The 144,179-nt window shown below is 39.1% G+C and overlaps 2 protein-coding genes across 6 annotated transcripts; both read left to right on the forward strand.

Annotated features, from left to right (window-relative positions):
• Positions 1 to 12,155: 12,155 nt before the first annotated feature.
• Positions 12,156 to 48,535, forward strand: LOC122832954 (A disintegrin and metalloproteinase with thrombospondin motifs 8-like). Of its 4 annotated transcripts, none has more exons than XM_044120199.1 (10): positions 12,156 to 15,009; positions 18,339 to 18,578; positions 29,942 to 30,074; positions 30,187 to 30,354; positions 31,118 to 31,410; positions 35,785 to 35,971; positions 43,039 to 43,211; positions 44,077 to 44,255; positions 44,619 to 44,708; positions 46,043 to 48,535. In XM_044120199.1, exons 1-10 carry the CDS (start codon positions 14,254 to 14,256, stop codon positions 46,785 to 46,787), a joined length of 2,964 nt encoding a protein of 987 aa, XP_043976134.1. In that variant the 5' UTR covers positions 12,156 to 14,253; the 3' UTR covers positions 46,788 to 48,535. The 4 variants fall into 4 exon arrangements, with proteins under 4 accessions (XP_043976134.1, XP_043976135.1, XP_043976136.1 ...); XM_044120200.1 differs by having other exon boundaries at positions 44,080 to 44,255; XM_044120201.1 differs by lacking the exon at positions 44,619 to 44,708.
• A 1,807-nt stretch (positions 48,536 to 50,342) lies between these two features.
• zbtb44 (zinc finger and BTB domain containing 44) lies at positions 50,343 to 114,063 on the forward strand. Of its 2 annotated transcripts, none has more exons than XM_044119432.1 (6): positions 50,343 to 50,685; positions 96,051 to 97,149; positions 98,507 to 98,591; positions 99,783 to 99,934; positions 101,498 to 101,798; positions 112,800 to 114,063. In XM_044119432.1, the coding sequence occupies exons 2-6, from the start codon at positions 96,087 to 96,089 to the stop codon at positions 113,188 to 113,190; spliced, it is 1,992 nt and encodes a 663-aa protein (XP_043975367.1). In that variant the 5' UTR covers positions 50,343 to 50,685; positions 96,051 to 96,086; the 3' UTR covers positions 113,191 to 114,063. The 2 variants fall into 2 exon arrangements, with proteins under 2 accessions (XP_043975367.1, XP_043975368.1); XM_044119433.1 differs by having other exon boundaries at positions 101,498 to 101,581.
• The last annotated feature ends 30,116 nt before the right edge of the window (positions 114,064 to 144,179 follow it).

Genomic DNA, 144,179 nt, shown 5'->3' on the forward strand with positions numbered 1-144,179 from the left:
TCATCACTGAACATAATATCGATGTTATGTTCCTGACAGAAACATGGTTGAATGACAATAATGAACCGATCGTACTAATTGAATCTGTGCCTCCTAACTACAATTTCTTAAGTGAGAATAGAAAACATAAAAGAGGAGGAGGCGTGGCTTCAATATTTAAGAATACTGTAAATAGTAGTAAAATCTCTTTGGGTCACTTCACCTCTTTTGACTATCTTGGAATTGAGATTAAAGGCCTCAAACGAACTTTAACACTAACTTTATACAAAACTCCAACATATGTGGAAAATTTCTTTACTGACTTGAATGAGCTTCTGTCTCTCATATGTATTGATTAGGATTGTTTAATAATTGTTGGTGATTTTAACGTTCATGTTGACAACCCACAAGACAGAGGGACTAAAAAGCTCTAATACCTTAGAGACTTTTGGTCTAACACAACATCTCAAACAAGCAACACACACTCAAGGACACACACTGGACCTGGTTATCAGTAAGGGTGTGAATATTTCCAATGTCTCTGTAACTGATGTCGCCCTGTCGCATCACTTCCTGTTATCTTTGAAAGTTCTTTATCCTTTAATCCACTTGGACAAACAGCAACCATCACAAAACGTTCTCTCACAGAAAACACAGCGGAAACATTTAATCAAATCTACTCTTCTTCCTCACTCTTAAGCTGTAATGATGTAGATAAGTTGGTAAATGATTTTCAGTCTAAAGTTTCAGATATCATTGATTCCATTGCCCCAATTAAAATGAAGGTTGTGTCTGCTAAGAAATCTCCATGGAGAAATGCACAAACAGTTAGATCTGCAAGAAAACTCTGCCATAGGGCAGAACGAAAATGGCGTAAAACTCAACTTCACGTTCATTATGACATCTATAAAGAAAAACTACGTTACTATCATTTAACACTCAAACATGCAAGACAGGCTTTCTTTGCAGATGTCATAAACGAAAACATTAACAATGCTCCAGCTTTATTAGCAACAGTTGACAGACTCACAAACCCTCCTATCACGTTACCACCTGAATTTCAGTCTATTGCCGCCTGCAACCAGTTTTCCAGTTTCTTTTCAGAGAAAATACCAAAAATCAGAGGATTAATCTGCACATCCACTGTAAAGTCAGAACCAACGCTGAACCCAAACAAAACAAATACAGGAAAAATTACCCAATTTCAAATACTTAATTATAAAACCCTAGAGGAAATTATAAGTCAACTCAGCTCCAGTTCCTGCTGTCTGGATGTTCTACCCTCACATTTCTTTAAGAAAGTTCTGCCTGTTGTTGCTACTGATCTGATCCAAATAGTAACTCATCGCTCTCATCAGGCGTTTTCCCCCAGGCTTTGAAAACGGCAGTAATCAAACCACTGATAAAAAAGAACAATCTAGACAAATCACTACTGCAGAATTACAGGCTGATCTCTGACCTCTGACCTCCCATTCATCAGTAAAGTTATTGAAAAAGCTGTTTAAACAGTTAAATAGCTTCCTATCGATAACCAACCGCTTTGACTCCTTCCAATCTGGTTTCCAGTCTCACCACAGCACAGAAACTGGCCTAGTCAAAGTGTTCAATGACATCAATATAAATACAGACTGTGGGAGAACCACAGTGCTGGTTCTGTTGGACCTCAGTGTTGACCAGGACATATTACTGAATGGACTGGAGAGTTGGGTTGGACTCTCCAGTCCAGAGATTAACTGGTTTGAATCTTACCTAAAGAACAGGGATTTCTTTGTTTTAATTGGAAACTTCTCATCAAAGAGTTCAAAGGTCACATGTGGGGTACTGTCAGTTTAAAACACCTATTAAAGACAAAATTAATTAAACACAAGAAAGGCAAGAGAGATGGATTCTTTGTACTTGCGAGGAGAACAGACAGAGATGTGCTTTCAGTTACAATCTCCTACCGCTCTGAAATCACATATGCCTGCTCCTCTCTTTTATTGCATACAGGATCCCTGTCACATAGGACGCTGCAACTCTCAAAGGGGGAAAACAAATCATCACATAGTTGCAGCGCTAATGTCAGTCACTATCTAGACACAAGGTATCTAGATTCTTCTGTTCCACACACAGGGTAAAACAGAGCAAGTTGTACATCTTCACGGCGACAGTTTTATAGCGATCTAACAACTCAGGAAGGCCTTGGTTTCTGCTGAGTGATAAACGCTGTTGGACCTGGTCGTCACTGCTTTTCTTCAGAGAGGCCTTCTTGCTCTCTCCCAGGAAGGCCTCAGGAAGGAATCAAAGTAATTCAACACACTGAAACATTCTTTATACTAAGATTAAATGAAGTAAAAGCATATAAGTAAAAACATTATAAAGGTGTAACTATAAGGCTACATGAAAGAACAAATATTCGATAATACCAATAATACAATTTACCTAACAGGTACCCCAAGGTTCAATCCTAGGACCCCTCTTATTCAATATTTATATGCTCCCACTGGCTCAGGTTATAACAGGAAATAATATCAGCTACCATAACAATGCAGATGAAACACAGCTTTATATTACGATGTCACCAGGTGACCTTTGACCCCATCCAATCACTGAACAGATGCTTAGAACGGATAAATGTGTGAATGTGCCAAAACTTTCTCCAGCTGAACAAAAACAAAACTGAAGTTATTATTTTTGGACCTAAAGAGGAATGATCTAGAGTTATAGATCTACAGTTATAGATCTAGAGTCAGTGCACAGCTTCAGTTATTACAACTAAAAACCAGCGATCAGCCTGAAACCTGGGAGTAGTGATGGACTCTGACATGAACTTCCAGAGCCACAAAAAGACAGTTGCAAAGTCGGCCTTCTATCACCTGAAGAACATTTCCAGGATTAAAGGACTAATGTCTCAGTGGGATCTAGAGAAACTCATCCATGCGTTTATCTTCAGTCGCATTGATGATTGCAACAGCGTCTTCACAGGTCTGTCCAACAAATCAATCAAATATCTACAGCTGATCCAGAATGCTGCCGCTGGAGTTCTGACTAAAACCAGGAAGATAGAGCACATAACACCAGTTTTAAAGTCCCTCCACTGGCTCCCTGTAGCTCAAAGAATAGACTTTAAAATACTGTTAGTTTATAAATCACTGAATGGTTTAGCACCACAATACATTAAAGATCTGCTGCTGTTGTATCAACCTTCCAGAACCCTCAGTTTCTGGTTCTGGTTCTGCTCTGCATCTCCAGAACCAGAACCAAACGAGGAGAAGCAGCATTCAGCATCTATGCACCACAAATCTGGAACAAACTTCCAGAAAACTGTAAAACAGCTGAAACACTGACTTCCTTTAAATCTCAACTAAAAACCCACTTGTTTAGAGTTGTATTTGAAACATAATCAATTGCAAGTTTATTGACGGAATCTGACTTCATGTTGTGTTTTGATTGTTGATTCTATGTTGCATCATTTTGTGTTTCTGTGTCTGATTTGATGTAAAGCTCTTTGAAATGCCTTGCTGCTGAAATGTGCTATACAAATAAAATTTGATTGATTGATTGATATGAGTTATGTGACTGCTTCATGAGGAATGGAGAATTCCTCACTCTGAAGTCTATTCACTCTGAATGGACTTCAGAGTGAACCAGGACCATGCCCAGATTTTTGCATGGGCCTACCGGGGCTGCAACCCAGGCCCCCAGTGCTTCGGGGCCCCTGAAAGATGCTTTGTATTTTTGTGAATGAATAAGTGTAACGGATATTAGATATGTGTGAATTTCTTGCTAAAATGTGTTTTGTAAATATCTTTGTATGTATATCGTAATTGCCATGTGATGAGTGGTGTTTGGCGCCCCCTACTGGCTGCCTATAAATATGAGGTGAAATCAGAAATTCCACACAGACTGTTTTGCGCCCATCAATTCCGGTTCTCCTCTGACTAGTATTTGTGATTGTGTTCGGGAACTAAATTGAAGTTTTGTTGCGGTACACAGAATGACAGGTGGACCAGTAGGGGGAGCTAACTGCGCTGTTTGTGTGAACTATTCATTACAGGTAAAAACAAACAAAGAAATTTCAGTAATTTAATGTGTCAGTTATGTTTGTCACTTTGTTTATTTTCTGTTTCTATGACGACGACATGGCCAGCTTTGTTTTCTGTGAAGCACCAGAGGGTGCTATTTAGTAATTTAATAATTAATTTTGATCGCTGTCTATATATGTATTGTTCAAAATTATTTTAGCTATTTATAAAAGACCAAATTTTATTAAATTCATTTAAGGATGTATTATTAATCAAAACCACTAAACGATCACATGTTAGAGAGAAAAATATTGTAGTGATTGTTTGTAGAACACAAACTGTTTTGCGCTCTGCTGTGAATGACTGGTGGACCAGTAGGGGGAGTTAACTGCGCTGTTTGTGTGAACTATTCATTACAGTAAACAACTTAAATGCCAACCCACAGGCCTCCGTGTGTGCATGACGTGACGGGTAATAGAGAAGCTGTTACATAAGGTCAGAATGTCTTAATTTTATCACTGGCTAAGAGGATTTTGGTGGTTTTGTTGAAAAAATATCTAATTGATTCTGGCAAACGTCAATTATGAAAGCTTTATTATTATTGGTCCAAGTTGCTTCTAACGCTTTGGGGCCATTTGTCACGATGGCGAACAGAATGAATGACAGCAGAGCGCAGAAACGAAAGAAAAAGACGAGCGCGATCGAGAGGTGATGAAGAAAATATCCAAACTAACATGTTTTTTTAAAAACTCATATTGGACATGAAACAGAACCATCGTCCCTCTCCGCTTCTCAAGACGTTAGCTTTGCTAACAGTGGTTCTATGGTCCGCCAGAAGCTGGATCTCTTACTAATCCAGTGTTGCCCAGAGGCGGCGGAAGGGCGAACTTCTTCACCAGGTACAGCGATGACCACGGATAATCCGTACAGCACTGATCCTGCGCTTTGGGTAAAAACTGATGCGTTTGTGTGAGCTTACTGGGCTGTGTTAAGGAAGAGTATTTTAAAATTAATTAAATTTGGAAAAAGTTTGGCTCTCTCTCTTCCTCTGAATCCCAGGTCCTCTCAGCGGGCGTGTGGTCACAAGGAAAACAACAATGCGTGTTGACGTCACAGAATTAGGGAGTTTAATCCAAATACAAAACAACGTATGAATTAATAGAACTGCAGAACAACAGAGATGAAAAAAACCCAAAAAGATAGAGATAGAAAAGGCAAAGACATGTCTTTGGAGAGAGCTGATGCAAAAAGGCAAAATAGAAACAGCTGTCTGCCTTATTATTCCTCTGCACAAACTTTTATAGTGAAGGTGTGTCTTTCCTTTTTAATATATTCAATTAAGGCGTACCTCTGGTTGACCAACCAGAAGCTACCCCAAACACAGAAAAACTTAGAACTCCCCCTAATTTACGCCAAAGATCAAAGGCCATTTGCTCCTTGGTAGAACAATGGAGCAAGCAGCTGCATCCTGGTTTTTCTGGGTTCTAGGGCCATTTGGGCAAATAAAAGCATAAAATAAGACTTCACAGATACCTGTGGAATTCGGAGTGTCTCCCATTATCTTTCCTTCCATACATTCTCGGAACAAACCTAAATCCAGTAATTTGGTTCAAGGAAAGGTTACCTTCACAAACCCAGTTTGCTCATCTGCACTCAACATCTCAAAAGATTCAAATCTTTGCCTTAAACCAAAAAATAACATAAAATCAACAGAACAAAATGAGGTGCAATTCCTTTTTCTAACCTATGAAACATAACATTCAATCCTAAGCATTGTTACACAATCATTTTCCAAAACCCCCTTTAGCTTAAATCCTGAACAATTTTCTAATACTAAACAAAACATTTTCATTCAAACAGTTTCCATTTGATTCAGATATTGTCCCAGATAGTACAATTTTCAAATACATTCATCATTTACTAGACTAGTAATTCTAAAATTAGATAATACCCTTTTAGTTAAAAATCTGCTACTAGTACTTAGAAAAATGTTTTAGAAATTAAATGTTAGTGGTTTTAACATTCTATGTTGTATTCATTTTTATACCATCCCAGATGTTGGTTCTGGAAAACTTTTGATCTTCTGTGAACCAAACAGGCTTCTCTCCTCCAGGCTCAAGTGATACTGCCCTCCAGGAGATGCTAATTTTATGGCCTCTTGCCCCTAATAACACAGCAGGAGGCTCACTGAGAGATCCCCTTTGATCTGCATTTGGTTCCTGTATTTTGAATACTTACCACAAACCTGTTCAAAATTAAGAAATTTATTCAAATAAGAATGTTCAATATACCTTTTACACATGCCGTATGATTAACTGTATTAAGCACTAAAAATAATCATTTTTTCTCAACAGCTGAGCAAGAAGCAGGGAGCTATTAAAATATGGAACATCTTTACAAACATCAGAAACGATTCTTCTCCAGATTGCGTTTTGGAGAAAACTAAGGACAGGCTTAGTTTTCCTCCATCCACCGCGGCTGTGTTTTATATTTTAAACGATGCTAAAAGTCAGTGATGCTTTGAAACGGGTTTCTGTGAGTGGAAAAAAGCAACAGAACGTTTAAAAGAGAAAGAAAACAGCTAGAGTCACAGAAAAGTAATGCGATGCTCTGCTCGCTCAATATGAAGTTAAAACTAGGTTTAGCTTCCAGCTAGCAGCAGTGGGAGGAACTGTCCTAATCATATGGTGAAGGGCCATCCATCCATCCATCCATCCATCCATCCATCCATCCATCCATCCATCCATCCATCCATCCATCCATCCATCCATCCATCCATCCATCCATCCATCCATCCATCCATCCATTCATTCATTCATTCATTCATTCATTCATCCATCCATCCATCCATCCATCCATCCATCCATCCATCCATCCATCCATCCATTTTCTATACACTCTTCGTCCCTAATGGGGTCGGGAGGGTTGCTGCTGCCTATCCCCAGGTAACGTTCCGGGCGAGAGGCGGGGTCACCCTAGACAGGTCACCAGTCTGTCGCAGTGGTGAAGGGCCGACCGTGTAAATTAAACTGACACTGTGTTTCAAATCTGAACTTGCCACTGCTTAGCACGGTTTTCTGCAGTAGTTACTGTCACAACTGGTGTGCTTTATTGTGAAGATGTTTGCATTTTTTTATATTTTTAATGTGTATTTTTGTTATTTCTCCTTGACTTGTCTTGTGCTGCTGGTAAATGGGACTTTATCCAGTTCAATAAAGGTTTAATAAATATAATAATGATAATTATATTAAAGGAAACAATAATATGTTTCCTTTTTGCAAACATATTATTGTTCTCATAAACATCAAAACCATAAATAAAATATTTACTCCTTCAACATTGCTGTAGATATTCTACAAAAATTAGAAGTTATCTGTTTTCAGAAGGTGATGTTTGCAGCTCTGAAGTATTTGAAGCTGTAGAGAGTAAAACGGCTTCGAGGACAGCAAAGGTTCAGATCCCAGAGCTGAGCAACCAGTGCAGACCTGGCTCACGAATGGCAGCAAGGCCGTGTTGAGTCTTTCTACAGGCACTTTTAAATGCTGGCTTGGTGTCAATCAGGACAGGCAAAAGAAACCATCCAGGCCAGACTGAAGCTCTGCAGAACCAGGACTGGACTGCAGGGAGGTCAGGTTCTGGTGCTGTCTATGGTGAAACCTCCTCAGGTTGTTCTGGACATCGGGAGAAAAAGCCTGCTCAAAGTGAAGCATCCATTCACTTTGCACAATGATTCAGAGTGATTAGATGATGAACAAGGATTTTTCATATGCCTTTTTATAAGGCAGAGAGATTCCTCATTGACTCTGGAATCCAATAATTGAAATTTTTGGCTCTTTGACCAGAAAACTTATCAGATTTTAATCCCATTCAAAACCTAAAGAAGCTTAACAGAAACATAAAGTGTTTTTCATTGGAAGCTTATGTAACAGGAGGTTTATTAGTGCAGTGCAGGAATAAGAAGCAGCAGGTAAAGAGATCTAACATTATCAGTTTCAAAGTTTATGGACCACAATTTGGATGACAGCAATTAACACAAATCAAATGTAATTGTGGGGAAACAGCGACACCAATAGGTGATAGAGTTTAAAGATGCCTCTATTGCTGTCGTCTTCCGCCATCTGCTGCTAGAAGTATGATAGTGTGCCTAGTGAAAGTGGTTTTTGGATTTTGAAATGTTTGTGTTGATTTACATGATGCAGGTAGCAACTTTACTTTGTTCTAACAGCACAAGAGAAAATCCTCCACAGTATCAGAGCTGACATGTTTCTGACCTGAACCCGTTGTGGTGTGTTCACTGTCTCAAAATTAAAACAGAACCGAAACCTTGGCTCAGTTACAGCAGCTCTGAACACTCATACTCCTTTACTCATTCTACCCAAATAAATCAAAAATATTACTATGTGCATAGATTTTATAAGAATAAACTTTAATGAATGCTTCTGGTTGCAATTTATTAAGTTAAAAAACTAATAGTAATCTATCGATCAATCTATCTATCTATCTATCTATCTATCTATCTATCTATCTAATGTTAAGGAAGAATATTTTAAATTAGCTTAATTTGGAAAAAGTTTGGCTCTCTCTCTTCCTTCCTCCCCGGGTCCTCTGAGCGAGCGGCGTGCAGCGACAAGGAACAACAATGCGTGGTGACGTCACAGAATTACAGAGTTTAATCCCATACAAAACAACGTATGAATTAACAAGAAAACTGCAGAACAACAGAGATACAGATTCATTACCTGAGACAGACAAAAGATAGAGAAAGAAAAGGTAAAGACATGTCTTTGGAGAGAGCTGGTGCCAAAAAGGCAAAATAGTGGCAGCTATCTGAATTATTATTATTGTGCATTCACTTTTATAATGAAGGCGTTTCTTTCCTTCTTAATATATTCAATTAAGGCGTACCTCTGTTTGACCAACCAGAAGCTACCTTGGACATTCAGAAAAACTTAGACGTTCCCCTGATTTCACGCCAAGATCAAAGGCCATTTTGGTCTCCGGTAAGACAATGGAGCAAGCAACTGCATCCTGGTTTTCTGGGCGCTAGGGCCACCTGGGCAAATAAAAGCATAAAACAAGACTTCACAGATACCTGTGAAATTCGGAGTGTTTCCCGTTATCTCAGAACAAACTTAAATCCAGTAATTTGGTTCAAGGAAAGGTTACCCTCACAAAACCCAGTTCTGCTCTGCTGCATTCAGCATTCTCCAAAGATTTAAATCTCTGCCTTGTCACACAAAATCAACAGTACAAAATGAGGTACAATTGCTTTCTTAACCTATAAAACATAACATTTAAACAATTTCCATTTGATTCTGATATTGTCACAGATAGTACAATTTTCAAATACATTCATCATTTACTAGATTAGTAGTTCTAAACTTAGATAAAACAATATTCATTAAAAACATGTTATTAATACTTAGAAAAATGTCTTAGAAATTAAATGTTAATGGTTTCAACATTCTGTATTGTATTCAGTTTTATACCATCCCAGATGTTGGTTGGAAGACTTTTGATGTTCTGTGAACCAAACAGGCTTCTGTCCTGCAGTAGATGCTAATTTCATGGCCTCCTGACCTCTGATAACACAGCAGGAGCCTCACAGAGAGATCCCCTTTTGATCTGCCTTTGGTTCCTGTTTCTGATTACTTACCGATTGAATAGTTTAGTTTTAAATCCTTAACAAAAACCTGTTCAAAATTAAGACATTTGTTCAAAATAAGAATGTTCAATATACGTTTTACACATGGCGTAAGATTAACTGTATTAAGCACTAAAAATAATCATTTTTCCTCAACACTATCTATCTATCTGTCTGTCTGTCTGTCTGTCTGTCTGTCTGTCTGTCTGTCTGTCAATAGACAGATATGTACTTGTACTAAAATACTTGTACAAAATTACTATATTAATAATAAATGCAGTATATTTCCTCCATCCGTACATCTGTCCTTCTTATCCCTGGCGTCTGGAGCTGCTGCACAAGGTCAGCAGTGCATCACAGACAAGCACTATTTGTTTATTTACAATGTATGAATCAAATGGATGTAAGATGTACTTGTACAATCAACAGTTTAGAAACAACAGGATAAAAGTACATATTTAAAAATTTCCCAACTCAAAATATGATATAATATAAAATGAACACTTACAAACTAGATTGACAATATACCTGATTGTACGTAGTAATATCTGCAGCCAGCACAAGAAAATATGTCCTTGTCAAACAAATCTTATGAGTGCAGAGGATTCGCTCTCTGTGACAAAAGACAACCTGGAAGCAGCATCCAGACTAATGAGCACCTTCACTGTTTTACCTCTGTGTGAGAAACAACCAAAATGAAGAACTGGTTTGTGGTTCAGGCATGACAAACCTCTGGAACAGTCCTTTTAAAAATTACAACAAACTATTGAAATCTGTGCTAGCAAGGTGACATTTAATCCATCCCGCTGTGTCTTTGTTAATGTCAAGGTAATATATGAATGACATCGAATGTTGTGCTGCGCTCCAGAAAACTGCAAACATTGAGACTAATATGAACAGTGCAATAAACATAAAAACAGCCATGAATGAAACGTAAAGTTGTGCAACTAAACACCATTAGAATTGTTAATATTAAGATAAATTAAAACAAATCTGTGCAGCAGCCATCCGAGTGATGGAGCTGGAGGAGAAGCTTTGTGGCTGCGCTGTGACAGCAAACGCAGGGCCGTAACACAACCTGGAGGCTGGGGGGTCTAAAATCTTATTTAGAGTTCCTATTTCCCTATTTTCCAGACGATAGTGGAACACACAAAAGTACGAAAGTTTTATTTTTGCACTGTTGTAACCATTAAACTATCTCCCCTTCAGTTCAACATTATAAGTAGAGACACATTGTTGAAGTTGCTATTATAAAATAACTTGTAATTAGGGTTAGGGTTACACCCTTTACACCACAGATCCTGAAGACCTGCTCCGGCCAGCTGTCCCCTGCACTGGCACACATGTTCAACCTGAGCTTGAGACTGGAGAGAGTCCCGCTGCGGTGGAAGACATCACATGCGGTTCCTGTCCCCAAGAAGCCAAGGCCATCCGACCCAGAGGACTACAGACCAGTTGCTCTCACATCTCATGTGATGAAGGTCATGGAGAGACTGGTCCTGGCCCAGCTGAGGCCTCAGGTGACGACGTTTCTAGACCCCTGCAATTTGCCTACCAGCCCCACTTAGGAGTTGACGATGCCGTCATCTTCCTGCTGCAACGAGCCCTTTCGCACCTGGATGGTGGAGGAGACACTGTGAGAATCACATTCTTTGATTTCTCCAGTGCCTTCAACACCATCCAGCCCCTGCTACTGGGTGAACATTTCTACCACAGTGTTGTTGCTGGTGCCATCTTCTTTGCTGCTGTGTGTTGGGGAAGCAGCATCAGAGCCAGCGACTCTATTAGACTGGACAGAATCATCAGGAAAGCTGGTTCTGTACTGGGACTAAGGCTGGAGTCCCTGGAAACTGTGGTGGAGAGGAGGACACTGAGAAAGGTTCTGTCTATCATGGACAATAAACAGAACCCTCTCCAGCACATAGTGGACAGACAGAGGAGCACCTTCTCACATAAACTGCTGCAGCTCTGCTGTCGTAGGGACAGATACAGGAAATCCTTCCTGCCACATGAAATCTCACTGTACAATAAAAGATAAATCATTGTTCTGCACTAATCAGCCCAATTTTGCACAACTGCACTGTGGCACACTTACTGTACATATATTTACATATACATGTCTGCATTTTTTGAATCTCTGTAAGGACTGCTCTTAAGTTGCATTTTATATTTTACAGCACTTTATAATTTTACAATTTAATAGCATTTTATATTTTATATTTCATTTTATTTTATTTACGCTGCAACTGCGAAGTAATTTCCCTGCTGGGATGAATAAAGTACTTCTATTCTATTCTATTCTATTATTAAGCTCAATGTAATTTTCACAAGTGGTGGAGCATTGTTGTCAGCACCTGCTGAAAGTAACTAAAAATTTTACTTTTAATGTAACTTGGCTACTTTCCAAATCAAGTAATCAGTCATCTAAGTTACTTTTTCAAGGAGTAATCAGTAACTCAATTAAAATTACTTTTTCAAAGTAACTATGACATCACTGGTAACAAAGTTATTGGACTTTTCCTAATATGTTGTCATACAGAGAAGAAAGTGTTGTGGAAGATTTTTTATTATTATTATTGCAGTGTTTGTAAGAGTGGCCAGCACTGCTAGAAATGTCTCCTTGTTGTGAAGGTTTTAGATAGAATCCCCTGAGATGAAGAAAACTCAATGTTTCCTTGGATCATAATAGAAAATTGCCCTTCCAAAATCCTTTTTTTTTTTTTTTTTTTTTAAAGTATCGCTTTTCTGGTTTTATTTTTTTTCCCCATGCAATGCTTCCATGTTATCACATAATGAAATGGCTTTATTATGTTGAAATTGACAATGATTTTGATTTCTGAATATGTCTGGGCTAGTTGTGGATGACAGCTGGGAACTAATCATTTTAATCTTTATTATTTTTAGTAGAAAAATGTATTTCCAAACATAAATTTTTGAGGTAGGTAAAAACTGTCAGAACAAATTAAACTTGTTTTTAGAGGCTCAACTGTTACAGATGCAAGTTTGTTTGTTTTTTTTTCATATGCATCTTACACTGTCAATGTGTTGTCCTTAAGAACCATACACTGTAAAACATTTGAAGGTGATTTAACTTGAAAATAAAAGTCCTGCTGCCTTGAAAATGCAATTTAAATCAACAAGAAAATTGCTTTGGTTTTAACTCAGAAATTAAGATTCCTGAAGTTGATTTAACATGAGTCACGTCTAAAAATTTGTTTTTAAATTTATTAATCTTGAATTGTGAGTTTTAATTTAATGACACAATTTAAACAAAAGAATTATTTCACAACATGTAAGAAAAAACTGTTCTCAGTTAAACAGCGCACATTTCTCCATTTTTTGTTCTCACAAATAAAAGGTAATTTTGGTATGTAAAAATTTACAGTCCTGTTATGAATTGCATAAAGACAATTTCTGGCCTGACAATGAGTTTTACTAAATAACACAAGAATTCTGTATATAAACATTTAGTGTGAACTGCTGTTCATGATAAGGTGCTCCTTATCATCAAGCATTAACATACACATTTGCCATCACACAAGAATCAGATCAATGTAACACACTTCCATCTCACTCATGTTGCAATACAGATAAAAAAACAAACAAAAAAAAAACATGCCGCTAAACAGACGGGGAAATAGTTCTCACCCATGTCCTCTTCTTTCTGTTTTTTTTTAAGTGCTAACCTATAAACTCTAGTTTATTCAACTCTTGGAGGTTTGACAAAGTTATTAAAAAGTTAACACAACTTACTGTAAGTTTATCTTTCACGAACTCACACATTTAGGTTCAAAATCTAAAACTCACAAAATGTATTTGACTTAAAGAGTAAAAGATAGTAGACACAACTAACAACAAAATCAAGGTAAACTTTGTTAAAAGCATCCATGATTAGTTGTAGCAATTGACCTTGAGAAATATTTATTTTAGATGTGAAAATGTGTATTGGGATCAGAGGTGTGGAGTTCAGTGTCTAGCTGTGTAATGATGAGGTATGTTACTTCTGCATTCTTGTTCTACTATTTGAAAAAATATTCAAAAAATCAGCTTACCATGTTCGAATTAACATGTATCCAAACATTATATTGAAACCTACAAAATAGCTTTTTTTCTTTTTTACGGTGTAGTGATGGTTTATTGTGTAGAGAATAAAGCAGGTCGTTCTTGTGGATTGACCTGTGAGCGTGTGTGTTGGGCGTGCGTGTGTTGTTTGTGTACACTCACACATCTCCAAAATAAGCCCCGTAGCGTCTCCCCGCCGCTGCCTGCAGCAGGGCTGGTTAATAATAGGACTGCGGTTGTCAGTCCCCTCCGCAAGGCGGAGAGTCGGCCCGCTCTCATTGGATGACTTTTTTTCCGTGAGATTCTCGTGAAGTGCTTGGTGGGAGGAGAATTTCCAGCAGGCAGGGATATCAAAAATAAACCCCCGTGATGTCCGAGGGAAGAGCAAGACGTATAAATACCCCTGATGTGTCCAGACTGCAGTGCTGTTCAAAGGAACACAGAAAGACTTCCGCAGACAGTTCATAGACAGAGCGCTGACTGGGAGTGTAGGGGATTTAAGGACAATAGTCCCTGGACTGGGGAGGACGCACAACTTCCTAAACATCAAGCTGCATTTTCCTCATGGCAGCTCTCTGCGTTTTGTGTCAGAAGATGGGCATCACGCCGCGTATCGTCTCTTTGCTCCTCTGCCTAGTTAACGCAGCACTTGCCTCCCAGTTTGAGTCGGAGGATGTTGTACCTGTTCGGATTAACGGCAGAGTCGGCGGCCGCTTCTGGAAGAGAAGCGAAGAGAACCCCATTTTCACCCTGAAAGCGTTCGGGAGGGACCTGACTCTGAACCTTATCCCAGACTCCAGCTTTCTGTCGCCAGCCTTTAACATCCAGGGCGTCAGCGCGGGATACACGGCCACTTTACGCAGCGCTTCAGGTGCCCAGCCCGAGCTGCGCTCTGACCACAATGGCTCCAAGAACCGGACACAGGAGAGCGAAGGACGCCTGCGGAGATGCTTCTTCTCCGGAAACGTCGGTCAGGACGAGAACTCGCTCGTAGCGGTCAGCCTGTGCTCGGGCATCTTCGGCTCCTTCTTCACGGAAGGGAAGGAGTATCTGATCGAGCCCAAACTCCGCAGCGGCCAGCGGCCGGACTCTGCCGAGCAGCTGCATGTGATCAGGAGGAGGATACTCGCCGAGAACCGCGGAGTTCCCCTCTTGCTTAATGGCGACGCGGAGACGCTCGGAGCGGAAAGTTTTAGGCGCGGCGGCAGTGATGCACGGAGGGAAGCTCGCCGGAGACGCTTCGTTTCGGAGCCACGTTTCATAGAAACCCTGGCCGTAGCAGACTCGACCATGACCCACTTCTATGGAGATGAAATAAAGGTCAGGAGACGTGAGATCTCTCTCTCTTTCACTGTCAACTCCAGCTTTTAGATTGCGCTTCTCCGAAAAATCAAAAACTCATTTTAACAGCATATTATGGATTATTGATTGATGAACTGCTTTACAGTGTATACGACGGCTCCACTAACAAAATAGCAAACTTTAAGGCACCATAAAAACTTAAGTTAAGAACACAATAAATGAACCAAATTAACTATGTGATGAAAACCAAGATATTCTGCTCCACCTCAGCTTAAATGTAAAGAATTTTGGGTTCAGTATAGATTTCAAATGATTATTGTTTTGAGAAGCTCCTCTCTTCAACGACAGGCTTTTCTGAAAAACAGCCTCCCCCAAAAACTAATGGTCACATCTGGTTCCGTCCAGGATTGAGGAATGTCTGGTAGAAGCTTGTCAAAGTCCAGAATGGGAAGACGGTGGCATTCTGTCTAGAATCTTTAAAAATAGCAGAAAAATTCAGAGTGAGTTCTGAAATGGACTGAAAGTCAGTACATGAAGCCTAAACTAAAGTGATATCATCTTTTTTGTGCAGCTTTCAGCCACTTCAAGGATTATTAATCAATATGATGTGTTCCACAGTTTGACAAAACAGATAAAACTCACCAATTACTGTCTCAGACTGATGTCACAACCTGCAAACGTTAATGTGATGGCAAAACCTCACTTACATCAAATATCTCACTAACTTTCCAACCTATCTGTTGAGCTTGAATTCAATGCTGGAAGAAAATACACCAGACATCGGTTTGTTTTCCTCTGCTGCTTCATAGAACATGCTTTGGTGCAGAGCAATGCTGAGAGGAAATCGTTGGGCTGCTGATCTCCGAAAGGCTGAGAGAAGGAGTCAGGCAACAAAAATGCAAAAAATGCTGGAGCACATTCCTTTAAGCTTTGTCACAATTGGCGGCATTGCTTCACCATCATCCCAAAAGATTCATGGGGTTTGTAAGATTTATAGAATGCCATTTTCCTTTCAGAGCATCAGAAACTGGTTAAAGCCAATATCTACAATGAAGAACACGTTCTTTGTAAAGGTTTTGACACACCGTGAATTTCTCCACATTTCATAATATTTAAATTAATGTGACTGACCAAGATACAATAGTTTGTCTAGAAATTGGGTATTTGCAGTTTTAGTATTCAACTGCATGGAAAAAGGTACATAGTGTCTTGTTTGTTATATGAAATGAAATAAAACACATGTTGGCTATATTTAGGTATTAGAAGCTGGGGGATGGGCTGTGCTTGTAAAGGAACTCTGTTTGCACATTGACCAGCTTTCTCCTCACACTGCAGAGCTTTCAGAGGTTTTCTGTCTCTGATGAATACCTGAATATCCATCACTTTGGCCAAAGTTCACAAAGTTTCAAATCTGATTTATGTACAGCTTGCTTCACCAAGGTGAGAACGCCTTAACTCCAAGCTCAAAGTTTTCTCCACTTTGCTGATCAAAACAGCTGAAGCTCAGTCAAGTTGGATGCAACACAGATTCCCAATTTGATTTCAGTCTCAGTATCGACTGTAGCTTTCTAATGCATGTACTTGGTTTAATCCAAATAATGAACCTTCTCACACAATATAAATGGTTTAGTATAAAAATTTGGCCTCCGATAGAGATCTGTAGGCTACCGCTGCTCAGATGGAAGTGTGTTACCCTGATCTCACACTAGTGTGTTATTAAGGCAAATGTTCACTTTAATGCAACTGACAGTTTGCCAAGCTTGAGGATAATGTTGTGTTTGCACTAATTGTTTATGAGCAGAATTCATTGCTCATAAACAATGAACAATGAATTCTTAATTAATAATTAAAATTATTAATGAATTTTAGTAAAATTCATTTTCAGATCAGAAATGTAGCTCATGCAATTTGAAATAAGAATTTAAATTATTCTAAAATAAATAAATTACTATTTTAACTTGATATTGTGAGTGAAAATATTAGTGTGTGCTCTTTAACTAGGTGACAGAAGGTTTTTCTTGCATATTGTGAACTAATTATTTGGTCTAAATTGCATCATTAAGTTAAAACTCACAATACAATATTAATGAACTTAAAAACAATGTTTAGACAACTAGTCTCTTGTTTTAAATAAACTTCATAAACTTTAATTTCTGAGTTAAATACAAAACAATTTTCTTGTTGACTTAGAAGGTGATTTAACTTGAAAATAAAAGTCCACTTGCTGCCTTGAAAACACAATTTAATGTTTTACAGTGTGCACATACATATGAAATTAAGTGACACACATCTTGGCTGTATTTACTAGCAGATTCAGTGTAAAGGAAGATGAGTAAAAATGCCACATTTTTCATGATTTTCAATTAGTAAAAGATAAAAAGAGGTGTGGTTTTACAACACTTTTCTTCCACTTCTCTATTAGAAGCTGCTTTGTATTGAACTGCAACATAAAATCCCAATAAAACACACTGAAGTTCAAGCGGCAGAATGTGATAAAGTTCAAAAGGATGATGTAACGTGAACATTCTGGCTCTGCTGCCTTTGAGCAAAACAAAATCAGCCGTGTTTTCCAGCTTTTTCTCTTACACACTCCTAGTCAGCAAGCAAATAATTTGAGCTCTAGTGTCTGAAAACCTGTTCCAGGCATGGCATGACAAGGCATCCCAGTTTTAGAGCTGATCAGTGTCTGATTTCTCCACCTGCATCTGACTTTACATTCTAACTGACTTTGGACCAAGATGTTTTGTTCCCATTAGAAGCAGAAAGGCAAGCCATGACTTTATAATATTAGAATGATCTATTTAACAATAGTTATTGCTACCTTGCTTTAAGAAGATGGGAGCATCATGTGATTAACCTGTATCTTTATGCATTTGGCATTAAAGCTGCAGTGTCCACCTTTTATAAAAATGTGTTTTTTGCATATTTTTTAAAACTTTATATAGTAGGAGAAATGTAATCTCTGATAAAATGGAACAGTGCCTGTTGCTGTGGGAACCACAATAGCAATAGGAGCCACATTTTTTTGCAGATTACCTGAATCAAGTTATACTGTCATGACATAGTGAAAGCTTTAAGAAATATGTAAAAAATACATTCATGAAAAAGTTACATACTTCAGCTTTATTAATAAAACAAGCAACATATATTTCATTGACTAAACCTCTTGCATTTAACTTAAATAAAGCATATTTTGTGTAACACATACTAAGTAATGACTTATAAGGCATAACTAGTATGCAAGAGATTGTTTCAAAAAATTGTTTACCTCGAAAAAAGTCTGAAATGCAACATTCTAGTTTTACTGAATAGAAAGAAACATCTTGTTCTTTTGCTTTTCTCTGCAGCACTACGTCCTCACCCTCATGTCCATGGTGGCCCAACTGTACAAGCACCCCAGCATCAAAAACTCAGTGAACATAGTGGTGGTGAAGATGTTGGTGGTGGAGGATGAGGAGGCTGGACCGGAGCTGTCCAGCAACGGAGGCGTAGCTCTGCGCAACTTCTGCTCCTGGCAGCAGCTTTTCAACCCACAGAGCCAGAGGCATCCTGAGCACTACGACACGGCAATGCTGTTCACCAGAGAGGTGAGAGGTGGACCACTGCTCTGCTGTGTGCTTGTGATAAGCTCAGGGTTTTACCTTACACTGTGCTTTTAGTGAAATTTGCTCCGAATGGGATGGACTGGTTTAATCCAGATGGAACTGCTGAATACTGTGTGCCAGGCATCAGAAAGTAGAGGTGAGGTATCATGAGTGGAGGGATGTATTTAACAGTCAATCGCTGAGCTAAGATTTGCTTGTGGATATATTAAAAAGTCTCACCTTCACCCAGGGGAAAAGCTTTCTGGAACAGCTTTAAGCCAAGCGGTCAGGTTAAGTCATAACAGAGCGATTAGTAATGTTGTCTATCACATCCATGAGACACATTCTGCTGCTGCCAACTGCTTGTAGAAGACATCCAGACCAACCCATAAAAAGGTTAATTCTCTGTAAAACTAATAGTTATATTGATTGCAAGAACTGCCATCAGAGAAAGTGAAATTAGATTGAAGTCTTTGACTTTGACACTTCAGTACCATCTTTTTTGGCTCATTCAAAGGAGGACTATTGTCTTTCACATAACAATTTTGTCCACTTAACAGTTTGATCTTCGGGCATTTTCATGCTTCATAGTCCAGTGGTCTTGGCTCTATTCAGGAAGAAATGGTCCACCCCCTTCGCCTGTTGTGGCGCTGCACCAAGAGCCACACTGAGCACAACATCCTTCTTTACAAAATAGAAACAAAAGAGGAGTGGCATCAGATTTTAAAGGTTGTAGGATTTCTCTTTTGTCTTTGGCTAAACACTACAAGCCATTTCTCTCACTAGCATGTAGGTATTTCACAATAAGTAATAAATCAGTTAACAGCATGATAAATTAAAAATGTCTATTTGCATGATTCATGACTTATTTTCTCTTTTCTCAATCAATCAATCAATCAAATTTTATTTGTATAGCACATTTCAGCATCAAGGCATTTCAAAGAGCTTTACATCAAATCAAACACAAGAACACAATGCAACATACAGTTGTGTTCGAAATAATAGCAGTGCCTCAACAGCAGCAAGAAAATCACTGGTTTTATTAACATTTCAAACTCTACACCCCAGATAAGTTTCTGGGGGGTAAAATAAAGGTATAGAAAACCAACAAACCCAACAGGACAGCCATGCATACTGTGGATTCTGTGAAATTGAATGATTAACTGAAAAGGGTGTGTTCAAAAAAATAGCAGTGGTGAGTTCAATTAGAGAGGGCATCAATTAGGGAGGGTATTCTGGGAAAAAAGGGTGTTAACAGGTGATCCGTATTTAAGGATCAAGACAACTGGCATGCTGGCTGTGCATTTCTCCTGAAAAACAATGAAATGGGTCGTTCAAGACACTGTTCTGAAGATGAGCGTTTCCTAATAAAAAATTGATTAAAGAAGGAAAACATACAAAGAGGTGCAGAAAATCATTGGCTGTTCAGCTAAAATGATCTCAAATGCCCTGAAATGGGAGCAAAAACTGAAAACGAGGAAGAAAAAGAAAGACAACCCCTCGAATGGACAGAAGAATAGCCAAACTGGCGAAGACTCAGCCAATGATGGGATCCAAGAGGATCAAGCAAGACCTTCAGTTGACAGTGAGTACTGTGACAATCAGAAGACGTCTTACTGAGGTTAACCTTCCAGCAAGAAGCCCCCGCAAAGTCCCACTGCTGAGAAAAAGACATGTGCAGAAGCGTTTACAATTTGCCAAAGAGCACATTGACTGGCCTGAAAAGAAATGGCATAATATCTTGTGGACAGATGAAAGCAAGATTGTTCTTTTTGGGTCTAAGGGTCACAGGCAGTATGTCAGACGCCCTGCAAACACAGAATTCAAGCCACAGTACTCACTGAAGACCATTAAGCATGGTGGTGCAAGCATCATGATATGGGGATGTTTTTCATACTATGGTGTTGGTCCGATTCACCGCATACAAGGGATCATGGATCAGTTCCAGTACATCAGGATCCTGGAAGAGGTCATGCTGCCATATGCTGAGGAGGAAATGCCTTTGAGGTGGACCTTTCAACAGGATAATGACCCCAAACACACCAGCAAGCGAGCAAAAGCATGGTTCCAGATGAACAAGATTCAACTGATGGAGTGGCCAGCACAATCCCCGGACCTTAATCCCATTGAAAACTTGTGGGCTGACATAAAAAGTGCAGTGCATGAGGCAAAACCAAGAAACGCTGAGGAATTGTGGAATACAGTGCAATTATCCTGGGCTGCAATACCTGTGGAACGATGCCAGAAGTTGGTTGACTCCATGCACCACAGATGTGAAGCAGTCATCGGAAACCGTGGTTTTGCAACAAAATATTAGTTTAGGATACTCAGCTAGGTTCACTTATCAAGAATTTCTTTGTTTGTACAGTACATTTTTGAGTTTCCAAGGAAAGATGGCAACACTGCTATTCTTTTGAACATGCCATTTCTTACTTTATTTGAAATATTATTATTATTATTTAAGTTTTGATGACTTTGCGCAATTGTTTTGCTTTGGAATAGAATGTACTGTGTCCCCAATGTATCTGTGTTCATTAAAGTACAATTTCTTTGAAGAATTTTGACATTTACTCATTTTTCTAAAGGCACTGCTATTATTTCGAACACAACTGTAGAATCAACAATAAAAACACAACATCAAGTCAGATTCCGTCAATAAATTTGTAATTGATTACATTTCAAATACAACTCTAAAAAATAAAAATAACAAATATCCAATTTTCCCTCAAAAATTGGATATTTGGTCTCAACTATCCTGTTTTTGAAGGAGGATTTTGTTTACAGAGACTTCATAATTCATTTTATTTGTTGTTTCAGTTTTTTGTTTATTTATTGTAGTTAATTTAAATATTTTCCAGTTTCCTACACAAGTATGTTTTGGTTGTATTTACCCAGAATGCCCTGCCCTGTATTCCTTCCTGTTTTGGAGATGGTCTTCAGTTTGCTTGATGTTCACAGGCATTCAAATTGCACCACAGTTCACTCCAACTGTACCTATATTGAGGTTTGTAGGCAGACCAGAGTTATTTTTTTCTGTTTCTACCAGAGTTTAATTGCATCTCCACAAATGAACTGGACTTTCTAGGCCAACAAACCAGAGTTTGGTTAAAGCGGACTAAAGAGAGCATAGCTCCATCAAATCACCAGTATGTTTTACAGTCAGTCTGAGGTTCATTTTCTAAAATCCATGACAGATGTAGTAGGACTCATGCTTTCCAGATAGTTCTTTTCAGTCAGCAAAATATTTTCATCATCATGTGAGACATTAATGTGCGTAATGTGAATTTTGTGCTCTTTCTTCTTCAGTAGCTATTTCTACTACTGAGAAATAGTAGAAATCCATGCTTGCATCCATGGTTGAAACTCAACCATGGATGCAATTTTTGTCCAGTCTCTCTTTTCTATTGTTGAATCATTGGATCATTAGCTCTGACCTCAACATAGGAAGTATCTTCCCAGATACTTTATCTGGGAAGTTTACTGATTACTTACATTTCTTGTGTGACAAATTCCTTCATTTCCCACAAACCGAACTAGCAAGTATAATTTAATTAAGTTTGAATTACTTCTTATTCTTTTTAGAATTGTGTTGTGGTTTCTTTGTGTTGTTTTGTATTTATTGTTTGTAATGATTGCATACTTTGTATTTACTGATACAATTTGAATAATTAAGTTATTTTATTCTTTATTTTTAGCTAAACAAATTGAGCATTGTCCAGGGACAACAGATGAAAAATAGCCTTTTAGCTAATTCTGGCACATTTGAAGAAACATCAATTAATATGCATTGTCCCTACTGGATAAATGAAATTAAATTTAACATTTAGGCCCATGTTTTTCCCACCAGCTCAGCCGGGTTCTCACTGTGGTTTGCTCCAGTCATAAAGCTTTAGAACTGACTTTGTTACCTTTCCAGTTACATTTTTTATCTATTCTTTAATTTCTATGAATCTGGGAATGATGTTTTGCTATATATTGTCAGACAGCTTCTATTTGAGTGATTTATGGCATTAATCAGGTATGGGTGTGGCTAGAGAACTGAACCAAAACCCTTGGTCAAGATTGTTTTGTCATATTACCAAAGTGATAAAGTCCAATAAAAATAACAGCTGGAATATTTCATAGCAATTGAGCCACGTGTATTTTATGTAATGCTGAGATGGCACCGGATGCAAAACTGTGAAGGTCAGATTGAAGTTTGAATGGAAGAGCAACTGTATGGGTCTTACTGACTTGAAAAAAAAAAATTAATTATTGTACATGACTATGTCTATATTTACATGCACACCCTCTTTTCTTTCTGAATGAGTGTGGTGTGTACAAACTGACTTCATAAATTACTCCAGCTTCTACACTGTCAACAGGCAACAGAATGTGAGGGCTGAATCAGTCATCTTTGGGCTGTGGACAGCTGACCAAAGGACCACAAAAGGTCCCAATAGTCAAAAACAATTCCAGAGAATTGTTTGTTCTCATAGACTTACAGTAGGCAACTTAATAAATCTAGAATTGTTAAAGTAGCTGAATGAATAAATGAACATTTACCCAAAACAATGGAATTTCATGAGAAGTTGAGTGGCAAGAAATACTGTGATAATGAATAAAAAGATGTTCCTCTGAGTGTCAAAGCCTTCTTCTGAAGGGTGAATCATACCCCTAAACTAATCTTGTATTATTACCAAAATCAATTCTCTATACTTTTAGAAATTTCTGTAATTAATCATTTGGGCACTGGAATTATCCAGTAGTATGTGTTTTCAACTTGGTTCTGTTCAGGTAATTCTTTTCATGTGATAGCACCAAATCAAAATAAAAGATGTTTAAAAGCACTTTAAACAAGTAAGTAAAAAACAAGTACCGGTAAGCCCAGATCAAATCTAATTACATGTATTTCAGTTACTGAAATGTTTGGATTCCATCCAAAGAGTTCTGTTTGACTAATATGAAATTCCATGGGAAAAATATCGGATTTAGATTACTCAGTATATTTATTTTTTCAGTGGTAGGCACTGCAAATTAAAAAGTCATTTTCAGTTACCCTAAATGACTAGAGCCCCCTCAACAGGGTCAAATTTGTTATTTCACACAACATGCACTTCAGGAAGGGATTTTCTGGAGCAAATCTTTCAGAGCAGACTATGGTTTCATTTGTATAGCTATGTTGCCAAATCTGTTGCTCATTGACGATGGTAGTGATGTTAAACCTAAAACAAAACATAGCACAAATGTTTTCACTGCATATTTTCTACAACATTAGGAAATTGTTGGTGTAATGGAAGAAAAATAGCCAAGTTTAGCTGCCGTCATATTAAGGGATTCTTGTCTTCATGTCTTGTGCTGTGGTCCAAGGGATTACAAAACATGCAGATAGAATGAGGAGAGATGGGTCAATTATGGATGCAGAAAACAGACTGAAATGGAAAAGCTGGAATCCATTTCAAGCTGAGGGGAATGTCAACACAGAACAAACAAATTATGCTTTACAGTTTGAGTTGTGAGAAACCAGCTCTTCTGTCAACTTGTAGTTGCTATGAAGATGCTAACAATGCTTTAGGTGAATAAGTCATCTATTGTTAAAGTTTTATATCTTGTGTTGAGGTTAGTTTAACGACAAACCTGGCATTTATTTGCTCTCAGCTTGATGCTAGAAAGTAAATCTGGCACCTGGATCAAGCTAACGGTGAACAGAACACATGGCTTCTCTCTGTCTTGTGTTGGACCTGTTGACCAGCTTTCAATCAGGGGAAACCATCCTTCTTGCAAACCCAGTTTATGATTGTTTTCTGTTTACGTAGCAATACGGTTTGAAATGTAGAGGGCAGAAGACTCCTCATGGACAGGTTGACTTTCGTTTCAATAAAAATCAATTACCTGCTATGATGAAGATACTTGAAGGGTCAGAGCTTAAATGTCTGGCTGTGAATGGAAGGTTGTGAATGCATACCAAGCATCTGTCAGAAGGAAACTGTTTGCTGCTGTAAACCTATAATAATTGTGCTGTTAAAGTGTATTTCATTTAGTGGAAACATTTTTTTCTAGTATTTCTTTTTAGCAGTACTGCTTGCTAGTATGCTTCAATGATGGCAGAGTGCTTCACATCTAGATCTAGTTTTGTATCAATGCCTGTGCTTACCAGTGTGATTGCTACTATTGTGGAACACTGTGTACCTTTGCATGCTGGGGTGCATATTAATTGTCTGCATCTTTGAGTCCAGATGTCTTTTGAATCCCAGAGTTTGGGGCGAGGTGAGGTCATAAATGCAAGGGCAGGCTTCTGTCGCCACGGAAAAGATTTCTGCTGCACTACCGTCTTCTTTTTTCCAAATCAGAGCTGTGGACAGCTGCATACTGACATTTAACATCTTTACTAAAGAACAGATGCTCTTGGCAAAATGTTTATTTGAAAATAGGTTAGTATGAGAGACGGTGAAACATTAATAATTAAAAGATTAAACATCCAGCACCATTTTGTGTAAACAGTCCTGACATATTTATATCAAGGCAGGCAAATGTATTTATCATAAATTTGACTTCCGCCAAGCCATTACATATTTTAGAACAATTGAAGGAGCATCCAGAGTCTGTGGCAAGATCAGAAAACCGCTGTTCACAAATGCTCTGCATCTAATCTGACTGTGCTTCATCTTCTCTAGATGTGGAAAGCCAATAGAGACAAATCCTAAAAGACTAGTAGCTGGAAATACAGCAAAGTATTCACTCATAGGGGGTGAATACTACTACACATCACATTTTTCAGTTTGTAAAAAAAAATTCAGAATGGTGTATAATTTTTTTTCTACTTCACAATTATATACCACTTTGTGTTGGTCTTTCACATTAAATTTCAATGAAATTTGCTTATGTTTGTGGTTGTAAAAAGACAGAATATAGAAAAGGTAAAGGGGTCTGAATACTTTTGTAAGATGTTGTATTTCCATATATTGCTTTTTTATGCCAAATTAGTTTGAGAATTGAGCCATTCCTTCATGTAGCAAAATACAGTACCCACATAGCATGATGCTGCCACCATCTTACTTCACAGCGGGGATCTTCTCTGGGCTGTAAGTTTCTGACTTTTTCCTCTTCATTTTGACAGAGTGGCCATTCAGCTGCCTGCAGAATCTGAATCAGCCTTTATTGTCATTGTAAAGATGCATAACAAATTTGTTATTTGTTAAAAAAGACAAATGAGCAACATAAGACAGGAGTAGACCGGTGCCTGAGGCTGCAGCCATTATGGCAGGAGCTGCCCTTTCATCATTATATAGAATAGAATGTACTTTATTTATACAAATATATTTCTCCAGCTATGTTCCGGGCGAGAGGCGGGGTCACCCTGGACAGGTTGCCAGTCTGTCGCAGGGAAACACAGAGACACACAGGACACACAACCATTCACACACACACTCACACCTAGGGAGAATTTTAATTTTCTGTGGGAGGAAGCCAGAGAACCCGGAGAGAACCCACTACTCTAAACAGGCAGAAATGACTTTCTATGGTGCTCTGTGGTTCACTTTTGCAAAATGAATCTGGCTGAAGGTGCTCCTGTATCCGGCCAGTACGTCATGCAGTGGATGAGACTTATTGTCCAAGATGGCCTGCATCCTTCTCTCTGACACCACTGTCAGAGAGTTCAGCTCCACTCCATCGACGCTACTGGCCTTCCAGATCAGTTTGTTCAGTCTGTTGGTGTCCTCCACCTTCAGCCTGCTGCCCCAGCTCACCACAGCATACAGGATGGCACTGACAACCACAGAGGCATAAAATATCCTGAGCAAAATCTGGGCGATGTTGAATGACCTCAGCCGCCTCAGAAAGTAGAGGCGACTTTGGCCCTTCCTGTACCTGTACCCTTTCGCACCTGGATGGTGGAGGAGACACTGTGAGAATCACATTCTTTGATTTCTCTAGTGCCTTCAACACCATCCAGACCTGCTACTGGGTGAGAAGCTGCGGGGGATGTGTGTCAACGACTCAGTGATCTCCTGGGTTACTGACTACTTGACAGGCAGGCCACAGTTTGTCCGTCTGGGCAATGTCCTGTCTGATGGGGTGATCAGTGACGTAGGAGCTCCACAGGGAACTGTGCTTTCTCCCTTTCTCTTCACCTTGTACATCACTGATTTCCAGTACAACTCTGAGTCATGTCACCTACAGAAGTTCTCTGATGACTCAGCTGTTGTCGGGTGTATAAGGGATGGAGAGGAGGGGGAGTACAGGACACTGGTGGACAACTTTGTGGAGTGGGCTGAGCAGAATCACCTGAGGCTCAACATTAGTAAGACCAGAGAAATGGTGATTGACTTCAGAAGGAAGAAGACACCTTCACGGCCACTGAATATCAAAGGGGAAGTGGTGGAGGAGGTGGAGGACTACAAATACCTGGGAGTTGTAATCGGCAACAAACTGGACTGGGCATCTAACACTGACGCTGTGTGCAAGAAGGGGATCTCAGCTTCTAAGGAAGCTGAGATCCTTCAATGTGTGCAGCAAGATGTTGGAGACCTTCTACCACAGTGTTGTTGCCGGAGCCATCTTCTTTGCTGCTGTGTGTTGGGGAAGCAGCATCAGAGCCAGCGACTCTATTAGACTGGACAGAATCATCAGGAAAGCTGGCTTTGTACTGGGACTAAGGCTGGAGTCCCTGGAAACTGTGGTGGAGAGGAGGACACTGAAAAAGGTTCTGTCTATCATGGACAATAAACAGAACCCTCTCCACCACATAGTGGACAGACAGAGGAGAACCTTCTCACATAAACTGCTGCAGCTCTGCTGTCGTAGGGACAGATACAGGAAATCCTTCCTGCCACATGAAATCTCACTGTACAATAAAAGATAAATCATTGTTCTGCACTAATCAGCCCAATTTTGCACAACTGCACTGTGGCACACTTCTATATATATATATATATATATATATATATATATATATATGGTCTGCAGTTAGATAGTCCATAATCCAGGACACAAGGGGGGACTCCACCTGCATCATCGTCAGTCTCTCACCCAGTAGAGCTGCTAGGACGATGTTGATTACACTCGAGAAGTCAAGCAAAACTATCACAGAATCTGCATTTTACAACATGTCTGCATTTCACATAACAGAAAAGACAATTACTTTATAAACATGTAGAAAGGAATTAATGTATTCTTTTGTGCTTAATAACAGCAGATCACTGTATATGTGTTTTTATGGGGGTGTTGGTCATGTGGCATTTGCTTGGTCATGTGATTGTCATATTCTGTGTTTTCCTGTGTGTTTATTTTGAGTTTCCTATGTATCTGAGTCTCCGTGTTGTCCTGTCTCCCTTTGATTAGTTCCCAGGTGTGTCTTGTTCCCTGATTACCCTCTGTGTATTTAGTGTCACCTGTGTCTCTGTGTCCTTGTCGGGTCCTACGTCTTTGTCACGTCACGTCACGTCTTCCTACGTCTGTTCGCTGTAGTCCGTGTGCCAGTCCGTTTTTCCTGCATTGTACCGGTTGCTACCGGCGTCGAGCCCTATAGTGTCCGCTCAGCCGTGCTGCCCGGCTTCTTGGATTGTTTTGGACTGTGTTTTGGCTGCATTGCATTAATAAATATCATATACTCATCTCATTCTGGGCCTGCTGCGTCTCCCTCACCGCTTCATCAACACCACTTTATGACAGAAGGACCCGACCAGACCGTACGGTCAGGAACGCAAAAGGAAATTTCGTCAAGATGAACTCCCCACATTGGAACGAGCTGAAGCGACACATCAAGGACTTCAACGAAATAATGGCTGAGCCATATTTTGCTTTCAGACGCCTCGGTGTAGCCATCCGTCTTCTCCAGGTGCTGGAGGACTGGTCCACTCACCTCCGTCTGCTGGGTTTGGTGGGACTGCAAAGGGAGGCAGAGTGGGAGCGTGAGGCAGCTCTGGCCGTCATGGCCGGCGAACCTCTGCCTCCCAAGCCAGACTTTCGCTCCACCAGCCCACTCCTAGTGGCTCCAGAACCCGAGCCCGTTCCTGCCGCTGTTCAAGCCGGCACACCTCCGCTGCCGGCCCCGAGGCGCCTCGCTGGACTTCCTCCGCTCCTGTCCCCAGTAAGTGCCAGTCCCGAGCCTCCTAGTGCCAGTCCCGAGCCTCTTCGTCGCAGCCCCCATGCGGCCGTAGAGACTCCTCGTCACCGCGGACGGCCGCCGGACGGCCGCTGGACGGCCGCTGGACGGCCGCTGGACGGCCGCTGGACGGCCGCTGGGCTGGGCGGGTTACTGCCTTTCTGAGCTTCCGCCCACCCCGTTGAGTTTGTTTTTTGTTTTTGGACTCTGGACCCTCGTGTCTCCGCCCAACATTTTGGGTTGTTTTTCGTTGTTTAGACTCTGGCCCACCATCCAGCTCCCCTCCGCCCACCCTTGTTGTGTTTTCTGTTTTGGGCGTCTTGGAGCCGCCCTTTAAGGGGGAGGTACTGTCATGTTCTGTGTTTTCCTGTGTGTTTATTTTGAGTTTCCTATGTGTCTGAGTCTCCGTGTTGTCCTGTCTCCCTTTGATTAGTTCCCAGGTGTGTCTTGTTCCCTGATTACCCTCTGTGTATTTAGTGTCACCTGTGTCTCTGTGTCCTTGTCGGGTCCTACGTCTTTGTCACGTCACGTCACGTCTTCCTACGTCTGTTCGCTGTAGTCCGTGTGCCAGTCCATCTTTCCTGCATTGTACCGGTTGCTACCGGTAGCCCTATAGTGTCCGCTCGGCCGTGCTGCCCGGCTTCTTGGATTGGTTTGGACTGTGTTTTGGCTGCATTGCATTAATAAATATCATACTCATCTCATTCTGGGCCTGCTGCGTCTCCCTCACCGCTTCCTCAACACCACTTTATGACAGTGATAGTCGTAATAATGATACAGCACAAGAAAATGGGCTGCTTGACTCAAGCAGAAAAGCAATGTAGGTTCTTTAGGTGGTATCAGAAGTGTGGGGAAATTCATACAATATAGATGATGAGGAAAATATTGGTCATAAGCCATGAGAGAGTCAACTTCCTAAAATAATGGCCTCAGTCATTTTTTGCATTAAGAGATTTGTTTTTGGGAAAAAATGATTTAGTCCATTATTTTAGGAAGGTGACCATATGGGATATTGATATAGGAGCACATTTCCATATTGGTGCCTCCTCAGCCTGTGAATACTTCTGTAAACTATGTGACCCAAAGTTTTGGAATACAGTGTGAATGTAAGAGATGGTGCATGAAGCTATGGCCGTTTACTAAAGAGAGACCGTAAACAACATAGCTGTTTGAGGAAAACATTTTCCTTATGAGGCAGTAAACACAATCCCAATAGTTTGGACTCGCTTTTCTAAATACTTACCCTCAACTGGATCTGAATTTTTCTGCTTTATCATTGCAGGACATCTGTGGACAGAAGAGCTGTGACACACTGGGTGTGGCAGATGTTGGGACGATGTGCGATCCCAAGAGAAGCTGCTCAGTCATCGAGGACAATGGCCTGCAGGCCGCCTTCACTGCTGCGCATGAGCTCGGTGAGCCTTTTAAAGTAATCGATTATGCTGCTGTGGGCGAGAGAAACCACAGGGTGACGTAGAAAAGCTGGGTTGAGATTGTTTTGATAACCTGCTGGCTCTCCCCCTGCAGGCCATGTGCTGAGCATGCCCCACGATGACTCCAAGACTTGCGAGAAGCTGTTCGGAGATCTGGGAGGGCTTTACCTGATGGCCCCTCTGTTTGTTAGTCTCAACAAATCAGCGCCGTGGTCTCTCTGCAGCTCTCTTTACATCACTGAGTTCTTCGACAACGGCCACGGTGAGAGATGCTGTTGTTCAGGCTTATGCCTCAGAGCTGAAAACTCCTGCCAACATGGACATCGGCTGTGGTTTTCTTATGGGGCTAATTAAGGATTCAGAATGTTCTGCTCTCATGAATGATGTTTTTCCTGCTTAAACATGTCGCTTCCGCCCAAATTGCAGGTTGTGGTGATAGTTTATCTTGCACGAGCTTTTCACATCCTCTTCTCTCCCTTTTGCGTCTCAGGCTATTTTTTCACTGAGAGTCCATCTCCAGTTCTGCCTCTCCTCTACTGTGTCATGTGTTTTGGATTGTTTATGTCCTTACTAGACCAATTGGTGAACCTTTCTTTCCACTGAGTCATGGCATGGACCCCTTCCTGTTCTCCACTTCAACAGCCAAATGCAACAGCTGGTGCTGAAAAAAACTTGTTCTTTATCTGATGGAAAACATCTCTAGTAAAAAGTCACGTTGCTCAAAGTGTTCATTCTGAAATGTTAATGTGATTATCACCTTCACTCGAATGTAATAAATTGCATTTGAGGAATGATAAAATGCCTTGTTTTCTGATTAGCCAGCAAGTTCAGATTCTGAGTAGTAAGCATGATGCATCTGTAAGGGTTACAATTTATTTCAGGACATGACTTGCCCTGAATTTTTGCCTCATGGTGTCATACCACATGGGGAGAGAAACACATTTACAACCACCATAGCAACACAAAAGCTGATGATCTCTACCAGTGTGACTGGAATCCAGTGCTGATGTTTTCTCTAACCGTAGGAGACTGCCTCCTGGATGTCCCAGAGAGCACCATTGCCCTGCCATCAGAGCTGCCGGGTACCTTCTACAACCTGGACCAACAATGTCAGCAGATTTTTGGGGAGGAGTTTGTCCACTGCCCCAACACGTTAGACAGCGACATTTGCAGCCAGCTTTGGTGCCGAGAGGACGGTACAGGCCAGTGTACCACTAAGAATGGCAGCCTGACCTGGGCCGATGGCACTCCTTGCAGGTCCAATGGGACCTGTCTACATGGAACATGCAAGATGACAGAGGAAGTGATGCAACCACTGGTATGATCATTACTTTGATGTTTGATTTCAAAGAGATATCTTTGCAAAGGTAAAATATCAGTTTTTAATTGTTTCAGATTTAGTGCTGCACCCTGCCACCATTGTCAACAGTAACACACAATGGGTGGTTGTACATGTGCTCAATGCTGGAGGGCAAAAAGACTATTATTTTACTTGCCATCCATAGCCGCGCTACTGCGATAGAACAACTCCGTTAACTAAGTGAAACTTGGAGATGTCGGTATTATTCATTTTGCATAGTGCCCTACAGCAAAAAAAAATAAAACAGACAAACCATTGAAGAAGTCAAAATCATTTGTATTTTTCATTTTTTCTGATCTAAAGTTATGTAAACTTACTTTTAGAAAAAAGTTTGTTTGGTTGAAGTGCGAAGGTGAACTTCAGAGATCAAGCCATGACAGCACACGCAAAGCAGCCAACCATATTTGAACTCAGGTGTGGTTTCAAATGCATATATAAATGTCAAGCGGACCGGAGACCAGAAGCAGATTACAGTGCAGGGTATTCTGGGCAAATACAACCAAAACAAGCGCACAAGTTGAGTGCTAGTTTAAGAAATGGCTTGTGATTTTAGCCAAAGACAAGAGAGAAATCATCCAATCTCTAAAATCCAACGTCATTACATTTTTTTTTTTGGCCTCAGGCTGCACCTTTTGCCCCTCTATGAAGTGTGGACTCAGTCGAGCTGCACATAAGGGTTCGAGTGTACAAGTTACAAGTGTGCAAAGATTTGAGAATTGAGACAGTATGCCTTTGTGTCATAACTTCGACATCCAAAATGGCGGGACTGGTCACTGTTTAACCATTTGTGCTGCTAAAAAAGTACAACTACAACAAGAAAAATCGATTTGACATGTACAGCATAGGGATTTTTGCGTTCCTAATTTAATGCTGAGACATTAGACTGTACAAATGTGTTTTGTTATGACTTGTTGAATATAGAGCAAAATTTGAAGTAATCAAACATTCTGAGTGAAACAAAAATTATTTCAGTACTTTACATTTGAAGACTGACTTTTTCTCTTTCTTTGTGGCAGACACAGTCAAGATGGCAAAAAATATACATTAAATTGTATTAATATTCAGTTCAACAATCTGCGATTTAACTAATTAGAGACATGATTAAATATTCAGCTCCTCCTCAAAAATATGTCTTTTATGTGGCTAAAAGTTAGTTTGGCATAATATAAAGTGGAGCTAATGTGCTAACAAGTATCAAGTTAAGGACAAACACATGGCATATATATAAAAAATATTTTAAAAATCCTGATGGTACATTGTGAAAAGTAAAAAGACTAATGGAACTAACATGCCCTTCTTTAAAGAAACCATGAATTTTGGGTCTTTGTAGACCAAAAATGTTACAAGAAATTCATGTCAGGAACCCTTTGGCATCAGTGTAATTCCCCTCTAGTTAGAGACGAAACCCAGGATTTCCCCCAGTGCATTATAGGCCTGGTGGGCTGCCAGGCTTTACGTGCCCCCACAGCCCCCCACCCCACCAGGATAAATGTTATGTGTTTTTGTTTTAATTAAAAAGAAAAAAAAAAAAGTTTTCATTTATTTATTGTTTTTAAATAGGACAAACTGCAAGCGTCTCTTCTGCGGTGAACATTTCACTGGCAGGGCAGAATTATACCTGAAAGAAAGATGGGCTTATAGTTTTTATTGTTTTAATAGTGGATGCATTCAATAGGGAGTGTGCACCAATCAGACCACTGACACCACTGCGTTGGCTGCTTCAAAAAGAAAGACATTCTAAACTAAAACTAAAACTGAAACAGCAGCAGGCCAACCTATGCAAAAAAGATCAAATTAGACAAGCACTTTAGATAATGCAAGATAATGCCAAGTAACTGCCTTCACCTTCATTTACAGCAAAACCCGTCAATGGCGCTCAGTACATCACTCTCTCTCTAGAAGCATCTTGCCTCTGTACGAATCCTCAGCCTGGGATCTGATCTCCTCAGTGATCTACCTGCTTTTAAATGTAACTGCTAATTACCTGTCTTGCTAACGAACCAGCTGCGCTCTGTCACAGCGTCTTCCAAATATGAACAAGAGGAAGAATGCGCAGCACCATAATTCCGGGACAAGATGCCCCGGCTACATAAGCATAACTCCAATAGCTAAAATTATAATTTATACCAGGTGAGTTTTTCTCCCCTGAGAATGTAGACCGGTACCAGTACTGGACTGATTCTGTGCATTCAAATGATTTTAACAGAAGTTTCTCATAACTTAGAAGTTGATGTAAAAGTAATGTTTGTTTGAGCCAGCTATGTAGCCTGACATAAAACATTTAATTAGACATTAGAATAGAATAGAATAGAAGTACTTTATTCATCCCAGCAGGGAAATTACTTCGCAGTTGCAGCATAAAGACAAGACACAGTCACAACTAGTTGTAGATAAAATAAAATAAAATATAAAATGCTACAAATTGTAAAATTATAAAGTGCTGTAAAATATAAAATGCAACTTAAGAGCAGTCCTTGCAGAGATTCAAAAAATGCAGATATATATACATGTACAGCAAGTGTGCCACAGTGCAGTTGTGCAAAATTGGGCTGATTAGTGCAGAACAATGATTTATCTTTTATTGTACAGTGAGATTTCATGTGGCAGGAAGGATTTCCTGTATCTGTCCCTACGACAGCAGAGCTGCAGCAGTCTATGTGAGAAGGTTCTCCTCTGTCTGTCCACTATGTAGTGGAGAGGGTTCTGTTTATTGTCCATGATAGACAGAACCTTTCTCAGTGTCCTCCTCTCCACCACAGTTTCCAGGGACTCCAGCCTTAGTCCCAGTACAGAGCCAGCTTTCCTGATTATTCTGTCCAGTCTAATAGAGTCGCTGGCTCTGATGCTGCTTCCCCAACACACAGCAGCAAAGAAGATGGCACCAGCAACACTGTGGTAGAAGGTCTCCAACATCTTGCTGCACATATTGAAGGATCTCAGCTTCCTTACAAAATAGAGTCTGCTCATCCCCTTCTTGCACACAGCGTCAGTGTTAGATGCCCAGTCCAGTTTGTTGCCGATTACAACTCCCAGGTATTTGTAGTCCTCCACCTCCTCCACCACTTCCCCTTTGATATTCAGTGGCCGTGAAGGTCTCTTCTTCCTTCTGAAGTCAATCACCATTTCTCTGGTCTTACTAATGTTGAGCCTCAGGTGATTCTGCTCAGCCCACTCCACAAAGTTGTCCACCAGTGTCCTGTACTCCCCCTCCTCTCCATCCCTTATACACCCGACAACAGCTGAGTCATCAGAGAACTTCTGTAGGTGACATGACTCAGAGTTGTACTGGAAATCAGTGATGTACAAGGTGAAGAGAAAGGGAGAAAGCACAGTTCCCTGTGGAGCTCCTACGTCACTGATCACCCCATCAGACAGGACACTGCCCAGACAGACAAACTGTGGCCTGCCTGTCAAGTAGTCAGTAACCCAGGAGATCACTGAGTCGTTGACACACATCCCCCGCAGCTTCTCACCCAGTAGCAGGTCTGGATGGTGTTGAAGGCACTAGAGAAATCAAAGAATGTGATTCTCACAGTGTCTCCTCCCTGAAGGATAAGTCCTTTTTTGAGACATAGTTTTGCTAACTTAACTTCTGACCGGAGCTTTGGACATTTGGATGCACTCTGCACATTGCAGGCAGCTCATGTTACTGTGGCCACCAGGGGCCCCCAAGAGCAATTGATTTTTTTATTTTTTTTATCCATAAAATAATGATTCCTATATATATATATATATATATATATATATATATATATATATATATTATGGTAAAAACAAATCAGTTTATAATAAAATTGTGTGTTATAATGACATAAAAATTATTACAAAAAACTAAAAAATAAATAAATCAGCTCCACTGATGGGGCCCTTAGTGGAAAAAAAAAGAAAAATGAGATTTCTTGGTACCTTTTATGCTTTTGTTTATTCTGCATGGTTCCATTGCCCTGTTCCATTTTAAATTGATTGTTCTGATACACACCCTTGTCTGTGTTGATCCAGCTGGGATATTTGCTGGATGGGTCTGAACTTATAAAGTCTCCAGAAAGGAAACCGCAACACCAAACAAAAACACCCTCAGTTGCCACATAAAGTCTTGAAACATTGGCAGCCTCTACTAGCTGTGAGTGACACATGCGGCAAGAATGTGGGCAGACAGAGACGGGGCGCGTGCCGCACTTCAACACAAATTTAGCCCTGAGTCTGAGTATTCTAACACACTGTGCAGCCTCAAACCCAGAAGCCCAGACTGTGGTTACGGCTGCACAGCCTTCGGCTTGGAGCTCAAACCAACCACTGTGACTCCTTCTTTTCGTTCTCTGTGTTTAACCACAGAGGGCTGTGGATGGCAGCTGGAGCTTATGGGGACCATGGCAGCAGTGCTCCAGGACCTGTGGAGGTGGGGTGGAGTTCTCCTACAGGGAGTGCACTGATCCTGTGCCTCAGAATGGCGGGAAGTACTGTGAGGGACAGAGAGTTCGATACCAGTCCTGCAACACAGAGCCTTGTGACGCCAGTGAAGGTAATATCAATTTAACTTAAAAAGGTAAAAAGGTCAATAGACACTTTACACTAGAACTATCTTTGTCAAACTGTGGTCCCCAGACCACAGGGGGTCCGCGGGCGCCCCTGAGTGGTTCACAAGATACAGCATGTCAACGGCCATTTATTTGCCAAGAAGTGAGCTCAAAGTGTAAACTCAAAGTGTAAACTCAAAGTGTGAGCTCAAAGTGTGAGCTCACTTCATGCTAAACACAAACAGTGGCGCAAAAGGTGGCTATGCAGCGTATGCAACGCATAGGGGCGCTGCTCTAGAGGGGGTGCAAAAACGATGTGGGGAATTTCTTTTTCTAATCAGCATTTTATGTATTTAACAGTTGTTTGTGTATCAAATGATCAATAACAGAGGAATAGCACTGATTAGGCGCCCCCCTCCCTGCCAGCCGCTCTCCCCTCCCATACAGGTAGCTTGGGCAGCGGCCATTCGAGAACGCGCTGAGGCGTGTTTTTTTTCTTTTAAATTTCTAGTAAGGCCTCTACAACAGGGAGCTAAAGATGAGGCGCAGAAAAAACTCCGGGGCAAAAAACAGAAAAAGGAAGAGGGGGAAGGATAAAGATGTTGGAGAGACAAAAAAAAGAAGCTTTTCAACATGGTTGAAAGACAGAAGGTAAGTAATGTCAGTGTATCAAGAAGAGAGTTGTAAATTGTCGTTGCGGGATCTAAATAGGACCTCCCCCCCAAACCCCGCGAACCGACGCAGTTGTCATGGTTACCTAGTCACGAACACTAGGCAACCGCAGTGAGCTGTTATCAACCAGTGTATTTTTAAAATGTCTACCCGATGCTACACCGTCCTTAGAAATAAAACCTCTGGCAAAAATACAGACGGTAGTGGGAAGACACAGGCTAAACAAACACAGTGACGTTTAATAGGGGCATTAAAATAAATGTGTTGCTGATATTCAGTGGGTTGTTTGACATCACACAGAATGGGTCAGGAGAGGAACAGCAGAACCTAAAGAACCAGACATCATTCTCTCTTCATCTATCAATCATTTCCTGAGACCAAAAAATAATATAGATGACAATTTAAAGAACAAATCATACAAATAGATTAATAGTAAATAAATATTGTGAAGAGAACATTAAAAACGTTTGTTAGGATTGTGCAGGAAAAATGTTGATATCTTTTATAAATAGTGTTTTGTGGTCAATATTATTTCACCATTTTATTAATGTGGGTTGCCAGTTTGGATCAGGCTTCCTATCAAGCTATAAGAATGATAAAAAACATGCTAACAAAAAGCCTCAGACCTGCAGCATATAGGCGGTTCTAGACACAGGCTAACAGAAGAGGCTCTTTGGCTCACTTCTACAAGTTTATGTCCGGAGGAGGGGGTGGGGGGGCACCAGTGAGATGTTTGCATCCACCTCAAAAATATGTAGTTGTGGGGCCTGCTGTGGTGGCGTAGGGGAAAGCGCGACCCAGGCCTTGAGTCCTCAACGTTGATACTGATACTCGGACCTGGCTACATTTGCCGCATGTCTTCCCCCTGTACTTCCCCCTGTCCTGTTAGCCTACATTCATATAAGGGACACTAGAGCCCACAAAAGACCCCCTGGAGGGGTTAAAAAATAAAAAAATGTAATTGTGCCCCTGAACACAAACGATTGTGTTTAAAAATAACAATGGATAAGTGGCTTAAAACCGGATAATTCAAAAGAAGAGCTATTGAGTGGACGAAAACAACGCCATGCAATGCATGTCTGCAGGAATATTTTTTAGTTTTTCTGGTTTAGTTGCAGAACTTTTGTTTTGAGGACACTCTTAGAATACATAGCATTACACCGGCATGCAGATGTAGGTTTGCCCAGCCAGAGGTTGTGGCTGTATGAAGTGCGATACAGTGAGCAGTGCTGCACCTCGTGCTGACTAACTGAATCTGTAACACCTAAAATAATTATTTATGTTGTGCATACTTAGGGCTGAAAGTATGCACAACAACCCAACCCTAACTTTCAAGTCTATTTTGCTTTTATTATGCTTCTAATTTACAAAAAGGTGTACAATGTTATTAATGCCCATGTAGTAAAGAACTTCTTTTTTGATTTCAGTGTGTTTTCCATCATTGCAAAGCTTAGAATCCACACTTTCAGAATCTGTAAAGAACTCAAAGTGCCCCGTATAGACATGTTCATGGTTCTGTCATGGCCAGTCACATTCGCAAAACAGCACCGCCCTTCTCATTGCGATGAACGAGGAAGACAACAGTGAGTCAGTGAGTTAAGAGATTAAATAAAATTATGTCAGGCTGCATAATTTAAAATATTGTGTTGTAACAGGGGCAATTTCAAATGTAAATTGTTTTACTTGTTGGATCAAATTCCAGCTTCTTGAAGTGAAGTGAAGTGAAGTTATATAGGATCAAATGTGATACACACTACATGTGCTTCTGCCCATATTAGGACTGTTTAGTAGCTGTGTCTCCATTAACTATAAAATTGCGCAAATTAATGCTACAAAAATAAATACCCGTATTGGAAACAAGGCAATTTAAAAAAGTAAAACTCACATTTGTCCCGAAAATATTTTTGTGCTAGGATGTGGTGGTTTTTCGGGCATATCAAAATAGATGTATTTCACAAAAAATCCAATGAAAACCCCTTTTTCACATCACAAGTCACATTATCAACAGCCGGATGTTACTACTGACAGAAAAGATGAAGACGATGAGGGAATGTAGTAGAAGGACCATAGTAGGTTTTTGCAGCTTGCTCCACCAGAGCTCTCTCAGCATCACCCATTTCATAAAAGGTTGTGTGTCATTTGAATCCATAGCTCTTCTGTAAAATGGCAGACAGATTCCCCAAAATGCTGCATAAGCTGGTTGAAGGGGTATGTTGCTCCAACGCCTGAATAAGTTGCCAATGTCTCTGTGATGGCTGATCGATGAGGAGTGTTAGCAGGATGGCTGAATTATGAATATACGGTATCTTATGTACGTCATTCACTACCATAATTTGTAATTTTCTTATCACATGTACAATTTGATTTCATGCAAAATCAAAACTCAGAAACTCCAAAATTACAAATTTGTGTTTTCGTTTTATACAATAGTAGAATGTAGACAAAGATTTGTGCACATTTGTTGTGGAAATGCAGCTACTGACCTCCATTCATTTCAGTAATAGATGGAGGTAATTACTAAAATTAATGCTTAGTAATGACTTAAACATTCAAGTTAATGTCAGGATTTATCTCTAATCCTAACACTTTCTAACTCCCCCCATGTTCCTCACAGTAATCTGAACCAAGACATCATTAAGACCATAGTTATAAACTGTACCAAAACATCACACTGTTTTGATCATTGAACTGATTCAGATGGAAGTTATTGTGACACTCAACTGACTGTCACTTGAATAAAAAGCGGTCTGTTGCATCAATTTGGTCAGCATATTTAAGCAGTGGTGGCCCTTCCTACACTGAAAAAAATAACTCTTTGGATGAACATAAAAAAAATCATGAAAAGGTTTTCCACCTGATTACTTTGCTTTATTTCAGCACCATGTCATTCTGTGACTCCTATTTAAAGCAAATGTGTTAGGTCAACTTAATTTATTAAGGTTAATCTAATTTAAATCAAATGAATTGGCTCAACTTATTTTATTATGGTTATTCTATGCTTGATTCTAAATCAAACATGTTGGCTGAACTTAATATGTTATGGTTATCCATCCATCCATTTTCTATACACCCTTTGTCCCTAATGGGGTCAGGAGGGTTGCTGCTGCCTATCCCCAGCTAACGTTCCGGTCGAGAGGCGGGGTCACCCTGGACAGGTCGCCAGTCTGTCACAGGGCAACACAGAAACATACAGGACACACGACCAATTAACCTGACAGTCATGTTTTTGGACTGTGGGAGGAAGCCAGAGAACCCGGAGAGAACCCACCATGCACAGGGAGAACATGCAAACTCCATGCAGAAAGACCCCGGGCCGGGAATCGAACCCAGGACCTTCTTGCTGCAAGGTCCGTGGGTTGCCGCCCACGTTATGGTTATTCTAATTTAAATAAAATGAGTTGGCTGAACTTATTTTATTACAGTTATTCTATTAAGTTTTGGCTGAACTTAATATATTGTGGTTATTCCAATTTAAAGCAAATGTGTTGGCTCAATTTAATTTATTAAGGTTGATTCAACTCATTTACTATAGTTAGACCCAATGTAATTTAAAAGAACCAGCCCAAATAATTTGCAACGCTTTGGACCAAATAATTTACTTGACTAAGATTAATGGCAATTTAGTTGAAACTGACTTCTTTTTTTTTTTCTCCAAAGAGTTTTTGCGGCGCTAGTGGCTTGTATTTTTTTGAGACAGTAGGCAGACAGGGTGAGGACATGGCAAAGGTCGCTAGGACCGGGAGTCGAACCAGCGACGTCTGCGTCAAGGACTAAGGCCTCCAAACGTGCAGTGTGCTAAAGCCCTGCACCACCACAGAACACTGGAGAAACCAACTTATGTTACTGTGATACCTTCACACTACTTATTAAGTTGATCCAACTCATGAACATTAAGTTAGCTCAACAAACATGCTTCATGCTGAAAGAAAGCTATTTAATCATGTGAAAATCCTTTCCATGATTTAATTACGTTAATTCAAAGATGTTTTTTTATAAAAACTTTTTTTACAGTTCTTAAATGCTGAAAGAAATTTAAGAACTGTTTCAGTGCACTTCTTAAATGCCAATAGTGCCCTGCAGAGAAAAACAAATATCTATAGTTTAATGTGTAGCTAAAACCTCTTTGAAGTCTTCCCAGGCATAAAACAATTATGTTGCATAATCACTCGTGATCCCCTGATCTCACTAGATCCTCTTCGGAGGGAAATGAATCTGACTAAATTGAATCACGTTATCTCAACTTGAATACATTTTATTCAAGTTGAGACACAAATGATTGTCTCGTGTGATATCCTGTGAACTCAGTCGGCTTCAGCACAAGATCAGTCTGACTATAATGAATCATGTTATCTCAACATGATTAAATTTCATAAACGTGAAGTTGTTGAATTTCTTGTTTATCCAACATGATTGTGTCATGTTTTTGTTTGAAACATGAAATTATTTAGTTAAAAGTATTTTTGATGTTAAGTTCTTTGAACTACATTGTTGTTGAAATATGTAACACAAAAAAAAATGGATTGATTGTCTGAAATGGAGACAGCAAGAGGAAAATATTTTACATATGAGAATACTTTGAGATGATCGCTCACAATAAAATTCTTCTTAAATAAAAATAATTAACCCCTCCGGCTCCCAATTTCTCACCTTCTGAAAATTTCCACTATTATTTGTGGTCTGATCAGTAAAGATAGATCAGTTTTGCACAGCAGAAACAGTGTTGCAAGACTAAAATTCTGCATGTAGCCAAAGATAAGGGGTCAGAGCTAATTAGAAATCCAAGAAAAAGCAAATTCCCCAACAAGCACTGCACTCCCAAGACACCAGAACATCAAATGTCTTTATTGTCAAATAAGTCTATGACATAAAAGAAAACCCAACACAACCACTGATGGTCAACATATACCAGGGTTAGATTAGCTACAAATCGTTTTAATATTTAAAACATATGACAATTAAATATCATTTAATTGATTCTCCACATAAGTTTGATGAAAACGTGACAATATTGCATTTACTAGTTTTTGGAAGTATGATCCAACTGAGTAACGAGGTTGTTACAGTTTCACCAGCAGATGCCACTAATGAGTGATGAATGAAGCATCGAGTAATGAACCTCTTGCAAAGCAAAGGGTTGAAAAGCTTCATTGCTTCATGATGTTTCATTTGTCCATCACTAGTTAACCACCCAACACCTCGTGCTACACCTGCTTGTGTAGCTTTAGCTACTAACAAAAATACTAAACCAGGGGTGCTCAAGTTCAGTCCTCCAGAGCTGCCGTCCTGCAACTTTTAGATTCATTTTTACTCCAACAGACCAGGATCAGCTATGAACAGACCTGCTAACAAGACGTTCATTTGATTCAGGTGTGTTGGAGCAGGGAAGCATTTGAAAGTTGCAAGATGGTAGCTCTGGAGGACTGGATTTGAGCTCCCCTGTGTCATATATACCATGATATCCAAACAAATAAACCTACTTTAAGGGAGCTGTGTATATGATTTGATACTCTTGCGCAAATGGAAAATGCATAATGCATCCATAAAAAATGATCAAAAACATGATAATCTTAATATGGAACTTAGTTTGTTAAAATAAGCTCCAGACAAGACGCCATGTTGTGTTGATTTCAGAATCAACACCAGATAAGAGTTGCTTAAATTTAACTCTCTGGAATAACACCAACTCTGTAGGGAAACTAACACTCATGTTGTTGAATTAAACTAAACAAGTGTTGAATTAACACTGGATTTTTAACATACACCAAGACTGGAAATCTACCACTTTTGAATTTGCTGTGTCCACACGCACACACAGGCACACACAGGCACACACAGGCATAGCTTGTATTTTATTGGAATTTTGTGTACCAGACCACTGTAATGGAGCACATATATATTTGTTCACAGAACATCTATATTTATACTAGAGCCAAGTTTAGAAGCAATATCAAGTTTGTACACAAAAAGTATCACAGTTCCATTTCAAGTAATCTCTTCTGGCCTAAACAGCATGGCATATTAATGATTGGTCTTCAGCTTTCCAGCTGATTTTTATTAGGCCCGAGCAGCAAAGCACTGCGAAGGCCTATTGTTTTCATACTGTTTATTTTTATTCATTACAGGTTGCCCCAACAACAAAAATGAATCCCTGTTTTAAGTGATGGTGGAAACTTCATACAACAATCCAGGATTTCTTTGGTCATAAGTCTAAACTGTAGCCCAACTTCAGAGTTGAAAGCTTTTGACATATGAGCCCTTTACTGCAAGTCAATCTGCAGCATTTCTAGAGCAGTTTGAAATAAATTTTAAAAAAGACATGTTGCGATATCTTTTCTAATAATGAGATGATCTGATTATAAGAGTTCTACATTTAAGCAAAAGTTCTATATCCCATGTGTAGGTAAAAGTTTCAGAGAAGAGCAGTGTGAAAAATACAACAGCCCTAACTACCTGGACTACAATGGAAATGTCAAACAATGGATCCCAAAGTATGCAGGAGTTTCCCCCAGAGACCGCTGTAAGCTGTTCTGCAGGGCAAGGGGCAGCAGTGAGTTTAAAGTATTTGAATCAAAGGTACAGTATCTACATGGAACTGCACAACACAAGTGAAATATCAATTCGGTTAGATATTTTGAGATTAATAAAATAATTTTGCAAACATATTTTTTATATTATTTGCTATCAGATATTTTTTTAAGTAGTGATTTATTTCACAGTATAGATCTAGCCTGCACTAATGTCCTTTATTGTAATGTTAGAAAAATTTTGGGGATCGTCTGAAAAATGTTACTGATTCAGTAGCTGTTTTGTTAGCTTTCTGCTCTCATTTATACCTTTAACTGTGAGGCTTATAATCAGATCTAAGCTTGAATGTTTGTTTTTTACCTGAATTCACTGACAAAATCTTGGAGTTAAAACTATCCTTAAAGCTTCAGCATGTAACTTTTATAAAAGTATGTTTTTTACATATTTGTCAACTATGTCATGACAGATCATCTGTGACATAAATTGATCTCCCCTGGTCCCCCTTTGATCCAGCTGCAGAAATGCACTGTTCAGTCAGAAACATCCACTCAGAGCAAGCGGGAGGGTCTTAGTGCTGTTAATCAATCATGTGTACTCCTTCCTCAATGTGCTAATGGCTGAGAAACAACTAACATTTACAGGAAACTGTTTATTGGTCATAATCGGTGGCTAAGCTAACTATCCAGAGAGCAAGAAGGGGTGGATTTGCTCAATTTTTTCACAGATTATCTGTCTCATCAATATGAGACAGTCATAGTGAAAAGTTTAACAAGGTTGTCTTCCCTGTATTATTGCAAAGTTTTTTTTTTGCTTTTTTTTTTAAATAAAAATGTGGTTTTTTTGAATGCTGCTGGTGCATTACATACATGTCAGGTCTGAACATTTACTTGTGCAATTTCTCTCCGCGCCCCAGCAGGTGATTGACGGGACAACCTGTGGCCCTGACACCACATCAGTGTGCGTTCAAGGCCAGTGTGTGAAAGCAGGCTGCGACCAGGTGATAGGATCTAACAAGAGGGTGGATAAGTGTGGAGAGTGTGGAGGAACTGGGCTCAGCTGCAGAAAAATAACAGGCTCCTACAACAAAGGAATGTAAGACCACAACAACAAGCGGACACATTAAAATCTGCCTTCATTAGAAATGACAAAAGTTGGAACAACTACTGAAGTCTCTGCTTGCTAATCAAACAAAACAGCAATAACCCTGTGAGGTCATTTTAGAAAGGCAGTTTGAAGCTTATTAATCTTATTACAGGATAACCTAGCTTAGCTTAGCATACGGTAGGGTAATAAAAGACTTTACTAACAGTTAATATATCAGCTGAAGTAAAAAACTTTTGGTAGCACTTTATAATAACTAGACCTTATTTAGCCATAAATAGTGTTGAAGGAAAAAGTTACTAAGTTAGCTTAATTTGGAAAAAAGCTTGGCTCTCTCTTTTCCTCCGGTCCCAGGTTCTTTCTGCGAGCCGCGTGTGGCGACAAGGAGACAACAATGCGTGATGACGTCAAGGAATTACAAAGTTTAATCTCACAGCAAGTAAGGTATGAGTTAACAAGAAAACTGCAGAGCTACAGAGACATACATTCGTTCCCTGAGACAAAAGAATTAAAAGGCAAAGGAAAAGAGGGACAAAGACGCGTCTTTGGAGAGAGCTGATGCAAAAAGGCAAAATAGGAACAGCTGTCTGAATTATTATCACTGTGCTCGAACTTTTATAGTGAAGGCGTTTCTTTACTTTTAATGTATTCAATCAAGGCGTACCTGTGGTTAACCAACTAGAAGTTACCTTGGAGACTCATAAAAACTTAGAGCCTCCCTAATTTACGCAAAAGATCAAAGGCCATTTGGTTTCCGAGAGGACAAAGGAGCAGGGGCAGCTGCATCCTGGTCTTCTGGGCTCTAGGGCCATTTGGGCAAATAAAAGCATACAACAAGATTTCACAGATACCTGTGAAATTCGGAGTGCCTCCCATTATCTTGTCCTTACAGACATTCTCAGAACAAAGCCAAATCAAGCAATTTAGTTTAAGGAAAGATTACCTTCACAAACCTAGTTTTTTTGCTCATCTGCACTCAGCGTCTCTAAAGATTTGAATCTTTACCTTATCACATAAATCCTGAACAATTTTCTAATACTAAACAAAACATTTTTCATTCAAACAATTTCCATTTGATTCAGAAATTATCATAGACAGTACAATTTTCAAATACATTCAGCATTCACCATTCTAAACTTAGATAATACACTTTGGTTAAAAACCTGCTATTAATACTTAGAAAAATGTCTTAGAAATTAAATGTTAATGATTGATGTTCTGTGAACCATACAGGCTTCTGCCCTGCAATAAATGCTAATTTTATGGCTTCCTCCTGGGCCCTGATAACACTCCTAAAGAATCTTTTTGATGTAGTTCCTGACCTCTGATAGTTACCCTGTTGGATAGTTTAGTTGTAAATCCTTGACACAAAATTAAGAAATTCGTTCAAAATCAGACTGTTCATTATAACCTTTACATCTGGGGTAAGATTAGCTGTATTAAGCAGTAAAAATAATTATTTTCTTCAACAATAGCCAATAATAAATTGTTAATACTCAATGTTTAATCATGAATAAACATTGAGTGTGTTGGTTTTGGGAGTAATTATTCATTATAGGTATTCATAATTGTGTTAATTTATAGTGTATTAAGTATAAATCATCCTAAATTAATGTTGTTTTCAAGGTCAACGGACTTTCCATTAATAGTTTAATATGGCTAAATAAAGTGTAGTTATTATAAAGTGCCACCAAACTTTCTTAGCACCTGACGTTGATGAAACATAAATTTAGCAAGTGAGAGTGTTATCTAAATGTGTTTCCTTTTTGCTCTGCTAGCTATGGCTACAGTGACATTGTCACCATTCCCATTGGTGCCACCAACATTGACATCAAACAGAGGAGCCATAGAGGAATAAAGCATGATGGGAACTACCTGGCTGTGAAGCGAGAAAACGGAGCTTACATCCTCAATGGTAACTTTTCCGTATCCACAGTGGAGCAGGATATTCCCATACTGGGAGCTGTGCTGAAGTACAGCGGATCCTCCACCACATTAGAGAGGATCCAGAGCTTCAGGCAGCTGAAAGAAGCCATAACCATCCAGGTCCTGGCCACAGGAGGGGATGCCAATCCCCCCAAGATCAAATATACCTTTTTCATACCTAAGGACACAGCATTTAACAAATCTAGAGAAAAAGAGAAAAAGGACTTGTACTTGTCTCTTCATAAGATCAGCGATGTCTCTGACTGGGTGCTGGGAGAGTGGTCTGAGTGCTCCAAGAGCTGTGGCTCTGGGTGGTCCAGGAGGAGCGTCGAATGCAGAGACGGCGACGGCTTCTTCTCCAGCCAATGCGACAGGGAGCTGAAGCCCACAGACATCCGGCCTTGCGGAGATGTACCGTGTCCTATCTGGCAGATGGGTCCTTGGTCTGCCTGCTCACGAACTTGCGGTCAGGGCGAGCGCCGCCGAAGTGTGTTCTGCATAGACTACAAGGGGAAGACTGTTGAACCAGAGATGTGTGATCCAAATAAAATCCCAGAGCCAGCCTCTGGGCAATGTGACAACCATGACTGCTCATGAAAAACGTGATTACAATGAACAGTCTTTATTTTTACTTTTATTTTTTTTTGTCAGAGTGCACATACAAATCCTGAATGGGAGCAAAAGCAGCAGACATTTTGCAGCAAACAGCTATAGATATGGTGATTACCAAGAAATGCAAGAAGACCTGGACTCTATACATTTTAGAAAAAAGTCTTCAACTTTCGACTAAAAAGAAATGATAAACAACTAAAATGTAACACTGCCTTGGTTTTATTCCTAAGAATTATTTCTAAGATACGAGCATGATTGAAGAGGGTTGGATGAACTTATGTTGATATTCTTGGTCCCACTATAATTTGTCTTTTGTTAACATTAACATCCAGTATTAAGATTTGGAACAGTGACAATCTACCTCAGGATGCACATGTGATGCTATGTGTAAATGCTAGTTTTTGATGTAGTGTGTGCTTTCTTTAGAATGAGATCTAAAAGCAAAGAATTTACTTCAGGAATAAATTTGGCATAATTTGCCATTTATTTTCTAGATTTAGGTGCCACTGTGAGTCCAAAATATTAGCAAGAGCCAACACAGAGTCTGTATATCCTGGAAAACTTTGATTGGACAATTAAGACGTGAGGCTATTTAAGCCTTGGGGAAAAGTGTTAATCTTGATTAAAATCAGATCTGAGTGAATTCACCAAGAAGATAATGTCAGTTCCTTCAAAACCATCCATTTCATACCCTTATTTATAAACCACTGCATCCATATTTCCAATGGAGATGGTCATAAAAATCCTCAAATCTCATGCTTAATATAATTTCATATCATCTCCTGAAAACTTTTCATCTGGCCATATGTTTGTAGTTATCCCTATTTTTAGCTTTTATGAAATGTGACAACTTGTAAATTCTGGTCAACCATTGAACAAATGCTTTCCTATTGATAGAAATTATTCAAGAGAATCATAAAACTGCATTATTTTAAAATTCTCATCTTCCCACCATCATCCTGTAGGTACAAACTCTTACACAATTTGTGAAGAATAACTAAAACTATGAAGGTACAAAAACATTGTTCATGACTCTTTCTGGCAGAATATGCAGTATAATTATAAAAGAAATAAAGTCAATGAAAAACAAATATTCACTGTTCATAACTAGGGCTTGCACTAAAAGACTTGCTGAAAAAAACTAATTTTTTTTACAAGTTATTATATTGTGGATTATGTTTTTGGTGTTCTTCCAGTTTATTGTTTTTTATTAATTCTGAGCCTTCACCGAACAAGACAGACTTAGTCCAAAGCCACAGAAGCTGAAATAATGAACACATGAATTTGTTCCAATTTAAACATCGTGTGAAATGTGTAATCTTTATTACACATACAAGACTTCCTCTGTCTGGTAGTTTGAGCAGTAACAAAATATTTATTGCAATTTTTTTTTTTCAGTTCCCTTATATCTTATAGGGCTAAGTGGTAAACAAGATATCTGTGTTGATTTAAAAAAGTAATGCTGATGTAATTTGCTTTCAGACTTTGTGGTCATTTCTGACTCCTGTATGTATATTTAATGTATTCATTCCTTTAGTTAACTTACATCATAATATAAGATAAAAGAAATGGAATGTAAGGCTGATATTCCTTCAATGAAGGACAATGCTAAAGTATTGTTACAGCTTTCTAAGGTATTTATTTTTGTACATTTTTACTTTGATTATGTAATTATCATGGTATATGCTGCTGTCTTTGAATGTTAAATTTTTGTTTGTTCATAAAATGGTCAAATAAACACAGTTATGTTAACAAATGTCTCCTCTCTGCACACAAGTAAAGGAAAACCCACAGATAAAATCATATAGGACCTGATGAAAGTAGTCAGATTTTGTCACATTAAGCCATAAACTTCAATATTTGTAAATGATAGAGCAACACCAACTGTAGGATAGTAGTAAAGTGAAAGAAAACCAGAAATGTTTGTTTTGAAAGTAAAAATCTTGAAAGTGTTGCATACATACTGGTTCAACTCCTTTTGATTAATTAATTGATTCATTCATTCACTTTATTTAAATGATCCTGTGCATATTAATGACTACAATGATGTTGTAAATATACCAGATTTAGCATAACGCTAATTTCCATCCATAGTCCTCTAATAACTCAAATTGACCTAATTACCAGAAGAACTGTCCACCTCTGTGTAGTTTTTTTTTTTTTGTAAGTTGTAAGTTAAGTCTGGAACACAGCAGGCAGGTATGTTTTCCATAAAAGGTCAAAATTATGGAGAAGTTTAAAACAGAGTTAGTGTATAATATCTACGCTTTGAACAAACAAACAGCTGACGAAGGTGCACCATGTGTTCTTCCGCAGAGGGACTAGCCACAAATATGTCGTCCAAATAGACGAACAAAAACAGCATACCCTGCAGGACTGAATCCATAAGCCGCTGGAAAGTCTGCGCTGTGCCTTTAAGACCGAAGGGCATCTGTAAAAACTCAAAAAGACCAAAAGGCATCATAACTGACCAACAGGGGGCCCTCCACAATTTATTTTTTTATTTTTTGTTCAACAGCAGCTGTGTGGGGGCCCAATTTAATTTTTGTCATGGGGCCCAAGATTCCTGGCAGCGCCCCTGCTGGAACCTGATGGTAACCTCGCACCAAGTCCACCTTAGAGAAAACGGTTGCTGCAGCCCAGGGCAGGCCCAAGCCACCATGGGGCCCTAAGCAAAATTTGGTTTTGGGGCCCTCTACTTCTGCTAACAGTGTGGACTGGCTGCAATCAGCAGTCTGCTCATTAGATCATTCACTCTCCTGCTATAAATTTATTGCATCTCTGGCAGTGCTGTTTACATTATATACATGTATAATAAAGGATACATGTATTGGCCAACTGATTGATCAACCAGTCTATTTCTGGGCCCCAAAATTTTCTTAATTTTGGGGGATTGTGATCTGCTGATACACGTGAAACCCATTTTATCCCTTAATCTTATCTTCAAAGGTTTATAAATCAGTTTTTGTCCTCTTCAGCAGTCAGAGGTTTGACTGACAGACTGACCCACCAGGTCAGGTCTGAACATTTACAGTGAACAATATTCACCCACTGTTGCCAACTCAGTGACTTTTTTGCTATATTTAGCAACATTTCAGACAAAAAAATTAGTATTGGCCAAAATCAAAATCGGCAGGTCAGGCTTTTTAAAGATCTGTAACCAGGGATCGGCCAGAAAACTGCAATCGGTGCATCTCTACACACATATTCATGACATTCTTTGATTAACATTGCTGATTAAATAAAATTATATGGTAATGACATTGCCTGATAGATATAGCCATCAGTTCGTGCTAAGTATATGACGATCTTGCAGAACACTGGAGCTTCGCTGAGCTGCGAGGGTCTCAAACAGATATAACTGTTTTAATTACAGTTATATCTACGAAAAATAACAAAATAAACTAAATGTAATTCTGTTGAAAGAAAAACAGTGTTAATCTTCAACCCATTTTGAACTATCCCATCTGAGCTCACGCTGAGATCGTTATGACTGTAGGAATGAAGTGGAAGTGTTTCGGTTTCCGAGGTGACGCTTGTGTCGCCAAATGTGACACTTCCTGTTTCTTCCAGTATGACACAGTGTGGGTTGCGCGTTGCATTGTGGGGGTAAAAATATAGCACAGAGAAGACAACGGGGACCACAAAGGAATGAAAACAGTACCTCGGTAACTTTTAGGATCTATCGGGAATGTGAATCTGTCAGAGCGGCATTCAAACGGTGAGCTGGGGCGGCTGGCAACTGCCTCAGAGGAGCGGGGAATGTGAGCGGGTGTAGCGGCGCAGCTGCAGCAGGGCGCACCGCTGTCTCCGACTGCTTTTTGTCAGCTGAGCCACCAGCATCCAGAGGCCCCGGCTGTTTTCCCAGGCCTCCCGCTCAAAGGTAAATAAATTTTTTACTGTAATTTCCAAATGAGGAGAACCCGAGTGTGAGACGCTAACTCGCTTCTTAGTTGCGTCTGCTTTGGAGAGACGACCTGAGTTAACTAACCGTGATATTTGGTCAGGTAGCGTTAGCATAGCAGCTAACGACGGTTAGCTGTACCATCAAAACAAACGGTTGGACACGGCCAAATTTTAAAGTGTTGACTTCCAAATAAGGTTAGTGACATGTATTGTTTGTATTTGAGTATGAAATTACTCAGTTTTGTACAATGATTTGTGGAAGTTTATCTTACATTAAAACTTAACAGAAATAACAGAGTTAGTAGAACTTATCGATGCAGCCAGCTGTCTATGTCTTATTTGGGCAGGTGGGCTCAGAAAAGCTGTTTAACGCTCATCTGACTTGACACTTGAGTTTTAGCCAGTTAGCCCCTTTATAATCATAGCAGATTTGTGTTGAGCATCTTCTCCCCTTGCCCTGCAGCTGGTGATGCTAGCTTTCCTCAACCCGTTTTTGTCCTGCTGATAATGAAAACAGTAGATTAGTAGAAGGTCTCAGTTGTTGGCTCCGCCTACTTTTTTCAGCAAAAATGCATTTTTAAAGATGTATTTGTGGAATGGACGAGCTTTAACTTTTGTCTTTTAAGCTTTATTTACTGTTGCAAAAACACACACCACGGCAGCTCAAACGGTTTTTTCCCCCAGAACCACAGTAACATAAAGTAACAGAGTTCTATATAACCCTTGCCCTAACCCTTGCGCAGGGGCCATGCTTTAAAGGCCATTAATAGATTCTTTGATAGCCACAATAAGTAATTGTAATCAGTCTTTCTATTCAGATGTTACTTATTGCCTGTGATATATTTAAAGGAACTGAAGTTGAATAATATAATTAAAGATTTAAATGAACCTCTTTACACTTCCTAAATAAAGTATGCAATTTAAAACATAACTGAAAATACTAGCACACTTTTATAAAGTTCAAAATCAAGATTATTACCAAATTTACTAGTTACATGAACATACACACATCCTTATTTCTCTTCTATTTCTCCTCCTTTTTTTTATTAATAATCCCCTCCCCAAAAAGAGAGCATCTAACAAATTGCCTGAGAGTCTACAAAGCTAATATCTGAACTGTTTGCACAAACGTCCGTATCTAGTTTGAATCTGACCTGGTGCACTCGTAGGGGTGGTTGCTGGGATCTCAGCCTCAATCGAGTCCGCAGAAGCGGAATCTAGAGTGATGACTTGTCCTAGGTCATGTCGTAATGCGAGGTGTTGGTGGCGGTGAGGCAAAAGCAGCAGACCCAGATGAGGTGTAAAGGATGAGTTTATTGGTGATCAATGTCCAGAAAACAGTCCCAGAACCTGGCAGCACTGCTGAGTGGAGGCTAATGCTCATAACAGGTAGCAACAGGGTAAACAGCGGGGTAAACAGAACAGGCAGACTGAGGGACGCAACAATCAACGTACACAGACTGACACGGACGTAGACGGAGGACCCGACACTACAGACAGAGACAGGTGACTCTAAATCAGGGGTCTCAGACTCGGGCCGCGGGCCAACTGCGGCCCTCGGGACGATAGTTTGTGGCCCCCACCTTAATATGAAAGTTTAATGTTAGTGTGGCCCGCGAGCAGTGATGTCAGTAACGCGTTAATTTGTAATGCGTTACTGACGTCGGACCACTTTTTTCCGTAACGAGTAATCTAACGTGTTGCTATTTCAAATCCAGTAGTCAGACTACAGTTACTTATCAAAATCATTTTTGCGTTACTATCTTCTTTTGTTATTTAATCGTATTTCCTCTACTCGTCTTGTCGAGTGACCGACGTCTCTATGCGACGGAAATGTAAACAATGGAGGGAGATGCGCATTTTGTTGGTGGAAAAACTGGAACTATTTTGAGTTTTTGTCGCCAAGTCCGATTATTATAAGCGGCTTTGGGCTTCATTTTTTAAAGTCGCTTGCAGATTTAATGAGTGGCGGGTTGCGCTTTTTGGGCTCGTTTTTGAACGTGAAGTTGCTCATTTGGGCTTGGAAATAAGCAGAGACTCATAATAAATCCCAGAATTTGTCCGTCATTAAGGTAGTTTTACTCAGTCTCTCCTGTTCATCATTTCTCAGATGATCCGTCCCGCTGTGTAAAGACACATGTCTTTGTCAAGTTAATATATTACCTCTGAATGACGTCGAGCTTCGCGTTGCGCTCCAGAAAACTGCAAACATCGAGACTAATATGAACAGCGCAATAAACGTGAAAACAGCCACGAATGAACGTGTCCGTAGTTGGCAATAATTATAATGGCAACTTAATTCTAATTATTAATACTAGGATAAGTGTCGCAAATCTGTGCAGCCATCTGAGCTGTGAGCTGCAGGAGGAGATCTGTGCGCAGTGACACCAAATGCAGGGCCGTAACGCAGAACCTGGAGGCCGGGGAGGGGGGGGGCTTTAAAATCCTTGTTAGAGTTTTCCAGACAACAGTGGACCACACAAACTACTCACGTTTTTTATTTTTCTACAATCTCCTCTTCAGTTCAACCTTATCAGTGGAGACACATTGTTGATGTTACCATTATAAAATAGCTTACAAAAAAGTATTGGCAAAGCTCAATGTGATTTTCACAGGAGGCGGAGCGTTGTCAGCACCTGCTGAAAGTAACTAAAAAGTTACTTTTAGTGTAACTTAGTTACTTTCCAAATCAAGTAGTCAGTAATCTAACTAAGTTACTTTTTCAAGGAGTAATCAGTAGTTCGATTAAAGTTACTTTTTCAAAGTAACTATACCAACACTGCCCACGAGTTTGATATGATTGGCACTTTTCAGTGTTGTGTGCGGAGCTGAACTAACTTACCAATCACAGTGCTTCAAATGGAGCTCATTGACCCAAGTGCCACTCTGAACTCAAAGCCAAGTTCAGGGAGGTGAGTGGAAAAACAGACAAGCTTGGGCAATTTTTGAGAGAATTGCCACCCAGCTTCCCTGAGCTTTCCCAAATGTTCAAGCGGACCATGTGTCTTTTTGTGAGCACATACTTGTGCGAAAAGCTCTTCTCTACCTTGAACTTCAATAAGTCCAAGTACAGGTCCAGACTTACTGACGAGCATCTTCAAGCTCTACTTAGGGTCTCAACTGCGTCCTCCCTTAAGCCAAATGTGGCTCAGTTATGCGAGAAGAAGCGCTGCCAGACCTCTAGCAGTAAGAATAGGCAGAAGAAAGTTTATAAACTGTTATATTCATAACAGTTTATGTTCAATGTTCCATTCATGTTCAGAAAGTTAAAGGTTAAAGAACTGTTAATACAGCCATTTGAATCTGAATTATAATAATTACATTTATGTAGTCTTCTATAGCTGCTGTGTTATTATTATATTTTATTTATTACTGATTAATTTTTTTTTCTTATGAATTGTTAATTTATTAATTTTTTCATCTTATTTTGTGTTTAAAAATAAAAATAAAGACATTTGATAACATTGGAATGTTTTTGTGAGAGCTTTTCTTGTGGAAAACCCGATGCGGCCCAGCCTCACCCAGACTCTACCTCCATCGGCCCCCAGGAAATTTAAGTTTGAGATCCCTGCTCTAAATACACATGAGGTAATCAGGGAACGAGACACACCTGGGAACTAATCACAGGGAGACAGGACAACACAGAGACTCGGACACACAAGAAAACTAGAAATAAATACACAGATAAACATGGAACCTGACAGGTCACTTCTCTCCATGTCAGCAGTTTTAGTTAAAGCAGGTTGTGCAGATGGTTCAGCTCTGAGTAGGGGTGTAGCGTTACAATAATCTCACAATACGATATGATATACAATATTCTGATCACGATAAGCTAAAAACAAATTACAAAGTGGATGCCACCAGTCGCTCCAATACCTAAACTTTGCATTAATGCTGCTTTTGCCGCTACTCCGTTTGTGCCGCTTCTTCATTCCGCTTCTCTTTCACGGTTTCTTTCGCAACTTTACTTCATTTCTTAGCAACAAAATACAGTCCATTGTTATTTATTGAAGATTTGAGATTTCCAAAAACAAAGGAATTTAATCTTGTGTTTTGTTTTTTTGCGTTTGGAAGCTCATTTCCTGTCACATTCCCAGAAAAGATGGTTTTTGACATTTTTCTGACATTCGTAAAAATATGGTTTACTTATTTTAGCATAACTCTGGTTTTACTTGGCCTATTAACACAATTTAAAAGCTGGTGTGTAGTTTGTAATGTGCTCTTTAAGCACAAAGTGAGACTGAGGGAGATGGAGTCTTGCTGCTACGCCGTCACTAACCAGACGCCTATGGACCCCTATGGTTTAATATATCAATACTCGCGGATGAAAACTCCGCATGACCATTTCTTTGTGAATGGTGAGGGTTAGATGTGATGTGTTTAAAATCAAACTCACTTGCCAGCAGCTGAAATTCTGCACTGGAGAACTGGGGTTCATTGTCACTACCAATTTCATCTGGAATTCCAAAACTAGCAAAGGTTGCTTTAAGCTTCTGAATTACTTGGCTGGTGGTTGTAGATGGCAAGTGCAAAACCTTCAAAAATCAAGAGTAATAATCTGATATTATATAAGATATCTGTTCTTATGTATGTCAACACAAATTCTTTTCCATGGTCGATCTGGCAAATGAGTGGAAATCAGTGGTTCCTTCTGTTGTGTTCGTTTCTGTTCTTGACAAATCTGACATTGTATCACAACTTTACTGAGATCTCCAGAGAAACCAGGCCACGAAACAGATGAATTTGCTCTCTCTATATACTTAGTGAGCCCCTGATGGCCATCATGTATTCTGTTGAGGATCTCTGCCTTCTCCGACTCTGGGATAACAATCCTGCAACCTCTTATAACCAAGACATCAGCTTCTGAAAGTTAATTATTCATTTTCATGTATTTGATCTTCACCGGCATTTTTCCGCTGTATTCTGGCCACCCTTTTCTTTAGACTATGTTTGATGATAGTCTAAAGCCCTCCGTCAGCTGCTGTGGCCATTCTAAAACTGTCCATCCTGGATGGTGATGCAGGGATGACTTGGATTATGACAACTACATAACTGTCCAGCTCTGTGTGCATGTCTCTCTTTTCTTTGTCATGTGACAGTGGGTTTTGAGACAGAGCACTAATGATGACGAGCATTTTTCTTGGTACATATACTGATTCAGGTTTGTATCTCATACAGTGGGGCAAAAAAGTATTTAGTCAGCCACCAATTGTGCAAGTTCTCCCACTTAAAAGGATGAGAGGCCTGTAATTTTCATCATAGATATACCTCAACTATGAGAGACAAAATGAGAAAAATAATCCAGAAAATCACATTGTCTGATTTTTAAAGAATTTATTTACAAAATATGGTGGAAAATAAGTATTTGGTCAGCTACAAACAAGCAAGATTTCTGGCTCTCACAGGCCTGTAACTTCTTCTGTAAGAGGCTCCTCTGTCCTCTACTTGTTACCTGTATTAATAGCACCTGTTTGAACCCGTTATCAGTATAAAAGACACCTGTCCACAACCTCAAACAGTCACACTCTAAACTCCAAATTCTAAACTGTCTGTAGCATGTTTTCAGCATCTGAGAGGTGTCTGGAGCAGGATGCAATCATCCTCCATTCTTCTCCATGAAACTGGAGCAGCACTGCGCCCAGTTCATAACTGCTTCCGTCTGCTGAAACTGCTGTGGATTTGGGGATGACCTAGAAGGCCAGGACTGGAGCTGTAGTCAGCGTATTTTATTTTCTCAAAGACTGACTGCTGCGCAGGGCCCCAGGTCCAGACATTATCACTCCTCAACAGTTCATACAAGGGTAACCCTACAGTGGCAAGGAAGGGAACAAACCTCCCAAGGTAGTTCATCATTCCCAGGACCGTTTTAAGCTCCTGCACATATTCAGGTGGTGATAGAAGCTGAAAAGCTTCCATCTTTTCTGGATCTGGCCTGACCCCTTCATGACATGTCCCTGGAAGTGCATTTTTTCTTGTTTAATTTGAGACCAGCCAGTTCGATGTGCTGCAGCACCCTTTCTAGCCAATGGTCATTTTAGTCTTTTGTTGCTCCATGCATACCAGAATATTGTCCATGAAAACTTCCACACCCTCAAGCCACTCCAATATCACCAGGATTTTCTGTTGGAAGATCTCAGGTGCGCTGGTGGTGCCAAATGGTAACCTCTTGAAACAGTACCTGCCAAATGGAGTGATGAAAGTTGTTAATTTGCAGCTTTCTGGGTGTTGTGGGATTTGCCAGAACCCACTGTTTGGGTGAAGAGAGGAAAATACTGTAGCTCCATTTATTTTAAAGGTTATCCCATCTGGAGTAGCCAATACACGGAGTTCCCTTTTCATTGACTTATTTAATTTAGTTAAGTCAACACAGGTTTGTACGGAAGAGGATTAGGGCCACCGGAAAAAAAAAAAAAAATTCTGACTTTAAAGTGAGAATTCTGAGATTAAAGTCAGAATTCTGAGACTAAAGTCAGAATTTATTTATTTATTTTTTGGTGGCCCTAATCCTCTTCCGTAGGTCTGGGCTTTGCCTGAGGTCTTTTTAAGAACAGGGACAATGGGAGCACACCATTCAGTAGGTTTTGTAACTCTTCTTTAACTCTCTATAGCAAGGGAAAAGGTACATGGCATGCAGTGTGAACAGCAGATGGCAGATCATTGTCCCTTACCTGTGTTTTGAAAGCTAAAGGACTGTCAAAATACAGCTAAAGTTTTTAGTGAGCCATGTTCCCCATGACACTTGCTGATGTTCACTTGTGTTGTTGGTCAGTTCATCCACTTGCCTCATCAAGTTCATCCTTACTGAAAGCGATCTGCTGAGTAGATTATTGACTTTATGTTCACTGGCAACTTAAACTTTAGATGAATATTATTTTTTTCTTGTGGTTGAGGGTGACATCAAACCCACTGTCTGCCAAGACAACCCAGCTCCCCTCCTGGGCTGGTCAGGACAGATCAGATGTTTCCAGAGCTATCTCAGGGTAAAGTGTGTGAAAAGTTTCTTCATTTATCACAGTGACGTCTGCACCGGTGTCAATTTTAAACTGAACTGGAGTTTTGTCAACTTTCCTCTCTTTTTATGGTGGTCCTCCTCCACTGGTCTCACCGACTAGCCCTGTTGGCTCACCTGAGCTGCCACCTCTTCAGATTGTCTGACTGTCTGTATCGTTTGCGTCAACGTCAGATGCGCCATCAACAGCAGCCGGCGGGAGTGTTCTTTATCCTGTATCCCGACAACAATGCGATGCGGTTTTTGATAGGCCATACAGTGCTCGTATAAAACACTCAATCTTTTCTCCTTTCCGCTGAACATGCTGGTGAAAGCAGGCTCTCTCATGGATGATATTTCTCCGGGGAAAGAAACATTCATCAAATTTCCCCATAACGATAGCAAAGTCATTATGGTCCTCCTCTTGAGCAAATGTGAATGAGTTATAAATCTTCTCTGCTTCGTTGCCTATAGCATTAATCAGGCAGCTCACTTACACTGGTCCGTCATCTTTATGTAGTATCGTGGCTATTCTGTAGCGCTTAAACCTCTGTTTGCAGTCAGGTCATTCTGTTGGCTTTTCAAAGGAAAAGTTCTCCGGCGGATTAAACTTCGCCATACTGTTGCTACTTCTCATGACTTCTAGGCGATGTAGCTGTTGGAGTCACTTCTTACACCATTTGGAATGGATGAGTTCTGCCTACTTGTTTTCAGCAAAAAGGCATTTTTCGTGCGCGTTGTTGTGGTTTAATCTCTGAAGTTTAACTCAGTGTGGATTGCTCATATTGAGCTGCGCTTAGTGTTCACAGGTACACGTTTAGAGGTGCATATTGCAAATATTTCTTTGTGAACAAAGCATTGTACATGGCCTGTGTGTTTACGTCTCAACATGTTGACTCTGTCTGCCCTTTATAAAGGTTGAGTTCCCAGTTAGTAGGCCTGTCACGATAAACGATAAATCAATTAATTATACAATAAATTAAAACTATCGACGTCATTTTAATTATTGGCATTATCGTCTCTTCCAGCCTTTTTCTCTTTCTGTTGATGAAGCTAATGAAAAAAGGCTCAACTCCGGTGCTCTCCACTGACCCTCCCTTCCTCATTTCCTTAGTGTAATGCCCAGCGCACACTATACCATCTTAGAGCTGCCGGCCGAATGTCAGCCCATTTTCAATAACTGAGAGATCACACATTAGCCGACAGAAATCCTGAACTAACGGTTTGAGCGAGTTCGATCGTGCAGTGTGGTGTCCAACAATGGACACAAAATAATGGCTACAAGTTCAGTTAACTCATTTTAAAACCAGGCATTAATCAATGCTTTACTACAATCTACCTGCAACGCATGTGGCTCTAGTGTCAGCGTAAAGTCTTGACTAAATGAAAATCATTATAACCTATTTATGTCACGTTAACGAAGAACAGCTGAAAAGTTACTGGGTTCATGAACTGCATAGCAATTTCGCTCCTACTCCTCCCTTGTCATTTCTATATTCTTTGCACGAAATGTTTTATAAACATTAATGTCTTTCCACATATCATCTCCAATGTCCGGTTGGCCTGTCAGCTGTTTGGGATTCCCCTCTGTAATTTCCCCTCAGAAAGCAAGAGGAAAATCTGGGCTTTCTGATTGGCTACCTGTTACATTCAACAGGCTGCATTAACCTCCCAGTCAGGGAAAACCCCTGATTTAGATTGGAGTGGCCACATCTACCTCAACACACCACACACTGTAATTTTCTGTTTTAATGATGTAAAGCACTTTCAAATGCCTTGTTGCTAAAAGGCACTTTACAAATAAAATGTGTAATATAGTGAACCCTCGTTCTTGCGGGGGAAGAAAGAGAGGGTTGCATTCTGAAAAGAACCCGTGACAGGTGAAAGCCGTGGAGTAGTTACCTTTATTTTTTACAATTATTAAACAGCATTATTAAATACTCTACATTGACACCAAAGAACAAACCTGTTTTCAGAGCCATTTTTTAACAAATATAACGTTTTCTTAAAAATAACTACAGTAAAATAGTAATTTTAATCATCAACAGGAAGTACAGTAAATTGTGACTCGCGTATTTCACGGTTCCTCTGACGCTGCACCTTCACTTCGCTCTCTAGTGGCTTTTTCTTCTAAAGCCTGTGATGCAGGTGTGTTTTTTCGAGAGAAGAACATAGTTATCAGTAGTTGTTATAGCTCTTTTTTTCTTCTGGCCTAAAACATTTATCATAATTTGCCAATCTGTATTATACTGTAACGTCATTGGCGTACAGATAGAGAAGAAACTCTGAGATATTTAGCCAATCAGGAGGCAGAACACAATGAACTGAAAAAAAAAAAAAAACACAAAAAAAAAAGGCGAAGCAGGGAAAGGTGGCATAATAGCGAGAGTTCACTGTATAAACACCAATGAAATCTACAATTATAAGTGAATAATCAGCTGTTGTCTTTGAGGTGTGCCTTTTTTCTTATTGAGAAAAATAACACTAAATACAACTACATACTCTCTGTTTTCTTTTAATTGAGAAAGTTTGTAAGAAACAAACAGCGGTACAACATAGCAGTTAACAGTCTGAAGGCTGTGCAAGATAGCTGTGAGCTACGAGCACGAGCTTGAGGACGGAGAAAAGGAAGCCTGAAGCACTACAGGCCCGAAAGAAAAAATGAACAGTACAAAAACAACCCAGAATGAAGGACAAAAAAGCTATTTATATATAAAAAACGTAACTCCTAATTAAAATTACAAATTAGAAATTTTAACGGACCTGCTTCTCTGACTGCAGTGCGCGCTCCCAACACAGGTCTTCACAGCTGAACAGAACTTTGCTCGAGACCCACGTAACCGACGTTTAGCAACTGTTCCAGGCTTATATTTATTCACATCAATAGTAGATATTAGAATACCTGGCGTGAAGCTATGTTATGTTACTGCCGTGCATGTAGTAGCTTATATTATGGCTGTAGTACAGCGCTGTATTTTAACAAACTCACATTCATAAAATCTTTATCAAACGTATGCAAAAACTTACCCCGACGGAAAAGCCTTCAAAGCAATCCGGTTAATACTCTCATGGTTCAAACTTGAGATTGGATGAAAACTCGCACGAGATAATCTCTCCAAAGGGGTCTGTTAAAGACTAATTCAAATCTCAGTGTACAGAATGTTAGAGAGGTCAACCAACCAATCAGATTAAAAAATAAAAAAAGCCAACCAATAGTTTTGCAACAAACATCGTGGAACATGGTCATCTGTCTCGTCAAACTATCCGTAATTGCATTGTAGATATCTAAAAATGTATGTTAACTAAATAAAACAACATTTTTATTTGAGATATCTCCAACGTACTTAACAACTACTTATAATTACATTTTTAGATATCTAAATAAATAATTACGTGTAAGCCCCTCTATGCTGCTATTGAGCTGTCCAAACAGTTGCCTGCAGAATTTAACATCAATGTGGATTACTCTTACTGTCCGTAATTACATTCTAATTATCTAAAAATGTATTTTGTAGGCAAAACTACATTTTGACTATTCGTAATGTAAATTAAGATATCTGAATGTACTTTTTCACTGTTAAAAACTATAATTTATGACATACATTTTTACGAGTGAAAGTTACTTTCAAGATATCTCAAATGATGTCACTGCATCTGTTATTTTACGGGACACATCTATTGTCATAATTTAACATATCTCGAACATAATTATTTTAAGATATCTTAAATGGAAAAGCTGTCTAATTAAACATATTTCTAATTCATTACTCAAATTTTGAGTAGTTGCTGCAATAAATCACACCATTCCCAAAATTGAATGTGGTGTATCTAATACAAGTAAATGTACAGAACTTCATAAAGCATTGTTATAAAAAGTATTATAAGTTCATGCCCGTCATTCACAGTCTGTCACACAATATATTTGGTGAATTGGAAAAAAGCAGTAAAGATAACATCTCTAACTTTGTTTTACTATGCTGTAAAAAACTAAAAACATTTCTAAATTTTTGATCTTACTATTTAGTTGTAGAAAAGGCACAGCATTTATATTTTACTACATTTATTCTGATTATCATTTCAACACCTTCTAATTTTATGAAGATTACTCAATTTTTCCCAACTCTTTGTTACACCGGCCAGTGTGTATATAAGGTATTCTGGATGTATCCTTTGTGTCTAACTTCTCTCTATCCCACCTGCTGCGGATGTTGCTGCTCCATCCAGCTCCTTACTACAACCGGTTCTGGTGTTAGTTCTTTGCGTTGTCCACCATCCATGTTGTTCAACAGTACATATAGAAACCAACAAAATAAATAAAATCCTCCCTTCCAACTAAGCTCTTTCAAAACTACAATAGAGTTGTGACATCAACATTTACACTCACTTTAGTCTGTTAATTGCCCACTTGATCCTTCCCTTAAACTTTAACTCAGCACCACATTAAACTACCTTTGACCCTAGAGGTGTAATCTTGTTTTATCATATTACAAAATTGTAAAATGAATCCATTCACAAAAGTAGAACTATTTATTTTAATACAACAACTTGATAAAAACTGATAACAATAAAACTTTACAAATTACAAAAAAAATTCTGAACTTTAAACAAAAAATAATTAAACTTCATCCGCTGTCCAACTCATATCCTCAACCTCAAGGTCCTCCTCTGTCTGCACAGCTGCATCAGTTTTTTCTGAAAGATTTTAGCATTAAAAAAAAGAATATCAGAACACATATAGTAATTGCAACTGAATATAGTAAAATAAATAAATTGTCAGGATAATCCACATCATGAACAACAAAAACAATAAATACTGATACACTGAATATGAAGGGATAGCTAATAGGTGCTCACTAGATGGGGGTGAATATTTATACAATCATTATTTCACATCTAAATGAGTGAATGAATGTCATTATTTTGCACAGCTCAATCTTCATTTTGAAATATATTACAGTTTTGGAGATTTTTTTTATCAAAAGTGAATCTCTTTCCTCTTATTCACCATGCATTGAAAAAAACCCCCCAATAATAAACTATCCAAGAACCAAAAATACTTTCTGTATACATTACAGATACCTCATGATATACCATTATACCACATGTTAATTAATTTTACTATATAAAACAGAAATAAAACCTATAAGCAACATGATATACTATAAATCAGCATAGAGAGCTGCACTGCCTTCCATGACTTCAATTCTTTAAACTGCCTCAAACAGTTTTTTTCTTTGATTTTCCACTTCACTCTGGAGAAATTGAATCTTTTGTTCCATAGCCCTGAGTTGCCTGGTCTTGCGCTCAAGCGCCTCAAAGCTCAACTGGAATGCCTGATGGACGCTGCTACTTGCAGCTTCCCGGGAAGCTGTTGGATCCTTGAAATGGTACTGTAAGAAAAAAAACAAACTCATCTTGCATATGACCAAAACAAAACAGATAATCGGAAACGTCACAACAATCACAATTACATCTAACATTAATTTTATGATGTCAAAAGTACAACTGATTGAGAAATACTTTCAGTTAACAAATATAATATACAACAATTTTAAAGAATAAGTATACTGAATTTAATAAGATATTGAAAGATAATTTATGTTTCTTCTTTATTTACAAATTCTAAATTAACATAATTTTGGACTAATGAATAATTTAAAATTGAAAACACCCACCATTGCTAATAGGCACACTGCAATTAGAATACAGTACAGGAAAATCTACTAAAATTGGACCAGTTAAAATTATACCACAGAAATCCAAATCAAGGCTATAAAGTGAGAATGTGCTGTATAGCAACATTGTAATTCATTTAAATTAAACATAAAAACCAGGATATCAAAATATGGTGAACAAATATGTATTCTATGAATCACACCAGGAAAGAGATGCATGTTACATTAAGAGCTACCCTAAATAAAATACAAAATAAGAATTCAATGCTAAATTTTTTTTTCTACTTGCATCACTCAAAAAAATCGATTAATATGAATTCTTCACCAAAACGACCTATGCAACTTGAACATGAACCAAATATTAATTAAGTAAAATTCTAAAAGTAGAAAGTTAAAACAATATAAACCATTTAGAAATATTATATAGTAATCTACAACAATTTCATCATTTTAATATTGCTTCTGCAGTTGATAGGTCTTCCCTTTTGCTGAACTTTTTATCACAATTCTACCAAAACTGAAATAATTTATTACATATCAATATTTAGATTACATTTATTGTGTTGGTGATGTTTAGGAAGATAATAGCAGAGCAGCAATTGTGCACTTATGAATGTCTTCAAAAATATGTTGTAATTATATTCTTATGCAATATTGATAAAGAATTTAACTGCTTCACTTCAAATGAAATAAGTCTTACATAAAACACATTTAAAGCTGCGTTGATATCAAACGCATGTGATGCTTAAAGTTCAAACGTATGCACACAAAATGCGCTTTGGTCATCAGATTTACATTAAAATAAGCGGAGTGTCGTCCGCGCTGGAAACATCGAACGCTCCATACAGTTCGAATCATGCAACAATAAACGAAATGCACCGCAACAATCCTAGATGCAGTACACATAGACTTTCAACATAAAACACACGTGCCTGACAATTAAAATGCAACATTTATTACAGACACAAATCCATACCGCCCTTCTGGACACCACTATGATTCATAGCTTTTTAATAATTACCTGTAAAGTCTCCGTATTGTCCCCCTCCATATTCGTCCCTGGTCTCCCTCCCACATTGCGTACTTTATTCTGTCCCCCGGTATTACATTTATCCCACTCAGTGAACGTACGTTCATCTGTTGCTTAGTATAATGGCGGACCCCCTCCCCCTCCACATGTATCCACTCCAAGCGAAAATTACGACATTCTCGAACCTAAAACTTCACAGGTATGTTTTTATGTGTCAAAACACAATTACTACCATTCGAAGTACTTAAAACTACAGAACCTCATACCCAAATTTCAAAACAAAATACTTTTTAAAAATAGTTACCAACTAATATACTTACACAGGCGAGCTGGGCAGCGTCTTGGACGGCCTTGAGGTCCAGGTCGCTGAGCTTACACAGCTTTAAAGGCGAGAAATGTTCCATTTTCTAGAAAACACAAAATATATAGATAATAACTATAAAGAGGAAACACAATAAAAACATTAGCTTATTATTCAAATAATATCATAAAATACCTACATCTCTGTTTCTAGCGGTAGAAGAAAAGAAAATGACCACAAATCTGAGAATATATAAGACCTCAGCTAAAATAGGCGGTACTAAGAGAAAGACCCACCCTTCTTCCCAAATTTAACTGGACAAACTTTGTGATGGACAACAAGATTTCCTTTATTAATGGACCTTACCAGAGGGGCCGCTTTTCATTGGCTGATATATATGCTAAGTACAGCATAATAGCACTACTGATACAACTTCTACACCTTGAGGCCTGTCTGCTACACAGTCTTACGTTAGCTAAACAGCTCAATATGCAATGTGTACTGTATCTGACATACACTAAAGATTTTATTTTAGCAGAAAAGGTTTTGGACTCAACTGTTCCTCATGTTAGCCACTTTAGCACAAAGTACAGCTGGTCAATCAACCATCGCTGTGTTCAGGGAAACGCTGATTAATAATCCAGAAATAAATATCAAGCCTGGACACTTGATATCATAACGGACTGAATGTTATGTTTTTAACGTAATCTTTGCTCGTCTTGCGGGGCACAGGCGGTTGCCACGGTAACAGATGTGCTTGAACTACAGAGAGAGAGAGGGAGTAAAAAGGTATGAGTGGTTTTGAGTTGATCTCCTGTTCAGGTTATTTTACCTTTGTTTACCTTTGCTGTGGCTCATTACAGCCGCTGTAATTTCTAAACGTTGGACTAATTACCTCGTTGGTTTTTGACTGTGTCATTCACAACAAACATCAAATAGAACAAATATATTTAATAAAATTTTAACAAACAAATGGCTTCTTTACCTTAACAGAGCTCTTTGGTTCCTCTTATCAGTCTGTAGCTTCTCATATTGAGGTCATCAAATCAAATTTCAGGTCTACCATAACTGACTGACACTTGCTGGCCTCAGGTTTGCAACCAGCTTGTGACTGAGAAACCAGTAACCTCCTCCCAGATGATGACATGAACTTGTTATTTCCTCTGTCCATTCTAGTAGCTGATATATTGTGAAAATCCAGTAGAAATGATGCACTAATGGAGTCATGTTTACATAGAAATAATGCGCTACGAGGCTTTGCTTGTGAGACTTGCGGTCACGTGGGTCGGTTGTGTGCGGAACTTGGTAAGGTCCATAACGCCCATGTAAGCTTTGAGTGTTATGATTATAACCCTCATATTATTTACGTAATTACAACACATATAAATTAACAATTAATAAAAATTGTTAATTAAATAAAAAAACATTGATACTTTCAAATCAATAAATAGATATGATTGGAAGTAAAGTCCTTTTACCTTTACCAAGAAGTATTGCCCCTTTTTTCAGGTAACTGTTCATACTTAAGCAACTATATATATTCCTAAAATAGCACAGCACACGAATTCTGATACTCCACTTTGACCCTACGTTAATCCATCACCTATATCTCGCTATATTTTCCGATCTGCTCCAGAGTATTTGTGCGTCGGGGAGCAGGTGGCCTTGACTTATGCAGCTAATATCTGCATAAGTCACCAGAGAAAGCATTAATTCAGCTGTTCAGATACACATTCATTCTCACAAAACCTTTAACAAAACCGAAGCAGCCCATTAAATACAGAACAATGCATCTATGGGACATACGCCGTATTAATATATGATAATTCTGTAAATATTAATTGTTAGATATTGTCTGTTTTTTTTACTAATTGTGTTTTGTGGATTAGAGTACAAGGATTCAGTAATTTTGGTTACAAATAACATAAAGTATGTTGTACGTGAGCAAATCCATTTCAGTAAGTTGCCACTTGGGGCAGTATTAGTTCACATATGAAAACGAGGTCAACGGCAAAACTGGATTTTCCCTACTATGGTGGCCTTGAGGTGCAAACCACTACAACATTAACAAAGCACAATTACAAATTACAAAAGCACAACAACATTAACAAACCACCACAACATTAACAAAACGGAAAGGGTATATCCCAGTTGGAGACCTGAGAGATTGCAGATTGGACGAAAGTGCTTTTGAACCGGAAGTTGTTGCTTGAGCGGGTTGCTATACGTTATAGCGCCCACCATATTGAGAGTGGCTTATCTATCAGCAAGCTAATACTGGTAGATAACGTGCCGTTCTGCAAAGTATTTCAAATTAATAAATGCAACTGAAACAATCTCTCACACATTATTAAATTTAGAAAAAAACTAAAAGCAAAACAAAGGACAAAGTTTTGAACTTTTTAATGTTATTATTTAATTGTTTTGGGGAACAATAATTACATCAAAAGCACTGTCTGAAATCAGCGATCTCTCAGGTCTCCAACTGGGACGTACCCTTAGCATTTTGTTAATGTTGTAGTGGTTTCGTAAATGTTGTAGTGCTTTTGTAATTTGGAATTGTGCGTCATTAATTATGGAGTGCTTTTGTAATTTGTAATTTTGCTTCGTTAAGGTTGTAGTGGTTTCGTTAATGCTGTAGTGGTTTCATAAATGTTGTAAAGCTTTTGGAATTTGTAATTGTGTTTCGTCAATGTTGTAGTACTTTGCATCTCAGGGCCACCGTACCTTTAAGAGAAAGTAACTTGCCGTATCAAATTGAAACAAAGATGATGAAAAACTACACCAGTATTTTGTCAGTAGGGGGCAGTGTTACTCCACCAATGACAACAAGATCGATTGAGAAACGCACAAGTTATATATAAATGAGAGATGCAACATCAGATTTTCACCAACCTTTCTATGATTGACTTTTGTGAACCTCTAAAGAACTGAATAGCATTAAATTGTAATTTGAATCCACTGTGCCCCCAAAATTATTCGAACACTTGAATCTTATGCATATATAAACAGATCTAATAATAATTTTTTGGTCTTTTCAGGGATCATTACAGCACACATTTCTGAGGCGGAGTGATGAAATCACTGAAACCCACTCAGAAAATATTGAAATTATTGTTTGATTGCTACTTTTTCACCATTTGTATCTGAGATTACAATTGGATCAACTAACTCTTCATAACACATCATGTATATTAAACCCTACAGGAAGTCATTGCTAATCCTTTACTATTAAGCAGTAATGATGATTTACACTTGACCTATCTCATAAGTGATTTCAACATTAATAATAATAACAATAACAATAATTATTATTAAGCAGGTTAAAAATGACAGAAGAAATCCACAATTGAACACACTTGCAACTTTCTATGATTTTACATAAGATTCTTGCTCAAATGTTTTTTTTTTTTCAATAAATTCATGTTCAAACGACCACATTTCAGTCAGAAATATATCCCCTTTGACCTAATCAATATGAAACTGTGTCCAGAGGAAGAAGATATGTTTGTGTGTCGTGGATTCCAGCCCCGACCAGCTTCGATGGAGCAAGTGGGCGTGGCGAAGTGACCTCTAACGCCGCTGTCATACGTTTGGCTATAATTTTCCCAGTTTTGGGCAAAGCTGCTCCAACTTCACTAGGATGGATCCTTATCCACACCCTGACAGAAATCCATATTAAAATTTGGTGGGCGTGGCCTAATTTCTCTATAGCGCCCCCTAGAATATTTTAAATGATAAGCCCCGAGCAATGCCTTAACCTAGAATTATGAAACTTGGTAGAAATGTGTATTTCTACAGAGCAGTCCTGATCACATTGTGATGGTGTGTTTTTCATCACCTTAGCACAGCCCACTTCTGACAGGAAGTCACCTTTTTTCCTGCTGTTTGTCTTACTTTTCTCTGTTATTTATATGGGTTTAATCCAGTGCAAACTCACTTAAAATGATAAGGTGATGACATCTGTCAATGCTGGCTGAACCGTGTGGGCGTGGCGACATGGCGAATATCAGACCACCGCCATGTTCATACGATTGTCTTTAAATGACACATGGATAATACGATTGGCGCCAAACTTGAAATGAAGACCTGTGTTCACCTCTAAAGAGCTTAAAAGTTTTGAAATGTAATTTGACTACACTGCGCCCCCTAGGATTTTCCGTCAGCTACATCTCAGGCGTACATTGACCGATCTGCACCAGATTTTTTGTGAGTCGTCAGAGAGCGCTGCCGGACGCATTGATGCATGGCGGGCGATTGGGCAGGGAAAATGGGTGACAGCTTCTGCGGTGGCGGGAGGGCGGTGGTGCCGGAAACCCATGGTGGCCCATAGGCCGGAGTGGCGCTTGCTGCGAGGGCCGCACGAGGTTGCTTCGCAACTTTAATTATTAGGCCCGAGCAGCAAAGCGCTGCGTAGGCCTATTGTTTTCATGCTGTTTATTAGGCCCAAGCAGCAAAGTGCTGCGAAGGCCTATTGTTTTCATACTGTTTATTAGGCCCAAGCAGCAAAGTGCTGCGAAGGCCTATTGTTTTCATACTGTTTATTAGGCCCGAGCAGCAAAGCGCTGCGAAGGCCTATTGTTTTCATACTGTTTATTAGGCCCGAGTAGCAAAGTGCTGCGAAGTCCTATTGTTATTGTACTGTCTCTTATTATTACGATTCTGCCCTCATCTGTGGGTGCCTTTTTGGGGGCTTTATCATATTCAAAAACTCACCAAAATTGGCGGAAGCATAGAGACTGTTTAAAAATTTTGAATTTTAAGGTCATTGCAAAAGTTGCAAAAAAAACCGGCTCAACGATGCCACCTAGCAATTTTCAAAGGACCCTTTGCTATTCACTTACTTCATCGTAGAGACATGAAATTTGGTACAGTTGTAGAGCTCTCCAAGACGCTCAGAATTTACAATTAATGTCATAGTGCAAGTATCGGAGGAAGTCGGCCATTTTGGATTGAAGGTCCCATTTTAACCCCATTTTGGCCGTTTACAGCCTTCGTATTTGATCGAATTCCTCCTAGGGATTTTGATTGATCGGCTTCAAACTTGGTGAATCTGATCATAAAGCATAGCCGATTTAAAGTTATCAAAACGGTGAGTTTTTGAGCATGCTGAAGTGGGGGTAGTAGGGGTCATAGTTCACCTACTCGCCATGAAACAAAACAGTTATAACTCCTACACTAAAACTCTCAGAGGAACCAAACTTTCAGTGATTCAGCATCATGGGTTCACCTAAAATACCCTGTGGTCAAATGATGACATCACTTAGGCCACGGCCCCTGAGAACAGGAAGTGTCATGTTTTACTGTGAGCAGAATATTACCCCTTTGAACTAATCAACATGAAACTGTGTTAAGAGACAGAACACATGTTGGTGTATTGTTTATTCCAGACCCGACTGGCTTTGATGGAGCAGGTGGGCATGGCGGCTTGGCAAAGTGACCTCTAACGCCGCTGTAATACATTTGGCTCTGAATTCCAGAGTTTTGGGCCAATCTTCTCCAAACTCACTAGGATGGACCCTTATCCATCCACCCCTCCCCCCCCCCTCCCGACAGGAATCCATAGTAAAATTTGGTGGGCGTGGCCTAATTTTTCTATAGCGCCCCCTAGAATATTTGAAATGATCAGCCCCAAGCCATGCTTTAACCTTAAATTATGAAACTTGGTACACATGTGTATCTTGTCGGGACGTACAAAAAACTCTCCGGGAGCCATGGTCTAAACCAGGGGTGGGCAATCCTGGTCCTGGAGGGCCGGTGTCCTGCAACTCTTAAATGTCTCCCTGGTCCATTACACCTGAATCCAACAGCTGAATCACCTTCTAAGTGCATTCAGGTTCTCCAGAGTCCTGCTAATGACCTCATTATTTGACTCAGGTATGTTGAAATAGAGATAAATCTAAAAGTTGCAGGAGACTGGCCCTCGAGGCCTGGAGTTGCCCACCCCTGGTCTAAACACAACAGGAAGTTGGCCATTTTGGATTGAAGTTCCAAAATTGACCCCATTTTTGATGTTTACAGCCTTCGTATTTGATCAAACTCCTCCTACAGTTTTTCAGATACAGAGTTCAAAATCACTCAGCACACACTTGAGGCATCAAAGGTCAAAAGTTATCGAAGGAATTCTCGTACTTCAAAGTATGTGGGTGTGGCTATATGTGTCAAACTTTGACTATTCGCCGTGAAATACAAAACTCTTATAACTCCTACAGTAAAACTCTCAGAGGAACCAAACTTTCAGTGATTAATCATCTTTGGTTGTTCTACAATACCCAATGGTCAAATGATGACATCACTAAGGCCACGCCCCCTGAGAACAGGAAGTGTCATGTTTTAATCTGAACGGTCGCTATCTTACCCCTTTGACCTAATCAACATGAAACTGTGTTAAGAGAAAGAACACGTTTTTGTAATGGGGATTTTTCTGTCAGAGGGTGGTTAAGCATCCATCCTAGTGAATTTGGAACAGCTCGGCCCAAAACTGTGGAATTAAGAGCCAAACGTATGACAGCGGCATTAGAGGACACTTCGCCACGCCCACCTGCTCCATCGAAGTCGGTCGGGGCTGTGGGCGTTGCCTAATTTCTCTATAGCGCCCCCTAGAATATTTTAAATGATCAGCCCCAAGCCATGCTTTAATTACGACACTTGGTACACGTGTATCTTGTCAGGACGTACAAAAAAATCTCTTGGAGCCATGGTCTAAATCCAACAGGAAGTCTGTTATTTTGGATTGAAGTTGACTGTTTAGAAACAATTTCTGTATTTTCCCATATTCGCCACTTGATGTCACTATTACTCCCCACATGACTAAGGTCTGCTCTGCATCCCCAGAACCAGAACCAAACGAGGAGAAGCAGCATTTATGCACCAAAAATCTGGAACAAACTTCAAGAAAACTGTAAAACAGCTGAAACACTGGCTTCTTTTAAATCTCAACTAAAAACCCACTTGTTTAGAGTTGTATTCGGTGTCATCACCTTAGCCCCGCCCACTTCCGACAGGAAGTCACCTTTTTTCCTGCTGTATATCTTACTTTTCTCTGTTATTTATATGGGTTTAATCCAGTGCAAACTCACTTAAAATGATAAGGAGATGACATCTGTCAATGCTGGCTGAACTGTGTGTGTGGGCGTGGCCAAATGGCGAATATCAGACCCTCGCCATATTCATACGATTGTCTTTAAATGACACATGGATGATCCGATTCGCACCAAACTCGAAATGTAAGACCTGTGGCAACCTCTAAAGAGCTCAAAAGTTTTGAAATGTAATTTGACTCCACTGCGCCCCCTGGGTTAATCCATCAGCCATATCTCCGCTGTAAATGGACCGATCTGCACCAGATTTTTTGTGAGTCGTCGGGGAGCGTTGTCGAACGCATTCATGTGTGACGCCCGGCGTGCGATCGGGCGGGGAAAATGCGTGAAGCTTCTGCGGCGGTGGTGCCTGGAAACCCTGCGGTGGCTCATAGGCCGGAGCGGCGCTTGCTGCGAGGACCACACAAGGTTGCTTCGCAACTTTAATTTTTCCTATATTTTATTTTTTAATGCTGTCCATCAAGATGACTGAGGGCAAAAAAGTCTAGTGAGACCTTTGGTCTATATATATATAAAAAAAAAAAAATTCCCTTCTCACCCACCGCGGGTGGTGATTCTTCTTCCTCTTAGCTCGGGTCCTCTACCAGAGGCCTGGGAGCTTGAGGGTTCTCATGAGTATCTTGGCTGTGCCTAGGACTGCACATTTCTGGACTGAGATGTCTGATGTTGTTCCTGGGATCTGTTGTAGCCACTGTTCCAGTTTGGGGGTGACTGCCCCGAGGGTCCCGATGACCACAGGCACCACTGTGGTCTTCACCTTCCAGGCCCTCTCCAGTTCCTCCCTTAGGCCCTGGTATTTCTCTAGTTTTTCATGCTCCTTTTTCCTGATGTTGCAGTCACTTGGTATTGCCACATCCACCACAACGGCTTTCCTCTGTTGTTGTGGTGGATGTGGCAATATATATATATATATATATATATATATATATATATATATATATATATACACTCCACAAAAATATAAATGCAACACTTTTGTTTTTGCTCCCATTTTTCATGAGATGGACTCAAAGATCTAAAATTCATTCCAGATAAACAATATTACCATTTCTTTCAAATGTTGTGCACAAATCTGTCTAAATGTTTGATAGTGAGCACTTCTGCTTTGCCGAGATAATCCATCCCACCTCATAGGTGTGCCACATCAAGATGCTGATCTGACATCATGATATGACATGTGAAATGCAAACGATGAGCTGGCATAGTGTACAGGTGTACCTTATACTGCCCACAATAAAAGGCCACTCTGAAATGTGCTCTTTTTTTTTTTTTTTTGCTTTATTGGGGGTCTGGGGACTCAGAATCAGTCAGTAGCTGGTGTGACCACCATTTGCCTCATGCAGTGCAACACATCTTCTTCGCATAGAGTTTATCAGATTGTCAATTGTGGCCTGTGGAATGTTGGTCCACTCCTCTTCAATGGCTGTGCGAAGTTGCTGGATAATAGTGGGAACTGGTACACGCATTCGTATACGTCGGTCATGCACATCCCAAACATGCTCAATGGGTGACATGTCCGGTGAGTATGCTGGCCATGCAAGAACTGGGACATTTTCAGCTTCCAAGAATTGTGTACAGATTCTTGCAATATGGGGCCATGCATTATCTTGCTGAAACATGAGGTGATGTTCATGGATGTATGGGGCTCAGGATCTCATCACGGTATCTCTGTGCATTCAAAATGCCATCAATAAAATGCACCTGTGTTCTTTGTTCATAACAGATGCCATAACAGATGTTCATAACCATAACCCCACCACCACCATGGGCCACTCGATCCACAACATTGGCATCAGCAAAGCGCTCACCCACACAACTCCACACACGCTGTCTGCCATCCGCCCTGAACAATGTAAACCGAGATTCATCGGTGAAGAGAACACCTCTCCAACGTGCCAGACGCCATCGAATGTGAGCATTTGCCCACTCAAGTCTGTTACGGTGACGATCTGGAGTCAGGTTAAGACCCCGATGAGGATGACAAGCATGCAGTTGAGCTTCCCTGATACGGTTTCTGACAGTTTGTGCCGAAATTCTTTGGTTATGCAAACCAATTGTTTCAGCAGCTGTCTGAGTGGCTGGTCTCAGACGATCTTGGAGGTGAACCTGCAGGATGTGGAGGTGCTGGGCTGGTGTGGTTACACGTGGTCTGCGGTTGTGAGGCCGGTTGGATGTACTGCCATATTCTCTGAAATGCCTTTGAAGATGGCTTATGGTGGAGAAATGGACATTCAATGCACGAGCAACAGATGTGGTTGACTTTCCCGCTGCCAGCATGCCAATTGCTCGCCCCCTCAATGCTTGCGACATCTGTGGCATTTTGCTGTGAGACAACTGCGCATTTCAGAGTGGCCTTTTATTGTGGGCGGTATAAGGTACACCTGTGCACTAATCATGATGTCAGATCAGCATCTTGATGTGGCACACCTATGAGGTGGGATGGATTATATTAGCAAAGCAGAAGTGCTCACTATCAAACATTCAGACAGATTTGTGGATAACATTTGAAAGAAATGGTAATATTGTTTATCTGGAATGAATTTTAGATCTCTGAGTCCATCTCATGGAAAATGGGAGCAAAAACAAAAGTGTTGCGTTTATATTTTTGTTGAGTGTATATAAATATAAATACTTTCATACACTGGCATATGCCGCCACCCCTTAAAAAATTGTTGCCCCCATCTTGCCACCCCATCGAGATATTTCTCTAGATCCGTCCCTGGCTGAGCATTACCACTAGCCGACAGCTTCCATTGAAGTCTCTGCTTCGATAGAACTGCTCTCCGCTTCCATCAAGCTGTTGGCTAGTGGACAGCTCTTCTGTTTGCTTCTCTTGCTTGAATAAGAAAGACAGCTACATCAACAAACATGGACAGACATGACTAATTGCTCTGCAATAGCAGAGCAGCTGACAGTAAAAAAAGAAAGTATGCCTTCATTGCTTACTATCTTCAACCTATAACTTTTAAAACTACCTAATAAAATCTGAATATTTGTCCATAAAAACCTTGGTCCTTTGAACGTTAAGTTGAAGTTATACTTCCCAGATATTCACCTACCAGGTTCTTAGCCATCCAGGACATGGAAAAACCAAAAAAGGTTTAAAAATAAAGCAACTTAAGTTATAATTTAAACAACATATAACTTGTATTGAAAGCCACTACAATAAGTCAATATTTGAGGAATTCATTAAGACTTTTTATGTAGAGTTTAAAATTTTTGTAAAGGTGTAGCAGATATTAGATCAGTGACACTGAATCAAACTCATAACTAAACATTTGAATTTTAGTTTGACTTCTATGGGTCTCAATAGTTTGCTTACTGAGAAAAACGTGTTTGTTAAACATTACCACTTATGCTAGTCATTTTTGGTCCTGCAGCTTGAAACCACGTTACATTTCACTGTAGGTTTTCTGATACCCCCAAAATTACGCTTGAGAAATTTCCATGTTTATTGTCCCCCCACAATAATGAGATGGGATTTATTCCCTTGCGGGAGGGGTTCATTTCAAAGCCAGCTTAAAAATCTGGCTATTCACTTTTAGCCAGCTTAACTACACACCTAAATTTAGTTTATAGAAGGAACACAAGCTAGAAGGGGTGACTCGGGCGATGTCCATTCAAGTATTGATATTTGTGGGGCATCACGCACATTAATTCTTCATATTTGGTACCAGTATAATATTAAAGCTCACAAATTAGTCTTTATTTTGATACCCGTTTCAAAATAAATTCTCTTTTGTAAAAGATGTCCAACATAATGCATCTGATTGTCACCAATAGATGTTCGGGTTGGCATTGGGCACCAGAGAGGATCGCTTTCTTTGAACAGAACCTGAGTTTGTAGGATGGACATTTGCTTCTGTTGCTTGAACAAGAAAGACAGCTACATCAACAAACATGGACACATGACTACAAATACTTTTTAAGGAAGATACAACAAAAGTTTTCCTGGAACAGTTTAGATATTGCCCTGTTTTTGGATGTACATCAATTGAGGCTTTGAAAGAATCTTCTTGACAAACATATTTTTCTGTTAGTTCTGTTAGTTTAGGGCTGCCGTAGTACATAAAGCAATGTACTACGGCAGCCCTGTTATATATCTGACTTTGCCTCTACAAGACCAACACAGAGCGTTCCCCTCTCCTCTCTCTGTGTGTGTGGTGGCTAGAGCTTTCTCCCTGTGAGAGCCCCCTCACTCGAGCTTTGGCCTGATGGAAAGTCTCATGCCTCAGAGAGTCCACATGTCTCATAGACAGCTGCTGAGCATCCTGCAGCACATTGACTTCCACATGGGGCTGGCTCACATTGCTTCGCATCTGCTTTTATTCTTCTTACATAACTTGCCATTTTGTTCTCCAAGCTCCCCGCCCTCTTTTCAAGCCCCACTAATGCTGCCCTCTGTTCCCCCTCAGAGAACACCATTGTAGGACGCCCACTGCCTTCCATTATGCAATTTTTTTTCTTTTAATTTCCTTTGTGCTTCTTGAGACTTTTAAAAAAAGGTATTTTCACACCTAATTCTTTACGTTAGGTGTTTCCCTACACGCCAGTTAAACAAATGGTAGGTGGGGATGCAGCTAACAATTATTTCAGTAATTGATTAATGCAGGGGTTTTCAAAGTATGAAAGGGTGAGCCCCCCTCCAAGGAGCACAACCAAGGAGGGGGGTGGAGTTGTAAGCCTCCAGATTCTGCGTTACGCCCCTGAGTTTGATGTCGCAGCGCACAGAGCTCCTCCTGCAGCTCCACAGCTCAGATGGCTGCGACACTTACCGTAATATTAATAATTATAACGGTGCTAACTTGCCATTATAACTATTGCCAACTACGAACACGTTTATTCGTGGCTGTTTTAACGATTATTGCGATGTTCATATTGGTCTCGATGTTTGCAGTTTTCTGGAGCGCAACGCGAAGCTCGATGTCATTGAGAGGTAATAAATTAAGTTGACATTAACAAAGACACAGCGGGACGGATCATCCGGGAAATGATGAACAGGGAGAGACTGACTAAAACTACCTTAATGACGGACAAATTCTGGGATTTATTATGAGTCTCTGCTTATTTCCAAGCCAAAATGAGCAACTTCACGTTCAAAAACGAGCCCAAAAAGGCGCAACCCGCCACTCATTAAATTTGCAAGCGACTTTAAAAAAATGAAGCCCAAAGCCGCTTATAATAATCGGACTTGGCGACAGAAACTGAAAATAGTTCCAGTTTTTCCACCAACAAAATGCGCATCTCCCTCCATTGTTTACATTTCACGATAGAACGTCGGTCACTCGACAAGACGAGTAGAGGAAATACGATTAAATAACAAAAGAAGATAGTAACGCACAGTAACGCAAAAATGATTTTGATAAGTAACTGTAGTCTGACTACTGGATTTGAAATAGCAACGCGTTGGTTTACTCGTTACGGAAAAAAGTGGTCCGACGTCAGTAACGTTACTGACGTCACTGGCCAAAACATCCTCTAAGGTGGGAAACATTTCCACTGATCCCCACTCCACACACGCACCCCACAGTACCAACTTTTTTCTAAATCCACAGAGTTGATCGTGTGCGTAAAAGACGTTTCTCTCACATCAGTAGACAGCAAGCAGATAGCTTTTCTGGTTTACTTTTTCCCTCGCACCGCGCCTCCCCTAAAGTGCTCTGGTGCCCCCCAGGGGAGGCGCGCCTCACACTTTGAAAACCGCCGGATTAATGGATAGATTAATCGAAAAATGGCACATTGAGCTGATTTTTTTCATTTTCACATTAGACATACATTAAATATCCAAATGTGCAATAAATTAATTCCTTTTGTTTCTAATTTTAATAGTTGATGCATTGAACAGGGAGGACGCAAAAACTATACAGCTGGCGTCTCTGCAGGACCAACACAGACTGATCCCCTCTCCTCTGTGTGCGGTGGCTAGATCTTTGTACCTTGATAACGGCATTGGTGGTTACATTGAAATAGACCTTGCTCTCTTCAACTTCCATGATCAGCTGCTGCCTCAAGTCGTCATCAGAGAAAAAAGTTAAACGCATTTGTGTTACTAATTTATTGTAATTACATCGAGTTATATGCAAGAACATTAAAATACAAGTAAACACAACTAACAAACATGATAAACCTAAACTGGAAGCAGATGGTTGCGTTCAAGATCCAGTTCATTAGCCTGCTTTCTGGAAACTCCAGGGTTTATCACGGGAGTGTTAACTGGTTCATCCCTCTCATGTCAGGCATGATGATGCCTCAGCATTGTGGAAGTGCTCCTGTTACAGTAAGACAGCACCTAGGAGCAAATCCTACTTTTCACCTATAATATAAATAAGGTTAATTCAAGTGAACTAATTCAAACATCCTGTAGAAAGGAATTGGAATAATCCAAAAGAAAAATAGCCAAAAGTGGAAATGAGATCACAATAATTATTTACCTTATTCTCTGTGATAAAATCAAAATGATCCCACACTTCCTCTTCCTTGGGTGATCCATGCCGGTATTCAAATACCACAAGCCAAAAACCAACGCAAGGCAAAGAACCCAAAGTATCTCTGTCCAACAAAACCCACAAATGTGACTATACATTTTCTCTCATATATTCAATTTAGCGCGTTCACAACCAAACAATAAAGGAACTGTATCGATTACGAGGTTTTCTTTTTTTTTCCCATATATCTTATTGAATTTTTTCTTTTAGGACACAACAACTTACAAACGACAAACTTAACATTGCAAACATGTACTTATATATACATACTTACTCATACACCCACCATTCAAACCAGCATATATCATGTTTAGTTCCAAAAATATACAAAAGCCTTCAGATTAAGACACAGAAAATGAAAAGACAATATATAAATAGAAGCTGTAATTAAGAAATCCATTCAAGACACCCATTAATAAGCTCCATATGAGTCCCTATGATGCTTACATGTGGCTCCCACAGGTTCTCAAAGAACCTGTGTTTATCCTTGGCGATGTACTTTAGTTTTTCCTGTCAGAGCGAATTTGCAATTTCTTTCTTCCAGGGTCCAAGGGAGGGGGCATCCATGTTCCTCCAGCATAATGAAATAGATCTCTGGGCTTGAAGAAGTCCAATTTCTACCAATTTAGTATTCTTCTGTGATTGTTTATATTTGTTTGCTATTGAGTATATTCCTAGAATACAGAATTTAACCTCTAATGGGACTTTCACCTTAAACAAATCAGATAGACACCTAATGATATGCTTCCAAAATTTCTAGACATTCCCACAGACAATGGAGAAGAGTTCTTTTTTCAAATAAGCATTTTGTGCACGTACACTGTGTTCCAAATTATTATGCAAATTGGTTTTAGTGTCATAACGATAACATTTTTTCTTGTGCTATTAAATTTATAGATAGAATTGTGTATCAGTGCTCTTTCAATCACTATAATTAATTTCAGAGAGCTGGTTGATTAGTTTGTCTGGTGAGCTCAATTAAAGAAAATCTTCTTAAGAAGCATGTTCCACATTATTAAGCAGGCCACAGGTTTCAAGCAATATGGGAAAGAGTAAGGCACTCTCTGTTGACAAAAATCATCAGATAGTGTAGTGCTGTATGACAAGGTATGAAAACATTAGATATTTAACAAAAACTGAAGCGTTATCATACTGGGAAGAGATTTGTGGCTGATTTAGAACAAAAGTTGAAATGAGGAAGATTTCTGTTAGACAAATTCATCTGATTAAGAGAGCAGCTGTTAAAATGCCCTTACAAAGCAGCAAACAGTTATTTGAAGCTGCCGGTGCCTCTGGAACCTCAAGGTGGAGGATCGCAGGGGTCACCAAACTCGGTCCTCAAGGGCCGGCATCCAGCACATTTTAGTTCTCTCCCTGGTGGCACCAACAACCTTTTCAGCATGTCAATGTTCTTCTTAGGCCTTCTAACGAACCATCATCTGATTCAGGTGCGTTAAACCAAGGAGAGAACTAAAACATGCAGGAGGCCGGCCCTCGAGGACCGAGTTTGGGTACCCCTGCTCCAGAGGCTTGCAGTGTATGAACCAACTATTGGGTCCAGCCGTACATTAAGATTAATTTTCAAACAGACTTGTTCACTGATGACTGCTGTGCCACCCTGGATGGTCCAGATAGATGCAGTAGTGGATTGGTGATGGATGGCCACCACATCCCAACACGGCTGTGACGTCAGCAAGGAGGAGGTGGAGTCATGCTTTGGGCCGAAATCATAGGGAAAAAGAAAGCTGGTTGGTCCCTTCAGAGTCCCTGAAGGTGTGAAAAATGACCTCAGCAAAGTATATGGACTTTCTGATTGATCAAAAAGAAGAGCCGTACCTTCAGTAGCAAAATCATCTTCATGCATGACAATGCACCATCTCATGCTGCAAGGAATACCACTGTGTCATTGGCTGCTATGGGCCTAAAAGGGGAGAAACTCATGGTGTGGTCACCATCCTCCTCTGACCTCAACCCTATTGAGAACTTTTGGAGTTTCCTCAAGCAGAAGATCTGAGGGTGGGATGCAGTTCATATCAAAACAGCAGCTCTGGGAAGGTATTCTGACATCCTGCAAAGAAATTCCAGCAGAAACTTTCCACAAACTCACAAGTTCAATGGATGCAAGAATTGTGCTGTGATATCAAAGAAGGGGTCCTATGTTAACATGGAACTCGGTCTGTTAAGATGTTTTTGATTGAAATAGCTTTTGATTTTAGTACGTGACCACTTGATACTGCACATTTAAATCTGGACATTTTATAGATAAAATGTTTAGAAAATCTGCTGTTTGAGTCTTTTAGTTTAGAAAAAATACTATTCTCCAGGGGAGCTTTGTTCAGTAAAATTTTATTTATACTGTAATAGTTCATGACTTGAAAATTATACTGACCATCATTTGTATTGACCATTTAAGAAAATTTTAGAAAATATCACTTGCATAATTATTTGGAACACTGTGTATCTGGAATATCACTGAACATATAATGAATCCTAACTGATTGAAAGTAACTAACATACCATCTGCATATAAAGATTTAATTTTCTGAATGCCTTTGGCTTTCCATATTTTAAATCTTTTAAATCATTGCACTCTGGACACAAGTCTGGATAAATCTACTCAAATTGATACCAGTCATATAGAGACCAGGAAAATACTCCTTATCTATATAAAAGATGTAAGAACAAATGAAATATGGAGAACAATGAACCCAAGGAATTTTCATGTTTTTATGTCATGACTCTATATCCAAAAAAGGTGTTTAGGGAAATCTGGCACAGATTGCTGTTCGATGTCAACCCAAGTTGGAGTTGCCATCGGACAAAAGTAATGAATAGCTGATGTTAGTTGGGCTGCCATACAATAACATCTGAGATTAGGGACTTAAAGTCCACCCTTTTCATATTGCAAATAGAGTAACTTTGGACAGAGTTTTGCTTTTCTATTACTCCATCTAAATTGGTTAATTTGTTCAAACTGTCATGAAATGAATCTGACGGTGGCAATGGAAGTGTTTGAAAATAATTTTAAAAAATTGGCCAGATTGTTATTTTTAATAAATTTATTAGACCTGTCATGGAATAGGCCAATTTGACCATCATCTTAGCATTTCAGTGACTTTTTCCACAAGGTGGTCATAATTTCCTTCACTCAGGGATGGGGTGATCTTAATACCTAAATATTTAAAACCTTCTCTAGTTGTTTTAAATGGGGTAACCACAATAGGACTTCTCCTTTCTTCTTCATTAAGAAACATTAACTCTGATTTAGAATTATTAATTTTATATCCTAAAAATACTCCAAATTATTTTATTAGATGTAATAAATTGGGAATACTGCTCTTCATATCATTTATGAAAAATATTATGTTGTCTGCAAACAAACAAATGAGCTGATCTCTTTCTCCAGAAAGACTCCAACAGCCATTGTCAGGGCTTCTGTTGCCAATACAAAACACAGTGTTAACAGGGACCCGGTCTGGTTGACCGTTGTAAATTAAAATGTTATTGGTTAAAATAGTAATAGTAATCATGTCCATTTTAGAAATGTTTATCCATGTTTCACTGTATTCTGTCGAAAGCTTGATATGCGTCCAATGACAGTGGTGGTGGAAATAAAAAAGATTTTCACCAGCCACTTTCTTTTTTTCTTTTTGATTACAAACTCCACAAGTGCAAGCAAATTTTATAAAATATATGACTTATTCTCAGCTCTATGAAAACCGATTTACTGACAAGAAGTTTACCACACATGAACTTATACAGAATAATTTAACATAAAGCATGGAGACCTTAATATAGGTTTAGTGCAGTGTTCACTAACAGGAAACTTTACCTACACATCTCTAACATTTTTGCAATCATTTCCTATGTATCCACAATATGGCTACAACTCACCCAAATAGCATTTAGTTAATTTGTGTCTAGTCATTTTTTAAACATTTTTAAATGCTATCAATAGCTGTTTTCTAACTGGGCCTGCTCACCAATAATTTATGCTGGAAATGTAAAACGGAACCAGGAACTTTTATACATGCGATATGGGAGTGTAAATGTATCTACCCATTTTGGAAAGATGTACTAAAACACATTGGAAAGTGGATATTTGTGGGGATACCCATGTCACCAAGACTTTGCTTATTGGGAGATCAAACAGTGATGCCTATGTCAAAACACCAAAGCACTGTGGTGCAGGTGGGGACGGTCACGGCTGCCAGAATAATCCTCAGACTATGGAAATCTTCAACCGAATATTAAAAACTGGTTGGAGTTGATGTTGGAAATAGTGTCATATGAACAAATGCTGGCTAAGTCAAATAATGACATGGAAAACTTTGCAAAGTCTTGGAACGGTTTTCTTCTCTGCAATACGGGGACAAGTAAATTCTTGTGATGAACTGCTGTTTCTGAAAGTATTGACGAGTGATTATTTGTTTACTATGGTTGTTTCATCGAAGATATTTGTATATGTCATTTTTTATTTATCCTTTTATCTATATTTTGTTGTGAAACTTTTATTGATTAGATATGCATTGACCTGGTGGTTTTGTTTTGGTTTTGTTTTGTTTTGTTCTGTTTTATTTGTGGTTTTATTTTTATTTTATTTTTTTTTTGGGGGGGGCGTGGGGGGTGGAGGTGGCGGGGTGGGGAGAGGTTGTATAGATGTATACCTTTAAAATAATAAAAACTTTAATCACACATTTTTCTGAATGGGCTTATGCGCTTTTTAAGCTTTTGTTGTAGTTTTTCTGACCTGCCCCGTCTCATAACCGCTTACTTTTCTCGGTTTCCAGTTAGCTGAAATGGCTCTATTTATAAACTTAGAGGGGAGGATGACTGAGGAATTTCATTGGATAAGCCCAATGTCCGTCAATGAAACAACCAATGGGCTTTCGAAGTTGCTAAAAATTATAATATTCTTTTTTTTTTTTTTTTGTTAAATTATGACAGCCTATAGCTGCCTCATACACAGTATTTGCTCCAGATGGTCACTACTCTTCTGGACAGAAGTTCAAACTCATGCAGTTTTTTTTTCTGTTCAAATTGTCAACAGTGGCGGGTGCATTGCTCCAATTTACACACCACTTCATACTTTTACCCACATTTGGCCAGTGGCGGATGCTAATTCCCCCCCTGTTCTGTACTATTATGTTTTTCATGTAATACATTAAGAACCCATCTTATATTATGGTAGCCTTATCTTGTTTTAACAAATCCTTGTTGATCATCTATTATCCAATTGGGCAAGTATTTATCTAATCTCTTAGGGAGTGTTTTACACAAAATCTTTGTAAAAAAATAAATAAACCTAAGAGGCACCCTTCTGTCAAAATTTAATCGGGGAGTGATTGATGAGTGATTTATGACCCTAATCATTAATTCTTCGTAATTTCCTGTGACCGGATACACCCCCCCTCCATCTGGTGACGGGATATACATTCCTTGGACATCTGTTATTCTGATCAATGCAGCACCTTGTTTTTGGTGAACTCCTTCTAACCTCCAAGTTTTAAGAATAATACAATTAAAGTATGAAAAACAATAAGTGTTAGATAATCAAGAATAATATACAATATAGTATATTTAAATAGAATGTTGTAGTTACCTCTGGTTTTTCTCACTAAGCCATTTGTGTTTATGCGTGTGTGTCCGGTTTTAAAACAGAATGTGGGACAGGACTCACTTATCAGAAAGACTCCCATGACCTTTAGGTCACCATACTTGGTATACAGGAAACTCTATGTCTCCAGAAAACTAATTTTCAGACTAATTAATGATTGGGTAGGTACAATGTGAAAAACCATGGGTCCATCCTGATGTATACCATCAGTCTGTATAAAAATAGTTAATACAATTCATATTATTTATTTAGATTTGATGATTTGATGTGTGCACTCGGATTTCTATCGATTTATTGAATGATGGTTTGTGTAAATATTTATCAAAATGAATGGCCATTCAGTTTTTTATTTGGTTTTTTGGCTTATGTTGCACTAATTTAAATGTATGCAGGATATTAACCAACAATTCAATCAGTGAATTTGTCTTTTTTTCTAAAATACTCCCTCTCACGGAGACTTACTTACATTTTCTGACAGCTAGCCCAACTTATAATAACATTGACCATGTTTGCTATTGGTACACTTTATCTAAAAAAATTAAATTAAACATACTCATTTCACAACCATGCTCCAAGAGTTGATCACAACATGGTTAATTGTTTTGTTACCGTTAAAATGATCTAAATCAAATCAAATCAAATTTTATTTGTATTGCACATTTCAGCAGCAAGGCATTTCAAAGTCCTTTGCATCATAACAAACACAATGCAACATAGAATCAACAATCAAAACACAACATTAAGTCAGGTTCCGTCAATAAATTTGTAACTGATTACATTTCAAATACAACTCTAAACAAGTGGGTTTTTAGCTGAGATTTAAAGGAAGTCGTGGGCGTGCTGTGGTGGCTTAGGGGATAGCGCGACCCACATTTGGAGGCCTTCAGTCCTCGACGCGGCGGTCACGGGTTTGATTCCCGGACCCAGCCGACGTTTGCCGCATGTCTTCCCCCCCTCTCCTTCTCTCTTTCCTGTAAGCCTACTTTCAAATAAGGGACACTAGAGCCCACAAAAAACCTCTGGGGGGAGGAAGAGATTTAAAGAAAGTCAGTGTTTCAGCTCTTTTACAGTTTTCTGGAAGTTTGATCCAGATTTGTGGTGCATAGATGCTGAATGCTGCTTCTCCTCGTTTGGTTCTGGTTCTGGGGATGCAGAGCAGAACCAGAACCGCTATACCTGCTCCCATGCGACAGTCTTCACTGATGCAGTGGGCCAAGGATTCATCGTGTGGACAGGAGAACAAATCTCTGGTGACATACTTCAATGTCCAGTTGATAGAGTTTCTCGGTTTTGCACATGTTGATACTTTCTTCAAGTGCGACTTGGAGAAAAATATAACCATAAAGTACTGAGTTGGTAACAGCGCTTACTACATCTATTCCAACACCAGGTTGTGTCACTCTGTGCCTCGAAGCACCACCAAGTTTAGCTGAATTTTCTTTTTTCAAAATTTGTCTGGGGGTTTTCAGTCCCAGTTTATAGTAAACTACAATAAGCTGGATTTTTTTGTTTTCCATCAAAATGGAACTTTTGTTCAGACTCTTGTTTAGTTTTCACAAAACAGTTATTGTAGCTAACCTCAGTAAATTTGGGAGTATTCCAGCTTCATATCATTCCTCATCCATGTTGAGAAGTGGTGGAATTAATTTATTTTCAACTGTTTCATAAAATTCTATTGGAAGTTCATCAGGACCTGGCGTTTTACCGCTATTCAAGCTGTCTATTGCTTGTTATTTATTTATATCTAGTCATTTTGAACTTGTCACTCTTATTTATATTTTACAAACTTTGTATTTATTACCTATGATGGAGTAGCTTTCAACAAATAAGCAATTTCCCCTTTGGGATCAAAAAAGTATATTCTATTCTATTCTATTTATGATGAAGGCATATGCTTTTTTCCTCTGCTCCCTCCCTGCCCTTGCCTGCCCTGCTTCCTCTGTTTTTGTGCTGTCTTTTTCTATATTTTTGGAGCCTTTCTTTGCTCCGAAAGAAAGGCTTTTCTTTTCTACAAATTGTAGATCCCACAATTTCTAGAATCTACAGTTTGTAGATGTGGTCAAACGGTCTTTCAATGCAATTGATGAAATTTTCTCGATGAGACGACTGGGCACAGGAGAGCCCTTTTGTCCTGCAGGGACACAGCTGGTGGGATTCACCCTGGATTTATTCTTGACAACAGAATTTCTATACCTGGGTTTTCAACAAATTTGAGACGGATTTGGCCGAACTAGCAAACGCTAGGACTGTTGGTGTAGATAGAGACACAAGTTGGATGTGAGTCTTGCTGAGACTTGCAGTTCAGCTGAGATCTCAAAAACTCACTAACAGAATGGAATTGATCTTGGAGAAGTTGCTAGTTTCGGGTCAGTGGAACAGCCATAGTAATTTGGGAATTGGGAACTGAGATGCATCGGAGAGACTTTAGGGAAGATTGAAATTTAGAATCTACCTGACCTAAGACATTCTGTATCTGAATTGCCTTTCCCCGTGTTGCCTTGGAAGGGCTGCATATTTCCAATCTCCTTGAAGATATGTAAACATAATGCTCCTTCCCACCTCCTGTTATCCATACATGTGTGGAGAACTCTAGTTCATTAGTCACTCTTTAGCTTCTATTTTAGAAACTGTAGAGTGCTCACTATTTGGATGCAGACAGACTACTATGATTGCAACTCAGAAAAGGAATTAGAACAAAGTTAGAATCCAGAAAATTTCTTCCAGAACAGGAACACTTAGTTTTTATTATTACTTAGAAACTGTGGAGTACTCACTTTTACAAATTTAGAGCAAACTTAGGAAGTCCAGAGGATACTTACTTACACTTATTTAGCAACCCACAACAGGGACTAGGACAAACGTAGAATCCAGAGAAACTACCTTAGCATCTACTTTTTAGACCTATTCTTCCAAACCAGAAAAGAAATTAGACCAGTGGATATTTATACTTATCTATCAACTATGAATAGGAGTATCTAGTTGACTTTGGATCAACATTATTAGCTTCTTCTTCTGCTCCTTCCTTTGGTTTGTTACTTTGTTTGTATTTCCTTTCAAATTCTGTAAACCACTTTGTATTGCCTTGTTGCTGAAAATGTGCTATATATATAAAATTAGCTTACCTTAACTTTTATGGAATTCTCTACAATTTTTGTTTATTTCTGAAGAATCTGTGGTTAAAATGTCTGATTTTGATTTTACACTGATCACACTGCAGCATAATCACTAATTACAATACTATTACACCAGCAGTCCTCCATGTGAGATAATAATTCCATGGAGATGAGAAAATAATCAATACGTACCATGGAAGAAATTACTTTAACATGAGTCTGGATGAGAAGAAATAAGAAATTTATTAAAACCTTTCAAGGTGACAACAGAAACACAGAGTCAAAGGAGTCTGTCAGTCTGCTCTGCCTAACAGTGGATCTGGCTTCCTTTTATATGGCTCTGGTCAGAGAAGAGAGACTTGATTGGTCTATATGTGTTAATCCCTGATTGTTATGTACCAGGAATTCTTTGGAGCCCAAAACAGATGGTCTTGCCATTTGTCTATTGTTAAGGATAGGGGGTTGTTCTTTCATGTAAAAGAGGGCAGATAAGTTCTACGTTGGGGAAGTAACACTTAGATTGTCTCCAAGATCAAGGATCTCTCCCCTGCTATTATATGATACTGCAGAGATCTATCTGAGAGCAGCTTGACCAATATCATAAGACTATGCAGATAACCTTAAGCAGAAGAGGGCTGTTGGTTTGTGATGAAAACTCAGACAGAGTCAGCAATTATAGAGCTCTAAGCCTTTGCTTTATGCAGTTCTTTGGACATTGCACTACAATTCACAGCCTGACAGGCATTCCAAATAACAGGAGGGAGCATCCTCTTCTGATCCAAACCACCTGGCTTTTAAAGCGTGGCCAGGGTTAATTTAAGGGCGGAGACAATCACATTTACAGGTAGAAGAAAGAAAAAAAAAAAGCATTTGTGCTAAACAATATTCCTAGACAAATATATACAGAATTATAACTAACAATTTCACAACAAAAACAAGCTGGGCTCAAACTAAATCCAAAAACCATCTCCCCTCCTTCTCAAACAATGGACCTTCCCAGTGAGGTTGATTGAAAACACCAGGCCCTTGTCAGCACTGCTCATGGACACGCTTCCATAGCAACACATGACCTCAAAGAGAAGAGAGGATGATTAAAACAAAATATTAAATAAAGCAAGACTATAGGAAGCACAAAAAACACCTGTTAGGGAGAGGGTAAATCCCTCACAAGGAGTGAGGAGCACCTTACAAAATTTTCCATTACATATGCAAGTGGGATTGGTGCGAACTTGAATGACATGAAAATTCCCTGTTACTTGGGTTCATTGTTCTCCATACTTCATTTATTCTTACATACTTTATATAGATAAGGAGTATTTTCCTGGTTTGTGTATGACTGGTGTCAATTTGAGTAGTTTTTTCCAGACTTGAGTCCAGGGTGCAATTCATGTCCCCTCCTATAATATAAAATTTTCAGGCTTTTTCGACCTCATAGTTTTAAATGGTATTGACTTGCATATAAAAATAATAACTCCTATGGCATTATTATAAAGGTAAAAGAAGAATGATACACCTGACCCTGCCTTCTTTTGGTTATCAGATTTATTTATGGTTCAATCAAATGAGATTCTTGTAGAAAAATTATTTTAGATTTCAAATATTTTAGTCTGTCTAATAGTTGTTTTAATTTAGTTAATTTCCTTATTCCCCTGATATTCCACCTTATAATTTTGATATTTAAAATAATTTCTTTGGTTGTCTTCTCCATATTGGATTATTTAATTTATTGTTTACTAAAGTAAAGTAAGTAAAGATAGTACTGAAAATGCAGGTTTACACATATATTCACATATCCATCCATACAAGATATGGAACTAGTCATGAACAACCCCCAACTGAACTTTTGCATTTCCTTGTCTGAAATGCCTCCCCGTTCCTTTGAACCAAATATCTGGAGGATGTTGATCCACACTACTGAGGAACAACTAGTGAAAGTGATCTCACCAAAACTCCACACAGTAGACAGTGCCTACTACCTATGAATATAAACTAATACAATCAGTCCTTTACAGACTGGCAATAACTTATGTAAGGCTTATTTAGACTTAGAATACGTGATCGCATAAAAGCAATCAGTTATGCTTATATAAACTGCATATTAACTCAAAACTTATCCTGCAAATGCTCCCAACGCCGATCAATTTTGATAGAGCAGGAATAGTCAGATAAAATATCTTAAAGGTTTACTTGTTTCTTAACCAGCTTGTCTTTCATGACTCATAAGCATCATAGGCATCTGCTGTGGTTTACTTTAGAAGATTCTTGTAAAATTTTTCAGCTTCTTGAGTTTTTGAGAGGAGATGGATCTTTCCATCGTGGAGGATCCGAAGTCTGCAGGGGTTATGTTGGAATCCGCGGAATGCGCCGATATCAACAAACAGCTTCACCACCAGGTGAAATCTGCGTCTGATCCATACCGTCTCTGCAGACAGATCCTGTGCAAACAGGATTTTGGCTCCATCTTGTATAAAATCTCTTTTCTTTGCCTCTCGGTACACAAATTCCTTTTCCGGGAACTGTAAGAAGTGAATCACAACTGATCTGTCTTGGTTTGGTTTCCTGGAGGCTGGCATGCGAAGTACTTGTTCCAGTGTGAATGACTTGTCTGCTGTTACAGGTCCAGCCACTTTGGTAGCATGTTGCTAATAAAGTCAAAAACTGGTTGTCTTCCCTTTGCCCCTTCTCGAATGCCAAAGACACACAGGTTCTTTTGCCTACGTCTTTTCCAGGTCATCTGTCTTGGCCTCAAGGAGTAGGATTCCTGTCTTAGCTGAAGTCAATGATGTTTCTGCTTTTTCGAGTGAGCTTTCTACTAATTTTACTTCACGTTTTTTTTGTGTGTGTCAAATTTTGCCTTTTCCATGAATCTTTTCTAGTTTTGATACTTCAAAATGCACATCAGAAAATGTTGATGGAAACATTTTCATATAAAAATTTTTATATGAAAAATTATGATGTCCAAAAATGGATTCTGTCTTTTTGCTGAGCATTTCTGACTATAAGAATATATATATTTTTTTCATTTCTACAGCATGGAACCAACAAAGTGGAAAACAAAATGTATTTATAGTCCTGTTTCTATTATCGCAAGTGATGAATGGCATCTGGGAAAAAAATCTGTTGTCACTTTTCTGTGTTTTTTTCCCCATCCAACACAGGGAGAGGGGGAACAAAGTAACTTTAGCTCAGAAATAAACATTTTCCTGTGTGTTGAATGAAAAAAAAAGACCCCAAATTTGCATGATTTTTCTCTCACTTGCCGTTCTGGGCTTTGGTATGGAAGTGTTTAACTGCCAGAGCTTGGAAATAAATTCAGGAGCGGCATCTCATTAAAATGAGAAAACTTTCTTGTTTTAACGAGATGCAAAACTCGTTAAAACAAGTTTCGTGTTTTAATGAGAAACGTTCCTGTTTTAACAAGATGAATTTTATATCTCATTATAAAGACAGAGTTTCTTGTTTTAACAAGGTAAAATCTCTGATATATTACGACTTGTTAAAAAGGTATAAATGGGCTTACTATGACTCCTCACTCAGTTTTCTCCAGATAACATCTAAAAATTTTGAAGTAGTGTTGTTTTCCTCTTACTATCGATCATATTTAAAAGAGAAGTTACTTTGAATTTTATGAACAGGGGCAACAAATATTTTCCATATTTGACCAGTATTTTTTTTTGACAGGCTATAATTGACTGGTGCACATGCGCAGACCTTATAGACTTTATGCAAAGACGCAACTAAAATCAATCACAAAAAAAATCCTTTCTGAGCATCATCCAGGGATGGAAATTAGCACCCGCCACTGGCCAAATCTGGGTAAAAGCATGGAGTGGCATGTACATTGGAGCAATGCACCCGCCACCTTGGCAGGATGACAATTTGAAAAGAAAAAAAAAAACAGTATTCAGTTTGACCTTCTGTCCAGGGTAAGACTGACCGTCTGGAGTATAGACTGATGCACACACTGTCCATATCTGGCGGCCTTGCGCTGTCATAATTTACCCAAAAAAAGTATGTGAAACCTATTTTTTATGCCCGCGACAGCCCAGTGGTTGATTTTATTGTTGGACATTGGGCTTATCCAATGAACTTCCTCCGTCCTCCTTGGCCCTCCCCTTCTCTCCGAGGTTATAAATAGAGCCAATTCAGCTAACCGGAGTCTGAGAAAAGTGAGCGGATACGAGACGGGGTTGGTCGGAAAAACTACAAGGAAAGCTAAATAGCGAAAGGCTCATTCAGACAAACTTGTCAAACTAATTGTTATGTTAATTACCACACAAACTTTGACCTGGAGAAGATTCAGGAGCGGAGAAGGAGAGGAAATTAGTGATTCTGGGGTGTTGTTGTCGTTGGAGGAGGAGGATGATGATGAGAAAGATGTGACCAGGGGCAGATTTAGAAGAGTTCAGATTAGCTCCTGCCCGAAAGATGAAGAAATGTTCATGATAAAGGAGCATTACATGCAGGCAGGAGGGCAGGTGTGTGTGCATGTGTTCGCATGTGTGTGTGTGAGTCCGGGTAGGGTAAGTCAACGCTAAGCTAGCAGGCAGTCAGAAAAACACTGAGAAAACACAGGAATGATGATGGCCTGTGGAATTAATGAGTTACGTTTTGAGATGTTTTTAGTAATAAGAATAATTGTGCATTTCAATAGAAAAGTAATAACAGGGAAAACAAATAGAACAGTTAGGAAAAAGCTATTAATACAGTTTAAAAATGTAAAAAAAAAAAAATCTGGACACATCTTAAATACATCTATGTGGTGAAGTCGTAGCCAAAATGTGGAAATGTTCAACATAGAAAATCATTGCAAGAATGTTAGGGATGTGTAGTGAAAGTTTCCTGTTAGGAATTACTGCAAGTGAACTTATTGCACTACACCTCTGTGAAGGTATTTAAGTTAAATTAGTTTGTATACGTACATATGTAGGATAAACATATGCTCCTTTTCCACCAGCCCAGCTCTGCTCAGCTCACTTTTACAAGCTTTTCCACCGGCTTTTTAGGGGGCTGGCTCCGAAGCAGCCTGCTTTTTAGGGCCCTGCTTTGGAGCAGGCTCATCCAGGCAGGCCCTGATTTGGTGGGTGATGCAAGCTTCCTTCCTGTTCACTGATTGGCCTTGAGCGTGGACAGACGGAGCAGCAAAGAGAAAAGGAAAAGGCACAATGTTTCAAACTCGCTGCAACACGGAAGTGATGGAAAGCTTCATTAGCCGCTTCGGAACCCAATGGTGAACACCGACTCCGATGCAGCCAACACCGCTGCTGCTCTCCAGCCTGGTGAGCAGTTTGTAGATATAGCTGCCTGCCTTTTACTGTATTTAAGGTTGTATACATACAAACATGGCAGACATTTGAAACACAAAGTCTGCTATGTTTTTATTGCTCAAGCAATAAAAACATAGCACATTTTCTGAAGATACTCAGTTGCACATTCCTCAGTTATAGATAATTGTCAATATTGTACAGCTTGTTGCCTCAATTGTTTATATTTTATCTTTGCTTGAATCTACGTACTTAGATTGTTTCTCATGTTGCTGTTGTTGCATCGGAGTTTCCCCCATTGTGAGATAATAAAGCATGTTATATGCTATTCTATTATTGTAAAATGGCTACATATCAATTCTAATTAAACGGTTATGAACTATTAATTGTAGAGGACATAAACAATAAACCTGAAGAAAATGATAGTGGTATTTTATCCATGGCTGTGTGTCTGCATAGATCTAAAACTTACAAGTAATTATGTTTTGTCTTTAATTTACACAACTATTCTGGGAATTAATAATTCTGTGTGTCTGAATGGTAAAAACAATGTTCGTATATATATATATATATATATATATATATATATATATATATATATATATATATATATATATATATATATATATGCAAATGGAGCAGTAATGCATATATATATATGCATTATTTAAAACATGTCTGTTTCAAATAATTCCTTCTGTGTATGTAGGCCTGTCACAATAGCAAATTTTGCTGAACGATTAATTGTCTCAAAAAACTATTGCGATAGACGATAATATTGTTTGAAGACCTTTGTTCACTGATTTAATGGAAATGACATAATAATGCATGTGATTTCCTGCCAAAGATAGATGCACTTTATTTTCAGAAGAACACTTAACACTGGAACTGATAAAATAAACAAAACAACCAAAAGCAAAAATGAAATGGATTCTCAGTCTCCATTAACAAAAATGTACCTGAATAAAAACACCAAAGTGTAAATAAATACTGCATTCAACCAAAAGAGTGCAGATTATGAAGTCTGTTTACCATATTGCCCTTCAGTAATTATTAGATTTAAATAGAGAAGATGGAACATCGACTACCTGATGCAATAGTTCACACTACATGTTAGTTCACACCTACATTTTCCCCTTAAGACAATCTTAGAACGCTGGTCGTTCTAAGATTGTCGCTTGTGATTTGGTAACCAATCATCCTGTAGTGTGTGGTGTGTTATGGTAGATCGTTGTGGCCCCTCCGATCTAAATCAGCGTTAACGCAGCCTGTTGAATGTGACAGGTAGCCAATCAGAAAGCATGGATTCTCCTCTTGCTTTCTGAGGGGAAATTACAGAGGGGAATCCCAAACAGCTGACACGGCCAACCCGAAGTCCAGCGGACATTGGAGATGATATGTGGAAACAACATTAATGTTTATATAACATTTCGTGTCTCGTGTCAAAGAATATAGAAATGACAAGGGGAGGAGTTGGAACCAAATTGCTATGCAGGTGAGGAACCCGCTAACTTTTCAGCTGTTCTTTGTTAAGGAGACATAAATATGTTCTAATGATTTTTATTCAGTCAGGACGTTACGCTGACACTAGAGCCACATGCACTGCAGGTAGATTGTAGTAAAGCACTGATTAATGCCTGGTTTTAAAATTAGTTAACTGAACTTGTAGCCATTATTTTGTGTCCATTGTTGGACACCACATGGCAGATCGAACCGTTATACCTAAGATTTCTGTCAGCTAATGTGTGATCTCTCAGGTTTTGAAAATGGGCCGACAATCGCCGACAGCTCTAAGATGGTGTAGTGTGAACTGGGCTTTACACTAAGGATATGAAGAAGGGAGGGTGAGTGGAGAGCAGTGGAGTTGAGCCTTTTTTCATTCACTGTCATCAACAGAAAGAGAAAAAGGCTGGAAGAGACGATAAAGGCGATAATTAAAATGACGTTGATAGTTTTAATTTATCGTACAATTAATTGATTTATTTATCGTGACAGGCCTATGTGTATGTAACTTCCACATTAGTAACTCTGTGTTATTTATCTACTATAAGCTATAGTAGAGGAACATGGCTGACATGATGGTGAACGATGAGGAAAACCATCAGAACAACCTTCAGGAGGAAACAGCTACCAGCACTGAGATGGCAGAGCTCCACTAAAGAAACTAAAGAAAAATAAATGCTGTTGTGCTCTCAATGAACAAAGTCTCTTTTTTTATACTCTCTCCACACGTTATTGTACATACTGTCGTTTACTCGACAGAGTAAAAATAATATTATATTATGTAAATATGTCATTGACACTTAACATTGTAGATTACCAATGAAGGTACCCAAAAGTGAATACATTATTCAGCAAACCAAACATTTTGACATAGTTATAAGGGTTGCTATTAACAAGGTCTCTGGACATCCTGAAGGTAAACACCGACTGGCAGTCAGGAAGACGGACACTGATGAGACATCCTACAACTCAGAGGCTGCAGGAAGAACCACATGATGGTCTGTGGCAGCAGTTCACCAACATCTGAAAACGCATTGGAATAAATTATGAATGAATTCTGACACATTAGGGTACAGGGTGTTGCAAAAGTTATTTGCAACACCCTCTGTTATTTGCATGTAAATTGTCAAAGTATTACAAGTTTTATAGTAGTTTAATACAAAAATCTTTGTTAGGTCTCCTGCACCGTCTGAGCCACCTGCTTTCCTCCTGCTGCAAGGCATACAGTCAGATCTCCACCCCCTTCTTGCAATACGCTATCCGTCCATCTGCCCCCCCCCAGCACTCAACGGTATGCTAGGCCCCCCGTCCCCTCCTTCACCCCATCTCTCCTTTGACCCCTCTCCTTGTTCGCCCCCCCTTCCTGTCTCTAATGGTACACTAACAACCCCCCAGCTCCACCCCCTTCCCGTCTCGAATGATTCGCTAGCCCCACCCTCAACCCCCCCATTTCCGCACCACCATTCCCTCTGCCCCCCATTCTCGCTCTTCGGTACGCTCTACTCACCTCGCTCTGACTGTAGCAGTGGACGACTAAAAGTTTCCGATATTCTCAAATCCAAAACTTGTCAGAGCTCTTATGGCCATAATCTTCCACTCCCATGAGTTGTGAAGTTCTGCTGAAGAAATAAATCCAGTTTTGACATGTTCTGACTACATGTCTCTCCGTGGCTCTCCGACGGTGATAAAAAGTCCTGTATACACCTATTCGCATGAGGGCGCACAGAGACTGACTTTAATGTAGCAAAGACGCACACATTACACGTGGTTATGCGTGGAGCTGATGGATTCATGTAAAAAAAAATTAAAAAAAACCTTATATCCTTATGACAGGACTGGCTACACATCAGTTGCTTTAGATTTTGTTTCTGAGTTGGCCAGTCAGAAATATTCCAGAAAGAATACAGGCATGTCAAAACGAGCTCAAATTGCTCTCTGGATGATATTGGCTTGGAACAAAACATTTCAGGACATTATTGGTCGACTGCGGTGTTAATCAAAAGGGGGGCTCTGGGCTGCCTAATAAAAGCATCATAATGGACACCAGAAGGGTTTAAACCCTTAAATCTCAGCTTCGATAAATACAATGGAAATACGGCACCCGGGTGTTCTGGTGCAGGTTTGAGGGTTACAAAGTGTGAAATTTGAGTTGGTGAAACCTTTCTACAAATACATTTGAATTCAGGATTAGTTTGAAATAAAGATGGATCCAGGACTCCTTGCATTTTGCGTTCTAAAGTGATTTTTTTTTGCTGTTTGGTTGCAGGACACATTTTCTTTATACAGTAAAGAGGACTCCACCATGGGGGTGAAAACCTTCACCCACAGCTCTACCTCCCACAGCCAGGAGATGCTTGACAAGCTGAATGCTTTGCGCAATGAGGGTCACCTCTGTGATGTCACCATCCGGGTCCAGGACAAGCTCTTCCTAGCACACAAGGTGGTCTTGGCATGCTGCAGTGAATTCTTTCGATCCAAGCTTGTGGGCCGGCCAGAAGACGAGGAAAAGTTTGTGTTGGACCTCCATCACGTGACAATTAGTGGCTTCGCTCCGCTTCTGGAATATGCCTACACCTCCACTCTTTCCATCAGCACAGAGAACATCATAGACGTCCTAGCAGCAGCCAGCTACATGCAGATGTTTGCCGTGGCAAGCACATGTTCCGAGTTCATGAAGTCCAGCATCCTGTGGAGCCCAACAAACAACAACAGCAGCAGCAACATGGCGGTGGATAAGGCGCACGAAGCACCTGAGAGCGCTTCGTCACACTGTGCCCTGACGCCACTGGATGGCAGTGTGTCCCCCGTGTCGTCCGACTGCAGCGTCATGGAGAGGAATGTTCCGATCTGCCGGGAATCCCGGAGAAAACGGAAAAATTTTGTCACAATGGCATCGCCGGAGAGCCCACTCAAATGCACTGCACAGATGGTCACCACCTCCCCTCAAATCCCCAACCCGTCATCCTCGTTTTCGGATGGCCCGGCCCAGGCGGTGGAGTCTTCCCTGGCCTTTCCCTGGACATTCCCCTTCGGCATCGACCGGAGGTTTCACTCGGACAAATCTAAGCGGCCGGAGAGCCCCCGCTGTTTGGAGGCAGGTGCCCCCGGGACCTCAGAGGGCGTGGTTGCCCGCCGGCTCAGCGACTTCCTGACATGCGAGAGCTCCAAGGTGGTGTCATCTCCGGTGGCTACAGAGGAGGAGGACGTGAGGGTGAAGGTAGAGCGACTCAGTGACGAGGAGGTTCAGGAGGCATCGTCCCAACCCGTCAGCGCCTCTCAGAGCTCCATGAGCGACCAGCAGACGGTGCCAGGGAGCGAGCAGGTCCAGGAAGAGCTTCTTATCAGTCCACAGTCCTCTTCTATAGGTGGGCTTCTAGTACCTAGAAACTCCTCCAAAAGAGTAGCATTTTGTAGTTAACTTTTTTGAGTTTTACATCATGTTATGTTATTCCATCATCAAAAACATACTTGGAGTGTTGCTTTGATTCTTTCATGCATGTTTGAGAAATCTTTTAGTCTCCTTAGCAACCATTCAGCTGTGTGAAACACCTGGGTCAATCTAGCTCCAACTTTAACACGCAGGTTCTCCTCTAAGTTGTGGTTTACAAGCTTCCTAGCATCTGCCTCACAGAGCACCCCTTCCCTGTTACACCCCCACTCAGCTCCTTCAGACTAGCCAGCAGCAATTAGCAAACACCTGGCAGTGTGTTACACTGCTCATTTGCTGAACTACTACTCTCAGCAACACTGGTAAAAATGTTGATAAAGAGTCAATGGAGGAGGCATGTTGTGATGCCTCTTCAGTTGTTTGTTGGACTCCAAATTTCTTTTTTTTCCCTGTTTTATTTTATTGATTTCAGAACTTCATGTAAACAAAATTACAAAAGCATCCCAAATCAACAGGGAGCATACATACATCCAGACTGAATACATAAAATACAGACAATCCCAAATTTGTTTTAAAGTAGTGTGTCACCAAACTTTCCAGGACAGCAGGTGTCCCACTAAAGCCTTAGGGACTAACAGAATAACTGTTTCAGCAAGGAATGTGGTATAAAATTGCTTTGTGGCTCTTTACAGTCACAAGGAGCTCAATTTGGCTCTTAAAGCTGCTGTATGTAACTTTCTCAAAACCGTGGACTTGGCCTGAAAATTTGAACAAGCCCCACCCTGTTGCTCTCTGCTGTGTCAAGCAGCCCTGCCTCCATAGCCCCTCCCTCACAGAGAAGACTAGCGTGCATGTGCAGGATAGTAAATAAGGCTCCACTACGGTTGATAAGGAGCTGTAGCATCGGTAGGTATCAATGTTATGTTTTACATTTTAAAAATAGTCAGTTCATGTTTGAACTGTCAAGCACAATGTAATAATGAGAACCAGAAGTTCCAACATGACCAAGATCCTAAACATGCATCTATTTGAGCCTTTTTGTGTAATTTTGACCCTGTGAATGATTACCCAATTAGAGTTATGACCTTTATTGAAGCTGTAGGTTTTTATCAATCCATTCTTGGGGGAAGAATAGTTTAGATGCAACATTTAAAACCCAAAATAAACATTCATGTTGATGATGAAGGTGTTGCATTGACTATGTCTGTCACTATTATAGTACATGCTGTATCCTGGGGGGCTTAAGTATTTATGTGAGTGTAAGACATTTTCATATAGTTTCATCATATAGTTTAGCCTCCATGAATCACTCTCTCTCCTCTTCCTCCTCACAGGATCAATGGATGAAGGTGTGTCAGAAAGCCTGCCTTCCATGCAGAGCACCTCTAACGCTGGAGGACACGCAGAGGATGATGAGAGGTACCTTTGTCAGAACTTGCCATGAACGTGTCATAAGTTATACACAACTAACAGACATGAAGCTCATCACGGCATGTCTGGATCACCTCTGTTTAGGTAATTCATCTGGACCTGATGTGATGCACCCAATCTAACTAGTGGGGTTTCTTTTTGTTCTTTTTCTTTTTTTTTTTTTCTTTGTCAAATCCGTAAGAGACTTGATTTATTTTATGAGAACAAACTTCCATTCAAGAGGATCATCTGAAAATATCAGAAATAAAACGACTTATTGTCATCCTCACCTATCACTTAGTCAAGGGATTTTGGAAAGGTGTGAACTTGTTGGAACTGAGGAAGAGTTAGAAGTGTGGACTCTACTTTTTCAAAATGATTACATATTTCCCCACACCTCACATACATCCACCTTAAGGTTTTAAGTGGTGCTGAAGGTTGTCAAATATATTTTAGCTTCTTGCTTTACCCTCTGGTTACTTTTTTAAATGCATAAAATGATATGTTGGTATATTTTGTTAGTGAAGTAATTGGCGGAATAATGCTTTGTTCCGTTGATCTCGGAAGTTGAAGCTGTCACATCCGAGTAGGTGGCGTTCCGCATTGCATAAGCAAAACTACCTTGGAATTTGTAGTTTGGACACTGTTGACTGTTCTAACAGAATGATTTGTAAAGAAGACTAACATTAAGCTCCATACATCAGTCTAATTGAAATTCAATCAGTTTCACAATAGTTACCAATTTTCTAAAAATCATGAACTGAAAATTTTTTGTGGTTTTCCCAGGATGTGAGTTTCTATGTTAAGTTGCAAAAATTTGGCGGTACATGAGCAGGCATCATAATTTGGAAATTACAATAATGTGAGACTAGCAGGCAGGTTCAGGGATGGCACAATTGATGCGCACACCCTTGTGCCCAGTTCAGTTTGTCAACTATAAACCAGCTAATAGTCTTTATCTGTCTTTATTGTCATTGTTACTGATGCATAACAAACCTATTTAAGAAAAAAATAAATAACGCTTAGTGTGGCGGACAAGTAAAGCCTGGTGACTCTCCAGGCTTATGGTACACTATTGGAAACCCTGAATATATCAAATATAGGATTTAAAGCCAAAACGTAACATGAAAGTGCATATAGGGAATGTTCCATGTATCCACCAAATCAAGATTGTCTCTGTGTTCTTTGTTTCTGTTTTAGGCTGGAAGGTATTCAGTATCCATACCACCTCTATATAAGCCCATCGGCTCGACCTGGCACCAATGGCCCAGACCGGCCTTTTCAATGCCCAACCTGTGGAGTCAGATTCACACGCATTCAAAACCTGAAACAGCATATGCTCATACACTCCGGTAGGTAGGACCGAGTCAAACAAAAGTATTGCAGTACTGATGTTTTGCACGTGAAATCAGGCTCTTCAGAAAACTCCCCACTCTGCCTTGATAGACGTCAAAGCACCTGTGTGAAGTTTTGTTTATGCCACTATCATTTTAAAGATATTAATACATGTTTTTACAGGTCCCCTCCAACCTTCTGCCAATCAAATAAAGTTGGTGTCAATCAAACTCCACTTCATTTGTGCAGCAAAGATTTTTGTTTGTGCTGCTTTGGCTTTGAGGATATTAATGAAAGTTTAGAAAAATATGAATTTATCAATGCTTATAATTCTTTTGTTCAAATTCATTATCAATTCAGAAAAAACGTTGAATTGATTAGATTGACTGTCGCACTGATGTGAGCAACTCCGATAGCGCAGTTCCTATGTCGGCTCATTATCATATATAAAACTGCTGGTCTTCATATCTGTGGTTAGCAAAAAACGATCGATGGGCCTTACATTGTACATATTGCCTCAGGCAGAAGATCACAAAAAAATCAGCTGTTCAGACACACTGAGCAATAACTCCATAAAATCTCTCATGCTGTAGTCCATACTACACCAGCAAATGGAATAGTGTCTCTAAAATTAAACCGCTGGTGATCCGGCTGTGCCAGATCACTTCAAAGTTTCTCTGATTTGTCCCTGTCATCACAAATCAAACATGAGGAAGAACCCCACTGAATCCGCAATGCCATGTATTTTATGTTGACATTTTTATGCCGGTGAGAAAAACCGTATAAACATACCTGCGCAGATGTTGCAGTTTATGACAGTTCAGACTCAGGTGTATTGGGTCTTTTCAGACCCATCGGTGGTTCCTTTCCACGGATGAAACGTAAAAAGCCTATAGGGTTGTCCTTGGTTGTATTTTGTGCAGTAAATCCTTCTCACTGACATCTAGTATCCAGCATTGATATTCCTTTGTGCTCCTTTGGGGTTTTGGAAATGGAATAAAAATAACTTCTGTCATGTGCTCCTGACCACCATATTCCGACATCCGTTGTGGCTCCCTTTTACACTAAATCCCAAAATTGGCAAGAAATTTCTTTACTACACTGTAAATTGTCTTGAAGCTTCAGTACACTGAAAGTTTTGACTCTATAATTTAGTTATTTTCTAAAAAAATTTTAATGTTTCTATTGTATAGTTTTTCTAGGGGTGCATGATATAATGACATATATATACCAACATCGATATTGGCCGAATTCCATATTGCTGGCATTTATTCCTGGGAGGAGGGAGGACATTGGTCATATGTTATTTGTTTTGTCATATGTCAGTGACAGTGAAGCAGCAAATTATTATGGGGAGTTCAAATGAAGTAGAGAGGTATTGGCGCTCTCAGCAGGCTGGTCGATTTTTATTTTCCAAGCATCAAAAGGGTAGTGAAATGTGTATGTGTATGTATGTGTGTGTATATATATATATGGGTGTGGGTGTGTGTAAACACACATTTCACAAACAAAAGAAATAGAAGAATATAGAAGAAATCTAAACTGAATTATGTTTTCCTTGTTTTGTCCTGTTCCTTCAGGCATTAAACCTTTCCAGTGTGATCGCTGTGGGAAAAAGTTCACACGGGCCTACTCCCTAAAGATGCATCGGCTGAAGCACGAAGGTAAACGCTGTTTCCGGTGCCAGATTTGTAGCGCCACATTCACGTCCTTCGGTGAATATAAGCACCACATGAGGGTCTCCCGACACATAATCCGCAAGCCGCGGATTTATGAGTGCAAAACATGCGGCGCCATGTTCACCAACTCTGGCAATTTAATTGTACACCTGAGGAGTCTGAACCATGAGGCATCCGAGCTAGCAAACTACTTCCAGAGCAGGTGAGGAGTTTGGGGGCGTTGGCCCTTCTCATTTACTCAGATCTCCCCTGGTTCAGAAAATAACTCCAGTTTTTACATGCTGATGTCTGAAGTTCATTGGATCGTTGTCCTCATTTGGTTATGTTTCTGAGATGATAAGTGATTTGAAGTTTTTGCTTTAACATGTGGAGGTTTAATGACTCATTCCAAATCAGGTTTCCATTTTAAGATGTTAAAACTTTCCATAACTTATTGGAGGCAGAATATTATTTACATCTGAAATTTATGCCACAAATGCTCCATACATGATGCAGTGTTATTTATAAGAAACACAAACCATTCTTCTGCAACTGGTAAGACCCACAGTCTGGATCATTCCCAGAAGATTTAGAATTTAAGGCTAAACTGCTGTTAAAGATTTTGACAACCAAGCGAAAGAATATTAAGGATCAACTATGCATCCATCTATGATTGAAACCAACATTTAAAAATTTCTGTGGATTATTAAAAGCGCTAAATGTATATGGAAAAAGAAATCAGTTAATTAATGTCCACAAACCCAAAGAAATTAAAAGGTAGGGCGACTCAGAGAGGAAAAAACTCCATGTATCAGATGTTTCTTTTTCTTTTTCATTTTGTTATGTTACACAAAATTCTGTGTAATGGTAGATTGAAATATTATCATACGTAATTGTCCAGTGGAGAAAAATTAACGTACATTTGCAATTTGGTTGTATTATTTTTTTGTAATTAAAATCTGGAATGTGTGGCATGGATTTATACTTAGTGCAATTAGCTTAGCTTTGATTTTACCATTAAAATCCAGTGCAACCACTTTCCTTTGTAAGTCACCTGGTTAGTAAACAGACTCCTAATTTGTTTCTTTTTACCTCAGTATAAATCCATCTGATCTGTGAAGCTTTGATAGAGAACAGTAGCGAGTATTGATGCACCAATATGAAAAATTGAGCCAATATCTATATCCAAAGTATTGCTGTTATGACCAATAATGATAATCCAACTTTATTTAGTTGGATTCTGACATGAAGTTCCATGCATTCAAGCTTTGCTTGCCAATTACATGTATCGCCAGTTATATCTGCCATCATTTGTATGTTTTCATTAACTAGAATGCTAATAGCTTAGCATTCTAGGAATTTGTTGCAAGAAAAAAAGGGAAGCTAATTCCTTCCTATTTTTAATTATGATTTCTATTGCAATACAGGGTTTCCCCTAGAAAACTTGCTATGCCCGGTGGTCGGGGCGCCAAGGCGGTCTACCGGCGGACGGTCCACCATGTTTTTGTATGAAAAGATGTTAAGTAGACAAGAAAAGTAAAAATATTACTGGGTAATTATATGTTATGGGAAAACATTGCCAATGAAACGCTATTTAAACCTGGAAGTATTCTTAAAAACAACAAATGAAAAAAATACAAGTGAAATGAATAGTAGTTAGTAAACTGTGATCATAATGTATTGCTTTTTAGGTTGGCCTATTAAACTACACCCTTCTCCCAAATTTCCCTAACTGTAACACAGGAGCTGTTAGAAGTGCTGATGTGCAGGAAGAGGGGCCCCCAAGTCAAATTTTGCTCCAGGCCTCAGACAATTTTGGACCGGCTCTGCATGATGAGTTAAATCCGCTGCACTGTCCGCAGAGATGTGCAACAAAAAAGAGATTTAATTTAATGCGGCTAATGTGGCTTTAGTAGCTCTTTCATTTGTCTGTTGAGTTTTTAGTAAGCTTCATGGACACTTGGTTGATCAAGTTTGTGGGATGAGACTTTCAGATTTTCGTGCAGCCATGCACATTAATTCTGGCTGCCCAATTGATACGGTTTGTTGCACTGTGTAACTGGAAAAATAATACTTAAAAATAATAAAATTATATAAAACCAGCGTGAAGCGTGACTACGAGGAGAGCGAGAGCTGAACCTGCATGATGTTAGCGCTGGTTGGTTAACCATTACCGCTCTGGCCAACCTGGAACACAGACGGAAACTGCAGGGAAGACACAGCCACAGCGTTTTGAGTTGTAAACACGACACATAAAGTTTTGTTCATTCTCATCGCTCGCGTAACACGCATGTCGGAAAGCTCGACTACAAGTTATTCCTGCAGTTCACCTAGAGCTGCACAACCAGAGCTAACGCAGCGGGTTTTAAACTTTTACCTCGACGTGGAGTTCACCAAATAAAAATAATTCCACACAGTGGGGTTGATGTAAATATCCATACAGGTCAGCCTGTGTGCAATTTGAGTGAAAGGGGGCATGCGCGATCCGTGCTGAGGTGAACTTAAGAGACCAAGCAGTGGCAGTGTGGGAGGCAACGTGCAGAGGCGCCGGCAGTGTGATTGGTCCACTCTCCTGCTTTATATGCATAAACTATATACATATCATTTAGAAATAAATTTGCCCTGCCAGTGAAACGCTCAGAGCAATAGAGATGGTTGCAATCTGGATTAAATTTGTTAAATAAATAAATAAATCAGATTTTTTTTTTTTCTAAAATCAAAAACAAGCAACACTTGGCCTGGAGAAGGGGGGGTAGGAAAGCATGGTGGGCCATCAGGCTGGGGTAAACCTTGCAATATTCAGTAATAATATTGTAGTTGCATGTTTTCCTGATGTCACACAGAATATAAACCATGCTGCACTTTTCAGATTTTTATTCATTAATAGTTTTACAAAATGTCCAATTTACTTTCCTCTTACAGTTCTGTGGCATTCTGAGGTCATCCATGAGATAAAACAATGAGGAAAAAAACAACTTATGGCCAGATAATATAATCTGTCACCAGATAGATTGTTGCTGAAGAGGAAAAGGCTGCAGTATTTAATCAATTCTTAATGCTTACTACCATACAGGTGCTGTAATAACCCTTGCTAAAGCCATCCGTTCCTGACTCTTATTTTAAGACAATAGTTTTGGATTGCTTAACTCAGTTTTTAGCTGTTTCAGACAATTTTAATGTTTTTAGTTGGAATTTAGTTGTTTAGAAAGGTTAACTTTACAATTACAAAAAAATTTCATTTGCATATCAAACCTCGGCTTGACCCTTATCTGCCAACACAAAAACAAACTGATAGCGTAAATTAAAAGTGGTCACATAAACAATAGATCTTAATACTGCCTCCTATTAAAAATCGATGATTCACGACAAGATTAAAAACCCAGAAGAGGGACATAAAAGTGGAGCTCAGGTTTTATGAAAAGGATTTGCATTGAAGACGTATTACACTTTGTTTTCCACTGACTGGTCTGTATATCACCCCACAATTTCCGTCTGCAGCGGGAAAACGAGTAGGTCGCTGTGCGACTCAGTTTCACTTCTTGGTACAGTTTGTTCCCAAAGTATGTAAAATAATGTTAAACCAGATCCTGCCGATTAAGGCTTCTCAGTTCTTTGCATTTCTACCCAAAACCTTCCTGAACAAAACCATTTAAATAAACTCCAAAGTGTATCTTAGGCTAATTAAATGGTTGATCTGATGAGCTATACAGCATCTGAACTGCTGATTTTCTGATCTTTTGGAATCAGTCAGACTGGCCGGTTTCCCACTATTATTAGTATTTACTAATTGTGTGAACAATTCGAAGGGCTGGATATTTTAAATATACTAAATCCATATTTATTTATCAATACACGTGGGTTCTACATCATTTGTGTTGCCTTTCAAGAAATAGAAGTGGTTCATTTTTCCCAAAAGTCAAGGTATTAATTTTTATGTCTTCACAGAGAGGACGTATTAAAAATAAAATAATCAGTTTGTACTCTGTTCTCTGACAGTTTCTGTTATATAGAAACAAAAAGTCTTTAAAACATAATAGTTGGAATACTTCTTTAAGAAGTCAGACATTGTATCTCCCTCCCCCCCAGACTTTTCCACTTCTTAATCAACTCAAACCCTCACAGGTTGACAGGACTCATATGGGCCATTAACTGCTCAAATGTTTTATGGTAGAAGGTCTGTGCCTGAGATTGTAAGTGTGGAAAATTGTCTGGCTGCTCAGGCGGACTCTTAATTCCCATTCTCTGTCTTCACATAAAAAAACAATGTGTTTATTGCACTGTAGATGTAGATTTTCAGACCAGTCTCAGATTCAGATGTGTTCAGAACGTAACCATTTCATCTGGATATTTTGCTTTAATATTCAGCATCTGATCAGGTATACATGTAAAAATTCAGGGTCATTGGTTTAGATTTTAAACCAGGTGATTGGACTTGTTTGAACTAAACTAGAGATCCAAGACTGAGTGCACATTCAATGGAATCAGATTATGCTGTGATGCTTATAGCTGTTTTACAGATAATTGTGTGTTCATGGAATCTTATTAGGGCTGCACAATACATCGCCAAAAAGTTGTAATAACAATATCAGTGGGTGTAATATTCACATCGCAAAGGACTGTTAGACTGCAATAGTTATTAGCTAATATATTCCAAGTGTTGTGAATTTGCAATATTTGGGTGGGTTTACAGTTTCATGGTAGCAGAGGATCATACTGGACCTTAATGATGTTGCTCAAAAGCCCAAAGATGACAAAGTAATGGAAAGAAGAATATAGGCATATTAGTGACAGATAGGCCTGTCACGATAACAAATTTTTCTGAGCGATTAATTGTCTCAAAAATTATTGCGATAAACGATAATATTGTTTGAAAACCTTTTTACACTGATTTAATGGAAATGACATAATAATGCATGTGATTTCCTGCCAAAGATTGATACATTTATTTTCAAAAGAACATTTAACACTGGAACTGATAAAATAAACAAAACAAAAAAAAACGAAAATAAAATGGATTCTCAGTCTCCATTAACAAAACTGTACTTGAATAAAAACACCAAAGTGTAAATAAATACTGCATTCAACCAAAAGAGTGCAGATTATGAAGTCTGTAAACCATATTGCCCTTCAGTAATCATTAGATTTAAATAGAGAAGATGGAACATCAACTACCTGATGCAATAGTTCACACTACATGTTAGTTCACACCTACATTTTCCCCGAATGTTGGCTGTTCTAAGATTGTGGCTTGCGATTTCGTAACTGATCATCCTGTAGTGTGTGGTGTGGTACGGTAAATCGTTGTGGCCGCTCTGATCTAAATCAGCGGTTTTCCCCACTGGGAGCGTAAACGCAGCCTGTTGAATGTGACAGGCAGCCAATCAGTAAGCGCGGATTCTCCTCCTGCTTTCTGAGGGGAAATTACAGAGGGAAACAGCTGACACAGACATTGGAGATGATATGTGGAAACAACATTAATGTTTATATAACATTTGGTGCAAAGAATATAGAAATGATGAGGGGAGGAGTTGGAGCAAAATTGCTACGCGGTTGAGGAACCCGGTAACTTTTCAGCTGTTCTTCATTAACTTGACATAAATAAGTTATAATGATTTTTATTCAGTCAGGACGTTACGCTGACACTAGAGCCACATGCACTTCAGGTAGATTGTAGTAAAGCACTGATTAATGCCTGGTTTTAAAATCAGTTAACTGAACTTGTAGCCATTATTTTGTGCCCATTGTTGGACACCACACAGCAGGATGGAACCCGATCGAACCGTTATACCTAGGATTTCTGTCGGCTAATGTGTGATCTCTCAGGTATTGAAAATGGACCGACAATCGGCCGACAGCTCTAAGATGGTGTAGTGCAGGGGTGTCAAAGTCAAATGGACGGAGGGCCAAATAAAAAATTTAGCTACAAGCCGAGGGCCGGACTGATCGAATGTTCATTGAACCTTTTTTAAATGACGCATATAGTCTAGTGCAGCGGACCGGCCCAAGCCTACGTAAATTTCATGCGGACGGGGGGGGGGGGTGCGTGCGTGCGCGTTGTGAGGATCGAACGGGGGGGTGCGTGCATCTCGCATTTTTTCAGACGGGGTGCCGGCTTGCTGCGGTCTGCGGGCCGGTTCTAATAATAAATCAAGATCATCCCAGGGGCCGTAGAAAATCTTCTCGCGGGCCGGATGTGGCCCGCGGGCCTTGACTCTGACATATGTGGTGTAGTGTGAACTGGACATTAGACTGAGGATATGAGGAAGGGAGGGTCAGTGGAGAGCAGTGGAGTTGAGCCTTTTTTCATTCAGTGTCATCAACAGAAAGAGAAAAAGGCTGGAAGAGACGATAAAGCCGATAATTAAAATGACATCGATAGTTTTAATTTATCGTACAATTAATTGATTTATCATTTATTGTGACAGGCCTAGCAACAGATATTGTTATCACGATATTTAATAGTATCATACAGCTCTAACAATAAGAATAACTTAAATTCGACCAAAAATTATAAATGTAAGATTAACAAAAAGAGGTCAAGTCAATAATTGTCCACAAGATGTCAGATGAATCTATTTATTAAAGTCATCGATTGGAAATTTCTGTATTTTTAGAAAAAAAATTCTAAACCTATTTCCAATGCCATTTAACCGTAAATCTGATCCATAACAAGAAAAACTATTGTAGATGTTTTGTAAACTTTAAGTGCATTTAGATGGAAATGTCCCAGTGCCATGGGACCAACAAAAAGTCGTAGCATCGGGCAGATGAAATGGGCATATTACATGTTAAACAGTATTCCATGTTTCCCGATGAGGCGCCAGCTGCTGTGTTTTTTTTGTTGTTTTTTTTAAATAAGGGATTACAAACATGAGAACAATTTCAGGAATTTCCCAAATGACCAGTTGTTATACTGAAACTGAGCAAACACAGGCTTTCACATTATCGTATTCATGTCTTTTTTAGACTTCAGCTGCTTGTTAGTGAAAACATAAACCTACGGTGGCCCAGAAGGGTCAACAAAATGCATAGGCCACAACAAAAGTTATTGTAGCAAGAGTTTCCTAACTTCTATTTTAGCGTAAATTTCATTGTGACTTATGTTATTATGTTGTGGCTTTTGCTGAAGTTTTAGGTAGAAACCAGTAGTCAGCTTCTGGAAACAAGGTTCTCCTGGTCCACCAATAACCCAACCTGTCTAAAACTTCTTGGCAAAAGTCAAGTGAATTGGAACGCTTTTCTGACCTCCTCTATAATATTGTGTATTACTTATATTTACCAAACTTTAGCAAAGTTGCCTTTAATTTGATTATCACTCTGACTACAGATAATTACTAATAGATTAAAAGTCTATTTATAATATGGCAACATCAAATTGTATATTATTGACAGGGTAAAGTATAATGGTGATAAGGATTAGTAATCTTGTTATTATAACCACAACGTTGTATGGTGGTTTTTGCTAACCCAAAAATCTGACTGATGGGATGACTGTGGTTTTTGTCATTTCTGAACTGAACATATTGTTTAATATGAAAAGTGTGCTTTCAAAGTGTCAAGAAATACTCCACATCAGTCCGGACTTTATAATATTAATATTTTGTTGATTATGACGTTGTTATGTATTGTCATGGTTTTGGAATAAATTTACCAGCCTGAAAGGATCCATCTCTAATACTGTCAAACAGTGTAATCAGTGTGATCTACTGGAACAAATTCTCTGTGCTCTGATTATGTCTGGTTCACATAGCAACATTTAAGGATAAGAATAATAAGTTTATCTGGTTCTACAGATTTCACTCCCCCACATTCAGCTGTCAGTTGGGAAACCTTGCAAAACAACTCACAGGACCAAATGTGAGTTCAGTGTAAACAAACGTGGCCGATTGGGAAGAAGCAACAACGAAAGCTTGTGGATTATATTTAACAGAGAAAAAAAAACAACATAAAGATTTATGTAACGTCTGCCGGACTTTCAAGTAGCCATGGCAGATATTTAGTCTTTGTTGAATTTTTGATTCTCCTCTTGTGTTTCCATCATTTTTGTTTCTGATTGGCTAAATGTCACATTCAGCAAGTTACGTAGTTTTTCTTCAGGGAACACCGCACATACTGCGATATCGGGATAAGATGACCCAACATGTTGAATATCTCTGATTTAAACGTGAGCATTCCTGAATGGACCAGATCTGTTAAGATTCCACACACGGCGGGAAGATCTCTTAACATTTCCTGGATCTTAGCGTGACACTCAGGGAAACAGAGGGTGATGGTGGTGGTAAGGGGAGAGGAATGTTTTGTCAGACTGTTGATTCCTGAAACAACAACAACAACAAAAAAAAACTAGTGAAAGCATGCATGAGGTTAGTGCCACCTCGCCAGACTGCGCACAGCGTAAAAAACTTATTTGAGAAATATTTATTTTGAATGTAAAAACAATACAGTAATAATTCTGTTATGCTAAGTCCTGATCGCATAACTGCCTATGTCCAGAAAATTATGCTATTAGGCTGACGATGAGGTCGATTGCACTAGCTCTGTCCAATGTAAACAGTGATGAGTAACATCTTCAAGCCTTTTCAAATTGAACTGGAGCTCATTTAAATGGCAATATAGAAATCACATGAGGTGATGAAGATGAGCAGGACAAAGGGAGGAAGAGGACAGAGTTGGCTGAAGAAGCTGGTGCTTGCTGCTGCTGCCCTTAGCTTCATAAATGAAGCAATGAATGACACGTAGCTCTGACGTGTCATTCACTCTGTGTGATCTGGTAAGTACTTCAATCAATCAATCAAACTTTATTTGTATAGCACATTTCAGCAGCAAGGCATTTCAAAGTGCTTTACATCAAATCAAACACAAAAATACAATGCAACATAGAATCAACAATAAAAACACAACATAGTCAGATTCCGTCAATAAATTTGTGATTGATTACGTTTCAAATACAACTCTAAACAAGTGGGTTTTTAGTTGAGATTTAAAGGAAGTCAGTGTTTCAGCTGTTTTACAGTTTTCTGGAAGTTTGTTCCAGATTTTTGGTGCATAGATGCTAAATGCCGCTTCTCCTCGTTTGGTTCTGGTTCTGGGGATGCAGAGCAGAACCAGAACCAGAAGACCTGAGAAGTCTGGAAGGTTGATACAACAACAGCAGATCTTTAATGTATTGAGGTGCTAAACCATTCAGTGATTTATAAACTAACAACAGTATTTTAAAGTCTATTCTTTGAGCTACAGGGAGCCAGTGGAGAGCAGTGATGGCATAGTTACTTTGAAAAAGTAACTTTAATCGGACTACTGATTACTCCTTGAAAAAGTAACTTAGTTAGATTACTGACTACTTGATTTGGAAAGTAACTAAGTTACATTAAAAGTAACTTTTTAGTTACTTTCAGCAGCTGCTAACAACAACACTCCGCCTCCTGTGAAAATCACATTGAGCTTGGCCAATACTTAATTGTAAGCTATTTTATAATGATAACATCAACAATGTGTCTCCACTGATAAGGTTGAACTGAAGAGGAGATGGTACAAAAAAATGTGAGTAATTTGTGTGGTCCACTGTTGTCTGGAAAACTCTAAGAAGGATTTGCCCCCCACACACACAACCGCCCCCTCTAAATCCCCCAGCCTCCAGGTTCTGCGTTCTGCCCTGCGTTTGGTCTCAAAGCTCAGCGCCCAGATCTCCTCCTGCAGCTCCACAACTCAGATGGCTGCACAGATTTGTGACACTTATCGTAATATTAATAATCATAATGGCGTTAAGTTGCCATTATAATTATTGGCAACTACGGACACGTTCATTCGTGGCTGTTTTCACGTTTATTGCACTGTTCATATTGGTCTCGTTGTTTGCCGTTTTCTGGAGCGCAACGTGAAGCTCGACGTCATTCAGAGGTAATACATTAACTTGACATTAAAAACACAGCGGGACGATCATCCGGGAAATGATGGACAGGGAGAGACTGAATAAAACTACCTTAATGACGGACAAATTCTGGGATTTATTATGAGTCTCTGCTTATTTCCAAGCCCAAATGAGTAACTTCACGTTCAAAAACGAGCCAAAAAAGGCGCAACCCGCCGCTCATTAAATTTGCAAGCGACTTAAAAAAAATGAAGCCCAAAGCCGCTTATAATAATCGGACTTGGCAACAGAAACTGAAAATAGTTCCAGTTTTTCCACCAACAAAATCTTCCTCCATTGTTTACATTTCTGTCGCATAGAGACGTCGAGTGACCGAGTAGAGGAAATACGATTACGGTAAATAACAAAAGAAGATAGTAACGCACAGTGATTTTGATAAGTAACTGTAGTCTGACTACTGGATTTGAAATAGCAACGCGTTATATTACTCGTTACTGAAAAAAGTGGTCCGACGTCAGTAACGCGTTACAAATTAACGCGTTACTGACATCACTGGTGGAGAGACTTTAAAACTGGTGTTATGTGCTCTATCTTCCTGGTTTTAGTGAGAACACGAGCAGCAGCATTCTGGATCAGCTGCAGCTGTTTGATTGATTTGTTGGACAGACCTGTGAAGACGCCGTTACAATAATCAATACGACTGAAGATAAACGCATGGATGAGCTATGCGTTTATCGTGTTGCTAGGTGCGGACACAGAGCTACTTCTGTAGCTCTGTGTCCGGTCCGGTCTTTCGTTAGGTAACACCTGTTTGGGGTCCGATCTTCTGTCCAGTCTCAGGTCTGTGGTTTCACATTGAGTTCTGGTGGCAGTAGGTACTGAATGATAAGCAATAACTCAGGTAAAGTTAGCCTTCCTGTGTTTACTCTGTAGATACAGAATGGACCAAAACGCATCATCAACCCAGCACACATTGTGCAGGTGAAAAAGTGGTGACTTCCTTCAGTGAAAAATATAACGAAAGATTTAAAATTTTAGAAGTAATTTTGAGTTTTCATGCATCACTAATAGCAATTTTGTAGTTAATACAAAAATTACAAAATATTTAGGCCAGTATGTTGAACTTGCTGTGGATCCCTTTAAGACTGCAGGTTAAGGTTATCTTAAGAGCCATCCTGATTATTGGAGCATCCTTAAGGAAAATCTTGCTGTGTGAACCAAGCAGTAGAGACTAATTTTCATTAAAACTAAGTCTCCTTTACTATTATTGGTGGAACTTTCCAGATTGCATCTACTGTTTGTGCCGAGGTAAGAATGAGAAGACAGGGAGGTCACATGTTCTCTTGGTCCTTTCAGTGATTTCCTCGTGCCCGACTACCTGAGCCAGGTACAGGAGGAGGAGGAGGCACTGGGAGTTCCATATGAGCTCGAGGAGTCCCAACATCACCCAGTTTACCTGGGCAGCACCTCCAATGTCACCGCCACCACCACTGCCTCGTCCTCTTCCTCAGTGCAAATGCCGGTTATCTCCCAGGTCTCCTCTTCCACACAGAACTGTGAAAGTTCCTCCGGCTTACTTTCGCCCGAGTCCCTGGAACCCCTGGAAGCCCCAACCTCCAATAAAACGGACGCCGATGACACGGCAGTCCTGACGGAGAACAAGATGAGTGACTGTGTCAGGGGCAGTTCCCCAGAGGAGTTTGGAGAGGAGCAGCCTAAGGAGGTGGCTTCCATTACCATAGAGTGATCCAAGTCTTCTTCCTGCCCCTGATGTTGTATTTTGCACTCAAGTTATATGGGAATATAAATCAAAATAATCTGAAGACTGAAATAACTCAGAGATCCACAATGCAGCCCTTATCACATGGAACAATGGAAACGCTACAGAGTTTTCAAAAGATAATGTTGATTTGATGGCATCATTTTACATGCAAAAACTGCAGCACTTCTTCAGATTTCACACTAGTTCATTGGCTGGGGAATCTGGATCTCACAGCCTCCTTGCTCCCTGAAAGCCAGCAGTATTTTAGCAGTATTAACAAGCCTGTTTTTTCCCATATGACTTGAATGCAGCACCGTCTCAAGTCAGTGAAGTGTCAGCCAATTGGAGGTCTGTCCGTTCCAAGCCTTGCTCTATTTTAGAAAGTGCCTGAGAGTTCACACTTTAGCAACATCACATAGGAGAAATGAAGTGACAAATCAAGTCTTTGCAAACTGAGCTAAAATAGTCCTTGTATTACATTTGTAATAGTAATGCCAGTTTGTATGGGCAGAAACTGTGTTACTCATTTGGTGCCGTTGCTATTGGCAAATATTACATGTCAATATTAATCTATCCTGCAATAGCTTGTACTGTACTTCTATATGAATGCTGTGTATGTTGAGTGTTGTTCTATGATGTGTAAGATGTGTGTGTATGTGCATTTCTATGACCAGTATGAACACAGTGCATTTCCTTTTTTAAATGTTTCAAACTTGAACTGTACTGACAAAGTATTCCCTAAAGTTATCTGTGCAGTGGAAACACTTTATTGACTGGTTCCACAGTTTGACTTGTCAGTGAACACTGTTGTGAAATCCAACTCTGGTTCTCATGGCATAAAAAAAATTCTGATATTCACATGGAGAATTAGAACCAAATGTCTGGGATCTGAAAAAATTGTTTTGTTTTTTTGTTATTTTTTTTTTTATCCCTCCAGGGGTCTTTTGTGGGCTCTAGTGTCCCTTATATGAAAGTAGGCTAACAGGAAAGAGGGAAAGGAGAGGGAGAAGACATGCGGCAGATATCGCCCGATCCGGGAGTTGAACCTGCGATGGCTGCGTCGAGGACTCAAGGCCTCCAAACATATGGATTGCACTATCCTCTACGCTACCACAGCACACCCTGATCAAATTGGTTTTATTGTGAAGGAACGGCAACAACCCCTATGACTTTTAAAATAAGAGAATATGGATTATTACAGCTATATTTTATCTGTAACATTCATCCAGTGTCACAGTTTCATTTTGATCCATTGAAAACCATAGAAGCAGCATGATGAACATGTTTGCTAGCTTTTGCTATCCTTTGTGCGCTTATTAATCCCAGTAACTAGCTCATACCCATTTCCAGCTTCAGGTATGTATCACTAAGTTCACCCTAAATATGTGATCACTTACTATTGTACCCCAACTGAAGCTCAGCTACTTTTTTTGTCACTACTGATTGCAGTTTCTTGATTATCAGTTGGTACATTGCAATGTACTAACATTAAGCATATCAAAGTTATGCATAATGTTGTTAGCATTGTTGTGCTAACAATGTTAGCATATGTCCTGCTAACATAATACTGTTATGTTAGCATAACAACAATGCTAACAAATGCATTATGTTAGCATATTGCATTTGTGTAATGGTTCCACTTAAGTAAAACATGACAGTTTTTTTTTATTTTTGTTTCTTACTTTCAGCAGAGACAAAAATGTTTTCAGTAGTTCAATTTCACAGTTGTAAGTCTCTGTAATGTTTGACATTTTATATTTCTGCATTTATGGATTTTTTTTCTCTCCAAGATGATTCCCTTTCTGTAGGATGAGTTAGTTCCTGCTTTGGGGAAGTTTTTTTTTACTTAGAAGAGCTGATTTCTCTGTGAGAGAGAGAGAGCTATCACTGTTTAACTGTTTTATCTTCAAACAAAGCGATTATTCAAGGACATGTACTTATTGTACATGTGATTTTGAGGCTATTATTTTTGGTTTGGATCAGGGCTCAAAAATTTATTTTTCATAAGCTTAAACTGGTCCAATGTGAAATTACTGTGTTATATGTTAATTTATTTATGTTAAGTTAGATTTGAAAATTTCTATGATCAAAAATTTCTTCAAATCATTGAAGACAGGTAACTAGCAAGAAACAAAGATAAACTAATACACAATGATTACATTTGTAAGGAAATGTTCATTCATGAATAAGAAATGAATGTTGGGGGGGATAAAATGGCATCGATCAAGAGCCTCATTTTAAACACATTATTAGGAACACTTGTGTTGTGCAATCAAATATTGCCTTCAAGTTCAAGTAGATTATTTCAATATCAGTCATCTTATTTACAATATAGAAACAGAGAAGGGTAAACATGTCTTCATTTCCTGTTGCAGTCTGATGCTTTTGTGGTCATTTAACTGCAATATGTAGGATTCATTTTTGTCATTGCAGCTGGACCATCGATAGAATTTACTGTAAGCAAATCCCAAGACTGAGAGAAATATTGTTACTTTAGCAATACTGAAGCACTGAGCAGATGTATGTCCCTCTTATTTGATTTGCAGTTTTGTCAGATTTCAACCCTGTGAAGCAGATTTTTCCTATTTGTTTTTTTTTTTGGAAGAACAATGCCATGTTTTTTGTTTGTTTTTTACTTAGAAGAGCTGATTTCTCTGAGAGAGAGCTGTCACTGTTTAACCGTTTTATTTTCAAACAAAGTGATTATTCATTTTTAAAATGACTTTAGGATCTTATATTAGCAGTTAGACTTGCTTGAGTATTTAGCATTGTTAAAATAGAACAAACCCAACATTGACTGAAATTGTAAAAAGGGTTCAAATATTTCTGAATTCAGAATGTTCCATATAATATAGTTAGGATTGCCCAATTAAATCTGTCATTAATTTGATAAAACTGGAAATGCATGCCTATATAATTGAATATGGAATGAATTAAATGGGCCTCAATTCTATTAAAGATATTTCTGCACTTTCCAGCAAAGATATTGACCTCACAGTCATATAGCTGGCAAAGAAGAAGGTCTTAATTTGTTGCTTAAGGCAGCCAATCAGACGTCAGGGTCTCCAATAATTTCAAATGAAGTCTGTCTGTTTATTAGGATCCTCATTAGCCTTTGCTGTAACAATGGCCAGTCTTCCTGGGACCACATGATTAAAAAAAGCATTTATTACAAAAACAGTTCTACACATTCAACATAATATTAGGAACACAGCAATTTAATTAATAAATGTACAGTTATAACACTTCATGTAGTAAAAATAATTAAACAGGGCTGTTTAAAAAGCTTCAGCATTTGTTACATTTATAACAGATGAAGAAGTGAGTTCCATGTTTTCGTTCCTCTAACTGTCTTTTGTCTAGCATTCCTGTTGCTTTGTGGAAGAGAAACAACTTTTTAAAACATGCCTTGTATTAAAATTGTGTAAAATTTGGTTAACTGAAAGTCAGTTGTATAAAATCGGGCTGTACAGTGATGCAATTGGTAGCACTGTTGCCTTGCAGCAAGAAAGTCCTGGGTTTGAATCCCAGTTTTCTGAATGGAGTTTACATGTTCTCCCTGTGTATGTGTGGGTTCTCTCCAGGTACTCCAGCTTCCTCCCACAGTCCAAAAACATGACAGTTGGGTTAATTGGTCTGTCTAAATTCAATTTAGGGTTAGGATGATTGTACATTTGTTTTGTCTGTTTCTGTGTTGCCCTGGTGACCTGTCCAGGGTGTACCCCGTCTCTTGCCCACTGACCGCTGAAGATGGGCACCAGCATCCCTCCTACCCCCACTAGGGACAAGGTTGTAAGATAGTGGATGGATGGATATGTAAAACAATTGGTATTTTATAAAAAGCATAAGACGGCAATGTCTACCGTATTTTTAAACAAGGGCCATTCTGATGCTTGTTGCATCCTGATATTTGTGTATTTCATCAAGGATAGTGCTGTAGCCAATGTTACATGTTTTAACTTAAATTTTATATAACTGTTTAGTGCATTATTTTATTTATTTCCTTTTTAAATAAATTCATTAAATAATTATTTCATAGGTCATTCTCTATAGTTACTACTTCCTTTGTCTTTAGTGCAACCCGATAGTTCTTGGGTTTGGTGTGTTCACTGACCCAGTGAAAGGTTGGAATGTTGAGTTTCTGACCCTGTGCATCTATTGTATTTATGGAGCAGTCGGTGCATGCTAATGCATGGGTGTGATTACTGAGTACATAAAGTCGGAGCTGGTTTCATGTTTTAGAACAGTGTTCTGTTTGTGTTTTTTGGAGTTGCTGTCCTGCTCATGTGGACAGCGGTTCCTGTGTTGGGAGGAGATAATGACCACCATGGTGATTCTCCATGAATGAAATGCTACTGGCAGTGACTCTGCTTCTCCTTCTTGTTTTGGGATTAGTCCATTCAGTGTAGTCCATCGGTGCTCACATACAGGGTTGATTGTAGAGGTTGGCTTCAAAAGTGCTGTTATATGGCCACGTCCTGAAACCAGTCAAATCTGGTGGTACCTTGTGCCATCTTCACAGTCACTTTTTTTGGTGTTTGTTTTAAATGTGCCATTTGCCCTTTATATCTGGATACAAATATATATTTTTTTTTTAAACCAGACCAAATTTTCTCTATCTCATTGGGGATTTGCCATGGCAATCAATTGTTGCACATGATGGAAGAAAAAGATAATCATTCTAAGTAGTTTATGCTGTTCAGCATAGGGGTCCTGCTGTCGTGGCCCTTAAAACACTGTATGATGTTGTGCATTTAAGAGGTTAGCCTTAGTAAATGGACCTATTTTCTCTAGTTGCACAATATCACAATGTAAAAAAAATATATATATCCTCCTTGTATGTCATGCTTTTCAGTTGTTGTGCTTTGTGTCTGTATTCTAACATTTTTTGTTGTTGTTTTAAATGAACAATAAATGAACTGGTGTTGTTTCAATCTTTGTCTTTTATATATATATATATATATATATATATATATATATATATATATATATATATATATATATATATATATATATATATATATATATATATATATATATATATATATATATATATATATATATATATATATATATATATATATATATATATATATATATATATATATATATATATATATATATAAAGAGATATATATATATATATATATATATATAAATACATATATATATATATATATATATATATATATATACATACATATATATATATATATATATATATATATATATATATATATATATATATATATATATATATATATATATATATATATACGTATATATATACATGTATATAAATATATATGTATATATATATATATATATATATATATATATATATATATATATATATATAGTCCAAAGGAATGTAAGATTCTTTTTTGTTTCTATCAAATGTGACTGAAGGTGCGCTGCACAACCAGAAACCCCCTGATTTTTTTTTTTTTTTCTTTTTTTGATCTGTGAAACAAGGAGCACAGCTTTGGTGCTGAGCAACTGGTTCTCTTCAGCTCCAAAGCATTTTGTTTTTTGAAAGTTTGCATGTTCATATCGTTCTGTGAAGTGACAGAGAGTATGTGTTGAGTTGGTAGCGAGGCCTTATGACTCTTCAGCCAGTGTAGCTCTGATATGGACAGCATGCCCTCTTCTATTCTGTACATTATCCCTTTTTATGTGCAATGTTTTGAAAATCTCTTGATTACATATAGGACATGCCTTCTCAGTGTACACTTGATGTGGTATACATACTCCAGTCCATATGGTTTATTTAACAGTAGGAAAATACAGTAAAAGTTTCACATAATGACATCTATTTTTGGTGACTTTTTTTGTATTCTAGTTTCTATTTTAAGGCATCTTTGGATATTCTTGTTAAATGTGAATGGGCCACTTTAGTCTTTGTATGTATGGGAGGACCTTGGTAGTCTTCTTTTTGTGACAGTCTGCAGTGTTAGTATATATATTAATATATAAATGTACAGTATATACACTCATACTATCTTGGATATTCTTTATGCAGTAGACTACTTGGTTTCAACCTGCTTTCTCACAGATGTTGTGTTTTGCGTCTTTGATACCGTATTTCAACAATGTTTTGGAAAACCTGTACACAGATGTTTCAGCTAATTCTAGACTGTAGTAAGTGTTTTAACTGGATCATATTCCATAGTTGGCAGTGAGAAAATCCAGCGAAGGCACTCTTTATGGAAGAGTTTATGGTTGTTTCAAATTTTTGCTATTGTTCTGGCTTTGCAGTCTTGTTGTTCTTATAAAAAAGAGCTGTTTTTGTATATGTATAACATGTAAATAAAATTACCTGACTCAGAATAAAAAATCTGTTTCCATGAAGATTTCTTTAGTCCTTAAGTGTTAAGTGCCTTTTATTTATATGTATTAAATATGCCTAAGTTTTGTCACATGCTCAACCACAACCCTTAATATATTTATTAGGATTTTACATAACAGATCCAACACCAAGTAATGTAGAACTGTGAAGTGGAACAGTAGGATCCACAGCTTGATTATAAATAAATCTATAGACCGGTGTCTTCGCATCCTTAAAAAGTCTGAAATCCATGTACCTATAATTAAGCCTTTAAACTCTTAAATTTAAAAATGTACTTTTGACATCTTAATCATAGGTCATAAATTTTGTGTTGGCATGGCTATTTAATCTGCATGTTCCATGTATTATTTTTTCTAGTGGCATTTTCTGTAAGTTTGAGTCACCCTCATACTTTTTGTGACTTGAAGCGGTTGAAGCTACTGCTAACTCACTGCAAACAAACCCTTGCTATTTAGTCAGCTAGCACATTTTAAGCTATCATTGGTAAGTGCTAAGTCTGACCCACTGGCTGGAAGAAGTTGTGGACATGTAGGTCTTAAATTCCATTAATAATTGTCTTAATTTGACTTGGTGACTGTGACGGGCGTTCACTGCCCTTAGTCGATTCTCTGTTGCACCAAATTTAATTCATTGAATTATTCATGCTACTGGAAGATTTTGCAATAAAATGTATTTCATTGAACCAAGAAGTTAGTTTCTAACAAAAAATTAGACTTAAAAGTGGTGCTATAGGAAGAAAGACTGTATGCTGTGGAACAATTTAAGTCAGAAACATACAGGGTAGAAACAGTAACGCTCAACACAAGTGATGTTGAGGATGAGTGGGTAGTAGATTTGCACATAAATGGAGTTACTGTTCCAATGACAATAGATACAGGTGCACAAGTATACTGTCAATGAAATATCAGTAAAAATCCCACTGTGAAACCTAGGAAACAATAGCTGAGAGCTTTCACCAACCAATCAATCCCTACCAAAGGAGAGTTTAAAGCAACTCTTTCAGGAAAAGGACTCAGCACACTGTTAGTCCTAGAATAGTCTGTCCGCTTCAACCAGAACAGACAGCAAGTAAAAGACTAGGACTAGTTAAAAGAGTTCATGTCGTCGATAGCACCCTAGTGACACCTAGAGGCAACAAAGAGAAGTAGGAAGACGAAAATCAAGGCTCACCAGCAGAGATCATAGCTGAGTTCAAGGATGTGTTTCACGGTGTAAAATGTCAACCAACCAAATATAAAATACAGCTGAAAGAAAATGCTGTGCCAGTCATCCATGCTGAAAGAAAAGTACTTGTAGAGAAAAGAACTTAAATCACTCATACAAAGGAACTGTGAGAAAAGTTGAAGAACCAGACTGGTTCAATTCACTTGTGATTCAACAAAAGAAAAATGGAGATTTAAGACTGTGGATTGACCCAAAAGATCTAAACAAGCGGCTCAAAGGAGAGCACTACAAACTCCCAACCAATTCAGACATAACTAGTGCAATGGCAGGAGCATTCAAATTTGGATGTGTCTTCCTGGTTTTACCAGATTAAACTGGATGAAAAAAGTGTAAAGCTGTGTACATTTAATAGACCGTTTGGCAAACACTGTTTTCTTCGCATGCCCTTTGGTATTGTACCCGCACCCAAAGTCTTTCACAGAACAGTGAAACTGTTTGGTGGAATGGGAGGAGTTGGAGTGTTTCTGGATAATGTAGTAGTGTGGGGAACTACAAGGAAGGAGCATGATGAAAGATTGTAAAAGGTGTTGGAAAAAGCATAAGAGTCTGGACTGAAGTTAAACAAACAAAAATGTCAGTTTGGAGTGAGTGAAATTGCTTAGTTGGGGACAAACTGTCAGCTGTTGGAATCCAGCCAGACCCACAAAAAGTAAGAGTAATAACTGATATGTCACCAGCAAAGGACAAAGTCAACCTCCAAAGACCTCTAGGTTTAGTTAATATGTGGGCAAGTTTATTCCAAACTTTTCAGCAAAAATAAAAGCACTGAGAAGCTTGTTGGAAAAAAACAAACAAATGGAAGTGGGAACATTATCACAAAGCTGAGTGGGAAGTGATGAAGAGTCTGACAAAAGATCCAGAGTTAAAGTTTTATGATCCCTCTCTTCCAGTGAAGTGTCCACCAACACATTGAAAGATAGACTCGGAGCAGTCTTGCTTCAACAGCATAACTCAGCATGGATTCCAATCGCCTATGCTTCACGGACAATGACATAAGCTAAATAAATATATGCACAAATCGAGGAGACACTGGGAGCAGTGACTAGATGTGAAAAGTTTCATGAATACATCTATGGAAGAGATGTGGTGCTAGAGACGCATCACAAACCATTGATTGCAATCTCTACTAAACCACTAGGAGATGCACCTCCGTGAATACAAATACTAATGCTACAGTTGCAAAAATACACTTCACAAAAGGAAAATATTTGGTTATAGCTGATTCACTCAGCAGAGCATCACTGAACATCACTGGTCCAAATTCTACAAAACATGATGTGCAAGTGCATGTGGACAGCATTCAAAAATATATACCAGGGTCAAAAGAGAAATCAAGACAGATTATAGCAGTAACAAAACAGGACAAAGAGTTCTAAGTAGTGTTGCACCCAGAGATGACAAGTCTTATACATGAAGTACATTTTGGCATAGGAAAGTAGAAAAGGTGTGCAAGAAATTTACTGTATTGGCCTAATATGAATAAAGATATTGAGTCACTGGTGCAGCGCTGTGAAACATGTCAAAGACACTGATACCAACATCCTAGAGATCCAAGATCCTCATGTTTCACAGTAGACCAGCAAAACCATGGAGTACAGTGGGAACAGACTTGTCTATAATTATTACAGTATAATGTAATGTAATCTATTACATTATCTCTTACATAAATAATGTAATATTTCTCAAACTTCCAAGAAGTGGCACTGCTGTCTGGTATAGCTGCAAAGCAAGTGATACAATGCACCAAAGACATTTTACCAGGCATGGAACTTCAGCAACAGTGGTGAGGAACGATGGTCTACAATTCAGCAGCCAGGAATAAAAGGACCTTGCAAAGAGGTATGGATTTGAAAACATCATTTCAAGTCCACTGTTTCCACAATCAAATTGCTTAGCTGAAAAAGGAGTTCAGATTGTAAAGATACTCTTCAGAAAAGCAGGTGAAACTGGAGGTTAACTCAACTACAGAGCATCAACTTTGGAAAAAGGACTTTCACCAGCAGAACTTCTTTCGAATAGATGACTAAGAACCAGACCTTAATCACCAGAACACCTGTTGGAGAAAAACAATGGTTGTACAGAAAAGAGTAATGGACAAAAATAAACATGACAGACCAGCTAGACCTTTGTGTCAGTTGGAGAAAGAGGATGTGGTTTGGTCAGATGTGATGGACAGTGGGGACCACTCGCTAAAGTCAGAAAGGAGACAACACCAAGATCTTTTGCGATACAGACTGAGTATGGAAATATACTGAGAAGGAACCATTGACATCTGCTTAAAGTTCTACTCATGAAGATAGAGGAACCAGAGAACCACCGCACTGATGGACTCACAATGCAACGAAATACTGAACAAATATCAACAAGCATACAGAGAGCATTGTACAGGATAAAAACATCAGTACCTCAGGGACAGAGCACCGAAGACCAACCACACAAACAAAGAAACCAAAGAGACTGAATGTTAAAGATGAATGCAGAAGATTAGTAGTTAAAAAATGCTAATATAGAGATTAAAGAAAAATGGGGAAATAGGGGGGGAAATCCAACAAAGACATGAAAGAGGACTTGAGAAGCATCACAAATCATTCAGTTGAGCAGTTATTTATTTACTGATGCTGTGAAGATGCTTTTCTGCAGCCTGATTTGGATGACATAAATCAGTGGTCCCCAACCACTGGGCCGCAGACCGGTACTGGTCCATGGACCAATTGGTACCGGGCCGCGCAAGAAATAATTAAATATGTCCGTTCTATGTATTGAGTCTGGAGGAGCTTTTATTTTGAAAATCCTAAACCGGATGCTGTTGGTTACGTCTTACGCGCCAACATGCAGCAGAATGAGTAATAAACAACGGTGTCCATCCTAACAACGTGCACCCCGCCCTCCCCAGTCGTAAGAAAGAACAGCATCGGTCTCGATCCTTATAACGCGCGCACCCCACCACACCCCCGGTCCGAAAATTTATGAAGGGTTGACCGGTCCGCTGTACTAAAAAGGTTGGGGGCCACTGACATAGAAGATAAGATGAGAGCAGTCAGATATTCAATTCAATCATTTTTCTATAGCGCCAGTTCACAACAAATATTTTGAGACACAAATTATTCTAAATTCAATCATGCTGTTACATTGATCCTAGTTATCAACAGTACAGTATGCACAGTTAATAATTCAAATTAGTTTACAACATTTTTAATCTAAGGAAACCCAGCATTGTACTTCAAGTCATTGACATCATTCACTCCCGGAGGAAGCAACAGGAGACAATCGTTTGTGTGGAAAAACATCCCTTTTATAAGAAGAAACCACCAGCAGCTGGAGGGTTAAACAGTTAAATCTAGTCAAAACTTTGCTAAAGGAGTGGAAATCGAGCAAATATTGTTGCTTCACCTCCTCCACCTATGGTGGTCTCAGACACACCACATCAACCTGGTGATCTCCACCCTCCACCTCCCGTGGGTCACACAGGTAAGCTTTGCTTTCATGTCCTTATTATTTAGTATAATTTGTAATTTGAAAAAAAGCAGGTCTAATCCACACATTACGCAAAGGTGACCTGTATTTGTGTATTTCAGGTTCGCGCTGGTTTTGTGCGACATGCACATAATGTGCGTTGGTGATGTGGCTCTGCTCTTGTGGGTCAGGTGGTACAGTGATAGTATTGTGTGTACCCTCTGATAACATCCTACAGCCGGCCCTGGCTGTAACTGACAGGGTTTGAGAAGACGGAGCAGAGACACAAAAAGAAACAAGATTGTGTCGGTGGTCATAGATATAAAGAAACTCGTAACAAAAACCACTCCAGAGTAGAATTGGACTAAGAAGAAAACATCTTTCAACATGGCAATGACCCAAAATAGATAGCCAAGAGAGCAAAGGGTCAGTCTGAGAATGTCCTGCCAGAGCTCGGACCTGAATCCAGTGGAACATCTCTTTGCCGAGACGCTGAGGCGACGGGTAGAAAATAAAAGGGATGTCCTCACATTTGGAAGCGTCCTCTCATTTCATTGGTAACACATTTGTTTAAAAACTGATAAATAAAGAAGAGAAAAAAAGCAAACAAAAGCCAGAGGCTAATCATTAGTGGGAAAAGTTAGAGCCACAGTGCAAACACAGGTGGTTGAATAATACAGAGTGTAGGATGGAAGCCATGATTCTGTACTCTGTACTCCAACAACACCCCCACTCAGACAGCATATATTACCTTCATTACAGCCCCTCTGTGTAATCCATGGCTCTTACTTCATGCCTTGTAAAGTTTTACTGCAGAGACTGAAATGTGTTTGCAGATGCATTAAGCGCTTGTTTAAATTTTTTGGTTTATCTCTTGGAAACCAAGAGCCCGAAGGCAGGTTTCAGACAAACTAGATGCAGCCGTTTCTGAGGACAGTGATAATACTGTGGCGAGTCTTGCTGCCAGGAAAAATAAAACACACTGCATGACTAATACACTTGTCATACATTCCCAATCAATGGTGGAGTTGGATTTAATGGAACATTCCACATCTCCCATCCTTGCCAGATTCATTAGTTGTGTGTGTCTATAGAAAGTATCCAGCCCGGTGCTTGAAGCACTGACCCTGTGAAATATCAGCCTTTGTTCACCTGACAATCTGCAGGCAGACCTAAATTGAAGACACTCATTTTCCAAAGCTTGGGGACAGGCAGTGACAGCTCTCTGAAAACCTCTGATGGGAATAATTTCTACATTTTCCACCTGTTTACATCTGCCAAAAGATTCACCAGACCAAGTAAGTAATGAAAGAAATAGACATTTATTCACCCTCCCATAAAACCAATTAAGGTTGTGTTTAAATTAAATGTCTCAGAGCTGCACTATATTTGACTCTTTGAGCTGCAGTGTATCTGTCCTGTAATGTTAGAGAAGCCTCATTAAATCACCCAGGTTTTATTTTAGTGTAAATTAGTTCATCTTTAACAGAAGGGTGAGGGTTGAACATTGAAGCAGTAGTTTTTATCTTGTAGAATTGCTGACATGGGAGGATAAGGATTCAGCCACATGCAGAGAGGTGGAAGGGGCTTGATGTTGTACAACATCTATGTTACCAACTTTCTACCTAGGTCAAACACATTCTCACACCCGACTGTGAACCTGTGAACACATTGAAGAGTGCAACAGGGCTGACAATGAAGAGCAGCAAGTGGAAAAAGAAATCCACCCCACAAAGCCCAGGCAATCAAAAACAACCTCTATGGTGCTTATTACAGTTGAACAGTCAGGGAACAAGAAAACCTGGTCTGAAGGTCTGTCCCAGATAGTGCCTCATAATTTAAATCTCCCTATTGGTCTCTCACATCCATGAGATGCGGAGCGGTTCTAGCTCTTCATGCAAGGATGGCCCAAGATTATATGAGGCAGAATCTGATTTAGGGGCCTCTACCTACTAAAAACATCAGCATCACTAACAGCGTTTAAAAACAGATTTAATCAAGTCATTGAGAGGTTGCCCAAGTTAATTGGCATCATCCATCCATCCATCATCCCTCCTTTCCTCCCTCCCTATCCGGAGTCGGGTTGTGGGGGCAGCTCATGACTATAGATGAGGGTGGGAACGTAAAATTGGCAATCAGTCACTGATTATTGGCTGTGATGCATTTGTGAACAAACCCAGCTCAAACACAATGATTACAGATAGTAACATATTGTAACACAACACAACAATCAGTTATTACAGCTAAAATGTAGAGATCAGGCCTGAAACCTGGGAGTAGTGATGAACTCTGACCATAATATTCAGAGCCACATAAAGACAGTTACAAAGTCGGCCTTCTATCACCTGAAGAACATTTCCAGGATTAAAGGACTAATGTCTCAGTGAGATCTAGAGAAACTCATCCAAGCATTTATCTTTAGTCGCATTGATTCCTGGATAGGCGTCTTCACAGGTCTGTCCAACAAATCAATCCTCCAGCTGCAGCTGATCGGTTCAGCACCACAACACATTAAAGATCTGCTGCTGTTGTATCAACCTGTCTGGTTCTGGTTCTGCTCTGCATCCCCAGAACCAAACGAGGAGAAGCAGCATTCAGCATCTATGCACCACAAATTTGGAACAAACTTCCAGAAAACTGTAAAACTGCTGAAACACTGAGTGCTTTCAAATCTCGACTACAAACCTGTTTAGAGTTTTATTTGAAACATAATCAATAACGAATTTAATGATGCCACTTGACTTAATGTCATGTTTTGATTGTTGATTCTATGTTACATGACTTTGTGTTTTTATGATCTAAAGCACTTTGAAATGCCTTGCTGCTAAAATGTGCTATAGAAATAATATTTAATTTTGATTTGATTGATGAAACTATCAAGATATTTCTGTGCACCTTTATAAAGTAAACATCCTAATGAAATCCTACAATTATTTTTTTGAATGTATCTTTGCTGAAAGGATTAGATAAAAGTTAGTAACATTGTAATTCTCAAACAAATCCTAGATCTCTCAGAGGTGATAATATCAACAAATTATCTGCAGTTAATCCCTCTAAACTTGTTGCTCTTTAAAGCAGCATGCAGCCAAGTTGCTATGGATGTTTAACAATCAGATATTATTAGGGTTTATTTAGTAAAATAGCTGCAAATAAACCCAGTGACCTTCTCTGCTATGATTTGTGTAACAACTACAGTCTCAGATCAACATGTCCATCCAGCTCTGTCAGCAGTAGAAATGCCTCAACAGCAATATTATAACTGTTGGGGAAAACTTAAACTACATTTGCTGTGCATTGTCCCCACATGATGACAATGATACAGTATGATCTGATTAAATATTAGATTTTAGATTAATATGAGTTAATGTACTTTGAGCCCCTGCCCCTCTAAAGGTCTCACACTGGTTGCTGTGGCATCTTTCCAGTCATCCTTTCAGTCCTTTGACCTCATGTGTTCTTTATGCCTCATGATCAGCTGAAAGGTCCGAACTTGGCTTTAGGGAACTGAAGTCAAGCAACATTGTTACACCCTTTGATGCACCCCAGGAGGCATTCATAAACCTATATTAGAAGTGGAATACTGGTGGTAATATGGTTCTGAGATTAAGAATGAATCCATTGTGTACAAAGACTAGAGGCATTGCAGGATCCTCTAATGGCATTGCCCTCATTCAGTCCTCAAGATTGTTTTTAGATGACTCCTACATCCAGATAAAATGGCTCATCAGCATGTGAATATTATAAGATGGCACCACTACCTGTGTGACATACTTTGTTAGCACACCAAAGATGGTTATTGTGGCACTTTATTGAGAAAAGATTTTTTTTAATCATCAAAGCATCTTTTGTGCTCACATTCTCGCCACTATCCCAGTATGGGTTGGATTCTGTCAGCACTGGCTCTGGTCACCTATCTCGTTTGTGTTGAACAGAGAGAATGATGTCTAGCTTGGGTATATGGAGGAATTTTTCTGCCATAATCCAAGAGCACACACTTTCAGTCTGAAAGCAGAATTTAATGTTTTTTCTTCTCAAAACTTTTAATACTTTTGCTTACATTTTCATTTTGAAAGCAGTACTTCATGTCTTTCTCCTCAACACTTGTAATGATTGCACTCAAAACTTCTCCTCATGCTCAGACTTGTCTCTGTTCACATACGAAACAGAGAATCACCTTTTGGCACAGTTGCCTGGCAGCCTCTCAGCCAATAGAATGAAAGTATTGTACTGGGTGCATTTGTTTCCTTATAGCAGGTGTGCCTGTGTGGTTACTATTAATTGTAGCGACCCGCACCACCCACTGGGAAAAACAACAACGTTAGCCTTCTGCTCTGTAGTACATTAAACATCCACCGGCAGAGCTACTGGTCGCTAACAGCTACTGATCTTAGGCAGGAGTTTGTTCACCCAAGGTCAGATGGTCAGATGGTCAGATGGTCAGATGGTCAGATGGTCAGATGGTCAGATGGTCAGATGGTCAGATAGATAGATAGATAGATAGATAGATAGATAGATAGATAGATAGATAGATAGATAGATAGATAGATAGATAGATAGATAGATAGATAGATAGATAGATAGATAGATAGATAGATAGATAGATAGATAGATAGATAAAATGTCAGGAATATTTTGGTTGGGTGAACAAAATCCTGCCTAAGATCAGTAGCTGTCGTCACTGTTTCTTCCTACATCCAGTGGGTGGTGCAGGTTGCTACAATCAATAGTAGCCACATAGGCACACCTTCTAGAACACAGGTGTCAATCTCCAGTCCTGCAGTCGCTGTCCTGCAGGTTTTAGATGTGCCACAGGTACAAAACTCTGGAATAAAATGGCTTAATTACCTCCTTCTTGTGTAGAAGCCTGCTAATGATCTAATTATTCTATTCAGGTGTGGTGCAGCAGAGGCACATCTAAAAGTTGCAGGACACCGGCCCTTGAGGACTGGAGTTTGACATCCCTGTTCCAGAAGGAAACAAATGCACCCATACAACACTTTAATACTATTGGCTGAGAGGTTGGCTAGGCTAGTTATTTTCAGAAATAACTTAAATCTGACAAAGGTATTAAATTCTGAAAACATGTTAAATTCTATTAAAATGAACAAACAAAAATCAAACATTCAAATATCAAATATATCAAAACATATCAAAATATCAAATATGCTTCTACAAAATTATTAAAGAAAATAAACTCATGAAACAGACCTGGACAAAAATGATGGTACTCTTAATAATTTGCTTCACAACCTTTTGAGGCAATCACTACAATGAAACGATTCCTGTAACTGTCAAAGAAACTTCGGCACATCTCTACAAGTATTTGGGCCCACTCCTCATGAGCAAACTTGGACATTTGGAAAGCAACAGGTTTGTAGCCTTTTCCAGACGGCATGTTTCAGCTCCTACCAAAGAGGCTCAATAGGATTCAGGTCAGGGCTCATAGAAGGCCACTTCAGAATAGTCCAATGTTTCTCTCTTAGCTATTCTTGGATGTCTTTAGCTGATATCCTGTTGTAAAATCAACATCCAAACTGTCTGACAATGGGCAGCACATTTCTCTCTACAATCCCTTGATAGTTTTGAGATTTTGTTATATGCTGCACAGATTCAAGACACCCTGTGCTGGATGCAGCAAAGCAGCCCTAAAACATAACAGAGCCTCTTCCATGTTTCACAGTAGGGACAGTGTTCTTTTCTTGATATGCTTCATTTTTCTGTCTGCGAACATAGAGCTCATGTGCCTTACCAAAAAGTAAGATTTTTGTCTCATCAGTTCATAGGACATTCTCCCATAAGTTTTGTGGCTTGTCAACATGTAGGTTGGCAAATTCCAGTCAGGCTTTTTTATGATTTGTTTTTAACAATGGCGTTACGATGCTGTGTCTGTAGTCACATAAACATCAAACTGCTTGGAGATGGTCTTATAACCTTTACCTGTAATGCTCTTGTTTATAATTGTCTTTCTAATCTTCTGAGACATCTCTGTCCTTTGCTTCCTCTGGTCTATGTTGAGTGAGGTACACACCATGTCACCAAACAGCACAGTAACTACCTGTAGTCCTACATATAGGCCCACTGACCGCTTAAAAGAATGTAGACACCTGTCATGTTAATTAGTGGACACACCTTGATTTAACATGGTCCCTTTGGTCACCTTATTTTCAGAGGTACCATCATTTTTGTCCAGGTTTGTTTCCTGAGTTTGTTTTCTTTAATAATTTTGTTGAAGCAAAATTTGGAAAGCAATGTCTTACTTTCAATTTTCATAGAATTTTTATTCATGGTTACCTTTGTCAGATTCAAATTATTTCTGAGACCTTTGTGGGGTTTTCTTTCATTAATCAAGGGGTAAAAACAATTTTGTTCATATGTGTATATCGTCGTTTTAACTAGTCCAAATCAGTGCCTTCCTCACTCTTATTTTTCTGTTTTTCAGCTGCTGCTCTGCAGTTTGGCCCAAAGCTGATTGACAAGGACTAGAAGGAAACAGTCAAGAAGTGGCTTCATTACACACCAGAGCGAGAGTGAGGCATAAAGGAACCAACATGACGCCAACCAGAGTGAAACTTGGGTTGCCCCAACTCATACAGGTTCCCTGGTTCATACAATACAACGCTGATCTTCCATGTTGTTCTGACAGTCAAAAAGATGTCAAATATGTTTACAGATCTATCCACGTTTTCTTAAATAAAATGTTATATTAATGCCATGTTGTCATTTTTAAGCTTGTAAACACATTTTGGAAATATGGTAATGCAAGATAATTATGAATGACATAATACCCATCGTCTGCCAAAGTTAGTTAGGTGTTTAACATCAGTGAAGAAACTTTTAATGGTATGTTATGATGTAGACCAAACAGACCATAAAGTGTACATGAATCAATGGTTATTCCTTAACTTTGATTCAATATAAAACGTAAATGTAGATCTTCATTCAGATGATTGTTGAATCAACATTGATATGGTGTCAATTATGGTTGAAACCTTAACATTGATTTAACATTTAAGTCACTTTCAATTTCGTTTCAATGTCAGACTTCATTGAAACATCATGGTGTTCAGAGGTCAAACAGATGTCTGACCTCTGAACACCATGATGTAGAAAAAACTGTAGCACTTTTTTCTACTATGCAAGAGTTCTTGCATAGTAGAAAAAAAAGAATTGTTTTGTGGTTGTCACACACCCTAAGACCTGGAAAGTGTGGTGTGCTTTAGTCTGCAGCCCCACTGAGGACATACAAAGACTCATGGATAAATTCGAACCCACATTCACAGCAATTACAGCTGTGCAACCTCAATTTTTCACCCATTCTTTGCACAATAGCTCAAACTGAACCAGACTGGATAAGGAACTGCAAATTTCAAGTCCTACCACAGATTTCCAATTACATTTATGTCTGGACTTTGATTTGTTTTGTCTGGAACGTATTATTTGATCAAATGCAGCTTCAGGGGTGTGTGTTGTCCAGTTGTGAGGTCAATTTGTCCCAGACTCAAATTCTTTGCAGCTTGCAAAAACACAAAATTGTACCCAAGTATTTTTGTCTAGTTTGTAGTACAAATAATAATTTTATTCTATTTCAATGGACTTGAAATAGGACAAAAGTAACATATAAGAAACTTTTCAACAAAATATAGGAGCTCATTCTAAGAAAATCTTTTAATATATATAAAAAGTGCTAGTTCCATTGGCAGATTATTTCACTTACAAAGTGTGAAAATGCATAGATTTGGTTTACCTCTGGTTTTGGATGTTCTGCAGCTTAACATATTTTTGCTCTTATTGTTTTACTTTCAGACAGCTGTTATGAACTGGAATCACGGCAACAATGTGTTGTTAATGTGCTGCTGATTAGCAACTCTGAAAGCTCAGTTAATTCCACAACTTTGACAACAAAGGAGTTTAAACTGAGGAGTTCATGGATGCAGAGCAGGACTGGGGAGCAGAGACCGAAGGAGGAAGTTCAAAGCAACTCTTCCAAAATAATTATATCCCTGACTCTCAACGTTTCTCTGCCCGGATTTCTATATGGTTACACACAGATTTAGAGAGAAACAGCAAATAGCATCACCATCCACAACAACTCTTAGAAGATACTTGGATAATATGAGTTATGACAACATTTAATTTCCTTTCGGAATGAATTTGTCAGGTTCCATGTTTTTCTGTGTCTCTGAGTCTCCGTGTTGTCCTGTCTCCCTTTGATTGTTTCCCAGGTGTGGCTCGTTTTCTTGATTACCCTCTGTGTATTTAATCCCACTTGTGTCCTTTGTTCTCTGTCAGGTCCTCGTCTGATGTTTCCTCAGTTTGCCGTCAGTCCTTCGTGTAACCAGTTGCTACCGGCGTCGGGCCCTGGCTTCCGCGCTTGGCTGTGCTGCCCGGTGTTTTGGACAGTTTTGTGGACTGTATTTGGATTATTCGTCATTAAATTCATCATTCATCTCACTTTACCTGGGTCTGCTGCGTCTCCCTCACCTCACACACCAATTCATGACAGCGATTGGTGTCAAAGCGCACAGAGCTCCTCCTGCAGCTCCACTCAGATGGCTGCACAGATTTGTGACACTCATCTTAATATTAATAATTATAGTGGCGTTAACTTGCCATTATAACTATTGCCAACTACAGACACGTTCATTCGTGGCTGTTTTCACGTTTATTGCACTGTTCATATTAGTCTCGATATTTGCAGTTTTCTGGAGCCCAACGTGAAGCTCGATGTCATTGAGAGGTAATATATTAACTTGACATTAACAAAGACACAGCGGGACGAATCATCTGAGAAATGATGGACAGGGAGAGACTGACTAAAACTACCTTAATGACGGACAAATTCTGGGATTTATTATGAGTCTCTGCTTATTTCCAAGCCCAAAAGAGTAACTTAACGTTCAAAAACGAGCCCAAAAAGGCGCAACCAGCAACTCGTTAAATTTGCAAACGACTTTTAAAAGATGAAGCCCAAAGCCGCTTATAATAATCGGACTTGGCGACAGAAACTGAAAATAGTTCCAGTTTTTCCTCCAACAAAATGCGCATCTCCCTCCATTGTTTACATTTCCGTCGCATAGAGACGTCGGTCACTCGACAAGACGAGTAGAGGAAATATGATTAAATTACAAAAGAAGATAGTAACGCAAAAATGATTTTGATAAGTAACTGTAGTCTGACTACTGGATTTGAAATAGCAACGCGTTAGATTACTCGTTACTGAAAAAAATGGTCCGACGTCAGTAGCGCGTTACAAATTAACGCGTTACTGACATCACTGGAACAGAGGTTTTGGTGATGACATTTCTGTTGATGTCTCACTACTGAGCTATTCCATTATTTCAAAACAAGAATTATGATTGCAACAGTGCTGGGAGCAGGCTGCTGGCTGCTTGACGCCCAGATCCAAGTTGTGCTGCATTGTTTTTGAATGTTGCTAAGGACACTATCTATGTCTGACAGGAAACCCGACATTAAAAATCCATCTCACCTTTCTTAGGAATCCTCTTAGAGATTTTACTGTTTCTGCAAAGAGCGTTGCTTCAGCAGAGCACAGCTAAGCTTAACCCCAAAGGAATGTTTTCCCACTGACTTTTTGTCTCCTTCTCTGGTGCGTTTATTTCCCCTGGCTGAAAACAATTCATCCTGTACACTTAAGTGCTGAAAGAAACCTCTTCAGATGACATGTCTGATGTTCGACACGTGCAGCACACTTTGAAGGCATGCTTTCACTTTTTCCCTCATTATGTAATGTCTGCGATGGCTTTGAATTCAGCATAGAAGACGGCTGAAATTCATATCAGACCAGAAGGAGCAGTGTTCAGAGAGCACAAGGGATTTCTTAAATGGCATGCTGTGATTTCCAACCCACCAACCAATCATCAGAAAAGGGTCTGCTCCAGATTTTTTTTCCTGTTCGTACATTACACAATGTTTCCATTGCATTTGTGGAAAGTCATGGAAAAGTGGACCTGACAGAAGTGACAGTAAAAACTCCATGACACCTGTGACATTTTCCAGTAGCCTTGTGACAACCAGCACATGCGGACAGCTCATTGGAGCCAGGACCTGCATTAGAGTTTTAGGGAATGAGGAGATAGGCAGAAGAAAACAAAGTAGCTGCTTAGAGCCCCAACGCCACTGAGGGGGCCCCTCAGTGGAGCTGAATTTTTTATTGTTTTGTAATAATTTCTGTCATTGTAATATCAAAAACATTCAATTTCACTATGAAGCTATTTGTTTTTACAATAATATATATATTTGATAATGTATGTAGAAATCATTATTTTATGGGGAGAAAAAAAAATTGCTCTTGGGGGCCCCTGGTGGCCGCGGTAGGTACCGCACGCTTCACAGTAACGAGCTGCTTGCAATGTGCAGAGCGCATCCAAACATCCAAAGCTCCGGTCAGAAGTTAAGTTAGCAAAACTATGTCTCAAAAAAGCTGCTAATAGAAAATTAGCTCGAACTAATGTTTGAATGTTTGGCTGTTCAACAGCCAAACATTCCTCTGTCGCTAAATATAGCAGTCCACACTGTTAGCAGAAGTAGAGGGCCCCAAAACCAAATTTTGCTTAGGGCCCCATGGAGGCTTGGGCCTGACCTGCAAGGAGAATATGTTTTCATCTGGAGATTGGCAGGAGAATTTCCGAGAAGTGGCAAAGCAAGCTCCACACATGACTGAGAGCAACGGAGCTCTCACTCACTGACTGAAACAGTTTCAGGTCAACTATTTTGAGCAACTTTAAGCATGGAAAAAGAAAATCAGTGCTTTAATATGAAATATTCTAGACATTTATTATAAATGGCTGAGAAATATTGTATATTTCAATAAATCACAGCTTAAATTTACCGTATTTAATGATGATCATCTAATGATTTCATACAGAAAATCTCTTCTTGGTTTTTCTAGGTTTTTTTCCTTCAAGAGTCGCCACGACAAATCATCTGTCTATGCTGTTTGTGATTTGCATGTTTAATTTGGTTTAGGTTTTACATCAACTGCCCCTTCTGACCAACATTTATCTAGACTTGGGGCAAGAAGAAGGAATCCCTGGTTTGTGCCCCCTTATGGTTGCATTTAAACAGCCATGTGATCTGTCTTATATATGTGTGGAGGCCAGGTTAATGTGTGAGGTATTCAGTTACTGTCAAACTTATTTGTTTAATTGATAGTTTGATGGGTTAATTTGTTGGGGTTTGTGGGGCGTTGTTGTATTGCATGTAGCTGGTTTCACAATGTTTTGTGAATAAGTGTTTTATTTTAATTTCATTGGCCACTTTGCAATTTATGCAAATTAGGTGTGCGGCCTGGGTGTTAACGGGGGTGAGAGAGGAGGAAGCGGGTCGCTGCAAGAATTGATAGAGCCACACGGTTTTTCAACCGTAGTTGTTTGTAGAGGTTTTAAGATTTAACTGCTCATGTAAAGAACGCAAGAAACTGGAATAAATTTTTTGTTTTACAACTTTGCATCGAAGCGTTGTGGAAGTTTTTTTCTTTTTTCCTCTTCAAAGACACGAGTAAATCAGCGACATTAACCTTGTGGCAGTACATTTCGTTGAAAAACCTGCTCTGTGGATTTATTTTCATCTGTGGACGATTTTCAAGCAGCAACAAAGTAAAAACAAAGCTGGAAGAAACGTGAGTAGTGGAAATATTTTAACGAGGAAAATGCTGAGTCATAGTGGATGTTAAGCGCTCTTCTATACGATCCACATGCTTTTCGGATGAACGAAGGAGTTTTCTGCTGTTGCTATTTAGAAAATTTATGTCATGAACGTTGAAAAGGAAGATACCATGGCTAACTTGGAAGCTAGAGCAGTCAAAGTCACACCGAAAGCTATGGAAGAAAAGTTGCAGCGTGCAATTGGTTTACGAAGAGCCAAGTTGGCAAAGTTAACATTCACAGTGAATCAGGTGCGACGGCTGATAGAAACTGAAGATGATGTCAGCTTAACCGAAGTAAACCAGTTAATGGAAGATTTTAATGGACTGTTTGGAGAGTTTTGTGGGTTGAACACAAATGTAAAGGAGCTGCTCCAACAATTATCGGAAGAAGATTTAAAATTAGATCAAGAAAACTGGTTTGAACCTAAGGCTGATTCTTTCAAGGCGTTTGCAGAGACAGCTTTGACTTGGATTGAAGAAAAGGCTAAGTGCACAGCAGAGGCTGAAAAATGCAACGATGAGATTAATCCATTTGACAGTGTATCTAATGCATCTTTGTCAAAACGAAGTCATAAGAGCTCTTCTGAACAAGGTTCTTGTGCATTATCGTCTGCATCCTCCACACGAATGAAAGCAGAGTTGGAACGAGCTAAGCTATTGGTTCAGGCATCTTCTTTGAAACAGAGACGCTTACTGGAGGAAAGAGAGGCTAAACTCAAAGCTGAAAAGGAGGAGCTAGAAATACAAACAGCTCTAGCAGCAAATGAGGCAAAGATCAAGATCCTGTCAGAATATGAAGGTCATGCATCTAAGGCATCCAGTCGTGCATCCAAGATATCCAGGTGTGCATCCAAACCAGATGGAATGAACTCCTACGTGACATCGCACAGAGCTGGAGATTTGTTTGCTCAGCAGCAGTCAAATAGTCCTTTGCCAATGCAGGAGAGTCAAGAGTGGAACAATAACATTGTTCAAAATGTGCGTCAAACACACGCTGTTACCTCTCAGCCATCACAGACACCAAGTGCTCTGCAGAATGTAGTCGAAGTGCTAACAAAGCAGCAGAAGTTGGCAGCATTGCCCCCTCAGAACATTTCTGTTTTTACAGGGGACCCATTAGAGTATCGGCTATTCATTCGGGCATTTGAACATGGGGTGGAGGATAAAACAGAAAGCGACAAAGATCGGCTGTACTACATGGAACAGTACACAAGTGGACAGCCACGAGAATTGATAAGAAGTTGTCTTCATATGGAACCAAAGCATGGATATAATGAAGCTAAAAGACTTTTGGAAGAGCACTTTGGAAACAGCTACAAGATATCTGTGGCTTACATTAACAAGGCTCTTGGATGGCCTACAATCAAGTCTGATGACGGAGAGGCTCTTCATGCATTCGGACTCTATCTCACAGGATGTCGTAATGCAATGGCAGATGTAGAGTATATGGAGGAGTTGGATAACACAGCCAACATGCGGGCCATCATTGCCAAGCTCCCATACAAAATGAGAGAACGATGGAGAACACATGCATGTGGAATCTTGGACAAAGAAAAGCGCAGAGTCAAGTTTGCTGATCTGGTGGATTTTGTCAATAAACAGGCCAAAGAAGTTTTACATCCACTGTTTGGTGACATAAAGGACAGCACCTTAAAGCTTCAAGTTAAAGGACAAGTGGATGAGAGGTTGCAAAGAAAAAGTGGCATCAAAAAAGTATTCACCACAGCTGCAACTATTACCACTTCCCAGGACACACCTACCAAGGTAAAGAAAAAGGTCAGCGGAAATCAGACATGTGCATTTTCCAAGCCTTGTATCTTCTGTCATGGCGAGGAGCACTCTATGGAACAATGCAAGAAGATGAGGAAGTCACTTCACAAGGAAAAGATTGATTTCTTGCGAACTAAAGGATTGTGTTTTAGCTGCCTTAAAAAGGGACACATGAGTAATTTGTGCAAAGAAAAGGCCAGCTGTCAGGTTTGTGCACTATATCATCCCACAGTACTACACATGAAGAAAAGGTCCAGTGTTGTTAACGACGAGTCAGGGCCTGAAGTGGGAACAAATGATGGAGAAGAACAACCGACAGAGTCAGTTGTGAATGGATTTGTGGGAATTGATGCACCCACTTATGGTACAGAGAAACCAGAACACACATTGGCAATAGTTCCAGTCAAAGTCAAATCGAAAAGAGGTCAAAAGGTGACATATACATATGCTTTTCTGGATCCAGGCAGTACAGCTTGTTTTTGTACAAGGACCAAAATCAGAACCAACACTGAACCCAAACAAAACAAATACAGGAAAAATGACCCAATTTCAAATACTTAATTATAAAACCCTAGAGGAAATTATAAGTCAACTCAGCTCCAGTTCCTGCTGTCTGGATGTTCTACCCTCACATTTCTTTAAGAAAGTTCTGCCTGTTGTTGCTATTGATCTGATCCAAATAGTAACTCATCACTCTCATCAGCCGTTTTCCCCCAGGCTTTGAAAACAGCAGTAATCAAACCACTGATAAAAAACAACAATCTAGACAAATCACTACTGCAGAATTATAGGCCAATAAAGGCTCAAGTTAATTATAAATTTCTATCATCATACGCATCTCGAATCTTAAATATTTATACCTTTCCCACTAAATCACATCCAACTTCAGCTGGTCATCCAGTATCTCATATGTTGATGCATATTTTACCCAGCAAAGATCAAAATCAAGGTGCTTTGGGACCATCCAGTGGTCAGGTCTGAATGATATTTGGTTGTGAATTTACATTAAATGTACTTTTATAGTTTAAATGTTTTTTCAAAAATAGTCCATCAGAGAAATGGATTTCAGTATTGAGTGACCAATTAATATTGTTAAAATTAAAATGTTTCAGGTTATGGCAAGTTTTTGTCTCATTATAAGAAGAAACTTTTGAGTTTAAATGACTTACTACTCCTGGTAGTTAAACTCTACATTCTCATATCTGGGAATTGTAAATTTTCTTTATCACAATTATTATCATTGTACCGTAAGAACATTTGGTTAATTTGTAATCAGCCTGAAAAGGAAAAATGCAATCCATTTATTTGTACAGCTAGCACAAATACAAGCCAAACAAGTAATTAAATCAAAAATATTTATTTTCAAACTGATTAATATCATATAGCTCATCAAATCCAGTTGCAGAGATAACAGAGAAAGTTTGGGCTTTTTCTTTGTTTTGTCTGTATGTTGCCATTTGCCCTAATGTGTCATTTCCTTTTTTTTTATTTATTTCACTTTTAACCCAGAAAAGAAATTAAAACAAATCTGGAATCCAGAGTCTCTAGTTTATTAGTCTTTAGCTTTAGCTTATATTTTAGAAACCATAGTGTTCTCTCTCATTCCAGTGGTTTCCAAAGTGTGAGGCGTGCCCCCTAGTTGGGGGGGAAGTACATTTGCAGGGGGAGCGTGGGAAGTGGTATGGATGAAAAAAAAAAAAAATTACACAAAAGTGTTTTACTGTAAAGATGGTTTGTAGTGTGTTTTGTTGCAACCTGAAGTGTGAAATAAACATCAGTGGAGTTTGAAAACAAAATATGTGTAAAGGTTTATGTCTGGTTGAACCATGTGTGACCAGTTGATTTTGTTTTTCACTTTTGGGGGAATTTTATTGTAATCCATAGGGGGGGCCCAAAAAACTTTGGGGACTACTGATCTAGACCGATATTATCCTAGATAGATTTTTAGATTATTATGCAAAGAGACTCCTATTATTGCAGTAAAGAACAGGAATCAGAACAAACTTAGAATCTAGAAAAAAATTCTTCCAGAATATATTCAATATGAACATGGATGAAGGAATTGAAGTGGAAAAAACCTTTTCTCACCAAAGCAGCTGTGTCATAAATAAGGTTGGTGTAAAGATTTTGCATAATGAGTCATTTTGAACAAGATCCATAAGGCGGATAACTGACATTCCACACCAGTCCTTCACTAGCGCATGTTTGTATCTGGGATTCTTGTTCAGCAGATGTACCTCATAAATATTTTTGTGCGTCATGTGGCCTCCAGTTCATGTCATTCTCTGTTGAATTTTGAAAAAATAAACTTGCTCAGAAAATACTTTTTGTTTCTATCCAAAATCTAAAACCCCCCCAGCAAACTCACTAAGGACTTGTAGGTTTTCTCTCAATCAATCAGCCTGTCTTCAAAGAAGTTTGCTTGCTGTCTGCTGATAAATGAGAGCAGTGGTGAGACCAGGACTGGAGTACTCCTCTCTGGAATGTAGTCATGCTCTTCTCCAAAAGTGCTGACGTCAGGAGGAGCCTGTGCAGGGCCGCTGCCAGAAATGGGTAGGAATTGCAGCTGCTGTTACAATTTTATGAGTCTATGTGACCCATGAGAAGCATCACACAATTGCTTCAATTGCTTGCAACTACCTGGCTTTCTTTGATAAAATACTGATACTAGCACAATATTTCATGTTAGTAAATTTTACATGCAACAGTCTACATACAGTGTGCGAAAAGGTTCTCTTTTTTTAAATTCATTGTTATTCATTATTAGTTTTAGCTTTCTGAAATGTCTCTCCCCACCAGCAACAGTGATAGGGTTAGGGTTATACATATATAAATAAGTAATCCAAACTTTTCAAAAAAATCCTATGTTATTGCATTTTGTTAAAGATACTGTAAATAACTTTCAGAAAGAACATATTTTTTTCAATTTGTTAAAGCTGTCACCATGTCGTGACAGTTTGCTATGAGACAGATAATCCGTGAAAAAAATCCTCACTGAACTACTATTACTAGCTAAAGTAATACTCCGTTCGGACCAAAAACAACTAATCAGAACCAGGAGGAGGGTTGTAGTCAACGTCATTCACTCACTGCTAAATGTGCTCACTTTAGCACGTTAAGTGTAAAGACCGAAAAACCTTTTATCTGCCATCAATAGTAGCTATGTTAATTAGACTGAGCATTCCCAACAACAGAGCGAGGGGTAAAGGGAAGGAGGGATGAGCGGCACCACATGAGATTGTAATTGACAGTGCTAAAAGTCACCTCTCTATCTATCTATCTATCTATTGCAAAAATGATGAAATGTTACATGTCATACAAATGGAACAGATTCAGAGGTACATTCACCGTCCAGCGCTGGGCTCACCTCAGGCATGACACCAATTGAAGCAAAGATTGTAGACTGTAGTTCTGTTTTTATCTTCTCACTCTGTACCCTCCCTAAAGGGCAGTGTAATCAGCTCATTTTGTTTCTGTGTGACTGTTGGTCTTATGTGTTATGGTTATGTAAACAGCAGCAGTGTATGTGTAAGCAGATAAAAGATATAAAAACACAGTCATTTTATCCATAACATTTTTTTTTTTTGGCAGCACAGTGACTTACAGTCCTTCTTGTAATTTGTGGTATTTATGCACATAAATCCCTGAAAAACAGAGCACTATAATTGTATTTATTCTTATTCCTGCTGAACACCATCAACATCAAGAGCGCCAAGCAGGAATGAAACATTTCATGCAGATCAAGGGGCTGTTTTGTTCAAATATGGATATTTGCTTTTTGGTCTGGGAGGGGTAACATTTATTTTTTACTGCTGAAACCAAGATGAAAAAAATTATATTCTTCATTTTATTATTGGCAGGACCCCATTTATTTTTTTATTTTTTATTTTTTGCTATAAAAAAAAAAATATATATAATCTCTTCTTTGTGGGGTGTCCCCTGTCAATCAGGGGCCCTTGGAATTGTCCTAACCTTCTCCCCCGATATGGGGCCCCTGAGCCTGGAATGCAGAACAGCCATCTTATAGGAAACAAACAGGGAAGGTAGGATGTTTTAATTTGAACAGTTTACCCATCAGATTTAATACTGGATCAGAAAAACTGGATAATTATACCTTTTTCACACCTTATAGTCCACTAGATTCGTTTCAATTGGGAATTAAATTTGCAACATTTATTATATTTTCTGCTGCTCTCACTGCACTGTGGCAAATGAACCAAAACCTATGAACATCCTGCGCACCCCTCACCTGTGGTGACGCTGCAACAAAAACCACTGAACAAAATGTCCTGAAAACCTTTGAAGAAGTAACTGAGCACAATTTTCTTCTTCATGAAATGTAAACAAAAATGGAGTGACATTAGATTTTAGTGGCTGGAGGATTTCTTGTTTGTCATTTGTAAAAGACCACAAGCCATTTCTCGCGCTAGACTGCATGTGCATGTTTGCTGTGGTTGTAGTTACCCAGAATGCCCTGTGCTGTAGTCACCTTCCTGCTTTAGGAGTGGACCTGTCTGCTTGGTGTTCACATATGCAATGAACTGCTCCAGACTTCCCTTTAACAAAACCAAGACCAAAATAGCAAAATATGACTGAGTCAAAGATGAAATATAGTGATGCAGAAACATTGAATCCACATTGAAGCCTTACATGGAAACCATACTGACATTGATCAGCGACTTACATGTTGAATCAACCTTAGGGTTTCAACCATGACTGTTGATTCAACCATCACCTTTACATACACAGGTGTTGCTTTTATATTGACTCAAAGTTAAGGAATCAATATTAATATGTATATATTTTGGCCTGATAGCATGCACTATTGCTTTGCATTGAGTCAGGAATAATTGTTGGAATATATTCATGTACATGTTTACACAATTTTGTGACATACACACACACACACACACACACACACGAAGAGTAATGGTTTGTGTTGTGGTTATTATTATTTTATTCATTTATTTTGCCATTGAATTAATTGATACGTTGGATATATATCCCAAATATAAAAAGTTGGCATCAGTTGCAACTAATTTTATTGCAGTAGCAGAATGCTACCAGTAGGAGGCATTGTGAGCTTGTAACCACTCCAGAGTACCTGACAACTGGCTTCAGAACAGATTCCGGGAGGATTTGTGCCTCGTCATTCCAACCTGTTTTACCATGCTTACAGAAAATTTGGCATCAGCTACACATGCAGAAATTTAAAAGGGGCCGCCTGCCAAAGCATGTGTGCCCAGATAATAAGCGATGGTAATTCAACGTTGTATTATGGTCAAAAAGATAAGATTTTTGGTTAAGGTTGATTGTGGATCAACCATTAAAACAAACATCCAATTCTAGCCACTTAACTAACGTTGAAAAGATATAATTGAATCGATGTTGTTTAATTCAGGGGTTGGCAACTGTGACAGCTCCAAAAGATGACAGCTCTGGCCCAGCAGCATATGGCAGAAGCACAAAAGTATCAGAAGGTTTGGTACGACAAGTCAGCCCGGCAGAGGACCTTTGTCCCAGGCCAGAAGGTTCTGGTTATGCTACCATCCAGTGAGAGCAAGCTTTTGGCCAAGTGGCAGGGGCCATTTCTGGTAACAAAACAGCTTGGACCTACCACCTACCAAGTTGTTAAAATGGGACAACCGCATTCCACCAAGGTGCTGCATGTGCTGGGTGGGTCAGCCCTGGGTCAGAATTCTGTCCTGAAGTGTCTTGACTTTGACAAAGATTTTATACTGCAAACAGATGCCTCAGAAAGAGGTATTGGAGCAGTACTCCTGCAAGGTGATGAGGCTTTACAGCCTGTAGCTTTCATAAGCCATAAGCTACACCCCAGAGAAGTCCGTTATTCTATGGTGGAAAAGGAAGCCCTCGCAATAAAATGGGCCCTGGACTCCCTGAAGTATTACCTGCTTGGAAGAGAGTTCATCCTCCAGACGGATCACAAGGCTCTCCAGTGGCTGCAGCGAATGAAGGACACCAATAGCCGCATTACAAGATGGTCTCTTGCAATGCAACCATTCTGCTTTACAGTGCAGCACATACCTGGTAAGCTGAATGTGACCGCAGTCTACTGCTCTCGTTGGTGTGATGACCCTTCTGAAGAGAGGGGGAATGTGACAGCTGCCCCTGCTGTCACACAGAATTGTTTCCTTTGGACCTGCCCCTGGAAATTACACATGAGCTCCAGCTGACTGAGGTCCACGGATGTCAAACTCCCTCAGCGGGCCGGTCCATTTGTTCACCAGGGGAAGGGGATGTTTGGTTTATATTTTATTTTGACCATTTATTTAATGTCTCTTCTTTTTGAAAGTTAGTTTAAATTTGATATTTATTTAATTTAAAGATTTAATAATAATCTCACTAGTATTTGTTAGGTTCTTGTGTGTTTAGTTACCCCCTTGTGTGTGTTAGCAGTGGTCTGATCAGCCACTATTTAAGTTTCCCTCATGTCTTGTTGTGAGGTCAGTTTGTGCTTGAGTTTCTTTTGTTACCACTTGAGTTACACTT

The sequence above is a fragment of the Gambusia affinis genome, linkage group LG06 (assembly GCF_019740435.1).
Source record: "Gambusia affinis linkage group LG06, SWU_Gaff_1.0, whole genome shotgun sequence".
Lineage (NCBI taxonomy): Eukaryota > Metazoa > Chordata > Actinopteri > Cyprinodontiformes > Poeciliidae > Gambusia > Gambusia affinis.

What these genes read in the sequence shown, in the direction of transcription:
- LOC122832954 (XM_044120199.1), top strand. Translation starts at nt 14,254, where the DNA reads ATGGCAGCTCTCTGCGTTTTGTGTCAGAAGATGGGCATCACGCCGCGT. An exon ending in CAATGCTGTTCACCAGAGAG is followed by an intron (nt 18,579 to 29,941) that starts GTGAGAGGTGGA and finishes TTATCATTGCAG; the next exon opens with GACATCTGTGGACAGAAGAG. An exon ending in GCCTTGTGACGCCAGTGAAG is followed by an intron (nt 35,972 to 43,038) that starts GTAATATCAATT and finishes TCCCATGTGTAG; the next exon opens with GTAAAAGTTTCAGAGAAGAG.
- zbtb44 (XM_044119432.1), top strand. Translation starts at nt 96,087, where the DNA reads ATGGGGGTGAAAACCTTCACCCACAGCTCTACCTCCCACAGCCAGGAG. An exon ending in TCCACAGTCCTCTTCTATAG is followed by an intron (nt 97,150 to 98,506) that starts GTGGGCTTCTAG and finishes TCCTCCTCACAG; the next exon opens with GATCAATGGATGAAGGTGTG. An exon ending in GCAAACTACTTCCAGAGCAG is followed by an intron (nt 101,799 to 112,799) that starts GTGAGGAGTTTG and finishes TGGTCCTTTCAG; the next exon opens with TGATTTCCTCGTGCCCGACT.